This window comes from Aquarana catesbeiana, linkage group LG02 (assembly GCF_042186555.1).
Source record: "Aquarana catesbeiana isolate 2022-GZ linkage group LG02, ASM4218655v1, whole genome shotgun sequence".
NCBI lineage: Eukaryota > Metazoa > Chordata > Amphibia > Anura > Ranidae > Aquarana > Aquarana catesbeiana.
This window is the reverse complement of record NC_133325.1, coordinates 800798204-800934402: the sequence shown is the minus strand read 5'-3', so window position 1 is coordinate 800934402 and position 136199 is coordinate 800798204. Positions and strand designations below refer to the sequence as shown.

General features: G+C 44.3%; 1 protein-coding gene across 2 annotated transcripts; it reads left to right on the top strand.

Moving 5' to 3' along the window:
- The first annotated feature begins 70625 nt into the window (after positions 1–70625).
- LOC141130149 (uncharacterized) lies at positions 70626–123002 on the top strand. 2 transcript variants are annotated; one of them, XM_073618097.1, is made up of 5 exons: positions 70626–70850; positions 106768–107064; positions 108249–108392; positions 120574–120623; positions 122296–123002. In XM_073618097.1, exons 1-5 carry the CDS (start codon positions 70799–70801, stop codon positions 122551–122553), a joined length of 801 nt encoding a protein of 266 aa, XP_073474198.1. In that variant the 5' UTR covers positions 70626–70798; the 3' UTR covers positions 122554–123002. The 2 variants fall into 2 exon arrangements, with proteins under 2 accessions (XP_073474198.1, XP_073474199.1); XM_073618098.1 differs by lacking the exon at positions 70626–70850 and adding an exon at positions 75823–76370 and having other exon boundaries at positions 122296–123000.
- Positions 123003–136199: the final 13197 nt, after the last annotated feature.

The window sequence follows — 136199 nt, the reverse complement described above, 5'->3', positions numbered from 1 at the left end:
TACTTGACTTGCATGTAATGGTTTTTTGAATAAAATATAATTTTATTAATATTCTTGTCCATTTTGCCCGGAAAGTCCGATTTAGAGCCGTTTTGGCTCTCCGTTTTCTCTACATCCGACATTACAATACTTCACATTGTCTGCAGAATTACATTGTATTTCCACTTTTGCCGCCAGATTGGGATAACACCTCCTTCGTATTTGGTACCCATGCATATTGCACAACTGAAAAAAAAGCTAAAAATTGCAGATTACCTTTTTAGAAGCTCTTTTCTGGAACTTCCAGCAAGGAAAAATCCTACTTATTTCTCTTTGTTATGAGAGGGGGGAGCTGGGAAGCTGAGTTTACCTATATTGTTTTGTCTGGGATCGCTGTGCTGCTTTTACGATGTATTCCTCTAGTACAGAGGCCTAGTGTGCCAAAAAATATTTGTAAAAATGGAGAGGGGCACTTCAGGTAGATTAGGGTTAAAAAAAAAAAAATATGTGTGGTTAAAGGATGCTGAATGTTGAAGTCTGAGCCTGCTCACATATACACCACACATGCAGGTCCTTGTACTCACAGAATACTCCTTAACCACTTCCCCGACCGGCTCACGTACATTTACGGCGGCAGGTTGGCTCCCCTGCTCGAATCGAAGTACCTGTACATCGGCTCCTTTAAGAGCCATATCAGGTGCGTGCACGCGCTCCCGTGGGGGGGACCCGATGTGCGTGGCACGAGAGCCAGAATGGGGATGTGTGTATGTAAACACACAAATCCCCGCTCTGACAGGGGAGGAGAGACAGATCTGCTGTTCCTAGTGATCAGGAACAGCGATATGTCTCCTCCTCCACAGTCCCCTCCCTTCTACATTTAGAAACACACAGCAAGGGAACACACATTTAACCCCTTGATCGCCCCCTAGTGTTAACCCCTGACCTACCAGTGACATTTATACAGTAATCGGGGAATTTTTATAGCACTGATCACCGTATAAATGTCACTGGTCCCAAAAAAGTGTCCGATCTGTCTGCCGCTATGTCGCAAATCCCTGTCCTGTCAGGGGAGGAGAAACAGATTGTCTGTTCCTACTAAGTAGGAACACTGATATGTCTCCTCCCCTCCAGTCAGTCCAATTCCCTCACAGTTAGAACACACCCAGGGAACACACATTTAACCCCTTGATCGCCCCCATAGTGTTAACCCTTTCCCTGCCAGTAACATTTATACAGTAATCAGTGGCTATTTTTAGCTCTGATCGCTGTATAAATGTCAATGGTCCCAAAAAAGTGTCAAAAGTGTCCGATCTGTCCGCCTGTCGCATTCCCACTAAAAAAATGCACATCGCCGCCATTACTAGTAAAAAGAAAAAAAATGCCATAAATCCATCCCCCATTTTGTAGACGTAATAACTTTAGGCTATTTTGTAGAAGAATACATATTGGCCTAAACTGATGAATACATTTTTTTTTTTAAATTTGGGATACTTGTTATAGCAAAAAAGTTAAAAATTTTGGGTTTTTTTCAAAATTGTTGCTCTTTTTTTTTTTTGTTTATAGCACAGCAAAAAAAAAAAAACGCAGAGGTGATCAAATACCACCAAAAGAAAGCTCTATTTGTGGGGAAAAAAAGGACGTCAATTTTGTTTGGGTACAACGTCGCACGACCGCGCAGTTATCATCAGTTAAAGCGGTGCAGTGCTGCATCGCAAAACATGGTCCGGTCATTAAGGGGGGCAAAATCCTTCCGGGGCTGAAATGGTTAATTACAATAACACAAATAAAAGTCCTACAGACACACATAAACCTCAGCACAAAGGGTCATTTTTTTTTAACTTTGAAACCCTTTCATTTTTCCACCCTAAAGCCCCCTTGGATGACCTTGGTACCCTGAGTACTTGCAGCAACACTTTTGCACACAGATAATGCGCAGCTGTTGTGTGGAGGGAGCTGAGCTCTGGAGGTGAAGGGGTTACCTGACTGCAGTGCTAGCATTTATGGGGAGGGGGGGGTGCAGAGCTAGAAGCAGTGTGCAGTGAATTTGGATGGAAAAGGTTTTGTGTTTCAAATGCTGCTTTATGCATTGACATACCTCCCCTAGACCCAGTGGGGGGAGATTTACCAAACCCGGAGCACTCAGAATCTGGTGAAGCTGTGCATGGTAGTCAATCAGCTTCTAACGTCAGCTGGTTCAATTATACTTTGACAATAAAACCTGAAAGCTGATTGGTTCCCATGCAGAGCTGCACCAGATTTAGCACTCTCCAGTTTCAGTAAATAACCCCCCCCCCCCAGTCTGTCCAGAGACAGTATGGTCACCTGCTGACTTGGCACCATCCACAGGCAGAATAACTCATCTTCAATAAGAGTCAGAAGTTGAATTAAATGCAATGTATGTACAATACCAAGAATGGTTTTCAGTCTTTTGAAGTGTAAGATAATGACTATCCTAATCCCTGTGAATGAGGTCATACGGAAGGAACCTCAATGCGCTTCCTATTCATTCATCTGTGAAGCTGAAGTTGCACAGAAAGGGAGTGTCCTCAGTCACTTTCGGTCGGGGGGGAGGGGCCCTGTCAGGTAGGCTGTGTGGGGCCCCGTGATTTGTGCTAGCAAAAAAAGGCATCCAGTGCCACCCCAGACAAGTATGCCAAAGGTTGCCGACCTCTCTTATCTAGAACTTATTATTAGTAAAATTTGCATAATGTATTCTTTTAGTGCTTGTAAATACCGTGTAGCAAGGAATACAGGATTCTTGTATTTAGACAATATTTGTTTAGCTTTAAGGACAGATATAGTCCACCATGGTAGGCTGATGAAGGGAAGTGCCAACCCTGAAGCGCGTTCCCATGACGCCGTGACGTATCCTGTAGGGGCGGAGCTTGTATGCTTACCCACATTAGTCCATGTTGGTGCCCGTTTCCCTTGCCTGGACACTGAGTGCGGCTTGCTTCCCCCCGCCTGCGGCCAGGGCAGGACCCTGATTGCTGGAGGGACTCGTCACACAGGAGGACTTACTATTCACCGCTCTGTTCTGGCATCACTTTTGTAACTGATTATTTATCAATAAACATTTTGTAATACTTTCTGCACTTTGGATTTATTTGCTACTCCCCTCTGTTGTGTTTTCTTGACAATTTAGAATGTTTGGGAAAAAGATAAAATATCCAGTGAGCGGCAGTTGTGTGGAGGAAAATGCCTTGTTGATGTCAGAGGAGAATGGGCAGACTGGTTCCAGATGATAGAAAGGCAACAGTAACTCAAATAACCCCTCGTTACACCCAAGGTATGTAGAATACCATCTCTGTACACACAACACATCCAACCTTAAAGCAGATGGGCTACAGCAGCAGAAGACCACACCGGGTGCCACTCCTGTCAGATAAGAACAGGAAACTGAGGCTACAATTGGCACAGGATCACCAAAATTGGACAATAGAAGATTGGAAAAACGTTGCCTGGTCTGATGAGTCTGGATTTCAGCTGCGACATTCAGATGGTGGGGTCAGAATTTGGTGCATGGATCCATCCTGCCTTGTATCACCGGTTCAGGCTGGTGGTGGGGGTGTAATGGTGTGGGGGATGGGATATCACCGGTTCAGGCTGGTGGTGGGGGTGTAATGGTGTGGGGGATGGGATATCACCGGTTCAGGCTGGTGGTGGAGGTGTAATGGTGTGGAGGATGGGATATCACCGGTTCAGGCTGGTGGTGGGAGTGTAATGGTGTGGGGGATGGGGTATCACCGGTTCAGGCTGGTGGTGGGGGTGTAATGGTGTGGGGGATGGGGTATCACCGGTTCAGGCTGGTGGTGGAGGTGTAATGGTGTGGAGGATGGGTTATCACCGGTTCAGGCTGGTGGTGGGGGTGTAATGGTGTGGGGGATGGGGTATCACCGGTTCAGGCTGGTGGTGGGGGTGTAATGGTGTGGGGGATGGGGTATCACCGGTTCAGGCTGGTGGTGGGGGTGTAATGGTGTTGGGGATGGGATATCACCGGTTCAGGCTGGTGGTGGGGGTGTAATGGTGTGGGGGATGGGGTATCACCGGTTCAGGCTGGTGGTGGAGGTGTAATGGTGTGGGGGATGGGGTATCACCGGTTCAGGCTGGTGGTGGGGGGTGTAATGGTGTGGGGGATGGGATATCACCGGTTCAGGCTGGTGGTGGGGGTGTAATGGTGTGGGGGATGGGATATCACCGGTTCAGGCTGGTGGAGGGGGTGTAATGGTGTGGGGGATATCACCGGTTCAGGCTGGTGGTGGGGGTGTAATGGTGTGGGGGATATCACCGGTTCAGGCTGGTAGTGGGGGTGTAATGGTGTGGGGGATGGGATATCACCGGTTCAGGCTGGTGGTGGGGGTGTAATGGTGTGGGGGATGGGATATCACCGGTTCAGGCTGGTGGTGGGGGTGTAATGGTGTGGGGGATGGGATATCACCGGTTCAGGCTGGTGGTGGGGGTGTAATGGTGTGGGGGATATCACCGGTTCAGGCTGGTGGTGGGGGTGTAATGGTGTGGGGGATGGGATATCACCGGTTTAGGCTGGTGGTGGGGGGTGTAATGGTGTGGGGGATGGGATATCACCGGTTCAGGCTGGTGGTGGAGGTGTAATGGTGTGGGGGATGGGATATCACCGGTTCAGGCTGGTGGTGGAGGTGTAATGGTGTGGGGGATGGGATATCACCGGTTCAGGCTGGTGGAGGGGGTGTAATGGTGTGGGGGATGGGATATCACCGGTTTAGGCTGGTGGTGGAGGTGTAATGGTGTGGGGGATGGGATATCACCGGTTCAGGCTGGTGGAGGGGGTGTAATGGTGTGGGGGATATCACCGGTTCAGGCTGGTGGTGGGGGTGTAATGGTGTGGGGGATGGGATATCACCAGTTCAGGCTGGTGGTGGGGGTGTAATGGTGTGGGGGATGGGATATCACCGGTTCAGGCTGGTGGTGGGGGTGTAATGGTGTGGGGGATGGGATATCACTGGTTCAGGCTGGTGGTGGGGGTGTAATGGTGTGGGGGATGGGATATCACCGGTTCAGGCTGGTGGTGGGGGTGTAATGGTGTGGGGGATGGGGTATCACCGGTTCAGGCTGGTGGTGGAGGTGTAATGGTGTGGGGGATGGGGTATCACCGGTTCAGGCTGGTGGTGGGGGGTGTAATGGTGTGGGGGATGGGATATCACCGGTTCAGGCTGGTGGTGGGAGTGTAATGGTGTGGGGGGATGGGGTATCACCGGTTCAGGCTGGTGGTGGGGGTGTAATGGTGTGGGGGATGGGATATCACCGGTTCAGGCTGGTGGAGGGGGTGTAATGGTGTGGGGGATATCACCGGTTCAGGCTGGTGGTGGGGGTGTAATGGTGTGGGGGATATCACCGGTTCAGGCTGGTAGTGGGGGTGTAATGGTGTGGGGGATGGGATATCACCGGTTCAGGCTGGTGGTGGGGGTGTAATGGTGTGGGGGATGGGATATCACCGGTTCAGGCTGGTGGTGGGGGTGTAATGGTGTGGGGGATGGGATATCACCGGTTCAGGCTGGTGGTGGGGGTGTAATGGTGTGGGGGATATCACCGGTTCAGGCTGGTGGTGGGGGTGTAATGGTGTGGGGGATGGGATATCACCGGTTTAGGCTGGTGGTGGGGGGTGTAATGGTGTGGGGGATGGGATATCACCGGTTCAGGCTGGTGGTGGAGGTGTAATGGTGTGGGGGATGGGATATCACCGGTTCAGGCTGGTGGTGGAGGTGTAATGGTGTGGGGGATGGGATATCACCGGTTCAGGCTGGTGGAGGGGGTGTAATGGTGTGGGGGATGGGATATCACCGGTTTAGGCTGGTGGTGGAGGTGTAATGGTGTGGGGGATGGGATATCACCGGTTCAGGCTGGTGGAGGGGGTGTAATGGTGTGGGGGATATCACCGGTTCAGGCTGGTGGTGGGGGTGTAATGGTGTGGGGGATGGGATATCACCAGTTCAGGCTGGTGGTGGGGGTGTAATGGTGTGGGGGATGGGGTATCACCGGTTCAGGCTGGTGGTGGAGGTGTAATGGTGTGGGGGATGGGGTATCACCGGTTCAGGCTGGTGGTGGGGGGTGTAATGGTGTGGGGGATGGGATATCACCGGTTCAGGCTGGTGGTGGGGGTGTAATGGTGTGGGGGATGGGATATCACCGGTTCAGGCTGGTGGAGGGGGTGTAATGGTGTGGGGGATATCACCGGTTCAGGCTGGTGGTGGGGGTGTAATGGTGTGGGGGATATCACCGGTTCAGGCTGGTAGTGGGGGTGTAATGGTGTGGGGGATGGGATATCACCGGTTCAGGCTGGTGGTGGGGGTGTAATGGTGTGGGGGATGGGATATCACCGGTTCAGGCTGGTGGTGGGGGTGTAATGGTGTGGGGGATGGGATATCACCGGTTCAGGCTGGTGGTGGGGGTGTAATGGTGTGGGGGATATCACCGGTTCAGGCTGGTGGTGGGGGTGTAATGGTGTGGGGGATGGGATATCACCGGTTTAGGCTGGTGGTGGGGGGTGTAATGGTGTGGGGGATGGGATATCACCGGTTCAGGCTGGTGGTGGAGGTGTAATGGTGTGGGGGATGGGATATCACCGGTTCAGGCTGGTGGTGGAGGTGTAATGGTGTGGGGGATGGGATATCACCGGTTCAGGCTGGTGGAGGGGGTGTAATGGTGTGGGGGATGGGATATCACCGGTTTAGGCTGGTGGTGGAGGTGTAATGGTGTGGGGGATGGGATATCACCGGTTCAGGCTGGTGGAGGGGGTGTAATGGTGTGGGGGATATCACCGGTTCAGGCTGGTGGTGGGGGTGTAATGGTGTGGGGGATGGGATATCACCGGTTCAGGCTGGTGGTGGGGGTGTAATGGTGTGGGGGATGGGATATCACCGGTTCAGGCTGGTGGTGGGGGTGTAATGGTGTGGGGGATGGGATATCACCGGTTCAGGCTGGTGGTGGGGGTGTAATGGTGTGGGGGATGGGATATCACTGGTTCAGGCTGGTGGTGGGGGTGTAATGGTGTGGGGGATGGGATATCACCGGTTTAGGCTGGTGGTGGAGGTGTAATGGTGTGGGGGATGGGGTATCACCGGTTCAGGCTGGTGGTGGGGGTGTAATGGTGTGGGGGATGGGATATCACCGGTTCAGGCTGGTGGTGGGGGTGTAATGGTGTGGGGGATGGGATATCACCGGTTCAGGCTGGTGGTGGGGGTGTAATGGTGTGGGGGATGGGATATCACTGGTTCAGGCTGGTGGTGGGGGTGTAATGGTGTGGGGGATGGGATATCACCGGTTTAGGCTGGTGGTGGAGGTGTAATGGTGTGGGGGATGGGATATCACCAGTTCAGGCTGGTGGTGGGGGTGTAATGGTGTGGGGGATGGGGTATCACCGGTTCAGGCTGGTGGTGGGGGGTGTAATGGTGTGGGGGATGGGGTATCACCGGTTCAGGCTGGTGGTGGGGGTGTAATGGTGTGGGGGATGGGGTATCACCGGTTCAGGCTGGTGGTGGGGGTGTATCCTTCCAGCAGGATAATGCACCATGTCACAAAGCTCCAATCATCTCACCACTGGACAATGAGGTCCCTGTACTCCAATGGCCTCCACACTCACCACATCTCATCCAATAGAGCACCTTTGGGAAGTGGTGGAACGGGAGATTGGCATCATGGATGTGCAGCCAACAAATCTGCAGCAACTGTGTGATGTTATCATGTCACTATGGAGCAAAATCTCTGAGGAACGTTTCCAACACCTTGTTGTATCTACGCCACCAAGAATGAAGGAAAAAGGGGGTCCAACCGGGGACTAGCAAGGGGGACCTAATAAAGTATCCGGCGAGGGTATATATTGTGGTTTAGAGTCAGTTTACAGGTATTCGGGGGGCATACTGAGTCCTGAACACTATTATATGACGTCCAGTAGGATAACATGCCGGCGTGCGCCCGCGGGGGGGCGCACAGCACGGCGATCGCGAGTGTGGCGTGTCGGTCTAACACACCGCATATCCGATCGTGATAAGAAGCCTCTGTCAGAGGCTTCTTACCACATGATCAGCTGTGACCAATCACAGCTGATCATCGCATGAACCAGGAAGTGCCGGTAAACGTCATTCCTCGGTTGGCGCTGACATGGAGAACCGATCGGCATCTCTCCCTGTCAGAGGGGGGTCTGTGCTGATAATCAGCCCCCTCAGATGTGCCAATCATATGCCAATAAGTGCCCAGCAGTGTCCCCATAATAAAAGACTGCCAGTGCCCACCCCAGTGCCAATCAGTGCATACCACAGTGCCAATCAGTGCCCGTTACAGTGCTAATCAGTGTCCAGCAGTAACACCTGTCAGTAACACATCAGTACCTCATCATCAGTGCTGACCATCAGTGCCGCCTGTCAGTGCCAATCAGTACCACCTAACAATGCCAATCAGTGCCGCCTGTCAGTGCCCATCACAGCCGCCTATTAGTGCTGCCTGTCAGTGCCCATCAGTGCCGCCTATTAGTGCCGCCTGTCAGTGCCCATCAGTGCTGCATATCAGCGCCACCTATTGTTGCCCATCAGTGCTGCATATCAGTGCCAAAATCAAATCAAAATCAAATCAAAAACTTTTTTTTTTCCAAAATTTGGGTATTTTTTAGTTTGTTTAGCAAAAAATAAAAACCCCCCAGAGGTGATCATATACCATCAAAATAAAGTTCTATTTGTGGGAACAAAATGATATAAATGTAGTTTGTGTACAGTGTTACATGATCTCGCAATTGTCATTCAAAGTGTGACAGCGCTGAAAGCTGAAAATTCTCCTGGGCAGGAAGGGGGTAAAAGTGCCCGGTATTGAAGGGGTAAACACTAAACCTTTTTTCTGACACTTGTTGGTTTCAAGTCAAAATCATTATTTTTTGCTACAAAATTTACTTAGAACCCCCAAACATATATATATATTTTTTTTTTTATTTTTTTTTAAATTTTTTTTAGCAGAGACCCTAGAGAATAAAATGGTTGCAATATTTTATGTCACACTGTATTTGCACAGCGGTCTTTCAAATCCAATTTTTTTTTTTGGGGGGGGGGGGGATACACTTTGGCCCATTTTTTTTTTTTTTTTTGTATAATGTAAAAGATGATGTTACGGCCACAAAAATCGTGATCTTTATTCTAAGCAAAAAAAAAAAAAAATTGCGATTCTCATTTTTTCCCAGAATCAAGCAGCTCTACTCTGAGCCAATGAGGAGCGAGAGAGTGAGAAAGCCTCTGTTCTTGTATGTATAGCTATGGCTGGATCAAAGATTGGGCTCAGGTAAGGCTTATAGAGGCTTCAATAGGGTGTTCACTCATCACCACCATTCATGATCCGGCACACATTTCATAGGACATAATAAATATACTTTCTATATAGTCCTTGTAAGAAGGAGATAATATGTGACTGTTCTCTGTGTATATCCAGATCCTGGTTATAGAGTGTGGAGAGTGTTAAACAATTATCTCTGGTCCTCCGGGAGATGGAGGAGGAAGTTTCAGTAGATGCAGAAAAAATAATAAAGGTGAATGAGTCCCAGGTGAGCGGAGCTGACAGGTGAGAGCAGAACACAGCATGGGACAGAAGGACGGTGACAACACGCGTCAGGAGGAGGGGGGCGGACTCTGCGACATTTCCCATAATCCAACCAATCCCCATATACCTGAAGCTACCTGTACACCTTCCTCTACACAGGACACAACTGTCCTTCTACATAGATAGATAGATAGATAGATAGATAGATAGATAGATAGATAGATAGATAGATAGATAGATAGATAGATAGATAGATAGATAGATAGATAGATAGATAGAAGGGAAGATAGATAGATAGATAGATAGATAGATAGATAGATAGATAGATAGATAGATAGATAGATAGATAGATAGATAGATAGATAGATAGATAGATAGATAGATAGATAGATAGATTACATAATAGATGGTAAATAGATAAGAAAAATAGATAGTTTATGAATTAATACAGTAGGTAGAGTAGATAGGTGAACCTCCGCCCCAGTCTCAAGTCTTTTGCAGACTCTAACAGGTTTTCTTCTAAGATTGTCCTGTATTTGTCTCCATCCATCTTCCCATCAACTCTGACCAGCTTCCCTGTCCCTGCTGAAGAAAAGCATCCCCACCACATGATGCTGCCACCACCATGTTTCACGGTGGGGATGGTGTGTTCAGGGTGATGTTACAGTGCTGTTCTGGATCTTGCCTCCCTTGCACCCCAACAATTCCCTCAATTTGGAGTTTAACTGCTTCCGGACCAGCCGCCGTAGTTGTACTGCGGCAGGTTGCCTCCCCTGCGCGAGCTGTCGTAGCTGTACGTCGGTTCTTTAAGATGCTTTAGTAGGCACGCGCACGCCCGCCTGCAGCATGTCCCTGGAGCCAGTGCGCGTGCCTGGCGGGCACGATTGACCGCCGGGCAACCGCGATCGCTCGTGACAGAGCGAGGACCGGGATCTGTGAGTGTAAACACACAAACCCCTGTTCTGTCAGGGGAGAGGAGACAGATTGTGTGTATACACTTATTGCAATGTTTTTTACCAAAAATATGTAGAATACATATCAACCTAAACTGAGGGAAAAAATAGCTTTTTAAAAAAAATAATGTGGATATTTATTATAGCAAAAAGTACAAAATATTGCATTTTTTTTTTCAAAATTGTCGCTCTTTTTTTTGTTTATAGCGCAAAAAATAAAAACCGCAGAGGCGATCAAATACCACTAAAGGAAAGCTCTATTTGTGGGGGAAAAAAAGAAGTCAAGTTTGTTTGGGTACAACATCGCACGACCGCGCAATTGTCAGTTAAAGCGACGCAGTGCCGAATCGCAAAAAAAATGGCCTGGTCAGCAAGGGGGCTGGGGCTCTGCCCAAGGTGCTGGTGGATATAATCCTGTCACTCTTGTGACCACATATTCCCTAGATTTTGGATCTGTAAAAAATATAATTTCAAAACATTTATCTTAAACATAGATCAGGATTTGGCGTCTGTCATTTCTTCAGGATGTAGATTTTCTAGCCGCCGAACCAGCACCCTGGGCAGTGTCTTGTCCCCTAGTTTGTATTACAGGGACCTGGCTGAGTGGTACGGGATCGTACCCCTGAAACCCTAGTACCTGCCGCTTCTGTGATAAACATGCCAGAGACCACACAGCTGTTTTCTCCTGTGCGACTGGCAGAGAGTTTGTCATAAAAGATTTTGTTAACTGCAACAAAGTAATTCACCTAATAGAATGTACATTTTGTAAATCAAAGTATGTTTTCTGTACATCCAGACCTATGAGAATCAGAACCAGTGAGCATTTCCATGGGGCCTCCTATGTTAAGGATAAGGGTCTATCCCATGTCTCCAGACATTTTAAATATGAACGTTCCAGTGACATGGGATCTTTTTAATTTCGTGGTTTGGAAAAAGTTAGAAAACCACCAAGGGGTGGAGATTTCCACGGCACACTGTTGGAAAGAGAAGCCTGGTGGATTTTTAAGTCTTAAAACCAGAACACCACCTGGTTTAAACTCAAGATATGATGTAGATCTGTTTCTCAAATAGTCCCTGTATGGGACTGCATATCCCAGAACAGGGCTGGACTGGGACACAAATTTGGCCCTGGACTTCATCCAGACCGGCCCACTTCAATTTTGCAAACACGCACGAAAACAGTATACAGTGGGGACGGAAAGTATTCAGACCCCCTTACATTTTTCACTCTTTTTTATATTGCAGCCATTTGCTAAAATCATTTAAGTTCATTTTTTTTCCTCATTAATGTACACACAGCACCCCATATTGTACACACAGCACCCCATATTGACACACAGCACCCCATATTGTACACACAGCACCCCATATTGACACACAGCACCCATATTGTACACAGCACCCCATATTGTACACACAGCACCCCATATTGTACATACAGCACCCCATATTGTACACACAGCACCCCATATTGTACACACAGCACCCCATATTATACACACAGCACCCCATATTGTACACAGCACCCCATATTGTACACACAGCACCCCATATTGACACACAGCACCCCTTATTGTACACACAGCACCCCATATTGACACACAGCACCCCATATTGTACACAGCACCCCATATTGTACACACAGCACCCCATATTGTACACAGCACCCCATATTGTACACACAGCACCCCATATTGTACACAGCACCCCATATTGTACACACAGCACTCCATATTGTACACACAGCACCCCATACTGTACACACAGCCCCCCATATTGTACACACAGCACCTCATATTGTACACACAGCACCCCATATTGTACACACAGCACCCCATATTGTACACAGCACCCCATATTGTACACACAGCACCCCATATTGTACACACAGCTCCCCATATTGACAGAAAAACACAGAATTGTTGACATTTTTGCAGATTTATTAAAAAAGAAAAACTGAAATATCACATGGTCCTAAGTATTCAGACCCTTTGCTCAGTATTTAGTAGAAGCCCCTTTTGATCTAATACAGCCATGAGTCTTTTTTGGGAAAGATGCAACAAGTTTTTCACACCTGGATTTGGGGATCCTCTGCCATTCCTCCTTGCAGATCCTCTCCAGTTCTGTCAGGTTGGATGGTAAACGTTGGTGGACGGCCATTTTTAGGTCTCTCCAGAGATGCTCAATTGGGTTTAAGTCAGGGCTCTGGCTGGGCCATTCAAGAATCGTCATGGAGTTGTTGTGAAGCCACTCCTTCGTTATTTTAGCTGTGTGCTTAGGGTCATTGTCTTGTTGGAAGGTAAACCTTCGGCCCAGTCTGAGGTCCTGAGCATTCTGGAGAAGGTTTTCGTCCAGGATATCCCTGTACTTAGCCGCATTCATCTTTCCCTCAATTGCAACAAGTCCTCCTGTCCCTGCAGCTGAAAAACACCCCCACAGCATGATGCTGCCACCACCATGCTTCACTGTTGGGACTGTATTGGACAAGTGATGAGCAGTGCCTGGTTTTCTCCACACATACCGCTTAGAATTAAGGCCAAAAAGTTCTATCTTGGTCTTATCAGACCAGAGAATCTTATTTCTCACCATCTTGGAGTCCTTCAGGTGTTTTTTAGCAAACTCCATGCGGGCTTTCATGTGTCTTGCACTGAGGAGAGGCTTCCGTCAGGCCACTCTACCATAAAGCCCCGACTGGTGGAGGGCTGCAGTGATGGTTGACTTTCTAAAACTTACTCCCATCTCCCAACTGTATCTATGGAGCTCAGCGACAGTGATCTTTGGGTTCTTCTTTACCTCTCTCACCAAGGCTCTTCTCCCCCGATAGCTCAGTTTGGCCGGACGGCCAGCTCTAGGAAGGGTTCTGGTCGTCCCAAACGTCTTCATTTAAGGATTATGGAGGCCACTGTGCTCTTAGGAACCTTAAGTGCAGCAGAATTTTTTTTGTAAACTTGGCCAGATCTGTGCCTTGCCACAATTCTGTCTCTGAGCTCTTCAGGCAGTTCCTTTGACCTCATGATTCTCATTTGCTCTGACATGCACTGTGAGCTGTAAGGTCTGATATAGACAGGTGTGTGGCTTTCCTAATCAAGTCCAATCAGTATAATCAAACACAGCTGGACTCAAATGAAGGCGTAGAACCATCTCAAGGATGATCAGAAGAAATGGACAGCACCTGAGTTATATATATGAGTGTCACAGCAAAGGGTCTGAATACTTAGGACCATGTGATATTTCAGTTTTTCTTTTTTAATAAATCTGCAAAAATGTCAGCAATTCTGTATTTTTCGGTCAATATGGGGTGCTGTGTGTACAATATGGGGTGCTGTGTGTACATTAATGAGGAAAAAAATGAACTTAAATGATTTTATCAAATGGCTGCAATATAACAAAGAGTGAAACATTTAAGGGGGTCTGAATACTTTCCGTCCCCACTGTATATACTGTTGGTGGGGGTGGGAGGACACAGAGTGACAGCATGAGGGGTGGAAGACACAGGGGGACAGTGTGGGTGGAGGACACAGTTGGACACTGTGGGGGTAGGGGACACAGTGATGGGTGGAGGACACAGTTGGACACTGTGGGGGTAGGGGACACAGTAGTGGGTGGAGGACACAGTTGGACACTGTGGGGGTAGGGGACACAGTGGTGGGTGGAGGACATAGTTGGACACTGTGGGGGTAGGGGACACAGTGGTGGGTGGAGGACACAGTTGGACACTGTGGGGGTAGGGGACACAGTGGTGGGTGGAGGACACAGTTGGACACTGTGGGGGTAGGGGACACAGTGGTGGGTGGAGGACACAGTTGGACACTGTGGGGGTAGGGGACACAGTGGTGGGTGGAGGACATAGTTGGACACTGTGGGGGTAGGGGACACAGTGGTGGGTGGAGGACACAGTTGGACACTGTGGGGGTAGGGGACACAGTGGTGGGTGGAGGACACAGTTGGACACTGTGGGGGTAGGGGACACAGTGGTGGGTGGAGGACACAGTTGGACACTGTGGGGGTAGGGGACACAGTGGTGGGTGGAGGACACAGTTGGACACTGTGGAGGTAGGGGACACAGTGGTGGGTGGAGGACACAGTTGGACACTGTGGGGGGTAGGGGACACGGTGGTGGGTAGAGGACACAGTTGGACATTGTGGGGGGTAGGGGACACAGTGGTGGGTGGAGGACACAGGGGGGGCACTGTGGGGGGAGCATGACACAGTGGTGGGTGTAGTCCTAATGGGCAGTACATGCCTGTCCCAGCATGGGATTACATATCCCAGCATGGTGACTACATATTCCAGCATGGTGACTACACATATGGTTTGAACCCAAGATATGATGCAGACCTGCTTCTCATTCAGTTTACTTGGAGAAGCTTTTTGTCTTGTCTTTTACATATTTTGTCATTTTCTATTGTGTAAATAAAGTGTGTAAACATGTATCCATTGCTAGAAAGTATTTTCCATGTTTGTATTGTCAAATGCTAAACCTCACCTCCTGTCTTGGATATCTCGTAATTGCTGTTTCCATGAGATAATGAATTGGAAGGTGTGGTTAGGCAAACAGTCTATATGTTCTGTTTTTTTAACTTGAAAACTGTGCTGTGATCAAGGCTTGTAACCCGAACGTGTGAGCCCCTGTATGTTTTTACAGACTTTTTTATGGAATAGGCCTGATCCTTAAGTGGAGATAGATAGATAGATAGATAGATAGATAGATAGATAGATAGATAGATAGATAGATAGATAGATAGATAGATAGATAGATAGATAGATAGATAGATAGATAGATAGATGATAGATGACACATTGATAAATCAATAGATTATATAATGGATGGTGAATAGATAAATAAGAAAAATGATAGTTTATGAATAAATAGGTATATAAATATTAGATAAAATAAAGATATAGATAGACAGATAGATCAGAATTCACTCTGCAAAAGTGAGACCAGTGTGTGATGAATACCAACTGGTTGCTATGGGTTACAGCACTTTATTGAAGTTGAAGAGTCCAGAGTGACAGATGGGTGTCATCATACACAGGTGACACAGGTGAGGGTGGCTCAGCGTGGCGATATGTGACTGGCCGCCTCCGGTACACACGGCTCCCCCGGGTCCCCTCTCTCTCCACATCCCCGAGATAGATATGTAATTATCACCAGATGGTTCTCTGTCATCCCAGAGAGGAGATTCTACATAGACAGGTGAGAGGATTTCATTCTTCTTATATCTATATTCTATATCTGTAATATATATCTAATATTCCATATCTCATCTTCTATATCTGTATCCTGAATATTCCACATCTCATCTTCTATATCTGTATCCTGAATATTCCGTATCTCATCTTCTATATCTGTATCCTGAATATTCCATATCTCATCTTCTATATCTGTATCCTGAATATTCCATATCTCATCTTCTATATCTGTATCCTGAATATTCCGTATCTCATCTTCTATATCTGTATCCTGAATATTCCACATCTCATCTTCTATATCTGTATCCTGAATATTCCATATCTCATCTTCTATATCTGTATCCGGAATATTCCATATCTCATCTTCTATATCTGTATCCTGAATATTCCACATCTCATCTTCTATATCTGTATCCTGAATATTCCATATCTCATCTTCTATATCTGTATCCTGAATATTCCATATCTCATCTTCTATATCTGTATCCTGAATATTCCGTATCTCATCTTCTATATCTGTATCCTGAATATTCCATATCTCATCTTCTATATCTGTATCCTGAATATTCCATATCTCATCTTCTATATCTGTATCCTGAATATTCCGTATCTCATCTTCTATATCTGTATCCTGAATATTCCGTATCTCATCTTCTATATCTGTATCCTGAATATTCCGTATCTCATCTTCTATATCTGTATCCTGAATATTCCATATCTCATCTTCTATATTCGTATCCTGAATATTCCATATCTCATCTTCTATATCCGTATCCTGAATATTCCATATCTCATCTTCTATATCTGTATCCCGAATATTCCATATCTCATCTTCTATATCCGTATCCTGAATATTCCATATCTCATCTTCTATATCTGTATCCTGAATATTCCATATCTCATCTTCTATATCCGTATCCTGAATATTCTGTATCTCATCTTCTATATCTGTATCCTGAATATTCCATATCTCATCTTCTATATCTGTATCCCGAATATTCCACATCTCATCTTCTATATCTCTATCCATCAAATGTTTCTAAATATTCCATATATATTTCTTCTTCCATATTTGTATACAACAAATGATTCTTTGTCTATAAAAATAATGTTACTTTGTGTATCTCTCTATCTCCATCTGAACAATTTGATCAGCGTTTATAAACAATGTTACTTTGTAGCTCTCTATGTTAGTCTATCTACAGTGCTACTAGATGATGATTTGCCAGGGGTCACTAAATCCGGGGCTGTTCCTGAAGCCCGCACCCCTCTCCCAGCCTTTTTGCGGACGCCCAGCAGGGCTGTCCCTGGAGACTGTGACCGCCCTTTCAGTTCACAGCATGGCCGGGGGGAGCAGAGACTAGAGGTCAGCTGATTGGTGAGAAATGTGAAGTGGGAGGGGCTGGAGGAGACCCTGAGGCTTGATTCACACCTATGCATTTTTAGTGCTTTTTGCATTATGCAGATTTGCACTACAGCCCATTTAACATGGTTTCCTATGAAACACGTTCCGTAGAGCAAATCTGCAAAATGCAAGAAGCACTGAAAATGCAGAGGTGTGAATCAATCCTTACTCCTGATTTCGGCATACAGGGTAGGTGTCACTGCTACGAGACACCACAAAGCCATTAAAAGTTCCAACTTCAGTTCTCAGATCAGCAGATGACCTTCATCAAGAGCAGCTAAGTTGGCTAATCAGAACTCCCCCCAGCACTGCCACTCAGTACACAGTATCTGACAAAAGTAAGTACACCCCTCACATTTTTGTAAATATTTTCTTCTATTTTTTCATGTGACAACACTGAAGAAATGACACTTTGCTACAATGTAAAGTAGTGAGTGTACAGCTTGTATAACAGTGTAAATTTGCTGTCCCCTCAAAATAACTCAACACACAGCCCTTAATGTCTAAACTGCTGGCAACAAAAGTCAGTACACCCCTAATTGGGCCCAAATTGTCAATATTTTGTGTGGCCTCCATTATTTTCCAGCACTGCCTTAACCCTCTTGGGCATGGAGTTCACCAGAGCTTCACAGGTTGTCACTGGAGTCCTCTTCCCCTCCTCCATGATGATATCACACAGCTGGTGGATGTTAGAGACCTTGCGCTCCTCCACCCTCCGTTTGAGGATGTCCCACTGATGATCAATAGGGTTTAGGTCTGGAGACATGCTTGGCCAGTCCATCACCTTTACCCTCAGCTTCTTTAGCAAGGCAGTGGTCATCTTGGAGGTGTGTTTGGGGTGGTTATCATGTTGGAATACTGCCCTGCGGCCCAGTCTCTGAAGGGAGGGGATCATGCTCTGCTTTAGTATGTCACAGTACATGTTGGCATTCATGGTTCCCTCAATGATCTGTAGCTCCCCAGTGCCGGCAGCACTCATGCATTCCCAGACCATGACACTCCCACCACCATGCTTGACTGTAGACAAGACACACTTGTCTTTGTACTCCTCACCTGGTTGCCCCCACACACGTTTGTCACCATCTGAACCAAATAAGTTTATCTTGGTCTCATCAGACCACAGGACATGGTTCCAGTAATCCATCTCCTTAAGCCTCATACACACAATCGGATTTTCCGACGGGAATTGTGTGTTGACAGACTGTTGGCTGAAAATCCTACCGTTTGTACGCTCCATCGCACAATTGTCGGATTTTCCATGGACAAATGTTGGATGGCAGGCTTTAAAATTTTCCGCGGACAAGGGTCTGTTGTCAAATTTTCCGATCGTGTGTACACAAGTCCGTCAGGCAAAAGTCCAAAGTACAAACACGCATGCTCGGAACCAATGCTCACCAAACACAACATTAGCAGAAGGTGCCCAAAGGGTGGCGCTAAATAGCTGAAAAGCCACGTAGTACGTCACTACATTCATGTTTGTTGGCCAACAATTGTGTGCCGTTTGTATGCAAGACAAGTTCCTGGCCAAAGCCCGTCGGACAAAAGTCTGATGTTTTGTCTGCGGAAAATCCGATCGTTTATGCGGCTTTAGTCTGCTTGTCTTTAGCAAACTGTTTGCGGGCTTTCTTGTGCATCATCTTTAGATCTTTAACCTCTGCAGCAATGCTGGCAGCACTCATACATCTATTTCCCAAAGACAACCTCTGGATATGACGCTGAGCACGTGACCTCAACTTCTTTGGTGGACCGAGGTCTGTTCTGAGTGGAACCTCTCCTGTTATACCGCTGTATGGTCTTGGCCACCGTACTGCAGCTCAGTTTCAGGGTCTTGGCAATCTTCTTATAGCCTAGGCCATCTTTATGTAGAGCAACAATTCTTTTTATCAGATCCTCAGAGAGTTCTTTGCCATGAGGTGCCATGTTGTACTTCCAGTGACCAGTATGAGAGAGTGAGAGCGATAACATCAAATTTAACACACCTGCCCCCCATTCACACCTGAGACCTTGTAACACTAACGAGTCACATGACACCAGGGGGGGGAAATGGCTAATTGGGTGCAATTTGGACATTTTCACTTAGGGGTGTACTGACTTTTGTTGCCAGTGGTTTAGACATTAATGGCTGTGTGTTGAGTTATTTTGAGGGGACAGCAAATTTACACTGTTATACAAGCTGTACACTCACTACTTTACATTGTAGCAAAGTGTCATTTCTTCAGTGTTGTCACATGAAAAGATAGAAGAAAATATATACAAAAATGTGAGGGGTGTACTTACTTTTGTGAGATACTGTAATGCATATTCGGCTGCACAGTGCCTTAGTGGTTAGCACTTCTGCCCTGCAGTTCTGGAGTCCTTATTTTGAATGCTGGCCAGAATACTATCGGAATGGAGTTCGCATGTTTCTTCCCACACTCCAAAGACACGCTGGTAGGTTAATTGGGTCCTATCTAAATTGTCCCTAGTATGCGGGGTAGGCCCTTAGATTGTAAGCTCCTTGAGGGCGGGGAATCATGTGAATGTCCAATATGTAAAGCACTGTGTAAACGTTTTGTCACTATATAAATGCCAAATACATGAAAAAAAAAGGAAAACTACGGGACTTTGAAGGTGTCAAGAAAAAAAAAAAAGAGTGATATTTTTTTAAATATAAAAAAATAAGTTTTATTAATAATAATAAAAACATTGTCATAAAAAATCCCTTGCTGAATATGGAATTCATTTCGTATACAAATACAGACACCACCGCTCTACATGTTTCGCTTCGAGTGGGCTTCTTCAGGAGATATTTGAGTGCTGTATGAAATGATGTGAACTATACAAACATATACTGGCTGTATGAAATGATTACTAATAGTTAATAGTGAAAGAAGACAACAACAGAATAGGAATGAGTTACTTGAGAATTTTTTTTAAATCAAAGCTAATTACAAGTTATCAAAATATAGGTATATGAATGTACACTTGTTTTATATTAATTTCAACAGAAAAATAAACTTTACAATCAAAAAATATTTTTGAAGTATAGATGGACCTACCCTGTATGAATAATTGCAAATAAAACGCCAAATCGTTCAGTTTCTGAATACTCCAAGCAGATATCTTCAATGTTAGGAATAGAGTGACCACAGGGGGGGCGATGTAAATATAAACTGAGTAGATCCTATGAAGGAAACATACAGTGGAACCTTGGTTTATGAGTAACGCGGTTAACGAGCGTTTTGAAAGACGAGCAACTTTTTTTTTTTAAATTCTGACTCGGTTTGCGAATGTTGTCTCGCAAAACGAGCAGAATTCAAGCTAATGGGCGGTGCAGTACCGCATTTGGCCAGAGGTGCCGGGGTGCCGCGGACACTCGGAACAGTTCGCAGCCGTTCTGAGCTGTTCAGAAATACTTGGAATGACTCGGAAATACTCGGGAGCACTCAGAAATACTCCTTTCCCGAGTGTTTCCGAGCCTTTCCGAGGCAAGTTCAGCCAAGCTGTCCCTGAGTATTTCTGAGGCTCTCCGGCGCCCCCCCAGCTCTGGCCACATGCGGTATTGCATGTAATAGAAGTCAATGCGGAACGAATTATCTTAGTTTCGATTGACTTCTATGGGGAAACTCGCTTTGATATGTGAGTGCTTTGGATTACAAGCATTCTCCTGGAGCAGATTATGCTCCTAATCCAAGGTTCCACTGTATATGTATATATATATATATATATATATATATATATATGTACAGGGCTTTTTTTCAGCGGGAACACGGGGGAACGCAGTTCCAGCACCACCAGCACTAAATGCATGTAAGGGGTGTGCTGGAGGGTCTATTGATGCTGGCTGCTGGGGGATCTATTGTCATTGGCGGGGATCTGTTTTTGTGTGGGGGATCTATTGTTGCTGGGGGGGTCTTATGTTGCTGGTAGGAATCTACTATTGAGGGAGAGGTCTATTGTTGCTGTATGCTGATGGGTCTTTTGATGATGGCTGCTGGGAGATCTGTTGTTGCTGCTGGGAGGTCTAATGTTTCAGGGTGGATCTTTTGTAGCTGGTGATGGTATTTTGTTGTGGGTGGTCCATTGTTGCTGTGTGTGTGTGTGGGCGGGGGGGGGGAGTCTATTGTTGCTGGGGTGGGGTCCATTGTTGCTGGGGATGTCTATTGTTGTGTAAGGGATCTATTGTTGCTGTGGTGAGGTCTATTGTTGCTGTGGTGAGGTCTATTGTTACTGTGAGATCTATTGTTGCTGGCTCCAGGGGATCTATTTTACTGCTTTTTTTTATTAGATAAGAGCAAATTCCATACAAATTATTTAGCACCACAAAATGATATTTGGGGCAGTACTGGGAGGTGAGTAGGGGGTGGGGCCAAGGGCCGGTGCTCAGAGGAGCGTAGGGTCCGTAGACAAGGGGGAACTCAGAAGGTGGGAGTTCCTGCACCCATTCTCTGAGAAAAAAAGCCCTGTATATGTATATACCGAACATATCCCAATTGCCCATGAAGAGTATATATCTATATAGTATTCAAAATATTCAAAAATGTAACCCAATTAACACTATGGACATATATAAATGCATATACTATATAAATAAAGTATTATAGCTGTCCTATATTTACAGGGCAATTCCAACTGTGAGCTGTAGATGGCGCTGCTATACACTGCTCTGGCAATCAGCCTCTTCCTCTACCTGGCAGGTGAGTCTCTGTCGGCCTGTGCTGTGTGTGTATGGAGGGACTGCTGTCCTGCTGTGGGATAAAAAGTTGAAAATATCAAATATTAACACAGGTCATGGTACTGTTCAAACATGTAAATCATATAATTCAATATTGTCTGTGATACTTTACAATTAGTTATTAGGATAAGCTTTCAGGGATCCGTCCCCAGGTTCAAGCAGTACTCCATGAAGATTGAAATAGACCCCAAAATTATTTTATAGTGCAAAAAAAAAAAAAAGTTTTTCCCTTAGTTCCACTTAACAGTAATTGATGGCCATATAATTATTATAAATCAAGTGCTGCGCAAAAAAAAAAAGTGATCAATAATACATAAATGCAGTGATGTCCCCATGAATGTCCCCATGATTTCAAACATGTCCTTGGTGTCCTAGCAGGCAGCACTGCCGGGCTACGGGTACGTCACGTGAACTTCCTGGTTTTCGGGGCACGAGCGCGCACACCCTCTGCTGACCGGTGCTGCGATTGGCCAGCAGGTTGCAGCCAATGATTTTGGCTGTACACCTGCTGATCGGCTAAGGACAATCACGGTTTTCAAACACAAGGGGGTGGGGGTGGGCATAGGGGTTCCTTTTGCACGGAGCGTGTTCATCAATGCCCTGGACCAGGTGGAGGCTGCGATCATGTGAGAATCAAATATTCTGGCGGTTCCTTGGCTTAGAGGTAAACCTTGAACAGTGTGCGGTAGAAAATGTTAAGTGTCTTTGCCCCATGTGAGGGGCAAAGACCTTGATGTAGGTTGCATGTAGGAGGGACGCTGCTGAGCCTGTGCCCTCTTCTACCAGTCCAGCAGACATGTCGCCTACAGCAGGTGCCACGCTTTATGACTGGCTGCAATTTACTTTGCACTAGTTCCTGGTTGCCCATAGCAACTGATGTACTCCACCTTCTTGTCTAGCTAAGTAGACCTTCCGTAGTGGCCATGCTTCATACCCTGCACATGCTTTACTGACCCTGGTTCTTTTCATAAGCCAGGAACCTTCATGCACCCCTTTTAACTCAAATAAGCTGTCCAGGCGTACCTCAACAAGGTAGTAGTCCATTATCGGCATCCTACAAGACTTGGTAGTTCTCCAGTCTTTGGGGGTCTTCCTAACAGATTGCTGGGCACAGCAGTCCCACTTAGTGCTTCATTGACAGCTACAGCAATCTCAAGACAGGAATCAGAGAGGTCACCTCACTTCCAGTGACAGAATGGAAAAGGGGTGATCCCTGGTGCCGCACATCTGAGGAATCCCGTGGAGGTGGATACAAAGGCAACTTCAGCCTGGACTCTGACCAGGCCACGCCCCCAACATGTTTCGCTCTGCCCCCTGGAGCTTAATCATGGGGTCCGTACACATAGCGCAGACCTCATGCATGCACTTGTTAACTCCTTCTCTCCCGTACCTTGCGGCCAGGAGTACGATGTCTCTGTACCATGGGTTGGGTCCCGGTTGCTTTGGGAAACCAACCACTAGGAAGGAAGGTAGGTCACCGACCTCCTCGCTACAGAAGGACCGACCTGTCACCTACAGCAAGTGCCACGTTTTATGACTGGTTTTGATGCACCTTGCACTAGTTCCTGGTTACCTATAACAACTGCATTACTCCTCCTGCTTGTCTAGCGGAATACACCTTCCGTAGTGACTTAGCCTCAAATCCCACATGTGCTTTACTGACCGTAGTTCTTTTCATACACGGCAAACCTCCATGCACCTCTTTTAGGTGACTTCAGACCAGGCTTAGAACAGTTGTTGCAACTTTACTGAACAATTTGGTGGAAAAGTCCAACGATGTAACTCAATTAAGCAGCCCAGGCGTTCCTCAACAAGGTAGTAGTCCATTAATGGCATTCTCCAAGACGTGGTAGCTCTCCGGTCTCCTGAGGTCTTCTGAGGGACCAGCTGTCCAACTCAGTGCTTCATGACGGCTACAGCATCTCGAGACAGCAATCAGAGAGAGCCCATCCTCCCCCCTAATTTATATGACAGGGCGGATAGGCAGGGTCCAAAAAGCCCGGGAACAGTGGTGCAAAACATTAACCCTTTCCCAGCCTGGGCCCACCAACTTCCGAACTTAACATACTGTAGGCGACCTGCCTACACGCTCATTTTGCTAGAAGTTTGATACCTGGCAACATTCATATAATTTGTTAAAGGACATTCGTATGTTATCACATGGACATTGTTTTCTTTGATTTGATTGCGTTTATGTATTATTGGGCACTTTTTAGCACAGTACTTGATATATACACTATATTGTCAAAAGTATTGGGACGCCTGCCTTTACACACACATGAACTTTAATGACATCCCAGTCTTAGTCCGTAGGGTTCAATATTGAGTTGGCTCCGCCCTTTGCAGATATAACAGCTTCAACTCTTCTGGGAAGGCCGTCCACAAGGTTTAGGAGGGTGTCTATGGGAATGTTTGACCATTCTTCCAGAAGCGCATTTGTGAGGTCAGGCACTGATGTTGGACGAGAAGGCCTGGCTTGCAGTCTCCACTAAAATTCATCCCAAAGGTATTCTATCGGGTTGAGGTCAAGACTCAAGTCTTGGCCACTCAAGGCCAGTCAAGTTCCTCCACCCCAAACTCGCTCATCCATGTCTTTATGGACCGTGCTTTGTGCAGTCATGTTGGAACAGGAAGGGGACATCCCCAAACTGTTCCCACAAAGTTGGGAGAATGAAATTGTCCAAAATGTCTTGTTATACGCCTTAAGAGTTCCCTTCACTGGAACCAAAGGGCCAAGCCCAACCCCTGAAAAAAAAAACCCCACACCATAATCCCCCCTCCACCAAATAATTTCGAAGCACGTGATTGGAGCTTCCGGCTCTAATCACGTGCTTCAAAATTTTTTAAAAACCCTCATTGGAATCCATGCGTCCAGTGCCCTGCATGTAGATTAGGGGCCGGGCTCATGGATTAGGGGGGGGCGGTGCCCCTGATCCCCGTATGGACGGGCCGCCACTGATTTTTATACCCTCATACACCCAGCACACGTGTTTGCATGTGCATGTACAAGGCTGCAGGGGGATGTTAAAGTTTTTTTTGTATTTTTTTTTTTAAATCGGTCTTATTAGGGGACTATTTAGAAAACATTTGTTGCACGAATGTCAAAATGATTCACGCAGGCTGAACGAAATTTCATGTGGTATTGTTTTCTGAAACACCTCAATGAGCATACATACAGCATTTTGGCCACTAGATGGAGCTGATGAGTTAATCTATAAAAAAAAAATTGAAATTTTGTTCAGTTTGCATGAATGTGTCTGACGTTTTTTTTTTTTGCATACTGTCATCAGTCAGTGTCCCTGATCACCACCACACCAGTCATGTGATGATGCTGTACGACACTGGTGACAGTATGTTATAAAAAAAATTGTGTGGAATTTTTTTTTTTTTTATTATTTAATTTCTTAATTTTCCCAAAAAATTATGACAAAAAAATTACAACTTTAAAAAAACTTGCCATGCCTCTTACTAAACACCTTGGACTGTCTACTTTCCAAAAATGGGTCATTTTGGGGGTATTTGTACTTTCCTGACATTTTCGGGCCTCAGGAAATGAGATCGGCCGTCAGTACATCAGGATTGATCAATGTTCACATACACAGTATCTGACAAAAGTAAGTACACCCCTCACATTTCTGTAAATCTTTTCTTCTATCTTTTCATGTGACAACACTGAAGAAATGACACTTTGCTACAATGTAAAGTAGTGAGTGTACAGCTTGTATAACAGTGTAAATTTGATGTCCCCTCAAAATAACTCAACACACAGCCATTAATGTCTAAACCGCTGGCAACAAAAGTCAGTACACCCCTAAGTGAAAATGTCCAAATTGGGCCGAAACTGTCAATATTTTGTGTGGCCACCATTATTTTCCAGCACTGCCTTAACCCTCTTGGGCATGGAGTTCACCAGAGCTTCACAGGTTGTCACTGGAGTCCTCTTCCCCTCCTCCATGAGGACATCACGCAGCTGGTGGAAGTTAGAGACCTTGCGCTCCTCCACCTTCCATTTGAGGATGTCCTACAGATGATCAATAGGGTTTAGGTCTGGAGACATGCTTGGCCAGTCCATCACCTTTACCCTCAGCTTCTTTAGCAAGGCAGTGGTGGTCTTGGAGGTGTGTTTGGGGTCGTTATCATGTTGGAATACTGCCCTGCGGCCCAGTCTCTGAAGGGAGGGGATCATGCTCTGCTTCAGTATGTCACAGTACATGTTGGCATTCATGGTTCCCTCAATGATCTGTAGCTCCCCAGTGCCGGCAGCACACATACAGCCCCAGACCATGACACTCCCACCACCATGCTTGACTGTAGACAAGACACACTTGTCTTTGTCCTCCTCACCTGGTTGCTGCCACACACGCTTGTCACCATCTGAACCAAATAAGTTTATCTTGATCTCATCAGACCACAGGACATGGTTCCAGTAATCCATGTCCTTAGTCTGCTTGTCTTCAGCAAACTGTTTGCGGGCTTTCCTGTGCATCATCTTTAGAAGAGGCTTCCTTCTGGTCTGAGCACTGACAGGCTGACCCCCCACCCCTACAACCTCTGCAGCAATGCTGGCAGCACTCATACGTCTATTTCCCAAAGACAACCTCTGGATATGACGCTGAGCACGTGACCTCAACCTCTTTGGTGGACCATGGCGAGGCCTGTTCTGAGGGGAACCTGTCCTGTTATACCGCGGTATGGTCTTGGCCACCGTGCTGCAGCTCAGTTTCAGGGTCTTGGCAATCTTCTTATAACCTAGGCCATCTTTATGTAGAGCAACAATTCTTTTTTTTCAGATCCTCAGAGAGTTCTTTGCCATGAGGTGCCATGTTGAACTTCCAGTGACCAGTATGAGAGAGTGAGAGCAATAACACCAAATTTAACACACCTGCCCTCCATTCACACCTGAGACCTTATAACACTAACGAGTCACATGACACCGGGGAGGGAAAATGGCTAATTGGGCCCAATTTGGACATTTTCACTTAGGGGTGTACTGACTTTATTGAGTTATTTTGAGGGGACAGCAAATTTACACTGTTATACAAGCTGTACACTCACTACTTTACATTGTAGCAAAGTGTCATTTCTTCAGTGTTGTCACATGAAAAGATAGAAGAAAAGATTTACAAAAATGTGAGGGGTGTACTCACTTTTGTTAGTTACTGTATATCCCATAGTTTGTGGACTCTATAACTTTCACACAAACCAATTATTATACACATATTGCAATTTTTTATTTAATTTTTTTTTACCAAAGAAACATAGCAGGATAATTTTTGGCCTAAATTTTATGAAGAAATTTGATTTTATTGGATATGCTTTATAAAAGAAAGTAGAAAATATTGGGGTTCTTTTTTTTAAAACTTTTGCTCTTATTAGGTTTATATAAGAAAAAAATATAAAAACCCCAATTGTGATCAAATACCTCCAAAAGAAAGCTGTATTTGTGTTAAAAAAAAAGATAGAAATGTCATTTGGATACAGTGTTGCATGACGGAGCAATTACCAGCTAAAGTAGCACAATACTGAATAGCAAAAAAAATGCCCTGGTAATGAAGGGGGTAAAACCTTCCAGAGTTCTAATGGTTAAGATGTTCTCTTGTCTTATGGGCATCCATGGTCTGTCTGAGCAATTTTTTTTTTTTTTTTTCTGCCTGAATTTACAAAATTAGGAAGAGTCCATTCTTCTATCCCATAAACTGGCAGGACTGCACTTTCTTGTGCTGTTCAGTTATTGAATGCTGACTTTTGTTTCTTAATTCCCCCCAGAATGTGACTATGTGATCCCCAAACCCCAGTATCAAGAGGTCCGCGTACCCCGATACGGCAATGCCAGCCTGCCCTGCCAGTTCTCCTTCATCGAGAACACCTACGACCTGGGCACCAGCTGGCACCGGGAGGACATAGTGGAGGAGATTGAGGTGGAGGACATTCAGGCGTACATTCAGCAGACGTACGAGTACAAAGAACCTCAACTGGTCTACAGCTTCCATAAAGACAAGGAGGACTTTTCAGAGCAGAGCCAAGTCTACCAAGACCGCGTCAGGGTTGATGTCAATGAGATCCCCGAAGGTGACGTGACGCTGCACATGCACGATGTGGACTTTCCAGATGAGGGGTTATACACATGTAAGGCCATCAGCCCACATGGCAAAGGAGAGACTAAACTGAAACTCATCGTAGAAGGTAAAATGGCTCCTATTCACTTTATAGCTCTGACATATACCGCAGTGCCGTACACAGAACACTGAAACATTCACATCAGTCTCTGCACCAGAGGAGCTTACACTCTAATGTCCTCCCACTCTCCTAATAGTCAGCATTTCATGACCATTACAGTTACAGATTGAGAGGAGGATCCTGTGAGGTCTAAAAATTTTGGTAAATTGTAAATAATTCAACATTTTGAGGCTAGATTGTCTCCATCACACGGTGTGATGGAGACAATCTAGCCTCTGTGATGACCAGAAAGAGCCCCAACCACCCAGTTTTTTCCAAAACTCTTCTTCTAGAAGGTCTAAATGTTGTATATTCACCCCCATGTGACCTCAAATGTCCACCCCGACCTTTTGACATTTCATTTTTTTTCCTCCATGCAGAGGAAGAAGAGCCCCCGGTGAAGTTTGACACGGTAGACAATGGCACAGTGGTACGTTGTGTGTCCAAAGGCTGGTATATGGTTCCCACTGTGCGCTGGTTGAACCGCCGAGAGGAGGACATATCGGAGAACTCCACCGTGGAGGTCCTGGAGCAAATGAAGGATGGTCGCCATAGAGTCTCCTCAACTCTTAGTGGAGTGAAGAGCCACGAGATCTACCGCTGCCTCATCAGAGACGTCCAAAAAGCGAAGAGACCGAGGACCATATACAGAAGGCTAAGTACGGGAAATAGGGAGAGTCATTAAAGGCATACAGTACATCTACAACCAATGTTAAAATTATTTTTTTTTAAATTGGCTTAGAACTAGACATGCGCAACTCGTTTTTGTTCCGTATCAAAATTCGGCCAAATTTTGGGTTTTTCGGAGATTCGGATGTATCTGAATTCCTGAATAACAAGAGTAACGGATTTTGTTAAAATTCACTTCATTTTCTAACGAATTCCAAATTTTCTGAACGATACGAACTTGAATCGGTCGAAAATGTATTGACCGATCTGAATCGTGTGTGAAGAATAGCTGGTTGTTAAGAAGCGGGACGGGAAGCATGCTGGGTCGATGACTTCACAAGGGGCAAGGTCACAAGGGGGCGAGGTCACCTGGAAACGTCATCGGGTGACCACCGCCCCTTAGTTATTTAATAACTGTCAGACGGTGGGAGCCTTCGTCGGGTGCGGACCACTTTTTTTCTTTCTTCGGGTCGGTGGCAGCATCATCGTAATTGACGCTGGAATTTACTTCAGGGGACTTTTTTTTTTTTTTTTTAATAAAGGAATTGTCAGAGACTGTGTGTGAGTTATTTATTTTTGACACTTTTTTGGTGAATAGGTAGGGGTACAATGTACCCCTACTCATTCACATGGGGGGGAGGGATCTGGGGTTGGCTTACAGATTCTGAATAAACCCCTGTTCTCAGACCCCCACAACCACCGGGCAGGGTTATGGGTAGGAGGCCCTTGTCCTCCTCAACATGGAGACAAGGTGTTTTGGGCGGGGCAGAGCCCCTCCTTCACCCCAAAGCCCCCTCCCCCCCCAATGTTGAGGGCATGAGGCCTGGTATGGTTCAGTAGAAGGGGAGCGCTCGTCCCCCCCTTTCCTAGCCTGCCGGGCTGCATGCTCGGATATAGGTCTGGTACCGATTTTGGGGGGGGGCCCGCGCCATTTTTTTTTTAAATTTTGGAGTGGAGTTCCACTTACAATCCATACCAGACCCGAAGGCCGCGCTGTTTTTTTTTTTGCCGGCATTCTTTTGTTTACATTCAGCTGTCAGTGGGGAAGCCTGCTGACAGCTGATGAGTCATCGGTTGTCAAGAACGCGGCGGCCGGCTTCCTGGCTGCTCCTTAGCAACCAGCTATTCTTCACACAGAATTTGGATCAGTCGATAAATTTTCCACTGATTTGAATTCGAATTCTGAAAATGTGGAATTCATTAGGAAATGAAAAAACGAAATGAAACCAAATGAAACCGAAACTAATTCTGAAATGAATCCACAAAACTAAATTAGTAACATATATACGAAATGAAACACATTTTTCCGTTTTCCATATGTCTAAAAAATCACTAGATGTGATTAAATCTCACACTTTTTAAATAATGTAATCTGGGGCTGTTCATTAAATCTCAATGCTGGCCTTCATTTTAATGTGCCCCAGGCGTGGGTAAAAAAGCAGCTCTGGTTTCAACAATAAACGTACATCTGGAGCTAACCACCGTGGTACATCTCCTTCACCACAAGATACCCTCAGTCTTCTGGGTTAAATGATGTCCAGTGCCAACTCCCAAGACTGAGAAAAAAATCTGTAAGAGCAGGGTGTCATAACCCCGCCCCTGGGGAACAGCACCCTGCACCCCTGAGAACAGCACCCTGCCCCCCTGAGAACAGCACCCTGCACTAGCGGTGTGTTGATGAAGACAGCTGTGCTGAACTTATCAGGTCAGTGCTGCTCTCTGCATCATCCTGTACCGCCCCCCACCAAGAGAAGACAAGGGAGGAACCCAGCAAATCATGTGATTGGACCTTAAGGGGGGGAGGGGCCAGCGGGGGGGGGGGGGGGATAGAGCCTGAGTTGGGCTTTAATGGCTAGATCCTAGGATACATGTGGTCCTTTACTTAAAGTGACCCATGCTCTTCCTGTTCCTAATTTAACAGTCCCTATGAATCTCTCTATCTATTTCCCATCTAAACAAAAGCTGATTAGGGTAAACTAAGGGTTAATAAGTGATCACAAAAATTACTAAAAAATAGAAAAAAAAACAAAACTTTTTTTTACTTGTCCAGTTGTTTTAACAGACAGCATCTACAGGTGAAGAAAGGAGAGTACATAAGAAAGTAACGTTACTTATATTTCTCTATCTCTGTCTGATCAATGTTTATAAACAATGTTACTTTGTATCTCTCTGTCTCCTGTCAGACCAATGTTTATAAACAATGTTACTTTGTATCTCTCTATCTCCCATCTGATCAATGTTATAAACAATGTTACTTTGTATCTCTCTATCTCCCACCTGAATAATGTTTATGAACAATGTTACTTTGTATCTCCTTATCTCCTGTCTCAACAATGTTTATAAACAATGTTGCTTTATATGTCTCTACTTCAGGGATATGCAATTAGCGGACCCCCAGCTGTTGCAAAACTACAACTACAAGTCCTATCATACCTCTACCTCCCGGTGTCATGCTTGTGGCTGTCAGAGTCTTGCTGTGCCTCATGAGACTTGTAGTTCTGCAACAGCTGGAGGTCCGCTAATTGCATATCCCTGCTCTACTGTATCTCCCATCTGATCAACGTTTATAAACAATGTTACTTTGTATCACTCTGTCTCCTGTCTGAACAATTTTTATAAACACTGTGTCCATTTTTTGACAGTAGGTGCTTCTTCAGCTATGGTATTTAATCAGCAACTTCCAGCTGTCATTTTGACAGCAGGTATTTGCCCACAAAATCAAATATGCCCCTTGTGTTCTTCCTGGTATTTTTGGGGCATTTGTAGTACACCCAGTGCCCACATCTGGTCAGGTTTGAATGATAAAATTGCACATCTTGCAGCGATAAAAATGCATATCAATAAAGTGAGCAGACTGCGGATGAGAGTTTCCTGTGCCGTGTTCCCCTCACTATATCTTGTCTTTTTTCCCAGAGAAGGGGGCGCTGAGGGAATATGGGGAATTCTGAAGCCTCAGCTGAACTTCCAATTTGAAGAAAAGATGATTGAGGAACTTGAGAACAACAGCAGCAACCCCAACCCTACCAACCCCACCAACGACATCAATACCAACAACATCAACATCAACAACATCAACACCAACCCTACCAACCCCACCAACGACATCAATACCAACAACATCAACATCAACACCACCAATACCACCAACACCACCAATACCACCAACACCACCAATACTACGAATACCACCAATACCAACACAACCAGTGAATAGCCCCCCATGGCCCGGACAGTAGAGTATTTTGAATACGTAGAAGACCTAGACAAGGAGATCACATCCATGCTATAAATGTTCTCAGTGTGCTCCCTCCCAGAAACAAGATACCTTCAGTCACGTGATGCCACAAATCACCTTCTTCAGCTGCGGACTTTGCAGAGCGAGAAGCTTCATAGTACACTTCACCGGATGGGTGTGAACCATAAGTTATAATTCATTCTCATTATAATTATTTATAGAGCTATCATATATACATATACACTATATTGTCAAAAGTATTGGGACGCCTGCCTTTACACGTGCATGAACTTCAATGTCACCCCAGTCTTAGTCCGTAGGCAGAGGCAGCTCTAGGCTTGGTGAGGCCTTAGGCAAAACCTAGACATGAGGCCCCACTCACGCCCGTAATGGAGAAAACAATTCAAGCGATAAAAATGAACTGTATAAATTGTATATATTAAGAGCCTTAAACACTATGAACTATAATTTCGCCGTTTCTAGAATTTCCTCTAACCATGTATCATTAAACAATCGATATATTACAGGCACACAAATATAGATACACTTTGTGCAGCCGCTACTAGTAATGTGTAGTAGTAGTAGAATAAAAGTCAAAAACCATATTTCTTCATTCACATGATGGTCAGGTTAATATAACCCAGCACAGAGTCCCCCCTTACTTCAGAGTCTGCAAGATTCCCCCTTACAGTGCAAGGGGAAAATTTGATGTAAAGGTGAATGTTGTGGGTCATGATGTAAGGCGGAATGCTGCAGACTTTGGAGTAAGGGGGGAACTCTGATGTAAGGGGGGGCTCTGGAGACCAAAGATCACCTTATATCAGAGTGCACAGCATTCCCATTTACATCAGAGTTCCCCTTTCTCATCAGGGTCCGTAGAGTTCCAACTTGCATTAAAAATGAGAACTCCAATGTGGGGGGGACTGCAGAGTGAATACGCTAAGGTAAGGGGGGGTTACTTATATCAGTGCCCCCTTACCTTACTGTATTCACCCCCCCTTACATCACTGACCCCCATCAGACTACCCTTGCAGTGCTATCACTGACCTCCTCTCAGGTGCACCGTGCAGGGCTCAGCCAGACGGTCCAATCTGGGCTCCATCTTGGTGGCTCTAGTTTCATCCTATATTATCCTCTCCACGGTCCACACACATCTGACTCCTCCTGTGACCCCCATCCTCGCAGTGCTCCAGCTCTTGACTCCTCTGTAGGCCCCCCCCCAGAGACTGCAGACACAATAAAGAAGATGGTCAGGGACTATGCAGCCATAATACAAGAGATGGTCAGAGACTGTGCAGACATGATACAGAAAAAAGGTCTGAGACTGTGCAGACATACAGGAGATGGTCAGAGACTGCAGACATGATGCAAGAGGTGGTCAGAGACTGTGCAGACATGATACAAGAGATGGTCAGAGACTGTGCAGACATGACACAAGAGATGGTCAGAGACTGTGCAGACATGACACAAGAGATGGTCAGAGACTGTGCAGACATGATACAAGAGATGGTCAGAGAATGTGCAGACATGATACAAGAGATGGTCAGAGACTGTGCAGACATGATACAAGAGATGGTCAGAGACTGTGCAGACATGATACAAGAGATGGTCAGAGACTGTGCAGACATGACACAAGAGATGGTCAGAAACTGTGCAGACATGACACAAGAGATGGTCAGAAACTGTGCAGACATGATACAGGAGATGATCAGAAACGATGCAGACATGATACAGGAGATGGTCAGAAACGATGCAGACATGATACAGGAGATGGTCAGAAACGATGCAGACATGGTACAGGAGATGGTCAGAGACTGTGCAGACATGATACAAGAGATGGTCAGAGACTGTGCAGACATGACACAAGAGATGGTCAGAAACTGTGCAGACATGACACAAGAGATGGTCAGAAACTGTGCAGACATGATACAGGAGATGGTCAGAAACGATGCAGACATGATACAGGAGATGGTCAGAAACGATGCAGACATGATACAGGAGATGGTCAGAAACGATGCAGACATGATACAGGAGATGGTCAGAAACGATGCAGACATGGTACAGGAGATGGTCAGAGACTGCAAACAAGATACAGGAAATGGCCAGAGACTGCAGAGGTAAAAACAGGAGACGTCCGAGATTGCAGAGATAAAAACAGGAGATGGTCAGAGATTGGTAATGACAAGCAAACTCTCACATTGCTGCAGCAGCCACCAAACACTAGGGCCACTGACAGCATCTCTTTGATTGGGGGGGGGATATGTGCTAGGGGCTTTGGGAGGGGAAAAGACTTGTGCTGAGGGGTGAGGGGGAATAGATTTAATTTCCATCCCCCTTGTAGCACCAAGTCATCTACAATCCTAAAGTGCCCACTTATCCTCTCCTCCAAACCTCTCCAAGTGTACTGTATGTTTACCCCCCCCCCCCCCTCCTCTGCAAGTCTCACTTTTAGCATATTAATAAAGCCCTCAGATCAGCGCTGTCCTGCCATAATCCCCCCTCCACCAAATTATTTGGACCAGTGGATTAATTTGAGTGGAGACTGCAAGCCAGGCCTTCTCGTCCAACATCAGTGCCTGACCTCAAAATGCACTTCTGGAAGAATGGTCAAACATTCTCATAGACACACTCCTAAACCTTGTGGACGGCCTTCCCAGAAGAGTTGAAGCTGTTATAGCGGCAAAGGGGAGGAGCCAACTCAATATTGAACCCTACGGACTAAGACTGGGATGCCATTAAAATTCATGTGTGTGTAAAGGCAGGTGTCCCAATACTTTTGACAATATAGTGTATAGTACATATATATATATATATATTGCTGTCAATTTCCCAGAATGCTGTAAGCATTATAAACAAGGTTGATGCAGGTAATACAATTATAATGATGGGATGGTGGGGAGTGGCTGGGGTATGGATTAGAACTGCCGTCAGGTTTTTTTTCTGTTATCCAGGGCTCCGCTAGAGAGATTTATCCTCACTTCCTGTTCCAGTTACAACACTTTTACCAGACAGGAAGTGAGGAAAACAGAGACACAGACATATATAAAACATCTGACAGGGGTTCTAAGTCTTCCACCACTCATTTTTATTTCTGTCTGTGTTGGTGTTGGAGAGTTTCCCTCACTTCCTGTCTAGTAAAAAAAAAATTGTAAACAGGACAGGAAGTGAGGGGGAATCAATCTTAGCCTCAGAGCAAAATGTTTTGGACATACACAATTTTTTTTTTAGTTCTGGGTAGTGTAGGGAAGGGCTAAAACCCCTGCCAGGTTATATTTTTGCTATTTGGAACTTTCCCTTCACTTCCTGTGCTGGAGATGCAACAGAAAATGAGATGACCCAATGGGGGTCACAGTTTTGGACCCCACCAAATTGGATTGGGGGTCACTTTTCATAGCAAGAAACTTTCTTTATTCTTGTATCATAATTACTGCCAGATTGTCAGTTTCTTCGTATCTTCTTTTATGTAAAACTGCTACATGTCCTGAATGTTTGTAACACTCGGATTCTTTTTGTTCTCAATAAAAATTATGGTTAAAAAAAAAAAAAGAAAATGAGATGAAATCTCTAGAAGTGAATGAAATTTCCTCTTTAAAGTTGTTGGACTTTGATGACAACCCAACATTTTTGGATTTCCCCTTCATTTACGTTTTGGTGACAATGTCCCCCAGGACACATAGAAGGTGGATCTCCCCAGTGGGGACAGAGATACCAATAAAAACTGGACAAAGAGTCTAATCCTTTCCTACTTCATCCAAAACTAAAAAAAAAAAAAAAATCCTTTACATACACTTTAGGCATTGGCCGAGGTCAGCAAATAGAAAACAGGGAATCGTTATGGCCAATGGGGAAGGAAGAAGGAAGGTAAAGTCGATTTTTGCACAGAGTTTCACAGCTGCTATCTGGAGATTCCTAAAGAGCTTACAGCAGCCTCTATGCACAGGGACTGCACACCTCCCAACATTTTGAGATGGGAATGAGGGACGCCTACTAACAAACATATATAGGCATAGGACACTCCCCTGCCACACCCCCTTAGAGTAGAATTAACCAAAAAAAATTAATTGAATCCACAAGGGATTTTTTTTTTACCACTATATATATTTATATTGGCTTTTAAAATGTACAAATGCAGCAATTTAGAAAAACAAGACCTAAGGCCTGAGTGGGACTTTATACGAGGCAATACTAACATCTACCTCCATCCCCAATGCGTTTGAGCAAAAAAAGGAGAAATGAATGGTGGGACTTTATATGAAGCACATAACTAAGTCAGACGAGCCAATCCATGTAAAACATAGTAATTTATTACAAAGGGTGTACATACACATATAAGGTAATAGAAGTAATACAATAATTTAATATAATATTGAATCTCATTGGATAAATAGCATTCCTAGATAATCCATGATAAAACAAATGTCTCAACATAATGTGCATAGTAATAGTATGGTATTAGATCTCAGTATAAAAAACCTGAACAATACATAGTATAAAGCACTTGTCTCGACATCTTGGTACATGATAGTAGACTTATGGTATGTAAACTACAATTGTAATGGTAGCATATAAGTATAGTAACAATAAAGAATTGGTTCGTTCTTATAGACTTCAATATGGCAGATATTGGGCCTTGAAACTGTGACGTAGCATTATAAAAAAGCTCTATGCGTTTCGTGGTTACATTACCACTCGTCAGGAGCAGATGCATGGTTTTAGGGGTATCTATAATAAAAAATGCCAAAGGAAAATATGTAAGAAATAGTAATACAAAGTAAAGCAAAAAAGAGAAAGAGGGGGAACATAAATGTCCCAAACACTCTCACCTATCTATAACATATGGGTACGACTGGTGATGATATTAATGGTAGAGGGCACTGCAATTTAGAAATCACATGAAAGGTTTAGCACTGGGGAAACACGTTTTGAAAGATAAAAAGTCCATTTTATATATAAGTATATAGAGCAGACCAAAATGGGGGACAAATGAGGAGGAAAGAGGGACAGAGGGACATTGCTCCAAATCAGGGACAGACCCTCGAAATCAGGGACAGACCCTCGAAATCAGGGACAGTTGGGAGCTATGGGACTGTTAGATTAGGTAGCAAGAGGAATGGCATGGGTCACATTGTTCAGTTCCAGATAGCATAGGGAAGGGCTACAACCTCTGTCAGGTTATATTTTTGCTTTTGTGTCCCAATCGGGAGCTTTCCCTTCACTTCCTGTGCTGGAGAGGCGACTGAAAATGAGTAAATCTCTCTAAAGTGAATGAAATTTCCCCTTTACAGTTGTTGGACTTTGATGACAACTCAACATTTTTGTTTTCCCTCTTAATTTCCATTTCGGGAACAATGCCCTGTGCTGTAGATGCAACAAAAAATGAGATGACCCAATGGGGGTCGCAGTTTTGGACCCCACCAAATTGGATTGGGGGTCACTTTTCATAGCGGGAAGTTTTCTTTATTCTTGTATCATAATTCCTGCCAGATTGTCAGTTTCCTCATGTCTTGTATGTAATACTGCTACATGTCCTGAATGTTTGTAACACTCGGATTCTTTTTGTTCTCAATAAAAATTATGGTAAAAAAAAAAAAGAAAATGAGATGAAATCTCTAGAAGTGAATGAAATTTCCCTTATAGAGTTGTGTAAATGGTAATGGTGTTTGCGCTGTGGGGGGAGGGGTGTAGATCAAAAGTTATTAGTGAAATAATGAAAAAATACTACTAATAAATAACACATAAAACTAGAAAAGGTACAATTTCTGGGGAAATTGTGAAAAGTGTTCTTGCCTCTACATCTGGAGTGAGCGGAGTAACTGGGGGGAGTGCCTGGAGTAACTGTTGTGTGGTTGGAGTAACTGTGGAAAGGTTGAACTGGGCAGATGGGCAGAGTAACTGTGTGGAGTGTTTGTAGTGAGTAAAGATAGTAAACATTACACTAACCAATTGATTGATCAAATTTAAAAAGTGCACAAGTGCTAATGATGTAGAAGGTAGAAATATTGGTAAATGACTTTGTCGGACACAGACTTAAGGGTTACCAGGATTTATTCCGCCCCAGCCAAAGCATAGCACCTGACGGACTCGCGTCCCAAAATCAAGTGTGTCAAAAACAGTTTACACAGTGTACATATAATTTCAATATATTGCATCACAAGCGAACTGGCGGTATATTTCCGTTATACATTAACATTAACATTAACATTTTGAACAGTCAACTTTTTGAACTTTTTGGATACAAGGCAATTCATTAAAGCATATACTTTAAACCCTTACAAATTTTCAGTTTCTCTGCAGTTTTGCTCCTTGCTGTTTCTTTGTCTTACTAATCAGCAAGCAGGCTATAGCACAGGAAGGAGAGGGTGAGTGTGATGAGGACAGTGTGATAGGGCGAGCTGACGTGCTGCATCTACCGTCTGTAGGACGGGTGATCGTTTTAGCCAGCCGGCTTCTTATGCTTATTTGAATCTGCTACACTGTAAGTGTTATTTTAATTCTTTTAATAAACCTCAAAACCAGGATTACGCTATGTTGTTTCCCTCTCTTTTCCCGGGGTACCCCTAAATGAGAACAACCCCCCAGCTAGGAGTCTTTTATTAATCTCCATGATAAGAGTGATTTCCTGTGACTTGGTGGACTAGTGGTATCATCACCCTTTGGCTGTATGAAGTGGCATGTCGTTTCCTAGAAGCCCATCCAATGAAAGGCCCTGACCGGGTTAAGGTCGCAAGCCCCCTTGTGCTTGCCGTTTGGTAAGCGCGCATTTTATTTTCAGCTACCACCGTGGTGCGGTGGAGGAATTTTTTCTATTTTACATTTCCTGCTTTAAAAAAATGGGGTCTGAGCCTATGTATTTTCACAACATTTATTTGGACTTTATTCACTGTGTTAGGACTGTCCAGTGAACACTTATTGATTTAGGTTTCAAGAACTGTGTTAGTTATTTAATTTGGGTTCTAACCAATTAGTCCTATTCAACACTGGTACTAGTATTTACTCCTATTTACAGCGCTGCTATATTTGTTATATTGTTGTATTAGTGTGTGTATCTCACATACAGTGGCTGCTTTTGTTATTATGTAGTTTTTTTTAATTTTTTTTCACTAAGTTATTTTCATCACTATTTTGGTTATCCCCTATTTGGTCATTCACAATATTTCACGAACAGGTACCCTTTTTGGGTGCACTACAGCGCGGTATTCCTCTTACTATATGATGAGGACAGATGTCTGTGATGGATGGGGGGGAGTAAGTGAGTTCAGTGTCTAACAAGTACACCGAACATGAAATATAGAGAATGATGTTTAGCTAATTGTAAATGGTCCCACATAACTATGGCCATGTAAACTGACCCTCATTGCCACTTTATCTGTTTGATGACCACTGTCTCACAACCACTGTTTCCTGGCAACACTCATGCCCTGTTTATGCAGGCTCTAAGCGTGTTCACAACCACTGCTCAAAACACAATACACAGGATAATGGTAGCTGTAATAACTGTGCAGTACTCCTGACTGGAGACACTGCTGCACCCTGGAGATGTAAATGTGATTCAACAGTGTGTTTTTTTCTGTGGTGGCTGCCCAGACCAGTTGAGTATATCCTCTTGAGTGAAGAAGGTCAGATATTGGCTTCTTTTCTCTGCACAGAAAATCTTCATTGAAATCTCCACAGAGTATTATAGGTTGGCAATCCATTATTTCCAAAGATTCCAAGAGGCCCAGCAGGTTAGTAAGGAATTGGCCAATACTGTAATCCGGTGGCCTGTAAACGACAGCGATCAAAGTTTGTACAGGGGACTCCAGTTTGACAACCAAGAACTCCAAGTCAGTCACATTGTGATGATACTGCTTTTCATAGGCCTTGAAATGGTTTCTGACATACAAGGCGACACCTCCGCCACTTTTACTTGCAATGTCAGGAAGGTTTGTGTACGAGAGGTGTCTGTTGCGTTTGAACAGGTTGTAGCCCTCCAGCTGGAGACTTTCAGCAACAGAAGAGCCTGAGAGATGAGTTTCAGTGAAACATAAAACATCTCCAAGTGTCAACTCATGGTGAGATTTGATATCTTCAATGTGAGCTGGTAATCCTTCCGTGTTGTGATGGATAATTGTTAATGTTTGCTGTTTGTCTGTTGTCTGTAGAAACTTTAAGAGGGGCATAACACTTTCCAGTGATGCATTCTTCATTGAATCCAGGGAAGCTGTGATTTCAGGATCAGCAAAGATCTTCTTCTCATCAAAGTCGGTTATGTACAGTCCTTGTAGTGTAGTCGTTCTACTCAGAGCAACATAGGCCATTCCCGGTTGGAAGACCCGTTTCAATGAGACCACTGCCGACTGTATCGACATCCCCTGACACTTATGAATCGTACATCCAAAAGCCAACTTCAGGGGGAACTGCCTGCGAACAACTCCTTTCTGTCTCAGGTTTTCCTCTACCCTTTCTATGTACACCAAGTTGTCAGCATCACAAGACGACTTGTTACGGTATCTCTGTCCTGCATTTGGATTGTCCAGCACAAGCCCAAGCTTGTTTACCGTAGTAGCACCATTCTCAGTCTGGATGATTATTCTTGCAATCTTGCCAAATGTCCCGTTAACAAGCCCGTCTTCTACATCAATGTTTCTTGTGATCATGATACGGGCACCTTCAGCTGCTTGCAGTGTGTCAATCAGATTGTCTTTGTGTCCTTTGAAAGGTTGGTGTTGCCTCAGCATCACTCCTGTCTTAGGGTCTTTTCTGTAATCGTCGGCATCTATGTTGGTGACGTTTGAATGGAGAACAGACACAGTTGCAGCATTATGTTTGTGAACCTCTTTGTTGGTGGCAAATATGTGTAGCACGTCATTAGGGCAGTGGGTGGGATCTGTAAAAGCCTGAGCAAGCAGAGCTTTGTCATCATTGCTTAAGGTGCCAGTCTTCTGCTTGACTCTGATTCTATTCAAAAGCTCAGCAAATGAAATGTCATCCTTCTGTCGCATGATCTCTGTCAGCGTGATCATCTGAAAGTTGTCTTTCCAGACGTCATTGGTATTTTCCTCAAACACGCAGAGTGGCTTACTTTTTCCCAGCGGGGGGACCTGGTAAAAGTCTCCTACTGCTAGTACTGACATACCACCAAAAGGTTTCTTACTGCCTTTGATTTGCTGTAATCTCCAGTTGATGTAGGCAAACAGGGGCTTTGAAATCATTGACACCTCGTCAATAACAATGATCTCCGCATTTGACAGCTGTGCCCTCACTTCATCTATTAGATTTCCAAGTCCTTGGTAGGGTGGCTTCAAGCTTCTTGGCAACTTCAGCAGAGAATGCAATGTGTTGCCTGAAATGTTGAAAGCTGCTGTTCCTGTAAATGCAGTTAGTAAAACGCTGGGCATGGATATGTCTGCTTCCTCACGTAGTCTGGTAAGTTTACAGAGTATCTTTGTCGCCTCAGCATAGATGCACTTTATCAGGTGTGATTTGCCTGTCCCTGCACCACCAGTGACAAAGTAATAGAATGGGTCAGGATTTAGGCCACGCACACGGTTAGTGCACCAGTCACAAACTGAGTAGAATGTCTGAGCTTGTGTCCGGTTAAGGTTTCTGTACATTTTCCGAAGGAAATCAGGGCACATTTGTGGGGCTTTCACAGTAAGCGCAATTCCACCTGTTTGTTTGTGACGTGTATACTCCGGAACATCATCTTGTTCATTCTCATGAAGTGGCTCCCCTTCTTTGCGTTCCTCTACACATTCCAACCTATCCAACTCAGCTTCTGGGGCAAAGGTGTTCCAAGCATCTTCAACAGGTCCGTTTTTTACAAAGTCATCCAAGACTTGTTCCACAATTTTGTTGTGTTGTTCGAACTTCTTTTGGTTGCTGGTAACAATTGCAGACACTGCTTGGATTGCTTCTTCTCCTGGTAAGCTCACACAGGCGCCTTTGTAAAAATCCTGGTGTGTTGGGAACCTTACAGTTTTCAGTGATGACTCTGAACGGTGGGGGAGGTACAGTTTAAGCAGTCTGCCGTAGTAGTTCTCAGGGTCCTTCTTCTCTGAGAAGCGTGCGTACCTGATGATTGCAGGCTTCCCTCTCGTGCGTTTTTGAATCATTCCCATTTCATTCAATAGGCTGACACGCTTGCTGTCTTCCTTTTGCTTGCCATCTTCCTTCTGCTTGCCATAGACAACCCTGTAATGGGATGCAAAGTCTGCCAGACACATGGACTCAAACTCTGGTGTTTCAGGTCTGGCTCTGTATTTGTCGACAAAACTCGTCATTCACACATTAAGAGAATCGGCTGGTTTGTTCTGCAATGCACTGAGCGGGAGACTCATTTTCAGTGCGTTGTCACCAGTTGGCAGAAAAACAATCTCACGTGAGCAAGACTTCATTTTCAGGCTGCACGTACGGGCCACAGACTCCTGGGCGCTGACCTCTCTGTGTTTTGAATAAGCCTGAAGAACCTCTTTCATTTCTTCTCGTTCTGTCGCTGTTTCTGGGCTCATTTCTTTGACTATTGTTTTGAGATAGTCACTCAGCTCCTGTTCTGGCTTGGATATGTAGGACAACATGTACATGATGCAACCATACTCATCAAGAATGTACTGGATGTCCATGTTGGCGTTCCAGGCCGTCAGCAAATGTGGATTATAGTTGTTCACCCAGCAGTCCTTGACATCACGCTTCATTAGAATGACGCTTGAGGAGGTCAATGCCTGAATGTAGGAGTTGTACTGATTCAAAGTCATATCACACTGTGCCAGTAGCTGTGACATGTCTTCAAGCTGCACTTTTGGGTTATTAAGCAAATCCCAGACTGGTTTCAGTTTGTTTTTGGCTGCTTGTGGTTTCATTGCACAATCTCCTTGTTCTTCTGGCATCGGGTAAGTTATCCTCGTTTTTCTAATAGGTGGCTTTGGAAATCCAAATCTGCATACTCTGTTACCTTTCTTGCATGATTTTGAATGAGATCTGCTGTGCATTTGAAGTTCTGTTACAAATCTGTGAAGTAAGGCCTGTTTGGCTTCATCAGGCAGCTGGCATGAGATGTTATGATCTATAAAGGCACACACCTTGTCATCACTGTCTTGTCCAAATATAGGAGCTCCTGCTACCCAACAGAGACAATGTATATGAGGGCTCCCTCTCGCCTGAAATTCAACCCGGTAAAAGTAATCGATAACTTCACCAATTGGCTGTGCAGGACCCAACAGCAGCTCTCGCATCAGAGCATCAACCCGTTTGTCAAACATGCGCATGGTGGTCACTGGGTTGCCTCGAAGAATGTCACACTTTTCAGCCCAGTCTAGCCCCGCAAAATCCACCTTTTGACCTTGTTGTGCCTTTATTGCCGTTATTACCTCTGGCCATCTGAATTCTGCAGCAGAGAAGGTAAGAAAAAATGTTGGCTTACCCAATTGTCTGACCATGGCTAGCAAATTCTTCAGATTTTTATCCCAGTAAGCTGGACTCCCTCTCAGTGGTTGCATGAACCTTGTGGCATCTCGGTTTCGCACCAACCTCTCAACCTCACACTTGTCCTGTAGCAGCTTGTTGGATATTTTCCATCCATCCCTGGTATTGGGTTTTCCTTTCCTTAACTGGATGGACATGCTGCTTTTGGCCATGTGTGTTTCTGTGACAAACTGCGCAAAGAAGAGGTAGCTTGTGTCTCTTGCAAAACGAGTATCAACACAAAAAAGCCTTGCATTGAAATACATGCTCGGGGACAGTTTGACTTGGCTTGCCTGGTCCAATGTATTCTGTCCAGTAGGGAACTGAACAGGGAAAGCCATTGCCTCAAGCCTAGGAACTTTAAAGAAGCTGACAGGTGTGTTTCCTTGTGCAGGTGCAATGCTGAATATTCCATCACCGTGTGTCAGTGCTTCCTCTCCAAGGTCAGATGGCTGCAAACAACTGTCTAGGCCAATTCCAGGTCTTAGTGTATCCTTCTCATCCTCTGCATTGGGAGGTTGTTGGTCATGGCCTTCCTGTTGCTCAGAAGCAGCCGGTAAACATGCAGACTGTACCTCTGATGGATCACAATTTTCGATGCGTTCAAGTATCTCCATCATTTCAGTTTCGTCACAACTGTCGAGTTCCATCCCATCATCATTATCATCATCATCAGCGATTGTCTCATCCACTCTAATTGAAATGTCACTGTAGTCGGGGTGTGTGTCAATGAGTTTTGACAGACCTGCTACTACATTTCCCATGTTGACATAATGAAACAGCTGGTGACCTTTGTAAGTCAGACGTCTTTTCAGCTTGACTCTGTGTAACTGGGATTTGCTGTGCGATCTTGGTAGAGTATTGACCGTGGTTTCCACCTCGGATGGCACACACACTACAGCGCCATGTATAGCTGCCTGTCGACCTTTGGGAAGTGTGATGATCTTGGCAAATGGCAGTATTTTGGCCAAAAGTTGTCTTTCCAGCACATTCAAATCGCAGAGCTCTGGGGGAATGGGCACCAGCTCCATGTTGTTAGCTACAGCGATGGATGATTTGTGTCCTGCTTTTAAATGCAAATCACAGTTGTGACAAACCCATTCTTTGGTCCTTTCATCTGGTACGGTGCATTGTTCAGGTCCTTGACAGTGATTGTTGCACACATGGACATATTTCCCTGTCAAACAGGCAGCAACAATGTGTAGATTCTTCTTGTAATTGCTGTGAATGCAATGTTTCACTTGGTTAGGGAAAAGGGTGCGATGACACATCGTGCACACAAATGTTGGCCCAGCTTTAATGCATTCATGGAAAGTGGATATAGCTGTCTGCATTAGGCTGTTGTCCACTGGTTGACTGCATTCCCGCATGACACGAGTCCATCGTCTGTATTTCATTCTTATTTTGAAGGCACATTGCATCTTATGGGTTATGCGAAAATCTGCTTGAGTTTGATGCTTCATTTTCATGTAACTCATGCAATGTTGCAAGTGACGTTTTCTGAAAGCAGGATCATTATGATATTTTCTGGTGATGTATTGCTTCTGCTTCAACTTGAAATCGACATTTGTGGCATATTTTCTGGTGATGTATTGCTTCTTCTTCAAGTTGTAATCTGCATTTGTCGCATATTTTCTGGTGGTGTACTGCTTCTGTTTCAAGTTGAAATCTGCATTTGTCGCATATTTTCTGGTGATGTATTGCTTCTGCTTCAAGTTGAAATTGGCATCTGTTGCATATTTGCGAATGATATATTGCTTCTGCTTCAACTTAAAATCAGCATCTGCTCTGTATCGGCTGGTGATGTATGTCCTTTTCTTATTGGTGACAGACATCTTTGTAGCCTTGAAATCACGCCTTCTTTCATTTCTGTGTCTTGTCTTCAGTTTTTGTCGTCTCTGTGCATTTAATTTGGACAATGCCTTACTGTCCTTCCATATGCCCTGTGAGGATTTCGCATCAACTGACCGTGGAGAATGCTTGCTGGCTGGGAATCCAGTGTGTGTTACATCTTTGGTCATCTGTGTCACTTTGTTCTCCACATGCTTTGCATTATGTGGTTTGTCAGATTGCACCAGTGGGGACAGCAAACCATCTGACAGACGTCTTGCACGATGAAATGAGACTGGCATGAAGTCATACTGCAGTCCATCAATAGGGCCTCTGGTGTCTGTAAGGAGCAATTCATACAACTTATAAATCCTTGCCCCCATATCACTCAAATGTGTAAAAGTGATCATAACAGCTTTTCCTTTTCCAGTGGCAGGAAGTCCATCCTTATTTCGACTATGAGAATCAAACAGTCCATATCTCCCAGACTTGTCTCTGAACAATGCAATGCAATATGGCACTACTATAAAAAGTGCATGTGTAACATCTGCATTGAGGCACTGAAGTCTTGTGGAGAGGTCAACAAACCAACCTTGGTTGTCACCGTCTACTGTGTCTCTCATACATCCCGATAACACTGGAGATTTAACAACGTTATACTCATATTTGTCAGTGTTGACTCTGAGGGGCACTTCTTCCATTGTCAAGTGTTGATGCTGATAGACATTTCTTTGTTTTAGCTGTTTTATTGTTGAGCCATACAAGCTGTTGCCCTTCTTCAGTATTTGATCAAGATCACCCTTTCTCACATCATCGAGCTCACTGTGGTATGCCAAAAATGTCAGAGCCATGCATGTACACCGTTTGTTCCTTAACCTTCCATAGCCATGATGACCCTGATGAAATGATGCCTGCACAGAAATCTCACTTGGTACACATGGTTCTTGCATGCCATGGTTTTCAGAAGTGCCCATCACACTGTCACTGTGCTCTTGAACTTGACACTGAGTTGAACATGAAAATGACACCACAGGTTCACTATGTACCTCCTGGGCACATTCACTGTCACAAACCTCCATATCCACTATGCTGCTGTGGGGCTCCGGATCCAGTTTAGTCCAGCGTATCTTTGCAGCTTTAGATCTCTTTCCTTTAGATGGCATGATGATATTTGTGGAAGGAGCTATAATTCTCCTCAGAGCTTTGTTCGAAGAGCTATAATTCCCCTCAGAGTTGTGTTGGAGGAGGAGCTATAATTCGCCTCAGAGCTGTGTGGGAGGAGCTATAACTCCCCTCTGAGCTGTGTGGGAGGAGCAATAATGCTATAATTCCCCTCAGAGCTGTGTGGGAGGAGATACAATTCCCCTTAGTGTTGTGTGGGAGGAGCTATAATTCCCCTTAGAGCTGTGTGGGAGAAGCTATATTTCCCCTCAGAGCTGTGTGGGAGAAGCTACATTTCCCATCAGAGTTGTGTGGGAGAAGCTATAATTCCCCTCAGAGCTGTTTAAAAGGAGCTATAATTCCCCTCACAGCGGTGTGGAAGAAACTATAATTCCTCTCAGAGTTGTGTGGGAGGAGCTCTAATTCTCCTCAGCTGTGTGGGAGGAGCTATAATGCTAAGCTGTAATTCCCCTCAGAGCTGTGTGGGAGGAGCTATAATTCCCCTCACAGCGGTGTGGGAGAAACTATAATTCCCCTCAGAGTTGTGTGGGAGGAGCTATAATGCTAAGCTATAATGCTATAATTCCCCTTTGAGCTGTGTGGGAGGAGCTATAATTCCCCTCAAAGCTGTATTGGAGGAGCTATAACTTCCCTCCAAGCTGTGTGGGAGGAGCTATAAAGCTATAATTGTCCTTAGAGCTGTGTGAGAGGAGCTATAATTCCCCTCAGAGCTTTGTGATTTTTTTTTTTCAAAAATGATTTTGTTTTTTTGTTTTTTCAAAAATGATTTTGTTTTTTTGTTTTTTCAAAAATGATTTTTTTAAATGATTTTTTTTTTCAAAAATGAATTTTTTTTTTTCAAAAATGAATTTTGTTTTTTTCAAAAATGATTTTTTTTTTAATTTTTTTTTTTTCAAAAGTAATTTTTTTTTCAAAAATATATTTTTTTTTCAAAAATATTTTTTTTTTTCAAAAATATTTTTTTTTTCAAAAATTAATTTTTATTTTTTTCAAAAATATTTTTTTTTTTACATGGGGCGGTCATAATGTTTTGGCTGATCATGGGGTGGTCATAATGTTTTGGCTGATCATGGGGTTGTCAGCTTTTGTCACCTCCCACTCTAGTTTTGAACATTTCGCCATTCATTCCTATGGGACCAATTTTGCCGCAAAAACGACGATATTTCGTGGACCATTCGGCGAAACGTTCCACAAAGTAATAGCACACCAATCGGGAAAAATCTGCACGTTTCGGTATATTACTTGTCTCTGTAGTGTGGAAAATGTGGGAGGAGTCTACAAGCATTATCAAGTCTAGCAGATGAAGTCACATGCATTTGGGGTGTCTCAGCATCTTGTGTTTACAACCACTGTTTCCTAGCAACGCTCATGCCCTGTTTATGCTTCCCAAATACTACTTCATCAAAACTGCCCCATCAGAATTACCCCATCAAAACTGCCCCATCATATTCCTCTATTATAAATCAGTACATGGTGTGTCTGTCCCCTCCCCCGGGCTCTGTAATCAGCTGAGATGCTCCAGCCACCTTCCCCCCCTGTGTATAACAGAAGCTTTGGTAACCATGGCAACAAAACAAACACTAACAGTACACTCTGATTAATGGCTAAAATTTCCTGAAATGACCTCTAAACAAATGGCCGTATTTTAAAAACTATACATCCTACAGCGAAGATCTTTATATTGTGAGAATCACAAGACCCAGACCTAGATTTTGATGTATAGTATGTCTCTGAAATATTAAAAATGGAGGCACAGTCGCAGTTTAGAAATTGCCCTTCAAATTTGGAGGGGGCTAGAGTGTAGTTTCAATGAATGTCAATGGACGGCGTGAGTTGCAAACAAATGGTCATATTGTGAAAACTATCAGGACTATGGCTTAGCCGTGGACATGTTTAGTGGCAGCAGGGATAGCTGAACGTTTTGATATAAGATTTGTGTAGGTGGGCTTGAAAATGAGGGAGTGGCGGCAGTTTAGAAATCATGTTCTGATTTTCCAGCTTTTGTCATCTCCCACTCTAGTTTCCCCATTCATTCCTATGGGACCAATTTCGCCGCAAAAACGACGATATTTCGTGAACCATTCGGCGAAACGTTCCACAAAGTAATAGCACACCATTCGGGAACAATCCGCACGTTTCGGTATATTACTTGTCTATGTAGTGTAAAAACTGTGGGAGGAGTTAGGGTGGTAAATTTGGCTATAATAATAAGAATAATATATATGTGAGATAACAGTAAGTGGTCTTGCTATGCAAGAACACTTAATAAATGTACATCCAGTAGAAAATAGTGATTGGTGCAGTAAAAATATGTAAACCAGACCAAAGTGAATAAATATAAACATAAAAACGGTGAAAGTCCACGGGCTGGTGAAAAAATATAATATATAATTGTAGATACAATAAAATCCAGAGCAAACAATGTATAAATGAGAAAGGACACTTCCACCACTAAAGGAACGCGGGTGACAGATGCAATCTTCAGTGATATCACCTCCGTGTCTGCAAGCAGCTCACCTCACAGCTGTAAGGTGTACAGCATGATCGCAGATCACAGGTGAAGATGATGGATTGGAAGGACCAGTATAGCGATGTCCCATATGTTGTTTGAAGACTCTAATAAACGGATATAAAGGATCATGCGAAGAAAAATAAAAGAGTATATATAGCGTGATACCGCAATAGCTATATTGGGACAGGGACGGATCAAGCAGTGCACATTCACTTAAGGAAAAAGAGCATAGGCGTCAATCCAACGAACGCCGAGTTCGTATGTCTCCAGTGTGGCAACCTCGGTGCGCTCCTGCTCCCAGCGCTTATCAAATGGACTCAGTAGATGTTGTTATGGGGTATGAAGAAATATGCATATAGCGTAATCCAGTATAACAACAAACCAATTTATTAAAAGTTTAAAAAGATAAACTCACATTAAAAAGCTGTAGCAAGTAAAATCATCCACGAGCGCCGAGCTCGTCTCCTGCCGTCAGGCTGTGTGTATACCCAGTACTCCAATCCCAACGCGTATCGTCACATCACGTGACTTCATCAGGGGATCATCATTGGGTGGATCTAGACAATGTAGAGTGATAGTGACATCTCACACTGTGAGTTCAGGGCACCATACTCAGGGGGAGTGGCTATGACACCCTACACTTACAATCTTCACTAAGTCTTCCAGGATCAGTGAGTTCAGGGCACCATGCTCAGGGGGAGGAGCTATGACACCCTACACTTACAATCTTCACTCAGTCTTCCAGGATCAGTGAGTTCAGGGCATCATGCTCAGGGGGAGGGGCTATGACACCCTACACTTACAATCTTCACTCAGTCTTCCAGGTTCAGTGAGTTCAGGGCACCATACTCAGGGGGAGGAGCTATGACAGCCTACACTTACAATCTTCACTAAGTCTTCCAGGTTCACTGGGTTCAGGGCACCATGCTCAAGTTGAGGGGATATGACACCCTACACTTACAAGCTTCACTAAGTCTTCCAGGATCAGTGAGTTCAGGGCACCATGCTCAGGGGGAGGGGCTATGACACCCTACACTTACAATCTATACTCAGTCATCCAGGATCAGTGAGTTCAGGGCACCATGCTCAGGGGGAGGGGCTTTGACACCCTACACTTACAATCTTTACACTCAGGTTTATTGATGCCAGGTATATTCCACCCAGATGACTGAGTACATCTTGTGGAGAAGATAGGTACTACAGGGGGCAGCTCTGGATTGAAGGTGCATATTCCAACCAAAGCTATTATTTTTGTCGCTGCCTGGGGAGCAATTGAAAAAAAAATTTAGCACAGAGTTGAGTTTAATGAACAATCCTGGATTATGTTGTGTGCAAAGTCCAAGATTTAATAGCTGGTGGTTTGGGACTGCCCACAGACATAAAAAGCTTTCCCTCATTCTGCCTTAACGACATCTGTAATGTATATTTGTGCCGCGTTCACACGAAGAAGTAACAATCAACAAAAAGATGTTCTGTATCCGTCTATTACTTGGTTAATGCAATCACAGAGCTGTGATCTGCACAAGAATAAATGCAATAAAGTCACTGCAACCCAAAGCTCCTCAGGAGATGTACGCCTGACACCGACCATGGTAATCTGATGCTTCCTAATTACAATCACTGGTCGCCTGTGCAACAACCTAAATAAAGTGATGTGTTATGACCGTGTGGTTTCCACTCTGTGGTTGCCTTCCGCCGTGTCTATATAATTTCCATCTCTTTAACCGCTTCAGCCCCGGAAATTTTTACCCCCTTCCTGACCAGAGCACTTTTTGCGATTCGGCACTGCGTCGCTTTAGCTGACAATTGCGCGGTCGTGCGACGCTGCACCCAAACAAAATTGACGTCCTTTTTTTCCCTCAAATAGAGCTTTCTTTTGGTGGTATTTGATCACCTCTGCGTTTTTTTTTTGTTTTGCGCTATAAACAAAAAAAGAGCGACAATTTTGAAAAAAAAACACAATTTTTTTTTACTTCTTGCTATAATAAATATCCCCCAAAAATCTATAAAAAAAAACATTTTTTCCCTCAGTTTAGGCCGATATGTATTCTTCTACATATTTTTGGTAAAAAAAAAAAAAATCGCAATGAGTGTATATTGATTGGTTTGCGCAAAACTTATAGCGTCTACAAAATAGGGGATAGTTTTATGACATTTTTATTATTAATTTTTTTATTAGTAATGGCGGCGATCTGTGATTTTTATCGGGACTGCGACATCATGGCGGACACGTCCGACACTTTTGTCACTATTTTGGGACCATTGTCATTTATACAGCGATCAGTGCTATAAAAAATGCACTGATTACTGTGTAAATGACTCTGGCAGAGAAGGGGTTAAACACTAGGGGGTGATCAAGGGGTTAAGTGTGTCCTAGGGAGTGATTCTAACTGTGGGGGGGGGCTTCAACTCACATGACAGCGATCACTGCTCCCGATGACAGGGAGCGGTGATCTCTGTCATGACACAAGGCAAAAAGGGGGAAATGCCTTGTTTACATATTTATTTTATTGTATTTAATTATTTATTGTTTTTAAGGTTGAACTGGATGGACTTGTGTCTTTTTTCAACCTGACTAACTATGTAACTATGCACTTCCCCGTTCTGCGACACGATCGCCGGTCCCGCGGGCACGGTCACGCTGTACGCAGCGCGCCTGCCTGCTAGCCCCGGCTCTTAAGGGGGACGTACAGGTACGCCCATTTGCCCACCGCTGCCATTGTGCCGACGTATATCGGCGTGCGGCGGTTGGCAAGTGGTTAAATAAAGACAAAAGTTATATTAAACCATTCGCGCCTAAGGGTAAAACAAATCTTAATGCCTAAGCACAATTTCGCAACTTTGACATGTGTTAGTAAAACCTTTTTTTTTTTTAATCTCTGCAAGGACAGAGAAAAATACAACTGTAATAAAAGATACAATGTATCTTTCTCCTCCATTCCCAGAGACAGAAAACAGGGGGGGGCTTCACAGTGATTGATCAGTGTGATAGCCAATCAGAGGCTATCCCTGAGATCAGGTGACCCAGAAATTGGACTTTCCAGGTCTTGATCGTTAGAACGGGGTCAGGGGCTTTCGGTGAGGCCCCGGTCACTGGCACAAAAGGGAGATACGCAAATATGCAGCCCCACAGGAAACAAAGCCCAGTCCAATGGGGCGGCACATTTGTGTTATGTTGGCGCCAACAGCTAAAGTTTAACCTGCTTATATTTTGCCTTCCCTGGTTCCTCCCTCCCTATTCACTGTTATAATCAATCATAGCGTGTATAAAAAAAAAAAAAAAAAACCCTGATCGCCTCCCCAAAGTAGTACAGTTTTACTTTGGTATGGTTGCTGTATGTAAAAAAAAAAATTAAAAAGAAAAAATATATCTAAAAAATGGAACAAAAATTATGAAAGAATTATCGTTTTTTTTTTTTTTTTACAGACATTTACCAGTCAGTGTCCCTGATCACGGCCATATCACTTATATGATAACGCTGTACTGGACTGGTGACAGTACGTAAAAAATAAAAATAAAAAAATTGTGAAAAAAAATATTTTTTTAAATGTCTTAATTTTCAAAAAAAATGTGACAAAAAAATGCAACTTCAAAAAAACTCGCCTTACCTTTTACTAAATACCTTGGACTGTCTTCTTTCCAAAAAGGGGTCCTTAGGGGGCAATTTGTACTGTCCAGGCATTTTCGGGCCTCAAGAAATGAGATGAGATTTTCAGATATATTGTATATCCCATAGTTTTTTTTTTTTATTTCAAAGTATTTTATTATTTTGTAAGAAATTACAAAGTACAATTCAAGACATTGTACGTCGTGCAACGACGTTTTTCTTAAGTAAAAGACAGAGAAATAACTTAATTGATCCAAATGTGATTAAATGTAAATAAATGTAATTAAATGTAATAGACAGCAGCCTGACATTGGGCCTCGTGTATTCAGATGAGCCTAGGTAGAGAAACAAACTGTACTTTGGCTATGAGTTTATACCAATACAAATGTATATCTAGGGCGCCCTCTCCCATCGCAGCACCCCAAATGGGATCTCTTTGTGCCGCGAGGGGAGAATGCCCCCCAGGATTAGCAGGTGTGTACAGTCCACGTCATTTCTATTGAGGTGTGGAACCTCTAGTGAGGTCGGATTGTAAGTATAGGGGCACATATATGATGCACAGGTTGCTCGGTCAAGAAGGTTTAAGGTCGTCATTGATTTTCTGGGTATTGACTGCAGCATTGGTCCAGTTTGTCCAGGGTAACCATTGTTTCTTGGCTTTGGATGGACGACCATTACTGGAAGCCATCATTGTTTCATAACTGAAGTGGAGTGAGACCAGGTCTTTTGTTTGTGATATGGAAGGGGGAATGTCTGATTTCCAATTCCTTGTTATGTTGAGTCTGGAAGCTAATAAGATGTGGGTCGTTGTGTGTCTGAGTGGGCCTGGTATAGCCTCTATGTTTAGGTTTAGAAGTGCCATTTCGGGCGAAGGTGGGATTGTAGTTTTGTTGATGTTGGTGAGCAGATTAAACGTGTCTACCCAGTATTTTCGGATGGAGGGGCATGACCAAAAGATGTGGAACATGTCTCCTTTAGATGATTTGCAACGCCAGCAAGTGTTGGGGGTGTTGGTGTTGAATTTGGCTAGTTTATCTGGGGTTAAGTACCAACGGAGTGAGATTTTCTGTGTAAGCTCCCAAAGTGCTGAACATTGGGTTGCATTGTATATGGTCTTGAGAGCTAGTTGCAATTGTGTGTCAGTGAATGTTTTTGTGAGATCTTTTTCCCATTGATAGTGGGGGGTCATCTTGGTGAAGGATCTTTTACCCTGTAGGAGGTTATAGAAGTAGGATATGCCTTTGGGCCTTGGTTTGGGGTTTATGAGAAAGTCCCATGCCTTCTGGGGGATGTTGTAGAGAGGAAGAGGTATTTTATTGAAACAGTGTTGGATGCGGAGGTACGTGAAGCTTTCAGAGGCGGGGAGAGCAAATTCCCTCTGTAGTTGGGAAAAGGGTTTAATTTGATTACCTCGTAAAAGTTGTTGTAGTGCATGAATTCCACTATGGGACCATTTGGAAATTCCTAGGTCAGGTGTTAAGTGGTGAAGCGTCTCTAGGGGTATGTTGTGGAGCGTGTTAGGGGGATTGTATTCTGAGGGGGATATCAATTGTTTCCAGGCGTAGACTGAAGCTTTCATGGTCGGGGAGATGGAGGGGGATATATAAGATCCCAGAGGAATGCTCATCAGCCATATTTTTAGGTTTGGGCGTAGCAACGATGAATTTTCTATCTGTGCCCAAAGAGATTGAGTGGTAGATTGAAACCACTGAGGGAGTTGTGCAAGTATTGCTGCGAGGTAGTAATCTCTAAAATCTATGGAGCCTGTGCCTCCCGCTAGTCTGTGTTTAATTAATTTTGTGTGCGCACATCTGGGTTTTTTCCCATTCCAAAGACACTTGTTGAAGATTGATTGGAGGGTTTTGAAAAAGGAGGCTGGGACTGGGATTGGGAGTGTGCGAAAGAAGTATAATATTTGGGGAAGACATGTCATTTTGAAGGCTGCCAATCTCCCCGACCAGGAGAGCTCGTGTTTAACTATATGTTGTGTATCAGATTTGATTTTATGTAGGAGTGGGAGAAAGTTAGAGGAATAGATATGTCTAGTGGTTTTTGGGAGTTGTATTCCCAGGTATGTGATTTCCTTGTCTGCCCAGTCAAAGGAATACTGTGTCTGGAGTAAATTCTTGGTGGTGGAATCGATATTAATAGCTAGAATTGAAGATTTGGTTGTGTTTAGTTTGTAATATGATATCTTACTGAACCAATTTAGAGTTTCTTGTGCTGCTGCCAGGGAAGATGGAGGGTTGGTGAGTATTAGAATGACGTCGTCCGCGAAAAGGCTAATTTTGTGGCAGACGTTACCAATTTGGATTCCGGATATTGTAGTATTGGTTCTGATATGTTGTGCTAATGGTTCCATTAGAAGGTTAAAGATAAGAGGGGACAGGGGACACCCTTGACGCGTGCCATTGGTAATGGGGAATGGTTTGGAGATCATACCCTGTGTAAAGACCTGGGCTGTAGGGGTAGTGTACATAGCCAAGATGGCTTTAAGGATGTGGTCCCTGAACCCGAATCTCTGTAGGACCATTTTAAGGTAGGTTCAATGAACCCTGTCGAACGCCTTCTCTGCGTCCAATGAGAGGAGCAGAGAAGGCGTTCCGGTGGATTCCGCATGATGTAACAAGTTGAGCATTCTTCTAGTGGCATCTGGTGCCTGTCGTCCCTTAGTGAATCCCGTCTGGTCTCTGTGTATGAGGGTAGGTATAATGTCTAATAGGCGTGAGGCGATGGTCTTAGCATAGATTTTCAGATCAAGGTTGAGTAGGGAGATTGGTCTAAAGTTTTTGGGGGAGTTTGGTTCTTTCCCTGGCTTTGGTATCGTAACTATTAGTGCATTTAAATAATCATTCGGAAGTTTAGAGGAGGAGGCAGCGTTGTTGTATAGTTCAGTAAGTTGTGGGACGATTTGGGGGGAGTATTGTTTGTAGTATTCAGCTGTTAGGCCGTCTGGACCTGGAGCTTTGCCATTAGGTAGGGAGTTTATTGAGGAGAGAATTTCCTGTTCTGTAAAGGGCTTATTGAGTTTCTCTAGCTGATTCTCATTCAGGGTAGGTAGCTGGATGGATTGGAGGAAGAGGTTAATCTCTTCTGGAGAGGGCTGTGGAGTGTTAGTGTCGTGTTTCAAGTTGTAAAGGTCGCTATAGTAATCGCTGAATGCGTTGGCTTGAGGGTTGGTCTGGGGAATGTTAGTATGGGGGTGAATGAACTGGGCGATTTTAGTTTTAAGTCTTATACCCCTAAGTTTCGTTGCCAGAGATTTTCCTGCTTTATTGGAGGTGGCATAAGAGGTGGCTTTAATTCTACGTTGGAGGTATTCAAATGATTGAAGGAGTAAGGTTTTCAGTTCTTGTCTTAGGTTGAATAGTTGGTGGGTTATTGGGTTTTGGGGTTTAGTCTTATGTTGTTGTTCTAGGGAGGCAATTTGAGTGGTTAACTCATCTATACGCTGCGTCCTCCTCTTTTTGTGAAGGGAGCTTAGTTTGATTAACAAACCTCTAATATAGGCCTTATGAGCGTTCCACACCACCCCATGGTCAGACGCTGTGCCTTTGTTTATAGAGAAAAATTCTGAGAGATGGTGGGAGATTTCTGTTGTGTACTTTTCATTTTGTAGTATGTAGTTGTTTGCGCGCCACAGGAATGTGTTGCTTTGTGGAGTGGATTCTGAGATAGAGATCGATATTGGGGCGTGGTCTGACCATGTTGTGGTGTGGATTTCAGACTTGCAAATTTTCTGGAGTAGCCATTTATCTGTAGCAAAAAGATCAATTCGTGAATATGAATTGTGCATGGGAGAATAAAAGGTAAAGTCCTTTTCAGAACCGTGGTGGCAGCGCCACACATCGAATAAGTCCTGTGTAGACAGAAATTTCTTCAATGGCGGCGATCGCCTCTTCGCAGGAGCTGTTGTGTCCATGGTAACGTCCGGAACACTGTTGAAGTCCCCGCATAGAATTACATGGCCTTTTTTTATCTGTTTGATTAACCTCTGTACTTTATGCATGAACTTCATCTGTTGGGTGTTTGGTGCATAGATGTTGGTTAGAGTGTAGAATATTTTGTTGATGGTACACACTAAAATTAAGTAGCGACCGTCGGGGTCGATTAGTAGATTGGATAGGTGGAAGTCCACCGAGTCCTTGATTGCTATCATGACTCCTTTGGATTTGGTAGAATGGCAAGCATGAAAAATGTGTGGGAACTGGCGGTTGTTGCATAATGATAAGTCTGAGTTTATCAGATGTGTCTCTTGGATACAGAGAATGTCGCTCTGGAGAGCTCTGGCGGTTTTCCATAAAGAGTGGCGTTTAGCCGGGTGGTTCAATCCTTTGGCATTGAGTGAGAGGACGTTTAGTGGCATTGTGGTGTGGGATGGAAGTAGATCTGAGTGAGAGTCACTTACAGTTAGTTGTCCTGGTCAAGGATATGGAGGATCCTGCGATCTGTGGCTGATGACGGAAGGAGTTCGGTCCCCTGGCAGGGAGATGGTTGGCTAGAGGAGCTGCGGATAGAGCAAAATGTTAATCACACTTTATATTAGTAGCTCAATGGTCAAGCTGCTGATAAAGCAACAGTGCTTAGTTGAAAGGAGCAACGTAGAGGAGGTGTAAACACCGCTTCAGCCTCTATTTGGGGGTTAAACAGTTTGTAACGAAGGGAGCTGAACAAACAGTGGAAGGTTGCGTGGTCTCCAGGGGAGGAGTGAAGTAGTAGTTAGGCCTACTATGGCAATATCTGTGGGGTCACTTCAGCTGGGGTGGTGATCCCTGCGGTTGCGGGCATTAGAGGGGCCACTGCGGGTTGGTGGGGTCTTGGGAGATTCTGTGATTATTCCCCAGTTGTGGAGGAGGTGCAGACCTTTGTTTAGGTCATGTATGGTGTGAGACTGACCATTCCTAGTGACCAGAATAGTCGCAGGGTGGCGCCATTTGTAAGGAATTTTGTTGTTTTGCAGCCCCTTTGTGATCGGGTTCAGGTTTCTTCTTAGCTGGAGCGTGTATTTAGAGAGATCCGGAAAAAACTGGATTCCCGTGTACGGAGCTGGTAGTGGAGATTTGTTTTTGACCCCTAGCAGGAGTTTCTCCTTAATGTGAAAGAAGTGGACTCTCATTAAAACATCTCTGGGAACAGAAGCAGCGAGGTGGGATGGCTTGGCTATCCTGTGTATTCTGTCTATGATTATGTCCCTGGGAGATGCTTCTGGAACAATGATGTGCATTAGTTCCTTCGCGTATCTTGGTAGATCAGCAGGCATTATGGATTCGGGGACTCCACGCAGTTTGACATTGTTCCTGCGTGATCTGTCCTCTAAATCGGCCAGCTTGGCGCGGATCCATGCTTGTTCCTCCCTCACATCTTCACACACATCTATGACTTCATTAACTGTGGCTGTGCAGTCACTCATATTTTTTTCAATGCATGTCACTCTCTCATCTATAGTGTGTATGTCTGAAGAGATTTTAGCAAATAATGAGGAGAGATCTGTCATGAGGGAGGTCTGCAGGGACAGTAGCATGTCCTTTAAGGTGGTGTCCATCACAGGCTGCCCCGATGTGGGGAATGATGCCACAGATGAATGCAGGGCCTGGTTGCTGAGAAGGGGATTGAAAGCCTGGGCCTCAATTTGTGAAGAGGGCGGGCGCTGCGGCGGCGCATCGAGCCTCATCTTAGCTTTCGCTGGGCTATTTAGGAGGTGGTCGCCTTCCAGGGGGTGAGTGGGTAAAGCTGGGGGGTCAGATGAAGCGGATTCTACCGGGAATTCATCCGGTAGATCCGTGTAGGATTCGTTCGGCGCGGCCTGGCCGGCGCCATCTTGGCTTTCACTGACCTGCTCCGCCGGCTTGTAGGAGAACTCTGTGAGTTTCTTGGGCTTGTATTCCGGGTTTCTCTTTCTGGATACGCTGGCCATGATCCCAAGTGTCTCAGGAGCAAGGATGGCGCTGGATTTTGTTAGCTGTGCGGCCTGAGTAGCTATAGTATCTCCCCTGTGAGACGAGCTGAGGATTCAGGCGTCCATCTTCAGCTCCGGTCGGCCACGCCCCCCCGTATATCCCATAGTTTGTAGACGATATATCTTTCCTACAGATTACATAATATACACTGATTCAGATTATTTTCACAAATGTAACAGAATACAGTTTGGCCTAAATTTAGGAAGAATTATTATTTATTTCCAAAATATTGTAACAGAAATGAAGAAAAACGCTTTTTTTTTCTTCACAATTTTCAGGCTTTTTTAGTTCATTTAGCAAACAAAATAAAAACCCCAGTGGTGATTAGTTTAGTTACAGTGTTGCAATGACTGCTCAATTGCCTTTCAAATAGCGACAGCGCTGAAAGCTGAAAATTGGCCTAGGCAGGAAGGGGGGGGGGGGGGATTTCCAGTATTGAAGGGGTTAATGAATAATAAAAAAATAAATAATAAATGAAACAGACCAAAAAAGGGAATAAATAAGAGACGTTCATTGTTAGGGAATACATACACTTGACTCCTTCAGGAAGGTCCAGGGTCCAGCAAGGGCAGGGAGTGGTCACACAATCATGTGCTTTGAGCACCCTTGTCTCTATGGACTCTCCAGCTGTTGCAGATATTCGGTTGACGGGGGAGGGGGGGGAACAACTTACAGAAGAAATTCGCATTGTCCTCTATAAATTCAGCTCCAGTCTGTGCTGGTCAGGCTGCATCAGTATTATCATAAATGATGAGCAAATTAGATCGAAAACCCAGGAGAATTGCAGACATTGAGCTCCTGCCTTTCTGCCAGCCAATTCATCTGGTCTGCAGAGAATCCTACAAATTTTCGGACAGTATTGTAATTCGCCACAAATCAGATTTTCATCTCCGTATCAAAGCTGAAATATTTGATTTGATTAACCTCATTCATCATCACCATCATGAGGAGCATTATAGCTGAGCTGGGTACGTGGTTTACCTCCACCTTGTTCCTCCTCCATTGTGTGAAGGAGAGGTGTGAAGGACCTGGTGAGGACTTTCATTATCAGCTATATTTCAGTTGCTGTGGTTGGGGTCTAATGCCCGGCACTGTGCAATTACTGTGCATTTCTGACTCGCTAGCATTTTCCAGCAGTTACGTACATACCTTAATACACGACGTACGGTATGTCAGGAAGCGGCAAATCACACATCAACCACAGTGCGATTCTAACAATGTGACTGCTTGTTTACGAAGAACAAACTATTTTCATTTCCCCAGAAGCTTATATGTGACTAATGTCAGGAACTTATGTATTATCTTGTGGTCTATTCATGATTCAATTCATGGTGGTCCACCTATGGTCAGTGTTTTCTTGTGGTCCATTTATTAATTGTATTTTCTTGTATAACCAGGGACTGTATCATGATATGGAACATCCATTGACTGTATTATCTTTTGATCCATACATGGTCTATACTATCTTATAGTCCATCCATGGACTGTATTATCTTGTGATCCATACATGGTCTATACTATCTTATAGTCCATCCATTCCATCCATGGACTGTATTATCTTGTGATCCATACATGGTCTATACTATCTTATAGTCCATTCATGGACTGTATTATCTTGTGATCCATACATGGTCTATACTATCTTATAGTCCATCCATGGACTGTATTATCTTGTGATCCATGCATGGTCTATCCTATCTTATAGTCCATTCATGGACTGTATTATCTTGTGATCCATACATGGTCTATACTATCTTATAGTCCATCCATGGACTGTATTATCTTGTGATCCATACATGGTCTATACTATCTTATAGTCCATCCATGGACTGTATTATCTTGTGATCCATACAAGGTCTATACTATCTTATAGTCCATCCATGGACTGTATTATCTTGTGATCCATGCTAGGTCTATCCTATCTTATAGTCCATTCATGGACTGTATTATCTTGTGATCCATACATGGTCTATACTATCTTATAGTCCATCCATGGACTGTATTATCTTGTGATCCATACATGGTCTATACTATCTTATAGTCCATCCATGGACTGTTATATCTTGTGATCCATGCATGGTCTATACTATCTTATAGTCCATCCATGGACTGTATTATCTTGTGATCCATACATGGTCTATACTATCTTATAGTCCATCCATGGACTGTATTATCTTGTGATCCATACATGGTCTATACTATCTTATAGTCCATCCATTGACTGTATTATCTTGTGATCCATACATGGTCTATACTATCTTATAGTCCATCCATTGACTGTATTATCTTGTGATCCATACTAGGTCTATACCAGGCCCGGACTGGCCATAGGGCACATCGGGCGTTTGCCCGGTCGGCCGAGGGCCGCCGGGCCGCATGTCTGGCTGTGACATGCAGGGTTAGCCACGGATTCCGACATGCAGGGCCGGCCGCTGATGTTCCAGCATATACTGGTGGTGGTGGGAGGAGTGAAGGCATTCAATCCTGGCCAGCGGTCTTGTGCATGCTCGCTTTGCACCCTCCTGCACTCCAAACCCCCCCCCTCCCCTCACCCCGATCTCCAGTGCCCTTCTGAGAGAAGCCGGAGCCCAGCTAATGCTGTTGACACTGTGCAGTGTGGGAGTTGAGGTGATCTATGGAAAGTTTGCAGGCCCGGACTGCGGACTGGGACAAAAAATAGGCCCTGGCATTTTAGACTTAGCAGCTCGGGGGGGGGGGGGGGGGGGGGCGTGTGCGAGGGCCGTTGATGGTGGGATGTGGGGTTCCAGGATGTGTGGAGATCTGATTACTTTAACTCCAGTTTTGATGGTGGAGTACTGAAAATAGTATGAAGCAGCACAAGATGAGGGTTGCTCTAATCCACTGGCAACCTTTTGGGCATAGTGTGCGAAAAAATGCTTTCAAAGAAATTGAGAGTGCCAGATACATACAATAAAAAAATATACAATATCTCACAAAAGTGAGTACACCCCTCACATTTTTGTAAAATATTATCTTCTATCTTTTCATGTGACAACACTGAAGAAATTACACTTTGCTACAATGTAAAGTAGTGAGTGTACAGCTTGTATAACAGTGTAAATTTGCTGTCCCCTCAAAATAACTCAACACACAGCCATTAATGTCTAAACCGCTAGCAACAAAAGTGAGTACATCCCCTAAGTGAAAATGTCCAAATTGGGCGCAATTAGCCATTTTCATTTTGCGCATCGGAATGTGTACAGACGATCGGAATTTCTGATCGTAACTTTTTCCGTTAAAAATTGAGAACCTGCTCTCAATCTTTTGCTGGCTGGAATTCGGCCAGCAAAAGTCAGATGAAGCATACACACAGTTGCATTTTCCGACCAAAAGCTCTCATCGGTCTTTTGCTGGCCGAATTTCCGAACGTTTGTACGTGGGCATCACTCTCTCATACTGGTCACTGGAAGTTCAACATGGCACCTCATGGCAAAGAACTCTCTGAGGATCTGAAAAAAAAAATTGTTGCTCTACATAAAGATGGCCTAGGCTATAAGAAGATTGCCAAGACCCTGAAACTGAGCTGCAGCACGGTGGCCAAGACCATACAGCGGTATAACAGGACAGGTTCCACTCAGAACAGGCCTCACCATGGTCCACCAAAGAAGTTGTGTGCACGTGCTCAGCGTCATATCCAGAGGTTGACTTTGGGAAATAGACGTATGAGTGCTGCCAGCATTGCTGCAGAGGTTGTAGGGGTGGGGGGTCAGCCTGTCAGTGCTCAGACCATACGCCGCACACTGCATCAAATTGGTCTGCATAGCTGTTGTCCCAGAAAGAAGCCTCTTCTAAAGACGATGCACAAGAAAGCCCGCAAACAGTTTGCTGAAGACAAGTAGACTAAGGACATGGATTACTGGAACCATGTCCTGTGGTCTGATGAGACCAAGATAAACTTATTTGGTTCAGATGGTGACAAGCGTGTGTGGGGGCAACCAGGTGAGGAGTACAAAGACAAGTGTGTCTTGTCTACAGTCAAGCAAGGTGGTGGGAGTGTCATGGTCTGGGGCTGCATGAGTGCTGCCGGAACTGGGGAGCTACAGATCATTGAGGGAACCATGAATGCAACTTGTACTGTGACATACTGAAGCAGAGCATGATCCCCTCCCTTCAGAGACTGGACCGCAGGGCAGTATTACAACATGATAACGTCCCCAAACACACCTCCAAGACGACCACTGCCTTGCTAAAGAAGCTGAGGGTAAAGGTGATGGACTGGCCAAGCGTGTCTCCAGACCTAAACCCTATTGATCATCTGTGGGACATACTCAAACGGAAGGTGGAGGAGCGCAAGGTCTCCAACATCCACCAGCTCTGTGATGTCATCATGGAGGAGGGGAAGAGGACTCCAGTGGCAACCTGTGAAGCTCTGGTGAACTCCATGCCCAAGAGGGTTAAGAGAGTGCTGGAAAATAATGGTGGGTACACAAAATATTGACATTTTCACTTAGGGGTGTACTCACTTTTGTTGCCAGTGGTTTAGACATTAATGGCTGTGTGTTGAGTTATTTTGAGGGGACAGCAAATTTACACTGTTATACAAGCTGTACACTCACTACTTTACATTGTAGCAAAGTGTCATTTCTTCAGTGTTGTCACATGAAAAGATAGAAGAAAATATTTACAAAGATGTGAGGGGTGTACTCACTTTTGTGAGATAGTGTAAACTGTCAACTTCACACGGAAAGGAATCTTTATAGTTAAGTAAATGCTGTATACCACTTGTAACAACTAAACTTTGCACCATCACACCTCAGATCAGCCCCAATTCCTGCAAGTAACTGGCTTTGTGAATACTGAAAAGCCATTTTTATGTATTTTATTATAATGTTATTTTTATGCATCACTGTGTCATATATTATTCCATTAGGGGGTTTCAGTATCTAAAAGTCCCATTATTCTATTTCTTTTTGTTCTATTTAATCCGGGATGTGGTGGTGTATTTCGGCTGATATACGCTATTCTAACCTTTTTCGGTCATGAGCCTTCGACAGAACCTGGGCTAAATGGCCGGTTTCTGTCGGACCGTCTGCCATACACACAGGCCCAATGTCGCCCGGTATCCACCCCGTGTGCTCTAGGCTTTACTCTGAGAGCCAGTTATTAAGCAAAAACTCTTTTATAACTGACTCTGTGAGTAATGCTTTACAACTGGCTTTGTTAGTACTGCAATGCCAGTTAAACCATTACTCACAGAGCCAGTTATAAAAGAGTATTTCTTTATAACTGGCTTTTCGGGTATTACTTTTAGTAGTGCTCGTTAGCCTGTTAAATATTTCATCCACAGTCACCTTTTCTGGGTAGAATGGTCTCCCCTTCATCTTGAGCCAGGCACATGGCTGCTGAGAGAGAGGAGTGCCCAGAGACACACTAATTAGGTACTAATCAGACTGCAGTTACTGAGGGAAAAAAAAGATAATAAATTACCATTAGGAGCACTCTCTGTAGGATCTGGGCCTGCTGTCCCTCCATCCCTCTCTCCCTCTCCCTCCATCCCTCATTCAACTCAGACACTAACCACACCACCTTAGAGCCACGCCCACTATTTAGCTGAAGCCACACCTATTTTCACCAAGTGTGAGGGTTCAAAAAGGGAGGGGCGGGGCCTGGCGCCCCCCCCCATCCTAAAACTTCACCAGCCGCCACTGCTCTCTGGCCTGGAGCATCAGATCCAACCTATTCACTGGTGGCAAAGGAGGTTGGCATACACCAACCTTAATGCTTGCCTTATAGGTCGGCCACAGCACCTCGCCGGCTTTCACGTGCAGGAGGCGGGTCTGAGGTGCATAAGGCATCTTCTTTGGCTTCTCTGTCCCTCCTCGTCTCTTGGCGTCCTGGTTGCCAGGTGCCTGTCGGCTGCGGGGCGCATTCGCAAACAGGGACTTTCTGTTCAGCGGCGGCCTATGTTAAGGTGACCAGATTTTTTAAATTAAATCCAAGGACATTTTTTTTTTTTATTGGCAAATGGTAAACTATTTTATAAGCATTTTTTCCTCAAATGATATATGCAGTGTATGTGGTATGTGTTCATGGAATGATTGTATAATATATACGTTATTTCTCAAATTTTGTCCATAAATAAAGATTTAAAAAAAAGATACTTAGAAGTTTTTGAGATAGGACTACCAAATGTTATGAAGATAAGATAGAGAATAAACAGTTGAGGAGTGCGCTACATAAAGAATACAGGGCTCAGGAGTGCTCTACATAAAGAATGCAGGGCTCAGGAGTGCGCTACATAAAGAATGCAGGGCTCAGGAGTGCGCTACATAAAGAATGCAGGGCTCAGGAGTGCGCTACATAAAGAATGCAGGGCTCGGGGGTGCGCTACATAAAGAATGTAGGGCTCAGGAGTGTGCTACATAAAGAATGCAGGACTCAGGAGTGCGCTACATAAAGAATGCAGGGTTCAGGAGTGCGTAACATAAAGAATGCAGGGTTCAGGAGTGTGTTACATAAAGAATGCAGGGCTCAGGAGTGCGTTGCATAAAGAATGCAGGGCTCAGCTGTGCCCATCTATGCACCCTTACCAGTGCCCATTAATGCAGCCTGACCAGTGCCCAGCAATGCAGCCTCACTAGTTCCCATCTATTCAGCCTCACCAGTTCCCCTGCTATGCAGCCTCACCAGTGCCCATCTATGCAGCCTCACCAGTTCCCAGCAATGCAGCCTCACCTGTGCCTAGCAATTCATCCTCACCTGTGCCCAGCAATGCAGCCTCACCTGTGCCCATGAATGCAGCCTCACCTGTGCCCAGGAATGCAGCCTCACCAGTGCAGGGGATCAGAGAGGAGAACCGGCCAGGTGATCAAACTGGCCGGCGTTGCCTGCTATGACGGCTTTAATTTGAAACACTGGCATCCAGCTCTCATACCAGTCCCGCCTCCTGGATCGGCTCCTACCTATGATAGACAGCGCATGTCCATGCATTGGACAAGTGTGCTGTCTTTCAAAGGAGCCAAACCAGGAGGTGGGACTTGTGTGACGGTGGGCACCCAGTGATTCAAATATAAGCTGTCACAGTGGGCGATGCCGGCCTGACACCCCCCAGTGTGGCACTTGGGCCGGACCCCCCCCCCCCCGCTTCAGCACCCGCCCAGGTTTGGCCTTGCACAGGGCAGCCATCAAAAATTTTGGGGCCCCTTACACAGCTTTGGGCCTGTTTAGAAAAGTTCCCTTTCATACACAAGGGTCCCCTTTGTCTACGGCTACTAGGGTGGGACAATGCCTGTTCTGCTGGTGTTGCCCTGCTGTATTTCCCTGGATGGCGCTGCTTACCATGCATGCATGGCTCATGGGTTTTGCACAGTTGCAGTCCAGGATCCACATCATGGCAATGCCGATGTATTGGCATGATGTGGACACTGGCACTGACCGTCGGACACTGGCACAGACATGATGGACAGACATACTTTTAGTTTTTTGCAGGTAAGGCATCCTATTGAAATGATTGGGATTCCCTGCACATGATGCGTGAAAAATATGCCCACGTTTGGTCACACCTGTATGTGTGAACTGAGACTGTAAGTAAATGCAAAAAAAAACAATCTTCCATAAACAGAAATGATTCTCTAAATGAATAAGTGTTTATATAATAGCGCAAGCATGCAGATAGCTGTGAACACTGTGCTCTGCGGTTTATTGAGGGTTATTATAATAATAGGATGCCTTACCTGCAGTATGTCCATCATGTCGGTGTCCACATCATGGCAATACATCGGCATATTATTCCTCCTAATGGAATAATATATGACACAGTGATGTATAAAAATAACCTTTTAAAAAATACATAAAAATGGCTTTTCAGTATTCACAAAGCCAGTTACTTGCAGGAATTGGGGCTGATCTGAGGTGTGATGGTGCAAAGTTTAGTTGTTACAAGTGGTATACAGCATTTACTTAACTATAAAGATTCCTTTCCGTGTGAAGTTGACAGTTTAAACTATCTCACAAAAGTGAGTACACCCCTCACTCACATCTTTGTAAATATTCTCTTCTATCTTTTCATGTGACAACACTGAAGAAATGACACTTGTCTACAATGTAAAGTAGTGAGTGTACAGCTTGTATAACAGTGTAAATTTGCCGCCCCCTCAAAATAACTCAACACACAGCCATTAATGTCTAAACCGCTGGCAACAAAAGTCAGTACACCCCTAAGTGAAAATCTCCAAATTGGGTCTAAAGTGTCAATATTTTGTGTGACCACCATTATTTTCCAGCACTGCCTTAACCCTCTTGGGCATGGAGTTCACCAGAGCTTCACAGGTTGCCACTGGAGTCCTCTTCCCCTCCTCCATGAGGACATCATGGAGCTGGTGGATGTTGGAGACCTTGCTCTCCTCCACCTTCCATTTGAGGATGTCCCACAGATGCTCAATAGGGTTTAGGTCTGGAGACATGCTTGGCCAGTCCATCACCTTTACCCTCAGCTTCTTTAGCAAGGCAGTGGTGGTCTTGGAGGTGTGTTTGGGGTCGTTATCATGTTGGAATACTGCCCTGCGGTCCAGTCTCTGAAGGGAGGGGATCATGCTCTGCTTCAGTATATCACAGTACATGTTGGCATTCATGGTTCCCTCAATGATCTGTAGCCCCCAGTGCCGGCAGCACTCATGCAGCCCCAGACCATGACACTCCCACCACCATGCTTGACTGTAGACAAGACACACTTGTCTTTGTACTCCTCACCTGGTTGCCCCCACACACGCTTGATACCATCTGAACCAAATAAGTTTATCTTGGTCTCATCAGACCACAGGACATGGTTCCAGTAATCCATGTCCTTAGTCTGCTTGTCTTCAGCAAACTGTTTGCGGGCTTTCTTGTGCATCATCTTTAGAAGAGGCTTCCTTCTGGGACGACAGCCATGCAGACCTATTTGATGCAGTGTGCGGCGTATGGTCTGAGCACTGACAGGCTGACCCCCCACCCCTTCAACCTCTGCAGCAATGCTGGCAGCATTCATACGTCTATTTCCCAAAGACAACCTCTGGATATGACGCTGTGCACATGACCTCAACTTCTTTGGTGGATCATGGCGAGGCCTGAGTGGAACCTGTCCTGTTAAACCGCTGTATGGTCTTGGCCACCGTTCTGCAGCTCAGTTTCAGGGTCTTGGCAATCTTCTTATAGCCTAAGCCATCTTTATGTAGAGCAACAATTCCTTTTTTTCCGATCCTCAGTTCTTTGCCATGAGGTGCCATGTTGAACTTCCAGTGACCAGTATGAGAGAGTGAGAGCGATAACACCAAATTTAACACACCTGCTCCCCATTCACACCTGAGACCTTGTAACACTAACGAGTCACATGACACCGGGGAGGGAAATTGGCTAATTGGGCCCAATTTGGACATTTTCACTTAGGGGTGTACTCACTTTTGTTACCAATGGTTTAGACATTAATGGCTGTGTGTTGAGTTATTTTGAGGGGACAGCAAATTTACACTGTTATACAAGCTGTACACTCACTACTTTACATTGTAGACAAGTGTCATTTCTTCAGTGTTGTCACATGAAAAGATTAGAGAATAGAATATTTACCAAAATGTGAGGGGTGTACTCACTTTTGTGAGATACTGTATTTTATGTATCTGGCACTCTCAATTTCTTTGAAAGCACGACCCCCGCAAACGCCCCCCCCCCCCCCCGGATGCTAAGTCTAAAATGCCCGGGCCTATTTTTGTCACAGACGGGCCTGGTCTATATTATCTTATAGTCCATGCATGGACTCTATTATCTTATAGAAGATCCATTGTCTGTATTATATTATGGAAGAACTTTTGACTTTGTGCAACATTTGTGAAACATTATTATAAAAAATGTATCTAATGGCAGCACCGTCAGATGTACAGTGATGGAAAAAAGTATTTGATCCCCTGCTGATTTTGTATGCTTGCCCATGACAAAGTAATGATCAGTCTATAATTTTATAGGCTGGTTTATTATAACAGTGGGACACAGAATAACCACCAAAATATCCAGAAAAACACTTTTCCAAAGTTATAAATTGATTTGCATTTTAATGAGTAAAATAAGTATTTGATTCCCGATCAATCAGCAAGATTTCTGGCTCCCAGGTGTCTTCTATACAGGAGAACTTCCTTTAGGAGTGTGCTCCTAATCTTAGCTTGTTACCTGTATAAAAGACACCTGTCCACAGAAGCAATCAATTAGATTCCAATCTCTCCACCATGGCCAAGACCAAAGAGCTGTCCAAGGATGTCGAGGACAAGATTGTAGACCTACACAAGGCTGAAATGGGCTACAAGACCATCGCCAAGCAGCTTGGTGAGAGGGTGACAACAGTTGGTGAGATCATTCACAAATGGAAAAAAACACAAAATAACTGTCAGTCTCCCTCGGTCTGGGGCTCCATGGAGGATCTCACCTTGTGGAGTTTCAATGATCATGAGAACGGTGAGGAATCAGCCCAGAACTACATGGGAGAACTTTGTCAATGATCTCAAGGCAGCTGGGACCATAGTCACCAAGAAAACAATCGGTAACACACTACGCCATAAAGGACTGAAATCCTGCAGCGCCCGCAAGGTCCCCCTGCTCAAGAAAGCACATGTACAGGCATTTCTGAAGTTTGCTAATGAACATCTGAATGATTCAGTGGAGAACTGGGTGAAAGTGTTGTGGTCAGAGGAGACCAAAATTGATCTCTTTGGCATCAACTCAACTCACCGTGTTTGGAGGAGGAATGCTGACTATGATCCCAAGAACACCATCCCCACCGTCAAACATGGAGGTGGAAACATTATGCTTTGGGGGTGTTTTTCCGCTAAGGGGACAGGACAACTTCCCCGCATCAAAGGGATGATGGACGGGGCCATGTACCGTCAAATCTTGGGTGAGAAACTTCTTCCCTCAGCCAGGGCATTCAAAATGGGTCGTGGATGGGTCTTCCAGCATGACAATGACCCAAAACACACGGCCAAGGCAACAAAGGAGTAGCTCAAGAAGAAGCACATTAAGGTCCTGGAGTGGCCTAGCCAGTCTCCAGACCTTAATCCCATAGAAAATATGTGGAGGGAGCTGAAGGTTTGAGTTACCAAACGTCAGCCTCAAAACCTTAATGACTTGGAGAGGATCTGCAAAGAGGACAAAATCCCTCCTGAGATGTGTGCAAACCTGGTGGCCAACTACAAGAAACGTCTGACCTCTGTGATTGCCAACAAGGGTTTTGCCATCAAGTACTAAGTCATGTTTTGCAAAGCGGTCAAATCTTTATTTCACTCATTAAAATGCAAATCCATTTCTAACTTTTTTTGAAATGAGTTTTTCTGGATATTTTTGTTGTTATTCTGTCTCTCATTGTTAAAATAAACCGACCATTAAAATTATAGTCTGATCCTTTCTTTGTCCATGGACAAACGTACAAAATCAGCAGGGGGTCAAATACTTTTTTCTCTCACTGTAGAATTTAATGACTAAAACACGACCGGTTTTGCCGTCGGAATAAACTCCGAAGGTTTCTCCAATGGAATTCCATTCAAGCTGTCTTGCCTACACACGGTCAACCCAAAGTCCGTCCGTCCAGAACGCGGTGACGTACAGCACATATGACGGGACTAGAAAAGGAAGTTCAATAGGCAGTAGCCAATAGCTTCCGTCTCGTACTTGCTTCAGAGCATGCGTCCTCTTTGGTCCGTCGGAACAGCATACAGACGAGCGGTTTTCCCGATAGGGATTGGTTCCGTCGGATATATTTAGAACATGTTCTATTTCTAGGTCTATCGGATTTTTCGAAAAAAAAAAAAGTCCGATGAGGTCTACACACGATGGGAATAGACAATGAAAAGCTTCCGTCTGACTTTTTCTGTCGGACATTCCGCTCGTGTGTACGCGGCTTAAGATGTCCAACACACAAAGCCCAAAAGCACTAATGGGATCTGGAGAAGAGGATTACCAACACAGATTCTCATAAATGTCAAATGATAATGATATTAGGAATAAATAGTCAGGACATGTTTTTTTTTGGGTGAGACATTAGGTGCAAGAGGGCACTTTCACACCATAAGTTATTGGATGTGTTGTAGGTAAGGTATGCACTGGCGCTTTAAAGGTTTGTGAAAAATCTTTTACAGAAACCGAAAGAGAAACCCGGCGTTCAGTCACCTAAAGAGCTAAAACATTACCAGAAACCACATAATTGCTTCCAGTCTGCTACTCTGTCAGCACCTAGAATGAGCTCCTAGTAGTCACTGAACCTCATGGCCATCTGAGGCCATCAGATTTTGCACATGGACCTTCTTCTCCGAGGTGGGCCTGGAGGACAGGTCTCCTCTCCTACTGACCAATGTACTGACCACCCACATTCCTGAATGGATGGTTTTCCCAACACTGTGGATTATATATAAGAAGACAACATCCTGCACAGGTAATATAGAAAATATTTATTTTTAATAATTATATTTATTCTTGGTGGAACACAAATAGAGTGAGCAAAAAAAAAAAATGACATACGCTGAAGGGCAAATAGAAATTTAAGTTCTTAATTTAAGGATACTGCTTTATTAATATTTGCTATCTCCAATAATATAAACACATTTTGAATTGTAGAAAGCTAAGTTTTGTAGCTCGGCTATCATCAGAAGAGTTGGACAGCGATGTGTACAACGCATCATGGAGGCTCCGCTCACGTCTTAGCTACTTCCATCAGTAGGGCTGAAGGCACAGCAGAGCAGACATGGGCTCACAATGCAAATATAATTATCTGTAGGGATGATAGAATTTCTAAAAAATTCCATCAGATGGTGTTTGGCTGAACTTTTTAAAAAAATTAGTGACCCTCCGAAAAACCGGAATTTCGGAAACTGGAAATTGACATCAATGGAAATCTAAACCAAATCCAAAAAAAGCCTATAAATTAAAATTGTAGGTTGAACTGAATGGACTTGTGTCTTTTTTTAGGGTTGCGCCGATACCGAGTATTATCACGAGTATCTTCAGCCCCTTAGCGCCAACCGCACGCACATATGTAGCCTCGGCTTGAAGAGGTTATACTGGATGATATGCAACTGCAGGCATCACCCTGGAACCGTTTTTTTAGAGCAGGCGGGTCGGCTCTAAAAGGAGTGGAAGAGAACGTCCGAAGGAGTGGGAGAGAACGTCCTCCCCCTCCTGCCGCCTTCTGCCGCTCTTCCCGGGCCTCCTGTACCTCCGGGAAACCCAATCCATGATCCGGCACTAGACTGAGACTGGAATGAAGCCGGAAACGACTAATAACGTAGTTAAAATTGGTAAAAAATAGATAAAAATTGTAACACCGAGAAGACTTACTAATTTGAGTATTTTCCGTGGCTGGTCCTCCTCCCTTCCACCTTTTCGCTTTCTAGCTTTTCCATTTTTTCCTCTTACCCTCCGTACCTTTTATGCCTCTACCTCTACCCAGTGTATAGATTGCATTCAGATTTTTGCCACCCAAATACATTATTTTACATGTTTCTACATTGAACCTCATTTGCCATGTAGTCGTCCACCCCATTAATTTGTTCAGGTCTTTTTGCAAGGTTTCCACGTCCTGCGGAGAAGTTATTGCCCTGCTTAGCTTAGTATCGTCTGCAAATACAGAGATTGAACTGTTTATCCCATCCTCCAGATCGTTTATAAACAAATTAAATAGGATTGGTCCCAGCACAGAACCCTGAGGAACCCCACTACCCACCCCTGACCATTCTGAGTACTCCCCATTTATCACCACCCTCTGAACTCGCCCTTGTAGCCAGTTTTCAATCCATGTACTCACCCTATGGTCCATGACAACGGACCTTATTCTGTACAGTAAACGTTTATGGGGAACTGTGTCAAATGCTTTTTCAAAATCCAGATACACCACGTCTACGGGCCTTCCTTTAACTTTAGCTTACAATCAAAGAGGGAGGGGTCAAGAGATACAAGAGGTAATAACTGTGGTTGGAAGGGCTGATGGAGAAAATAAATGTACAGTTGTTAAGTGGGGGACCAGATAGGCTTCTCAGACAAGATGAGTTTTCAGGGAATGTCTGAAACTGGACAGAGTAGGAGATAGTCGGACAGATTGGGGTAGAGAGTTCCAGAGGATGGGAGAGCCTCTGGAGAAATCCTGGAGGTGGGTATGGGATTAGGTGACAAGGGAGCTAGGGAGCAGGAGGTCTTGGGAGGAATGAAGAGTACGAGTAGGTTGATATCTTGAGTTTAGGTAAGTGATGTAGCTGGGGGGCCAAGCTGTGGATGGCCTTGTAAGTTATTGTTAGTGTCTTGAATTAACCACTTACGGACCGCCCGACGTCGTTATACGTCGCTACTTTGACGTTATCTACCGTTGTTATGGCAGCAGCTAGCTGCCATGGCCCCGGTATTTTTAAGAATGGTTGGCAGTCCTCTTTCAGATAAAAGTGGTCTCAGGGGCGGTTACCGGAGACGATCGCGTCGTTTCTCCTCACTGCCTGGATACCGAATGAGGGAAAGATGGCCTCCGCTCGGCTCCATAGCATTGGAGGGCAGAAGCGACGTCAAACCTTATTTCCGCCCAAAGCTCTTGAAGGGTATTTTTGTAAAAAAAAAAAGACATTTCATTATTTTTTTTAGTTTTTTAAATTGCATTTTAGTGTAAATATGAGATCTGAAGTCTTTTTGACCCCCCAGATCTCATATTTAAGAGGTCCTGTCATGTTTTTTTTCTATTACAAGGGATGTTTAGATTCCTTGTAATAGGAATAAAAGTGACACATTTTTTTTTTTTAAAAGGACAGTGTGAAAAAAAAAGTAAAATAAATAAGAAAAAAAAAATAATTTAAAGCGCCCCGTCCTGCCAAGCTCGCGCACAGAAGCAAACGCATACGTAAGTCGTGCCCGCGTATGAAAACGGCGCTCAAACCACACATGTGAGGTATCGCCGCGATCGTTAGAGCGAGAGCAATAATTGTAGACCTAGACCTCCTCTATAACTCTACACATGTAACCTTTAGAAATTTTTAAACGTCGCCTATGGAGATTTTTAAGGGTAAAAGTTTGTCGCTATTCCATGAGCGGGCACAATTTTGAAGAGTGACATGTTGGGTATCAATTTACTCGGCGTAACATTATCTTTCACAATGTAAAAAAAAAAATTGGGCTAACTTTACTGTTGTCTTATTTTTTAAGTCAAAAAAGTGTATTTTTTCCCCCAAAAAAAGTGCGCTTGTAAGTGTGACGTAAAGTATTGCAACGACCGCCATTTTATTCTCTAGGGTGCTAGAAAAAAAAAATATATATAGTGTTTGGGGGGTTCTTCTAAGTAATTTTCTAGCAAAAAAATTGTTTTTTTTTTCAAAATTGTTGCTCTTTTTTTGTTTGTAGCACAAACAATAAAAACCGCAGAGGTGATCAAATACCACCAAAAGAAAGCTCTATTTGTGGGGAAAAAAGGACTTCAATTTTGTTTGTGTACAGCGTTGCACGACCGCGCAATTGTCAGTTAAAGCGACGCAGTGCTGTATTGCAAAAAAATGCTCTGGTCTTTAAGCAGACAAACCTTCCGGGGCTGAAGTGGTTAAACAAACAGTTATCCACCTTACAAACCGCTCGGCGCCTGCCACTCCTCTCCGCCAATCCCTCCACTGGCTTCCTCTGAGCGAACAAATTTAACCACTTAAGGACCGGACCTATTTTTCAAACTCAGTGTTTACAAGTTAAAATCATTGTTTTGTACTTTTTGCTATAATAAATATCCCCAATTTAAAAAAAAAATAAAAACTTTAACTTTTGGGCAAACCAATCAATATACGTTTATTGCGATTTTTATTCTTCTACATATTTTTGGTAATAAAAATCGCAATAAACGTATATTGATTGGTTTGCGCAAAAGTTATAGCGTCTACAAAATAGGGAATAGATTTATGGCATTTTTATTATCATTTTGTTTACTAGTAATGGCGATGATCTGTGATTTTTATTGTGACTGCGACATTGCGGCTGACACATCGGACACTGTGTTTGATTACACTGATTGGACTTGATTAGGAAAGCCACACACCTGTCTATATAAGACCTTACAGCTCACAGTGCATGTCAGAGCAAATGAGAATCATGAGGTCAAAGGAACTGCCTGAAGAGCTCAGAGACAGAATTGTGACAAGGCACAGATCTGGCCAAGGTTACAAAAAAATTTCTGCTGCACTTAAGGTTCCTAAGAGCACAGTGGCCTCCATAATCCTTAAATGGAAGACGTTTGGGACGACCAGAACCCTTCCTAGAGCTGGCCGTCCGGCCAAACTGAGCTATCGGGGGAGAAGAGCCTTGGTGAGAGAGGTAAAGAAGAACCCAAAGATCACTGTGGCTGAGCTCCAGAGATGCAGTCGGGAGATGGGAGAAAGTTGTAGAAAGTCAACCATCACTACAGCCCTCCACCAGTCGGGGCTTTATGGCAGAGTGGCCCGACGGAAGACTCTCCTAGTGCAAGACACATGAAAGCCCGCATGGAGTTTGCTAAAAAACACCTGAAGGACTCCAAGATCGTGAGAAATAAGATTCTCTGGCCTGATGAGACCAAGATAGAACTTTTTGGCCTTAATTCTAAGCGGTATGTGTGGAGAAAACCAGGCACTGCTCATCACCTGCCCAATACAGTCCCAACAGTGAAGCATGGTGGTGGCAGCATCATGCTGTGGGGGTGTTTTTCAGTTACAGGGACAGGACAACTGGTTGCAATCGAGGGAAAGATGAATGCGGACAAGTACAAGGATATCCTGGACGAAAACCTTCTCCAGAGTACTCAGGACCTCAGACTGGGCCGAAGGTTTACCTACCAACAAGACAATGACCCTAAGCACACAGCTAAAATAACGAAGGAGTGGCTTCACAACAACTCCGTGACTGTTCCTGAATGGCCCAGCCAGAGCCCTGACTTAAACCCAATTGAGCATCTTTGGAGAGACCTAAAAATGGCCGTCCCCCAACGTTTACCATCCAACCTGACAGAACTGGAGAGGATCTGCAAGGAGGAATGGCAGAGGATCCTCAAATCCAGGTGTGAAAAACTTGTTACATCTTTCCCCAAAAGACTCATGGCTGTATTAGATCAAAAGGGGCTTCTACTAAATACTGAGCAAAGGGTCTGAATACTTAGGACCATGTGATATTTCAGTTTTTCTTTTTTAATAAATCTGCAAAAATGTCAACAATTCTGTGTTTTTCTGTCAATATGGGGTGCTGTGTACAATATGGGGTGCTGTGTGTACAATATGGGGTGCTGTGTGTACAATATGGGGTGCTGTGTGTACAATATGGGGGGCTGTGTGTACAATATGGGGTGCTGTGTGTACAATATGGGGTGCTGTGTGTATAATATGGGGTGCTGTGTGTACAATATGGGGTGCTGTGTGTACAATATGGGGGGCTGTGTGTACAATATGGGGTGCTGTGTGTACATTAATGAGGAAAAAAATGAACTTAAATGATTTTAGCAAATGGCTGCAATATAACAAAGAGTGGAAAATTGAAGGGGGTCTGAATACTTTCCGTCCCCACTGTAACTATGACCTACAGGATTGAAGGGCAAAGCAAATATTACAAAACGTTTGACAGACATTGTAAATATGGATGGAATAATGTTCATTCGACAACATAAGAAAAGAGGAGGGGGAGAAAGGAAAAAAAATAGATTTGTGGGTGGAAGGCAAAGCCTCAAGTACCCAACCAAGGAAGTAAACCATACGCAGAGAGTAGGTGGGAATGTAGGAGGTAAGGTCTTCCCGTGAGCCTAGACACTGAATGTCTACACAGAGAACGTAGACATGTATTCAATTTCCTGAACTGCGATTCAACAACTGTTGCAGTAAGAGGTGGGTAGAGGCATAAAAGGTACGGCGGATAAGAGGAAAAAGCTAGAAAGAGAAAAGGAGGAATGGAGGATGACCAGCCACGGAAAATACTCAAATTAGTAAGTCTACTTGGCTTTACAATTCTTACCTAATTTTTAGAAGAGTTGAAGCTGTTATAGCTGCAAAGGGTGGACCAACTCAATATTGAACCCTACGGACTAAGACTGGGATGTCATTAAAGTTCATGTGCGTGTAAAGGCAGGCGTCCCAATTTTTTGGTAATTTAGTAGAGTGTTTCTCAACTCCAGTCCTCAAGGGGCCCCAACGGGTCATGTTTTCAGGATTTCCCTCAGATGAAACGTCAGTAGTAATTACTAAGACAGTGAAACTGATCAAATCACCTGTGCAAAATAATGGGAAGCCTCAAAACATGCCCTTTCGGGGGGGCCTAGAGCGGTGCTGGGACAAGGTCACCCAGGGCGAACATCCCAAACTGTGCCCCCCCAAGTAGTATGAGAATTATGTGTCCGAAACCCCCCCCCCCCCCCCCACACAAAGAAAAAAACAAAAAAGAAACTAGGCACTAAAATGCATCAAAATGAGTTACCAAAATGAAAAAAGAAAAGAAAAGAAAATCAAAAGAAAATTCAAATAAAGTAAAAATGCATCAAAATAAGCTACCATATAAAAAAAGTACAATTAATAACATGAAATAAATTTTAAAAATATTACAATAGAGTAATAATGCATCAAAATTAGCTACCAAAATGAATTTTAAAAAAATGAAGAAAATAAATGAAAAGAAAAGTTACAATACAGTAAAAATGCATCAAAATTAGCTACCATAATGAAAACAAAATAATAATATTAATAAAATAAAACAAAAGTAAATGAAAATGCATCAAAATTAGTTACCAAAATGAGAAAAATAAAATAAATCAAAAGAAAATTAAAGTAAAGTAAAATGCATCAAAATAACTTACCAACATGAAAAAAAAAGTACAATCAATAAAATGAAATAAATTAAAAGAATATTACAATAAAGTAAAACATGCATCACAATTAGCTACCAAAATGAATTTAAAAAAATGAAGAAAATAAATGAAAAGGAAAATTACAATACAGTAAAAATGCATCAAAATTAGATACCATAATGAAAACAAAATAATAATATTAATAAAATAAAACAAAAGTAAATTAAAATGAAAATGCATCAAAATTAGTTACCAAAATGAGAACAATAAAATAAATCAAAAGAAAATTAAAATAAAGTAAAAATGCATCAAAATAAGCTACCAAAAAAAAAAAAAAAAAGTACAATTAATAAAATGAAATAAATTAAAAGAATATTACAATAAAGTAATAATGCATCAAAATTAGCAACCAAAATGAATAAAAAAAAAATGAAGAAAATAAATGAAAAGAAAAATTACAATACAGTAAAAATGCATCAAAATTAGCTTACCATAATGAAAACAAAATAATAATATTAATAAAATAAAACAAAAGTAAATTAAAATGAAAATGCATCAAAATTAGTTACCAAAATGAAAAAAAATCCAATAAAATAAAATAAATTAAAATAATATTACAATAAAGTAAAAATGCATCAAAATTAACTACCAAAGTGAAAAAAAAGTATAATTAATAAAATGAACTAAATTAAAATAAAGTAAAAATGCATCCAAATTTGCTACCAAATTAAAACCCCATCTGTAATTTAAATTAAGAGTGAGATATTGATCAATACAAAAAAAAAAAGCAACCATCCCATGATATCATCTAAACTGTGTGTTACAGAAGAAGGGACTTTGGCACAAAATAATATGAACATATACACAGCTTTATTGTACTGTTGGGAGTTTCCACCTTTGTTGCAATTATATTATTCGCTGGATACATTTACTGTAGATGAATGTGCAAACCGTTACATAATAACTTTATTATCCTGGTCCTGAATAAAAGCAGAATCAACCTCAAAGCATGTTGGCATGAGTCCATTGACATTGATTTGTATCTATGGTCTCTTAGATTGTAAGCTCTATGGAGCAGGACCCTCTGATTCCTGCCGTATTAAAGTGTGTTTGTACTGTCTACCCTCAAGTTGTAAAGCGCTGCATAAAGTGTTGCCGCTATATAAATGCTGTATAATAATAATAATAATAATAATATGCAATATCATTATTTGTAACAAACACTATTTACATAGTTACATATGAATTAATATGATAAAAAAAACTATACAAGTTCAGTGCTCCCTGATGAAGACAACTAAACGTGTTTTTTTTTTATTTCTTCTGAAAAAGAAACAACATTAGGTACAAAAATGGATCAATGTTTGCTATCAAAATGATAAAAAAAAGAATGGAAATTGATAAAATAAATGAAAAGAAAATTACAATAAAGTAAAAATGCATCAAAATTAGCTACCATAATGAAAAAAAATATATATATATAGATATATATATAGATATAGATATATATATCTATATATATAGATATATACTGTATCTATATCTATATATATATATATATAGATATATTTATATATAGAGATATATCTATATCTCTATATATATAGATATATATCTATATCTATATATCTATATATAGAAATAAAGTAATGAATCAAAATTAGTTACCAAAAATGAAAAAAATTAAATAAATTAAAAGAAAATTAAAATAAAGTAAAAATGCATCTAAATAAGCTACCGAAATGAAAAAAAAGTACAATTGATAAAATAAATGAAAAGAACATTACAATAAAGTAAAAATAGATCCACATTTGCTACCAAATTAAAACCCCATCTGTCCAGAAAAAAAAACAAAAAACTAGAATGTTAGGGTGGGCTACAAAGCTAAAACGGTATAAAGTATAGAATTGAGACATTTCAAAAAACACTGTGGGACTTGTGGAAATTAGGGTAAGAAAGGTTTGGTGGTTAAAGGACTTTTTATGGTTAATATATAACTGGGAATGAAGGGATATAAAGAGTCTCTTTTTGGGTTCCAGCTTTTTCATTTCATAAAAAAATATTTCTTTCCAACCTTGGAACTTAGAATGGAAGAAATGGCAAGAGATCTATTAATAATATATGATAATATGTGTCGGTTGCGTTGGTGTTAAATGAAGCTTTTAGACTTCTTTTTGTATTGTCATCGTCTCTATTCCTGGAGTCTTTGGTGTGTGAATTTGAATGTAGATGAAATAAAGTATTTTTGTAATATTTCATATTCCAGGTTACCTCTTTTCTAATCTCTTTTACTTTTTTTTCATTGTGTCAGGTTTATTTTTTATTTTTTTCTGTGTCCCCGTTGGAGAGATTTCTCCTCACTAACTCTCCTGGTGTTTATTTTCATTGGGATAGAAAGTGATGGGAGATTCACATTTTTTTTTTTAATGTTGTTACCAGAACAGGAATACCGTATATACTCGAGTATAAGTCGTTCCGAGTATAAGTCGAGGCCCTAATTTACCACAAAAAAATGGGAAAAACTTAGTGACCCGAGTTTAAGACGAGGGTGAGAAAAGCACAGGTAGTGTAAGTGTAAAAGAGGGTCAACAATGCCCATTTGCAGCCTCACTGTGCCCATTTGCAGCCTCACTGTGCCCATTTGCAGCCATAGGTCCCCCGAACTTCAAACTCGGTAGTTAAGGGTTCCTAGATGCCCCCCTAGCTGCAGCCAAAATTTGGGGTCTCTGAACCCAAAGGGTCCCGAAATGACATTGCTGCAGATGGACACAGTTGACCGAATTTGGGGCCCCATATCTCGGGACCACTTAGTGCTAGGAACCCCAAATTTGATGTGCAAATCCAGTGGCAAATCCAGTAGCACCATAAAATATCCAAAGCTGGGGTTTCTAGCACCAAGTGTCCCCGAGATACAGGGCCCCAAAAATCGGTTCAGAAAATGTCAAGCACTTTTCTGCAGCAGAGAATGACATTTTCCAAACCAGCTTTGGGGCCCTGTATCTCGGGGACACTTAGTGCTAGGAACACCAGCTTTGAATATGTTATGGTACCAGTTCCACTGGGTTTGCACACCAAATTTGGAGTTCCTAGCACCAAGTGGCCCTGAGATACGGGGCCCCAAAGTCGGTTCAGAAAATGTCAAGCATTTTTCTGCAGCAGAGAATGACATTTTCCGAACCGATTTTGGGGCCCGGTATCTCTGGGCCACTTGGTGCTAGGAACCCCAGCTTTGGATATGTTGTGGTACCAGTTCCACTTGGTTTGTAGACCAAATTTGGGGTTCCTAGCACAGACCCTGAGATATGGGGCCCCAAAATCGGTTCGGAAAATGAAATTTTTTGCTGCAGAAAAGTGCTTGACTCGAGTATAAGTGGAGGGGGGCACTTTCAGCACAAAAAAATGTGCTGAAAAACTCGACTTATACTCCAGTATATACGGTAAGCGGAACTCTTCAATTGCTACTTTGTTGCTTTAATCGGTTGTGAACTTTGGTCACACAAATACCTGTCATGTTAAACCTAGGACTGTGCCTTGTAGAAATTTGATGGAAAATTTCCACACATTTGTTTTTTTTTTTTAAATGGACAATTTACAATCATTTTTGAACACAGACAAAAAAAATTTGAAGGAAAAAAATGGAATATTTTTCTTGAATGAACGAGATTCTAACCATGAATGTGATTTTCACTCGGGAAAAATCCTACATGTTGTAATGTGCATGTTCTAGGCACAAATGAGATCGGTTTAACCCCGTCAACACCGGGCACTTTTACCCCCCTCCTGCCCAGGCCAATTTTCAGCTTTCAGCGCTGTCACACTTTGAATGACAATTGCGCGGTTATGCTACACTGTACCCAAATGACATTTTTATCATTTTTTTTTCACACAAATAGAGCTTTCTTTTCGTGGTATTTGATCACCTCTGGGGTTTTTATTTTTTGCTAAATAAACAAAAACAGACCCAAAATTTTGAAAAAGAAACACCTTTTTCTTCTTGTTATAAAATGTTGCCAACAAATGATCTTTCTTAATAAATTTAGGACATAATGTATTCTGCTACATTTCTTTGGTGAAAATAACCCAAATCAGTGTCTATTATTTAGTTTGTAGCAAAGTTATAGAGTCCACAAACTATGGGATATATACAGTGGAACCTTGGATTACGAGGATAATCCGTTCCGGGACAATGCTTGTCATCCAAAGCACTCGCATATCAAAGCGAGTTTTCCCATAGAAGTCAATGGAAATTAAGATAATTGGTTCCGCATTGGCTTCTATTGCATGCAATACCGCATGTGGCCAGAGGTGGGGGGGTGGCGGAGAGCCTCGGAAATACTCGGGGACAGCTCGGCTGAACTCAGAAAGCCTCGTAAACACTCAGGAACTGAGTATTTCCGAGTGTCTCCGAGTATTTCCGAGTGGTTCCGAGTAATTCCGAATGGCTCCGAACCGTCCCAAGTGTCACCGGCGCCCCCGCATCTCTGACCAAATGTGGTACTGCACACCCCATTAGCTTGAATTCTGTCGTTTTGCGGGACAACACTCGCAAACCAAGTCAGAATTTAAACAAAAAGCTGCTCGTCTTTCAAAACGCTCGTTAACCGCGTTACTCGTTAACCAAGGTTTCACTGTATATCTGAAAATCGACCAGTCCTGATGTACTGACGGCCCATCTCATTTCTTGAGACCCGAAAAAGCCGGGACAGTACAAATACCCCCCCCCAAATGACCCCTTTTTTGGAAAGTAGACAGTCCAAGGAATTTAATAAGAGGCATGGCGGGTTTTTTGAAGTTGCAATCTTTTGTCATATTTTTGGGGAAAATTAAGAAATGATAAAAAAAAATCTAAATTTTTGTTAATTTTTTTACATACTGTCCCCAGTGTAGTACAGCGTTATCATATTACTGGTGTGGTGGTGATCGGGGACACTGACTGGTGACAGTATGAAAAAAAATAAAATAAAATTTGAATACGCCAATGGTGCATTCTGGGAGGATGTCATAGGATGTCCACTCATCCCACCCGCCCGGCCATCAATCTGCTATAGGTCAGGCGGGAAGGTGTTCAAATGTTTGGGATTTCATTTAAGTAACAGGTCTCGATGAATTTTCGATTGGCTTTGGAACTAAATTAGTTGACTCAATGATGGCAAGATGGAATGCCCCGGACGAACAATATTTCAGAATTTTCATATGAACGTCTGAAAGCAAGTCCACTTGTGTATGGACAGCTTCAGAGAGGACCCAATAGGTCTAAGCTGTGACATCCAGCCTTTAATTCTTCATTTATGAATACGGTTACAGTTGAATTGATTGGGATTGACTGAACAAAGTGAATAAGTGAAGTTGAAAAAAATCGCGCTTAGGACAAGTATATAGGCCAAGTGTTTACAGGTTGCTGCCTCCCTTAAACAGAGACACTCCCTAGGAATGTCCTGCAGATATAGGAAATATTAGGGGATAAATAGGGAAAAAACGGCGCTACCCGAGAGACCTGTTTGGCTCAGCCTATACAGGGAACGTTGTATAAATGTAATTTTATATATATCACAAGATTTCAACCCAATATGGGTGAAAGGGTGCTGTAATTAAATGGAAAAACAAAAAATGTTGCAGAGTCACACTCCATTAGCTAAAGTACATATGTGTGGGTCAGTATATAATCGCATACAGAGATAATCAGAAAAGACTCTGTATGTGCTACAATATCATATGCTTTTCATAGGACAGTGTAGTTTTACCCATCATAACACACATTCAGCACTTAGTACAAAATAAAGACATCTAGTTTGTAGCGACAAAAATGCATGAAACATGCGTGGATCCACTTATGTTGGTTCCTATGGGGAAAAGGATTCTATATACAATATCGCAACAGTATCTCTATGTCTCAGTGCACATATAGTTCATATGTTGTAGCAATTGCACAAATGTGTAATAGTCTCATGTATTTCATGCGGCAATCAGACTTGATATTATCCCCAAAGTGACTTGGTGTGTACAGGGTAGGATGGTGACTTCTGTGATCCCCCTCAGATTGCTCACTCACCAGATGTCGGAACCCCTACAGGGGTATCAGGCCTGTAATGCTGCACGGAAGACTGCTACTGCTGCGATGCTTCAGATGGCTCCAATGATCATGTTGCAATTAGCCCTCATATCAGGGAAAGAAAAAGGCTTCCATAGTATAATATAGTCCCAAAAAGTATTTATTTAAAAAGTAGTATAAAAGACAAAAAATATAAAACAAAAATAAAAATAAATATAAAAAAATAAATATAAAAAAAAAAAAGTTGCAAACATGCGACGGACCAGCGCCTACACATCACTTCCTGGCAGCACAGTGGGAGGAATACATCTCCAGCTGATCGCTACTTCCCCCACTTGTACCTGCTTGGGTTTCAGTGACTGAACAACCAAACACCAACGAAACCCACTTTTGAATGATATCCCTCCCCATATTTATTTTTTTATATTTATTTTTATTTTTGTTTTATATTTTTTGTCTTTTATACTACTTTTTAAATAAATACTTTTTGGGACTATATTATACTATGGAAGCCTTTTTCTTTCCCTGATATGAGGGCTAATTGCAACATGATCATTGGAGCCATCTGAAGCATCGCAGCAGTAGCAGTCTTCCGTGCAGCATTACAGGCCTGATACCCCTGTAGGGGTTCCGACATCTGGTGAGTGAGCAATCTGAGGGGGATCACAGAAGTCACCATCCTACCCTGTACACACCAAGTCACTTTGGGGATAATATCAAGTCTGATTGCCGCATGAAATACATGAGACTATTACACATTTGTGCAATTGCTACAACATATGAACTATATGTGCACTGAGACATAGAGATACTGTTGCGATATTGTATATAGAATCCTTTTCCCCATAGGAACCAACATAAGTGGATCCACGCATGTTTCATGCATTTTTGTCGCTACAAACTAGATGTCTTTATTTTGTACTAAGTGCTGAATGTGTGTTATGATGGGTAAAACTACACTGTCCTATGAAAAGCATATGATATTGTAGCACATACAGAGTCTTTTCTGATTATCTCTGTATGCGATTATATACTGACCCACACATATGTACTTTAGCCAATTGAGTGTGACTCTGCAACATTTTCCGTTTTCCATTTAATTACAGCACCCTTTCACCCATATTGGTTTGAAATCTTGTGATATATATAAAATTACATTTATACAACGTTCCCTGTATAGGCTGAGCCAAACAGGTCTCTCGGGTAGCGCCGTTTTTTCCCTATTTATCCCCTAATATTTCCTATATCTGCAGGACATTCCTAGGGAGTGTCTCTGTTTAAGGGAGGCAGCAACCTGTAAACACTAGGCCTATATACTTGGTTCACCCATAGGAACCAACATAAGTGGATCCACGCATGTTTCATGCATTTTTGTCGCTATAAACAAGATGTCTTTATTTTGTACTAAGTGCTGAATGTGTGTTGTGATGGGTAAAAATACACTGTCCTATGAAAAGCATATGATATTTTAGCACATAGAGAGTCTTTTCTGATTATCTCTGTATGCGATTATATACTGACCCACACATATGTACTTTAGCTAATGGAGTGTGACTCTGCAACATTTTTTGTTTTTCCATTTAATTACAGCACCCTTTCACCCATATTGGGTTGAAATCTTGTGATATATATAAAATTACGTTTATACAACGTTCCCTGTATAGGCTGAGCCAAACAGGTCTTTCGGGTAGCGCCGTTTTTCCCTATTTATCCCCTAATATTTCATGAACAAAGTGAATGTTCACCTTGCTGAAGCTCCAGTATGTTAATTTAACTATCCAATCATAGGTTAGAAAAATATACACTTTTTATTTTCCATTCACATGATTGGTTATTTAATGTGAATGCAGCGTTGCTTTATTTAGGTGAACATTCACAGTGCTAGGTGAGCAGCTTCTAATCCTTTAGTAAATCAACTCATACAAGATTGTACCTGGCCCACAGCAACTCTGATGTGATGGGGGCTTCTGATGTGATGGGAGGGCTTCTGATGTGATGGGGGGCTTCTGATGTGATGGGGGGCTTCTGATGTGATGGGAGGGCTTCTGATGTGATGGGAGGGCTTCTGATGTGATGGGAGGGCTTCTGATGTGATGGGGGCTTCTGATGTGATGGGGGTGCTTCTGATGTGATGGGAGGGATTCTGATGTGATGGGAGGGCTTCTGATGTGATGGAGGGCTTCTGATGTGATGGGGGTGCTTCTGATGTGATGGGGGTGCTTCTGATGTGATGGGAGGGCTTCTGATGTGATGGAGGGCTTCTGATGTGATGGGGGTGCTTCTGATGTGATGGGGGTGCTTCTGATGTGATGGGGGCTTCTGATGTGATGGAGGGCTTCTGATGTGATGGGAGGGCTTCTGATGTGATGGGGGTGCTTCTGATGTGATGGGGGGCCTCTGATGTGATGGTGGTGCTTCTGATGTGATGGGAGGGCTTCTGATGTGATGGGAGGGCTTCTGATGTGATGGGGGTGCTTCTGATGTGATGGGAGGGCTTCTGATGTGATGGGAGGGCTTCTGATGTGATGGAGGGCTTCTGATGTGATGGGGGTGCTTCTGATGTGATGGGGTGCTTCTGATGTGATGGGAGGGCTTCTGATGTGATGGGGGTGCTTCTGATGTGATGGGGGGCCTCTGATGTGATGGTGGTGCTTCTGATGTGATGGGAGGGCTTCTGATGTGATGGGGGCTTCTGATGTGATGGGGGGCTTCTGATGTGATGGGGGGCCTCTGATGTGATGGGGGTGCTTCTGATGTGATGGGAGGGCTTCTGATGTGATGGGAGGGCTTCTGATGTGATGGGGGTGCTTCTGATGTGATGGGGGGCTTCTGATGTGATGGAGGGCTTCTGATGTGATGGGGGTGCTTCTGATGTGATGGGGGGCTTCTGATGTGATGGAGGGCTTCTGATGTGATGGGAGGGCTTCTGATGTGATGGGGGGCTTCTGATGTGATGGAGGGCTTCTGATGTGATGGGAGGGCTTCTGATGTGATGGGGGTGCTTCTGATGTGATGGGGGTGCTTCTGATGTGATGGGGAGCTTCTGATGTGATGGAGGGCTTCTGATGTGATGGGAGGGCTTCTAATGTGATGGGAGGGCTTCTGGTGTGATGGGAGGCTTCTGATGTGATGGGGGTGCTTCTGATGTGATGGGGGGCTTCTGATGTGATGGGGGTGCTTCTGATGTGATGGGGGGCTTCTGATGTAATGGAGGGCTTCTGATGTGATGGAGCACTTCTGATGTGATGGAGCACTTCTGATGTGATGGGGGTGCTTCTGATGTGATGGAGGGCTTCTGATGTGATGGAGCACTTCTGATGTGATGGGGGTGCTTCTGGTATGAAGGGGGGTTTCTGATGTAATGGTGGGCTTCTGATGTGATGGGGGGCTTCTGATGTGATGGAGGGCTTCTGATGTGATGGGGGTGCTTCTGATGTAATGGGGGGCTTCTGATGTGATGGAGGACTTCTGATGTGGTGGAGGACTTCTGATGTGATGGAGGACTTCTGATGTGGTGGAGGGCTTCTGATGTGATGGGGGGCTTTTGATGTGATGGGGGGCTTCTGATGTGATGGAGGACTTCTGATGTGGTGGAGGGCTTCTGATGTGATGGGGGGCTTCTGATGTGATGGGGGGCTTCTGATGTGATGGGGGCTTCTGATATGATGGAGGGCTTCTGATGTATAAGGGAAATGTCTTATGACTTATGAGAAAGGAGGGGCTACTGATGTGTATGGAAAGCTTGAATGTGAAAGAGGAGACTGTAAAAAGGGGACTCTGATGTGATGGAGGGCTTCTGATGTGAAAGGAGGGGACTGATTAGAAAGAAGGGGCTTCTGATGTGAAAGGGAGGCTCTAATGTGATGGAGGTGCTTCTGATGTGAAAAATGATCATTTTTTTATTTTGTTCAGAGTTGTCCTTTAAGAGACAAGACTGTATAGTGTAAAGAAGCAGAGGAGGAAACCGCAGGGCTCTGGGGTAATCAATACTTCAAAGAGTATAGGTTAGTCATCACAGAACTTGTATTTCCACAAAAGAAAACAAATCAGCAGCTTATAGAAAATAAAAGTCAGCCGTAAAACACGTCAGTCTCGTATGAGGTCACTTCCATCTTATCTTTGCTGCAGAGGTCCCTCTGGGATAGAATTGATGGACAATAGCCGGGCTAATTCTGTATTTACACAAAAAATAGAAGCCAGTTGTATTCATAGATCTGTCAATTTTCTATGTGGAATACTATTTTTTTAAATAATACATCCCAAAAAAGTTACTGCTCAAGGCTGTCTTGGGGTTCTTCCCTAGGCCGCAGTTGTACGCTCAAAACATGTTCCATTCCTCAGGTTGCTTTGCAGTAAAACAAGGAAGCAGAGACCCCTTTCTTTACTATATTAATGGGCTATTACTAAACAAGATTGCTGCATATATAAGTTACTTAAAATTGTGGGAGAACAATACAAGACACTCAGAGTACTACAAATATGCATACAACACACATCTGCACACGCTATCTATCCTTCCTAGCAATTAAGTATTGACAATGATCTGTATGGGTGGGGATAATAACAAAGTTACTTAGTCTGCATTATAGTTTGTGATTTCTGTAACAAACACAGCTCCAGGTGCTATTCAAGCGATTGCAGCAAACCAGGTATGGTGTAGATTTAGTGTCATCCCCAGATGAAGGTCCTTCTTTGGTCTTGTAAAGTCCCCTCTGGCACAGACCCTCTTTCTACCCAAGACTTTTTTCTTATGGAGCCTCTCCTTCTACCCAGGTCTTCTTCTTCTTATTGAGCCTCTCCTTCTACCCAGGTTTTCTTCTTCTTATGGAATATATCCTTCTATCCAGGTCTTCTTAAGGGGCCTCGCCTTCTACCCAGGTCTTCTTTTGGAGCCTCTCCTTCTACCCAGGTCTTCTTCTCCTTGTGGAGTCTCTCCTTCTAACCAGGTCTTCTTATTTTTATGGAGACTCTCCTTCTACCCGGGTCTTCTTTTGGCACCTCTCCTTCTACCCAAATCTTCTTCTTCTTATGGAGCCTCTCCTTCTACCCAGGTCTTCCTCTTCTTATGGAGCCTCTCCTTCTACCCAGGTCTTCTTCTTTTTATGGCACCTCTCCTTCTACCCAGGTCTTCTTCTTCTTATGGAGTTTTTCCTTTTACCCAGGTCTTCTTCTTAAGAAGCATCTCCTTCCACCCAGGCTTCTTCTCCTTTTGGATTCTCTCCTTCTATCCAGGTCTTCTTCTTCTTATGGCACCTCTCCTTCTACCCAGGTCTTCTTCTTCTTATGGCGCCTCTCCTTTTACCCAGGTCTTCTTCTTCTTATGAAGCCTCTCCTTCCACTCAGATCTTCTTCTTATCGAGTCTCTCCTTCTACCTAGGTCTTCTTCTTCTTATGGATCCTCTCCTTCTTCCCTGGTCTTCTTCTCCTTATAGAGCCACTCGTTTTACCCAGGTTCTCTTCTTCTTATGGAGCTTCTCCTTTTACCCAGGTCTTCTTCTCTTTATGGAGTCTCTCCTTCTACCCAGGTCTTCTTCTAATGGAGCCTCTCCTTCTACCCAGGTCTTGTACTCATGGAGTTTCTCCTTCTATCCCAGTCTTCTTGTTCTTATGGAGCCTCTCATTCCACCCAGGTCTTCTTCCAGACTCTCTCTTGTGTTCAGCACATGGCTGTCTTATCTCATTTCCCTGCAGACCCACATTTCCTGTCAATATCACTTCCTGTTTAACTAGCCTTTGTAAACCTTTCCCATAGTAATATATCAAGCACTTACAGACCACAGAATGCCAGAGGGGCACTCTTCTTATGATATTGCTTGTTCACACCGTGATCCCCAAATGTCCCTGCAGATATCTGGCTGTCAGTGGGAGACTGTTCCAGGAAGGAGAGGAGTAACCTTGTAATAGTTTTACTCTTTCTTTCTTCATTGGGTACCTCACCCTAACACTATTGCCACTCTCTCGGTCAGATTTGTTCAGCGCTACTATATAAGTGTCCCCAATGTTAGAGTGTTACCATACATTTTTACAGAATGCAAAAAGAAAGAAATTGTGAAAAAAAAATAATTTTTTTTTAATTTCTTAATTTTCCAAACAGTTGTGTTAAAAAAAAACGTAAAAGTTTAAAAAAACTCCCCATGCCTCAATACCAGGAAGGGGGCTAGTTTCCCGAAATGTGTAAGCTGACATTGTCATCCTTCCTCTAGTTGGAGTTGGAAAGCGGTCCTCCAGTTTTTGTGCTTTGTGGATCTATACTGTGTGTGCCTTTGGCTCGCTTGGCTTGTGAGAATATTATGTATTTCACAGATTTCAGGTAGACAATAATGGGATCAGAATGAATACCAGGATATCAGGATCAGTAACACAGGAGCAAGACTGAAGATCATTCAGAAAGGATCTTGTGCAAAGTTCAGGTTAAAAAAAGTTCACCGTTAAGGGTGGACGTCATATGACGTTCTCCCAAAATGCGCCTCGCGCACGCCCCACAGCCCCGTGCTGCGACGTGATTGGTCACCCTCTATGTCCAATCACATGACAATTGTACACAATGGACAATAGGACCACCACGTGACATCAACGTTGAGGTGAGGACACAGGCAATAGAACCACAGCCGGTTAGTGAGGAGGCTTACCGGAGTGAGAGGACTCAAATGGTCATATGCTCAGTGAGTCAACAAGGCTTATGGTGCAACCACCAAAATATGGGACCTCCACGTCTGGGTTCCAGATCAAGTTGTAAGGCAATCCAATTGGTCAAGAGATGTCACCAAGAAGCCCAAAAGGTAAGAATCTGCAACAAAGTCATGCTATGTTGAGCACTTGAGAGGATTTGGTCTGACAAGTTGGCTGCTTCTGAAGACCGCTTCTTGGTGACACCTCTTGGCCAATTGGATTGCCTTACAATTTGATCTGGAACCTAGACATGGCGGTCCCATATTTTGGTGGTTGCACCATAAGCCTTGTTGACTCACTGAGCATATGACCACTTGACTCCTCTCACTCCGGTAAGCCTCCTCACTAACCGGCTGCGGTTCTATTGTCTGTGTCCTCACCTCAAAATGGATGTCACGTGGAATCCCACTTCTAGTTACACAATTTGTTTTCACCGTTTATTTAAAGACTGCTATGTGTATGTTTTAAAACAACTTTTGTATGATGGCACATGGACTTTAGTTTGGGTGTGAATTTCACACCTCATTTTCATTAGTTTTTGTGGTCATCGCACAGTGTACTGGTGTACCAGTGTATTAGTTTTTATACTTATGTATTTCAATGTTTTGAGTGCTGCACATAATTTCACTTTTTACTTATTTCTTCATTTACACTTGCCTAAGGCCCCTTTCACACTGGGGCGGTTTGCAGGCGTTATTGCGCTAAAAATACCGCCTGCAAACCGCCCCTAAACAGCCTCCGCTGTTTGTTCAGTGTGAAAGCCCCGAGGGCTTTCACACTGAAGCGGTGCGCTGGCAGGAGAAGAAAAAATCTCCTGCAAGCCGCATCTTTGGAGCGGTGAAGGAGCGGTGTATTCACCGCTCCTAAACTGCTCCTGCCCATTGAAATCAATGGGACAGCGCGGCTATACCGCGGCTATACCGCGGCTATAGCCGCGCTGTACGAGTGGTTTTAACCCTTTTTCGGCCGCCAGCGGGGGGTTAAAACCGCACCGCTAGCGGCCGAATACTGCGGTAAAACAGCGCTAAAAATAGCGCTGTTTTACCGCCGACGCCCCCTACCACCCCAGTGTGAAAGGGGCCTAAGTGTTGTGCTGGCTGCTACTAGAGATATGTCAGTGCAATATACACCAATTTTTTTCTATTTATAATTGTACACAATGGATGGCTTTTATACATGCCATTCATTGTGTACTATTGTGTTAATCTCTGTGATTGGTTTGAAGTCCCGCTAGTGGCCGAAAAAGGGTTAAAACCGCCCGCAAAGCGCCGCCGCAGCAGCGCTTTGCCGGCGAGTTTGCGGCGCTGCCCCATTGTTTTCAATGGGAACGGGCGCTTTTGGAACGGTGAATACACCGCTCCTATAGCGCTGCAAAGATGTGGCTTGCAGGACTTTTTTTCCCGACCTGCAAGCGCACCCCTCCAGTGTGAAAGCCCTTCTGGAGACACAGGAGAGGCTCTTTACAGGCGCTATTTTTAGCGCTGTAGCGCCTGTAAAGCGCCTCAGTGTGAAAGTAGCCTTTAGAAAGAAATTATATTTATAGAGAATTCATTTGAACACATAAAAAAGTGGAGGCTGCTAGCCAGGCCTTCCCATCCAACATCAGTGCCTGACCTCACAAATGCTCTTCTGGAAGAATGGTCAAACATTCCCATAGACACACTCCTAAACCTTGTGGACGGCCTTCCCAGAAGAGTTGAAGCTGTTATAGCTGGAAAGGGTGGACCAACTCAATATTGAACCCTACAGACTAAGACTGGGATGTCATTAAAGTTCATGTGTGTGTGAAGGCAGGCGTCCCAATACTTTTGGCAACATAGTGTAGCTCTGTGGCTCTAGCGTTGGAATTTTTTTAATATGTTTTATATTAACCAGATGATGACCTTTAAAATGTTTTCGTAAAAGTGATGTGTTACAAAACCGAAAAGCTGGCCGAACTGATTTCTATTTATTTATGGAGAAAAAGGCAAAAAGAGGTAAATCCTTTAAAACGTGAACACCAGTCATGGTTCTGTAGTACGGTGAATTCCTCCCCTCGTCTCCGTAAAGTGATTTCATCATCTCGGTAGACATAGGGTGACATATGGACATGGTGACTCAGTCCCAGCCCCCTCTGCATTGTGTATGCGTATTGTAGTAAGACGTACATACCCGAGTCATATAGAGATAGGCTGACACACGCACTGTCTGACATTTCTATACAACTACCACATCATAATAAACCCACCTACATTCCAATCCAGGAAGACAGGACCTATAAACAAACCCAAGAGACAAGCATACAGTGCATCTGGAAAGTACTCACAGCGCTTCACTTTTTCCACATTTTGTTACGTTACAGCCTTATTCCAAAATAGATTAAAAAAATAATGTTCCTCAAAATTCTACAAACAATACCCCATAATGACCATGTGAAAGAAGTTTTTTTGAAATCTTTCCAAATTTATTAAAAAAAAAATCCCATGTACATAAATATCACAGACTCCTCCCCATGTACATAAGTATCACAGGCTCCTCCCATGTACATAAGTATCACAGACTCCTGCCATGTACATAAGTATCACAGACTCCTCCCATGTAGATAAGTATCACAGACTCCTCCCATGTACATAAGTATCACAGACTCCTCCCATGTACATAAGTATCACAGGCTCCTCCCATGTACATAAGTATCACAGACTCCTCCCATGTACATACGTATCACAGGCTCCTCCCATGTACATAACTATCACAGACACCTCCCATGTACATAAGTATCACAGGCTCCTCCCATGTACATAAGTATCACAGGCTCCTCCCATGTACATAAGTATCACAGACTCCTCCCATGTACATAAGTATCACAGACACCTCCCATGTACATAAGTATCACAGACTCCTCCCATGTACATAAGTATCACAGACTCCTCCCATGTACATACGTATCACAGGCTCCTCCCATGTACATAAGTATCACAGACACCTCCCATGTACATAAGTATCACAGACTCCTCCCATGTACATAAGTATCACAGACTCCTCCCATGTACATACGTATCACAGGCTCCTCCCATGTACATAAGTATCACAGACTCCTCCCATGTACATAAGTATCACAGACTCCTCCCATGTACATACGTATCACAGGCTCCTCCCATGTACATAAGTATCACAGGCACCTCCCATGTACATAAGTATCACAGGCTCCTCCCATGTACATAAGTATCACAGGCTCCTCCCATGTACATAAGTATCACAGGCTCCTCCCATGTACATAAGTATCACAGGCTCCTCCCATGTACATAAGTATCACAGGTTCCTCCCATGTACATAAGTATCACAGGCTCCTCCCATGTACAGAAGTATCACAGACTCCTCCCCATGTACATAAGTATCACATGCTCCTCCCATGTACATAAGTATCACAGACTCCTCCCATGTACATAAGTATCACAGGCTCATCCCATGTACATAAGTATCACAGGCTCCTCCCATGTACATAAGTATCACAGACTCCTCCCATGTACATAAGTATCACAGCCTTTGCTCAATACTTTGGTGAAGCTCCTTTGGCACCAATTACAGCCTCAAGTATTTTTGAGTATGATGCTACAAGCTTGTCACACCTATTTTTGGGCAGTTTCTCTCATTCTTCTTTGCAGGAACCTCTCAAGTTCCATCAGGTTGGATGGGGAGTGTCGGTGCACAGCCATTTTCAGATCTCTCCAGAGATGTTCAATCGAGTTCAAGTCTGGGCTCTGGCTGGGCCACTCAAGGACATTCACAGAGGTGTCCCGTAGCCAATCCTTTGTTATCTTGGCTGTGTGCTCAGGGTCGTTGTCCTGTTGGAAGATGAACCTTCGCCCCAGTCTGAGGTCCAGAGCGCTCTGGAGCAGGTTTTCATCAAGGATGTCTCTGTACATTGCTGCATTCATCTTTCCCTCCATCCTGACTAATCTCCCAGTTCCTGCCGCTGAAAAACATCCCCACAGCATGATGCTGCCACCACCATGCTTCACAGTAGGGATGGTATTTGGCCAGGTGATGAGCGGTGCCTGGTTTCCTCCAGACATGACGCTTGCCATTTAGGCCAAAGAGTTCAATCTTTGTTTCATCAGACCAGAGAGTTTTGTTTCTCATGGTCTGAGAGTCCTTCAGGTGCCTTTTGACAAACTCCAGGTGGGCTGTCATGTCATGAGTGGCTTCCGTCTGGCCACTCTACCATTCTCCAGGGAGAATAAGTTTAATGTTTGTAGTCGTTCCTCGTAACTGAGGTCCACCAGTCCCATTATTAGCTTTGTTGCCATTCTCTGGACTCTCTCCAGTTCCAGCACATCCTTCCTGAGGACTGATGACCAGAACTGGACAGCTCAAGACACGGCCCAACCAGAGTCTTGTAAACAGTCCACTGGCTTTGCTTGCTGAAGCTTGGCATTGCATGTCGTTGCTGAGCCTGTCATCTACTAGGACCCTCAAATATTTCTCCATCCTTGTTTTCCCAAAGGTTCTTCCTTTAGTGAGTAACTTGAGTTCATATTTTTAGCCCCTGAGTGCATTACTTTACATTTGGTCCCAACATATTTATCATAAATTGACTAAGAAATGTGTCTACAATCATGAAGAGAGTACCTTTGGGAGGAGGTGCCTGTTTCTCTGTACCCTCATTATAAGATATTAGGGCATAATCAGGTCTTCTTCTTCCCATTACAAATACTGTAAAGTAAGTAAACTCAGAGCTAAATCTTTTATCATTATTTTGGATAGTGTAGGAGATGAAACCCTTGTTCGTTTTTTTTTCGATTCAGTGTCTCCAGCGTTACTGGAGACACTGAATCCAGACTGAGAGCACTGAGGAAAGAGGGGGAATCGACTGACACTGAGAGAAGGTGAGTGCCAGTGTCACCATCTCATCCCCACCATCCCTCTGCTTCTCATTCCATCCCCCCACAACCACCCCTCTGCCCCTGATCCCACTCTCTGACAACCATCCCTCTGCCCCTGATCCCACCCCCACACCACCATCCCTCTGCCCCTGATTCCCACTAAACCCCACCACCATCCCTCTGTCCCTGATCCCACCCCCCCACAACCATTCCTCTGCCCCTGATCCCACCCCCCCACAACCATCCCTCTGCCCCTGATCCCACCCCTACACCACCATCCCTCTGCCCCTGATCCCACCCCCCCCACAACCATCCCTCTGCCCTTGATCCCACCCCCCCACAACCATCCCTCTGCCTCTGATCCCACCCCCACACCACCATTACTCTGCCCCTGATTCACACTAAACCCCACCATCATCCCTCAGCCCCTGATCCCACCCCCCCACAACCATTCCTCTGCCCCTGATCCCACCCCCCCACAACCACCCCTCTGCCCCTGATCCCACCCCCACACCACCATCCCTCTGCCCCTGATCCCACCCCCCCCACAACCATCCCTCTGCCCCTGATCCCACCCCTACACCACCATCCCTCTGCCCCTGATCCCACCCCCCCCACAACCATCCCTCTGCCCTTGATCCCACCCCCACAACCATCCCTCTGCCTCTGATCCCACCCCCACACCACCATTACTCTGCCCCTGATTCACACTAAACCCCACCATCATCCCTCTGCCCCTGATCCCACACCCCCACCACCATCCCTCTACTCCTGATCCCATCCCCCCACCACCATCCCTCTGCCCCTGATCCCAGCCCCCCACCACCATCCCTCTACTCCTGATCCCATCCCCCACCACCATCCCTCTGCCCCTGATCCCACCCCCTACAACCATCCCTCTGCCCCTGATTTCCACTAAACCCCACCACCATCCCTCTGCCCCTGATCCTACACCCCCACCACCATCCCTCTGCCCCTGATCCTGCACCCCCACCACCATCCCTCTGCCCCTGATCTCACCCCCCAACACCACCAATACTACCACTGATCCCACCCCCCCACAACCACCCCCCTGCCCCTGATCCCACCCTCCACCACCATCCCTCTGCCCCTGATCCCACCCCCCACCACCATCCCTCTGCCCCTGATCCCACCCCCACACCACCATCCCCCTTCCCCTGATCCCACCCCCCCACCACCATCCCTCTGCCCCTGATCCCACCCCCACCATCCCTCTGCCCCTGATCCTATCATTTCTCCCCACCACTACTGCCACTGATCCCAATGGGATGTAAGGGGACACTCTGGAGGAATTAAGGGGGCACTCTGGAGGTACTGTTTTAGTACCTCCAGAGTGCCCCCTTAATGCTCCAAATTGTGTATGTCACTGCCTGTTTCAGGGTTTCAGCTGCATGCTCCCACCCACCTACCCCCTGTGAACTCTGTTTATATCGAATTAAACCCAATTTAATTTGTATTGTTTTAAATATTCCCTTGTTTTGGAATGACACCGACTCTTTCAGCAGTTTGCTATCTTCGCCCTGGGCACCAAATGACCTTGTCCCGGCACTGCTTGCCTCTATCCAAGGTGTGTAATTCACGATGAGGAGGGCAATGAAGAGCAGGATAGGAGAATCTGTCATATTCCTATTTTAGCTTTAGAACCATTGCAAAAATGTAAAAAAATATGCAGGAGAATATCTTCTCAACACGACGTTGTCCTCTGCAGTGTCACAGCTCAGTCATGGAGGAAGTTCTGCGGCTTTCACAGGATGTCCTATAAATACTTCCACAGCCCACAGCTCTGCCAAACTAAGAACACCAAAATATAAATGCCATGGACTGATATAAAGGACAGATTTATAGTGTCACCAAATCATTAAAATCTGAAAAATACAAAACATCCATGTTGTTTCTGACTCAAAACCTACACTATATTACCAAAAGTATTGGGACACCTGCCTTTACACACACATGAACTTTAATGGCATCCAAGTCTTAGTCCGTAGGGTTCAATATTGAGTTGGCCCACCCTTTGCAGCTATAACAGCTTCAACTCTTCTGGGAAGGCCGTCCACAAGGTTTAGGAGGGTGTCTATGGGAATGTTTGACCATTCTTCCAGAAGAGCATTTGTGAGGTCAGGCACTGATGTTGGACGAGAAGTCCTGGCTCACAGTCTCCGCTCTAATTCATCACAAAGGTGTTCTATCAGTTTGAGGCCAGTCAAGTTCCTCCACTCCAAACTCGCTCATCCATGTCTTTATGGACCTTGCTTTGTGCACTTGAAAAAATGACAAAAGAAAAATGTCCCTTTAAGAGCTATGGGTGGAAGTGACGTTTTGACGTCGCTTCCGCCCTGCTATGTTATGGAGACGGGTGGGGGCCATCTTCCCCCCACTCATATCCATACCCAGCTAGGAAGAGGACCCGATCGCCTCCGTCGCTACTGACGGCTGCTGCCATAACCGAGATATCCATCTCTTCAGTGGGCGGTCCAGTTTACGATAAGAGTGGTCTCTACGGCGGATACGCCGCTCTCCCGCGCCCTCCGGCGCTTACCGGAGCCGTTGGTAGCGGTGGAGGCGATCGGGTCCTCTTCCTAGCTGGGTATGGATGAGGGGTTGATGGCCCCCACCTGTCTCCATACTATAGCAAGGCGGAAGCGATGTCAAAACGTCACTTCCGCCCATAGCTCTTAAAGGGACATTTTTCTTTTGTCATTTTTTTCAAATGACAAGTTTTTTTTAATTTTTTTTATTGCATTTAAGTCCAAATATGAGATCTCAGGACTTTTTGACTGCAGATCTCATATTTAAGAGGTCCTGCCATGCTTTTTTCTGTTAGGATGTTTACATTCCTTGTAATAGGAATAAAAGTGACCCAAAATGAAAAAAAAAAAAAAAACAGTTTTAAAATCAATACAATAAAGTAAAATAAATAAGAAAAATGTTTTTTTTTAAAGCGCCCCATCCTGACGAGCTCACGCGCAGAAGCGAACGCATACACGAGTAGCGCTGGCATATGAAAATGGTGTTCAAACCGCACATGTGAGGTATCGCCGCGATCGTTAGAGCGAGAGTGATAATTCTAGCCCTAGACCTCCTCTGTAACTCAAAACATGCAACTTGTAGAATTTTTTAAACGCTGTGTATGGAAATTTTTAAGGGTAAAAGTTCGACGCCATTCCACGAGCGGGCGCAATTTTAAAAAGTGACATGTTGGGTATCAATTTACTCGGCGTAACATTATCTTTCACAATATAAAAAAAATTGGGCTAACTTTATTGATGTCTTATTTTTTAATTGAAAAAAGTGAATTTTTTCCAAAAAAAAAAGTGCGCTACGCGCATACGGTGTGACAGAAAGTATTGCAATGACCACCAGTTTATTCTCTAGGGTGTTAAAAAAAAATGTATAATGTTTGAGGGTTCTAAGTAAGTAGAGTTTATACATTTATAAAGCTTCAGAGGCTTCCTGGGTCAAACTGAACATTTAAAAAGACCCCGTCACCAACTTACTAAATTTCAGGTAACCGCACAGGAAAAAAATTACTTATTTAAAATGCAGTGTTTTTTCCTTTCTCTAAATGATATATTTTTTATTCATTTGTAATGTGCTCTTTGTAGAAAATTTGAAGATCATGAAGATTCAAATCCTTAGCACATAGAAATTTAGAAATTAGTAAAGTTGGCTAATTTTTTAAAGTAAAACCTAACCCTAACCCCAAGGACCGGAGCCTGTTTTTCAGACTCGGTGTTTACAAGTTAAAAACAATTTTTTTTTGCTAGAAAATTACTTAGAACCACCAAAGATTATACATTTTTTTTCTAACACCCTAGCGAATAAAATGGCGATCATTGCAATACTTTCTGTCACACCGTATTCGCGCCGCGGTCTTACAAGCGCACTTTTTTTGACAAAAAACACACTTTTTTGAATTAAAAAATAAGACAACAGTAAAGTTAGCCCAAGATAATGTTACGCCGAGTAAATTAATACCCAACATGTCACGCTTCAAAACTGCGCCCGCTCGTGGAATGGCGACAAACTTTTACCCTTAAAAAATCTCCATAGGCGACATTTAAAAAAAATTCTACAGGTTGCATGTTTTGAGTTACAGAGGAGGTCTAGGGCTAGAATTATTGCTCTCGCTCTACCGATCGTGGCGAGACCGCATGTGTGTAGTTTGAACACCGTTTTCATATGCGGGCGCTACTCACGTATGCGTTTGCTTCTGCACGCGAGTTTGTCGGGACGGGGCGCGTTTAAAAAAAATTTTTTCTCTGATTTATTTTACCTTTTATTTTTTTATTTTTACACTGTTCTTTAAAAAAACTGTTCTTTTAAAAAAATTTAAACATCCCTTGTAATAGCAAAAAAGCATGACAGGACCTCTTAAATATGAGATCTGAGGTCAAAAAGACCTCACATCTCACATTTACACTAAAATACAATAAAAAAAAAAATATTTAATGTCATTTGAAAAAAATGTAAAAAAAAAAAATGTCTCTTTAAGAGCTATGAGTGGAAGTGACGTTTTGACATCGCTTCCACCCTGCAATGGTATGAAGATGGGTGGGGGCCATCTTTCCCCTCACTCATCTCCATATTAAGCCAGTGAGAGAACCCGATCGCCTTCGCAGCTACTGGTATGCGGCGGAGGGCACCGGAGTGCATCGGGAGGGGGGCCCTCTCCCACCGCCGATAAAAATGATCTTGCGGCGAATCCGCCGCAGAGACCACTTTTGTTTGAAAGCGGACCACCCGCTGAAGAAGAGGATACCGGGGTTATGGCAGCTACCTGCACTCAGATCCAAGCCGGGGGCCCAAGAGAGCACGACCAGGCCCCAATCAGTTCCTCTTATAGCCTCTCCCAGCAGTCTGTTCTTCCCCATCAGCCATCTGGTAGTTGTAGTTCCTGATGATTCAACAAGAGGGCAAATCCCGTCCATTTGGACTACATGTCCCAAGATGCTTTGCACTGTCTTGTCTCTGTATCAAAGAGGTAACAGTTCAGCGTCAAACACTTAGAGGTGCCTCTCTTCTCTTTTCTACCCTGTAAAAAAAATGCTTTGATATATTGATATACAAGTGCTTTGGATTACAAGCATGTTTCTGGAACAAATTATGCTCGCAAACCAAGGTTTTACTGTATATATTTGTATATGTATATATATATATATATATATATATATATATATATATAAAGCGCAAATGCAATAGTGAATACATATATAAAAATATATACATATAAATTATAGCCCTGAAAAGGCAACAAGGTGCATGTGAATCACACAAGGAATGTATCAAAAAATGCTAAACAAAAAATATCTAAAAAAAGAAAGAAACTAGCAATTCATATGAGTGTAGGAAACAAAGTCCATAAACATCCAAGCGTGACAAACTGAAACAAAGTATTCATCCAGTGCTCCTGTATTAGAGAAGTGATAACTCAGCTCCTCTTACCAGATTCTGTGGATCTCAGGTTATAGAGATCAAACACACTGGAGCATAAGCCTTGCCGGAAAGGATCAGATCCTCCTCGGATTCCTCTCAGGGGAAAATAGAGTTTCTGGTGCAGCGGGATATTCGATTAGATTGAAAACTCAGAGAGATAAATCATCCTTTCCTAGATACTTCTATGTAATCATAATTGAAGAGAAAGATCTGTCCTTGGGCAGCCATGGATGACTGGTTGATGACTGATTAGACCCACCACCCACATAGTCCCTGTAGGGTGATTTTGTGATGTATTTAGCCAGATGAGAACCTTATTTTTTAAACTGTTTTAAAAACAGGAAAATTACATATTAATTCAAAAAGTTGGCCAGCTCTATCAATTTCTATATTTTTGATGAAAAAAGAAAAGAAAATATAGGTAAATTGTTTTCTGTAGTACATCCCCTGTGAATCCTATTTAACCAAGATGATAACCTTCAATATGTTTTAGTAAAAACAAGAAAGTGATGTGATATGCATTAAACCAAAAAGTTGACCAACTCATACCGATTTCTATATATTTATGGAGATCATAACAAAAAAAAAAGTTTACACAAAACGAGAACACCTTTCGTGGTTCTGTAATAGGATGTATTCCTCCCCTCGTCTCGGTAGGGTGGTTTCACCATCTTGGTGGAGAAAGGTGACACATGGACATGGTGACTCAGTCCCAGCCCCCTCTGCATTGTGTCGTATTGTAGAGGTGACACATACAGTATATATCAGAGTCATATAAAGATAGGGTGACGCATTGACCCTGTTATACCCCCCCACAGTCTGACATTTCTGTGCGGAATGACTGTAAACCCACCTTTATTCCAATCCCGACTGGACCCACAGACAAAGATAAGAGGCAAATGCACTACTTAAAATAGTGATCGACTTGCTTTCCATTTTTAGTAATTTTGACTTCCTACAAACTCTGTGTATTTATAAAAAAAAAAAAGCCAATTATGAGATTTTAGTGTTTGGGTTTAACTCTACATTACCAAAAACAAAGCAAAAAGGGAAGATGTGACAATAAAAAGACATCGAGAAGATCGCCCATCGGCAGACGGTCAATAACTTTTGGAGAAAGCAAGAAAAAAAAAAGAGAGAAAAGATGTCCAAGGTGGATCAGGAATAGTTGGAAATGGTGTACCAGGAAGTCAGAGCAAAGCTTTGTATGATGCGTTGCTTGGCTAAAATTGGTAAACTATCAATAATTGTCTCCTACACCTCAAAAAATGCTTGTGTTTGAGTACTCTAAAGCCTCGTACACACGATCGGATTTTCCGACGGGAAATGTGTGATGTCAGACTGTTGGCGGAAAATCCGACCACCGTGTGTACGCTCCATCGGACAATTGTTGTCGGATTTTCTGTGGACAAATGTTGGATAGCGGGTTTTAAAATTTTCAGAGGACAAATGTCTGTTGTTGGATTTTCCGAGCGTGTGTACACAAGTCCGTCGGACAAAAGTCCAAAGTGCAAACACGCATGCTCGGAAACAAGGACGAGCCGGAAGCGGCCGGTCTTGTAAACCAGCGCTCGTAATGGAGAATTAACATTTGTGGCGTGGCAAATTATGAAATCTGGAATTGCAGCGCACAATTCTCTTCTTCTATAATGGGATAATAATGAAGCTGCTTTGCTGGTGATACTGATGGAGTTATTGCAAAGGAATTTTCAAAGGCTTTTTTTTCTAGTGATATCAAGAATAATATTATTATGCACTTTTTTTTTTTTTTTTTTATTTGGTCAAGTTACCATAACACCATTACACTCCCCACAACACTATCCACTCATTGTCCCTACCAGCCAATCGGTGACTGGGAAGAGTGTTGGTGAAGCCAATGGTGTGCCTCTTGGCAAAGGCCAGCCAAGTCTTCCTCAATGGTTTTGATGAATTTCGAGATACAAGTTCAAGGTTTATGTGTATAAGTACAAATTGACAATTTATTGGCCTGGTCACAACATGAGTCAGTCAGAAAAGATGTCCAAGGTGGATCAGGGATCATTGACATCCCCAAGAATTTACCAGGAAGTCAAAGCAAAGCTTCGTATGATCTTTTGCTTGGTTAAAGATGGCAAAGCATTAATAAATGACTCTACACCTCAAAAAACACCTGTCTTTGTGTCCTCTTTCACAGAGTAGTCTTGATCCAATCCATTGCGAAGACGGGTCTACTTTAAATAACATCCATTCTACCCTGGTTTCCCCACTTCACTATCCATTCACTGTTCCTACCAGCCAATCAGTGACTGGGAAGAACATTGGTGAAGCCAGGGATGTGCCCCTGGGAAAATGCCAGCAAAGTCTTCCCCGCTTTTTTTTATGGATTTCCAGCTAGAAGCTTGTTTATGCACAAGCCCATAGGACTGATTTTAATAGCCATGTCATACCATAAATCAGTTTAAAAAAAGATGTCCAAGGTGGACCGGGGGTCATTGGGATCCCCAGGATTTACCAGGAAGTCAAAGCAAAGCTTTGTATGACCTTTTGCTTGATTAAAGTTGGTAAAGTATCAATAAATGACTCCTACACCTCAAAAAATACTTGTGTTTGTGTCCTCTTCCATGGAGTAGCCTCAGTCCAATCCATTGGGAAGACGAACAGGTCTACTTTAACATCGCTTCTACCCTGAGCTCCCCACTTCACTATCTATTCACTGTCCCTACCAGCCAATCAATAACTGGAAAGAGCTACAGTGAAGCCAATGATGTGCCCATGGGCAAAGGCCAGCTAAGTCTTCCTCTCTGGCTATGATGGATTTCCACCTAGAAGCTTGGTGTTTATGCGTATAAGCACAAAGAACCAACTTTAATGGCCTGTTCATACCATAAATCAGTTATTTCTAGTAAACCCACACTGGTTATGTTCCTGTTCTCAGTGAAAATGTTAAGCAGAGTTGTGGCGGTATTTATAGAACATCCTGTGGAAGCCACAAAAAATGCCCTTTATGACTGGGCTGTAAATGACGATGTCCAGCAGAAGAGGGGCTTTTGAGTTTCTACTTTTTTATGTTTTCTGAGGTTTCTCAGGTTTTTCTCAAGCTGCGTAACTACCGGTAATTAAAGTGGAGCTGCAGATATGCCGAATTGTCCTACCTCACTCTTCACTTTCTTTCTCATTGGGAATTGCGCTCCTCAGACATGGACTAAGCTATCTTCTGATGGTTTCGGAGAGGATCAAATGGTATATAATGTTCTTCAAAAAGACAAATGTCCATCCAATACCTAGCTGCCTGTGTCTGAGCCGGGCATGGGTCTCTTCAATGAAGGACTTATTAACTGTGATACTCAGTATTTACAATGATTTTTAAAGGGACACTAAAGGTTCGCTGTTTTTTCTTTTCAAATAACAAATGTCATACTTACCTCCTCTGTGCAGTTGGTTTTGCATGGAGTGGCCCCAATCCTCCTCTTCTCGGGTCCCTAAGCGACGCTCCTGGCTCCTTCTCTTCTCGAGTGCCCCGTCGGAGAAGAGCTCTCTCTCAGGGCACTCGTGCGGGTGCGCTCCCGTGTCCTGCTGCTGCATCTATTGACACAGACAGCGGGATTCGGCTCCGCCCCTGGTCGCTGCTGTCAATCAAATCCAATAACGCGAGAGCCAGGGGGCGGAGCCGAATCCTGCTGCCTGTGTCAATCAATTAAATTAGGACCCGGGACACTGGTTTGAGCGGGGGGTGCTCGTCTCCGACGCAGGAACGATTGAGCTCAGGTAAGTAAAAGGGGGGCTCTGGGGCGCAGACTCACTACAAGAGGTTTTTCACCTCAATGCATTGAACAGCAGGCATTCCTTAATCAATTGTATATTATTAGATTTACATTACCACCCTAAAATCTATGAACTATTATATGTGGTTACATTATTTTGTTTTGGCATGCAAGGCTCACTGCCCACGGACTGCTGTGTCCGCCTCGTGTTCCGGGGTGGCATTCCTATCTCCATCTGACTTCCCGACACGTGGGGGGGAGACGCACTACATTTATGCGATTCTCCCTCCTGTGGTCTCCACGACAAGGCTCTTGTTCAAGAGCAGCCGTGGGGAGCTTCTCCCGTGCCGGCGGCGTCCCGTGATCACCGCCGGACTGTCAGTGACGTCACGTGCGTGCGGGTTCCCTCACGCACGCGCGTGGCGTCGTGACGTCACGCAGTTGCGTCGGAGGTGACGGCGACTGCCGGGGCTTCCGCCTTCCGGAACGCCGAGGGGGCCACACAGACGCCGCCAGTTGGCGGCGTAGACGTGTGGGGGTTGGTGTGTCGGGGAGGAGTTTACCACCTGGAAGTCGTAGGTTAGCCCCCTGAGATTGTATAAATTGGCAGTTCCTGGTTGATCCTTAGTTGTACCTCCGGAAAGCTGCCACTCCACTGAGAAGTATCTAGCACTAGGTAAGTGCTATGCTTGGTATATTTACTACAGTTGATATTGATTTTATTATTACTAATAGTACTATCACCAACCCACTACTTTTTGGCTTCAGGTATGCTTACTTAGCATACTTGTTTCACTTCTGTCACCACTATTTACACACAAGCTCACATTTTTACACTCACCCCATACACTCATGGTATTTAACTTAATAATTGAGACATGGCTTTTTCCGTTCACTGGTACCCATACACATTTTTCGTTTTTATCACAGTTTGGTTTGTTTCAGTTATTTTTTTACAACATTTGGTTTTTCACTTACGCTCCACAGTGCATTCCCACACGTTCATCCCACATCTATTGCTGTCACCACGGCACTATTAGCACATTCACTTCTTCCACTCATGATCAAATTGGACTCAATACTCCTAATTTATTTTTACCACCCATCATACCCCTCTTATCTATTTGCATCTCATAATTACTATATTATCAATAAATTACATACTTTAAAGTAATAGGTCCTACCAACAAGATATATACATACATACAAACAACTACCTCAGTGAGGGCTAATCAGCTATTGCCCTACGGCATTAGATACTTTTAGATACTTTTAGAATACAATTACTAAGGTTTATAACAAAGTCCTTTCATATACAATGGCAGGTGCCTCGCCCCCCGTCCTCTCCCCCGTCCAAGTGTGTGGCCCCTTGTAAGTCCGATGGACTGCAGATGTGCCTGTGGGGCACGGAGGGATACGTGTGGTCTCTGGGATCTCTGGGCCTTCATGCGTTTAAAACAATCTGGTTCGTGTGGTGCATCTCCACCATATCATCCACTCAATGGTAAATATACCTCCATAGATACAATGTAATACAGTTATTTATTAACGCTAAATGCTGTGTATATATCTTACATATTGACTGAAGTTTCAAGTTCAAACTCTAATTGTGATATATCTCCCTAGAATCTAAATCCCCCTGAAGAAGACCAATGGGTCGAAATGCATCGGGGTATTCATGTGGATATTAATTTGATGATACGCCATTCATCTGGGGGCCCTTTTTTAGCCATGGTTGATGTTTTATGCCGATGTCTGTTACACGTGAACCAGAGTCTGTATTTTATATTAAATTTGTTGTATATTCGAATTCCATATGAACTTGACTTATTTTATTGTTACAATAATAATAATGTATTGCTGCCTAAAAAACCCCCCGGGGAATTTTTGTCTTTTTTGTATTATACTTTTGGGTTGTGCAGCCTTGGGGTGCTCTCGCTTATGTGTTTTCTCCATTGTTTTCACCTCAATGCATTGAACAGCAGGCAGCACTGGGCCCCCTCTCAGTCGGGCGGGGATGCTGTATACTGCGTGGTAGGCCGCGACCTCACTCTTCTTGCGCGGAGAGATCCCTCTCACACGAGGCCCGGGAAGAAGAGACCCTGGGGCGGATCTCCGGTTTCTTTTATAGCTCTTCCCAGCAATCTCCCTGATGGTAGCAAAGGTCCCTGGGATATGTAGTCCGGGTGTATAGTCACGCAGGGGAGCAGCCATCTGGGGGAACTACCAATCCCACAATCCCTTTGGTTGGGCTCACAAATAGTGATGTCAGTTTAATAACTCTGGGCACTAGGGGGACAATGTGATATACAGATAGAGCCGGGAATAGCTGTTCGTTGCAATCGTAGTCCATATTGCTACATTTTTATTGAAAATTAAACATCAAAGAAACAGACATTGCGTCAGCCAGCAAGGCCAATGTCAGTACATCACGAGGAAGTAACAAGTTCAAAGTAAGCCAATGTAGTTAGGGTTACAGGTAGGTGATAGAGGACAAAACCAACTTTGGGAACAAATAATGTGGATGTAAATGTAGAGGGACCCTACATTGCACAGGGAATTTATATACAGAACATTAATAAAGACGTGATGGGTGGGGGTATAGAATCAAAATCAGGAGTTAACAGCCGATCATCCAATGGAGATCAAAACTGCCACCCCAGGGGGATCAAACTGTGAAAAGGAAGACCACCATGCTTCCCAATACTTTTGGCAAAATAGTACACATATAGTAAGTGGGCGGTGAATGTGCTTTATTCTTCCAGGTGTCGGCACTATGCTGGTGATCCAGGATCCTCCATTTCTCAACCTGTCTGTCGGTGACACGGCCCGGATGTTCTGTGATGTGAAGAATGTCAAAGTGGGGGGGACTGTGAACCATTCCTGGAATTTAAATGGATCCTGGGAATATCTGGAGAACTCATCCCGAATGGCGGTCACCCCCAACTCCCTCACCATCTCCTCTGTCACCCCTGATAACTCCGGACTTTACATCTGCACAGTGCGGGACAACAACCTGCGTCCATACCGTGGGAACGGGACATATCTGTCAGTCGTCACAGGTAAGAAACTATTTCAGTCATTGTCTAATAATAACCAACCAGTCACATTGCTACCCAATCCACAATCAGACACAGTCCACACCCCCAGGGAGCTCTCTTAAGAGATTTTGTACTTTTCAGTTTTAGTAAATCAATCCTACTCACACTATTATTATTATACATTTATATATAGCTCTGACATATACCGCAGTGCTGTACAGAGAGCACTGAGCCAGTCCCATCAGTCTCTGTACCAGAGGAGCTTACACTCTAATGTCTCCTCTTTTGGTGACGTAGACCAGTATCTGGACAAGGTCCCTTAACACCCCAAGGCAAAAAGGACAAAGTGCGCCCCCCCCCCCCCCAGGTGTGAACTACTTCAGCATAATAGGTTTCAGTTCCTGCTGAAGCGCCCAAGGCGGCTGCCTCTTCTGCCCGGTCTTGATATAGACACAGACTGTTGGGCCAATGTGAATGACAGTCAGTAAGTTTTGGGTTTGATGGAAGAAGCTGAACCAAGCTAGAAGAAACCCCCCACCCTCCTCCACGCGCGTGCGAGAAGGACAGCCTTCTTACCTGCCCGGGATGACACTCCGATCTCCCCTGTCCGAGCCCGGGAGTGCCGGCCGGAGGAGAAGACCGACCAACCCACCACCTCCCACTGTGACCATGGATGGCTCTTCACAGTGGCAGGTGGTGGGTTGGTCGGTCTTCTCCTCCGGCCGTGCTCTCCTCTCTCCTCCTCCTCCTAGGAGTCCAATAGGATTGCCAGGCGTTTTGGTCAATCGGGAAACAAGTCTCATGACCTGCTTCCTGATTGGCGGAGAGGCGATTCAGTGTAAAAATAGTGAATATTCATTCGCTATTGTCACACAAATGCTTGGGCTGGGAGTGCAGTGCTCTGCGCCCTGAGACCACCCTTTTTTGAAGTCAAATAGAGCCTCTGGCTCTAATCACGTGCTTAAAAAAAAGAAAAAAACACCCTCCCTCATTGGCATCCATGCATCCGACCCCCTGTATGTGGATTAGGGGGCCGGGCGCATGGCTGGGGGGGCGCCCATGAGCCCCTAGTGGACGATGCACCACTGTTCTCAATACTAATTACTTATCTAAGCTGCTGCAGTCACACATCCTATCAGTATACAGTATATTTTATTGTAATTAATAAATGAAAATGTTTATTTTCTTCTATTTTTTTCCCCTAGCATTAACCACCACGGTCACAACTAACATTACTCAGCATAGAAATGAATCTCCCAGCAATGATTATCTCTACCTGTACTCTCTGATACCCCTCATCCTCCTCTGCTTGGTGGTGATCCTGTACTGGAGATGTGCCGCTAGAAGAGGTGAGGAAGACAAATTCTTCATGTCAGATGATTTATAATTAAAATGAATTGGATATCCTGGAACCCACAATGATAATGACTCTTTCTGCTTCTAATAATTAAAGCAATAATTACTTCCTAAACTAGTTTACAATTCTTTGCTCATAGGAGTTGTCATTGTCATTGCATTCATGTTTATATTTTCCCCATTGTCTATGTGACAGATTTATAAATATGTCCTTCTCTCCTTTTCTTTTCTCTCCTTCCAATTTTATAGGTAATGGTATGTAATATATATATATATATATATATATATATATATATATATATACTCACACCGTTGTGCTCATAAGTTTACATACCCTGGCAGAATTTATGATTTCTTGGCCATTTTTCAGAGAATATGAATGAGAACACAAAAACTTTTCTTTCACTCATTAATAGTGTTTCGCTGAGGCCATTTATTATCAATCAACTGTGTTTACTCTTTTTAAATCATAATGACAACAGAAACTACCCAAATGACCCTGATCAAAAGTTTACATACCCCGGTGATTTTGACCTGATAACATGCACACAAGTTGACACAAAGGGGTTTGAAAGACTATTAATGGTAACCATCCTCACCTGTGATCTGTTGGCTTGTAATTATTGTGTGTGTATAAAAGGTCAATGAGTTTCTGGACTCCTGATCAGTGGCATAGCGTGGGTTGTCAGCACCCGGGGCAGGGCAAGAAATTTGCGCCCCCTAACCTAGCGGACCTTTAGCACTCCCTGAGTCCCTACAGTAGTACTGACCAACCTGATTCCTACACCGACCAACCTGACCACTATACTAACCCACACCTCCCAACATTTTGAGATGGGAATGAGGGACACCTACTTGCAAACATATGTAGGCAGAGGACACGCCCCCCTGACACACCCCCTTAAAGGAGAATTAACCAAAAAAAAAAGTTAATTAAATGCACAAGGACTTTTTTTTTACCACTCCTATTCCTTTATATTGGCTTTTAAATTTACAAATGCAGCCATTTAGAAATTGGATGAAAGGTTTAGCACTGAGAAACAATTGTGAAAGATAAAAAGTGCATTTTAGATACTATATAGATCAGACCAAAGTGAGGGACAAATGAGGGGCAAAGAGGGACAGAGGGACATTGCTCCAAATCAGGGACAGTTGGGAGCTATGCTAACTTACCTGATTCCTATACTGACCACTACACTGACCTACCTGATTCCTACACTGATCTACCTGACCACTACACTGACCAACCCAATTCCTACACCGACCACTACACTGACCAACCCAATTCCTACACCGACCACTACACTGACCAACCCAATTCCTACACCGATCACTACCTTGACCTAACCAATACCTACACTGACCAGTACACTGACCAACCCGATTCCTACACCGACCACTACACTGACCAACCTGATTCCTACACCGACCACTACACTGACCAACCCAATTCCTACACCGATCACTAACTTGACCTAACCAATATCTACACTGACCAATACACTGACCAACCCGATTCCTACACCAACCACTACACTGACCTACCTAATTCCTAAACCGACCACTACACTAACCTACCCGATTCCTACACCGACCACTACACTGACCAACCCGATTCCTACACCGACCACTACACTGACCTACCTGATTCCTACACCGACCACTACACTGACCAACCCAATTCCTACACCGACCACTACATTGACCAACCCAATTCCTACACCGATCACTAACTTGACCTAACCAATACCTACACTGACCAACCCGATTCCTACACCGACCACTACACTGACCAACCCAATTCCTACACCGACCACTACACTGACCAACCCAATTCCTACACCGATCACTACCTTGACCTAACCAATACCTACACTGACCAGTACACTGACCAACCCGATTCCTACACCGACCACTACACTGACCAACCTGATTCCTACACCGACCACTACACTGACCAACCCAATTCCTACACCGACCACTACACTGACCAACCCAATTCCTACACCGATCACTAACTTGACCTAACCAATATCTACACTGACCAATACACTGACCAACCCGATTCCTACACCAACCACTACACTGACCTACCTAATTCCTAAACCGACCACTACCTTGACCTAACCAATACCTACACTGACCAGTACACTGACCAACCCGATTCCTACACCGACCACTACACTGACCAACCTGATTCCTACACCGACCACTACACTGACCAACCCAATTCTTACACCGACCACTACACTGACCAACCCAATTCCTACACCGATCACTAACTTGACCTAACCAATATCTACACTGACCAATACACTGACCAACCCGATTCCTACACCAACCACTACACTGACCTACCTAATTCCTAAACCGACCACTACCTTGACCTAACCAATATCTACACTGACCAGTACACTGACCAACCCGATTCCTACACCGACCACTACACTGACCAACCTGATTCCTACACCGACCACTACACTGACCAACCCAATTCCTACACCGACCACTACACTGACCAACCCAATTCCTACACCGATCACTAACTTGACCTAACCAATATCTACACTGACCAATACACTGACCAACCCGATTCCTACACCAACCACTACACTGACCTACCTAATTCCTAAACCGACCACTACACTAACCTACCCGATTCCTACACCGACCACTACACTGACCAACCCGATTCCTACACCGACCACTACACTGACCAACCCAATTCCTACACCGACCACTACACTGACCAACCCAATTCCTACACCGATCACTAACTTGACCTAACCAATACCTACACTGACCAACCCGATTCCTACACCGTGCACTACACTGACCTACCTAATTCCTACACTGACCAATACACTGACTAACCCGATTCCTACACGACCACTACGCTGACCTACCTAATTCCTAAACCGACCACTACACTAACCTACCCGATTCCTACACCGACCACTACACTGACCAACCCGATTCCTACACCGACCACTACACTGACCAACCCGATTTCTACACCGACCACTACACTAACCAACCCGATTCCTACACTGACCACTATATTGACCTACCCAATTCCTACACCGACCACTACACTGACCAACCCGATTCCTACACCAACCACTACACTGACCAACCCGATTCCTACACCGACCACTACACTAACCAACCCGATTCCTACACTGATCACTACACTGACCAACCCAATTCCTACACCGACCACTACACTGACCTAACCGATACCTACACTGACCAATACACTGACCTACCTGATTCCTATACCGACCACTACACTAACCTACCTGATTCCTATACTGACCACTACACTGACCTACCTGATTCTTACACGACCACTACACTGACCTACCTGATTCTTACACGACCACTACACTGACCTACCTGATTCCTACACCGACCAATACACTGACCTACCTGATTCCTACACTGACCTACCTGATTCCTACACCGACCACTACACTGACCTACCTGATTCCTACACCGACCAATACACTGACCTACCTGATTCTTACACTGACCTACCTGATTCCTACACCGACCACTACACTGACCTACCTGATTCCTACACCGACTAATACACTGACCTACCTGATTCCTACACTGACCTACCTGATTCCTACACCGACCACTACACTGACCAACCCAATTCCTACACCGACCACTACACTGACCAACCCAATTCCTACACCGATCACTAACTTGACCTAACCAATACCTACACTGACCAATACACTGACCAACCCGATTCCTACACCGTGCACTACACTGACCTACCTAATTCCTACACTGACCAATACACTGACTAACCCGATTCCTACACGACCACTACGCTGACCTACCTAATTCCTAAACCGACCACTACACTAACCTACCCGATTCCTACACCGACCACTACACTGACCAACCCGATTCCTACACCGACCACTACACTGACCAACCCGATTCCTACACCGACCACTACACTAACCAACCCGATTCCTACACTGACCACTACACTGACCAACCCAATTCCTACACCGACCAGTACACTGACCTAACCGATACCTACACTGACCAGTACACTGACCTAACCGATACCTACACTGACCAATACACTGACCTACCTGATTCCTATACCGACCACTACACTAACCTACCTGATTCCTATACTGACCACTACACTGACCTACCTGATTCTTACACGACCACTACACTGACCTACCTGATTCTTACACGACCACTACACTGACCTACCTGATTCCTACACCAACCAATACACTGACCTACCTGATTCCTACACTGACCTACCTGATTCCTACACCGGCCACTACACTGACCTACCTGATTCCTACACCGACCAATACACTGACCTACCTGATTCCTACACTGACCTACCTGATTCCTACACCGACCACTACACTGACCTACCTGATTCCTACACCGACTAATACACTGACCTACCTGATTCCTACACTGACCTACCTGATTCCTACACCGACCACTACACTGACCTACCTGATTCCTACACCGACCACTACACTGACCTACCCAATTCCTACACCGACCACTACACTGACCTATCTGATTCCTACACCGACCACTACACTGACCTACCTGTTTCCTACACCAACCACTACACTGACCTACCTGATTCCTACACTGACCTACCTGATTCCCATACTGACCACTATACTGACCTACCCGATTCCTACACTGACCTACCTGATTTCTACACTGTCCACTACACTGACCACTACACTACCTGATTCCTACACTGTCCACTACACACATTATTATTGCTCACTGTCTGGTTGCTAGACGATACTGCACATAATTACCGCTCACCAATTGGTTGCTGAAGGTTACTGCACATCATTACCACTCATGGGTTGCTAAAGGTTACTGCACATTATTAATCCTCCCTAATTGGTTGCTAGACATTGCAGCACATCATTACGGCTCACTGATTAGATGCTAGAGGTTACAGCACATCATTACAACCCACTGATTTGTTGCTTAATGTTACAGCACATCATCTCACTGCCTGTACACCACAGACTGCGGAAGTGACAGGAACCACCAATAGACAAAAAATAAGAACTATAACTAATTATTAGCAATGAGGGTTGAGGGGTGCGCTGTGTATGGAGTGCAAGGTTGAGGGGTGCGCTTTGTACGGAATGCAGGGTTCAGAGCTGCGCTGTGTATAGAGTGCAGGGTTGAGAGGTGCGTTGTGTACGGAATGCAGGGTTGAGGGGGTGCTCTGTGTACGGCGTGCAGGGTTGAGGGGAGTGCGCTGTGTGTGGCATGCAGGGTTGAGGTGGGTGCACTGTGGGTGGCATGCAGGGTTGAGGGGAGTGCACTGTGTGTGGCTTGCAGGGTTGAGTGGGTGCGCTGTGTGTGGCTTGCAGGGTTAAGGGGTGTGCACTGTGTGTGACTTGCAGGATTGAGAGGAATGCGCTGTGTGTGGCTTGCAGGATTGAGGGTAGGGTTGCCACCTCATCCCTTTAAAACCGAACACATATGAATTACACAGGTTCTGTGGCTGATTAAGGTGGTAATGAAAATCACTTGGTGCCTTATCTGCATTAAATTAGCCTCAGAACCTGTGTAATTCATATGTGTTCAAGTTTAAAGGGATGAGGTGGCAACCCTAGTTGAGAGGGGTGCTCTGTGTGTGGCTTGCAGGGTTGAGGGGGTGTGCTGTGTGTGACTTGCAGGGTTGAGGGGGGTGCGCTGTGTCTGGTTTGCAAGGTTGAGGGGGTGCGCTGTGTGTGACTTGCAGGGTTGAGGGGGTGTGCTGTGTGTGGCTTGCAGGGTTGAGGGGGTGCAATGTGTGTGGCTTGCGGGGTTGAGGGCGGTGCGCTGTATGTGGTTTGCGTTTCTGGATTCATGGGAAAAGCAAAAGGATTGTCAAAGGATCTGCGGGAAAAGGTAGTTGAACTGTATAAAACAGGAAAGGGATATAAAAAGATATCCAAGGAATTGAGAATACCAATCAGCAGTGTTCAAACTCTAATCAAGAAGTGGAAAATGAGGGGTTCTGTTTAAACCAAACCACGGTCAGGTAGACCAACTAAAATTTCAGCCACAATTGCCAGGAAAATTGTTCGGGATGCAAAGAAAAACCCACAAATAACTTCAGGTGAAATACAGGACTCTCTGAAAACATGCGGTGCGGCTTTTTCAAGATGCACAATAAGGAGGCACTTGAAGAAATATGGGCTCTCCAAATGTAGTGTTTATGGTTGTGGCCAAAAAGCGCAATTTTGGTCTTATAGCTCCAAATGACTTTGTGCCAGAAAGTTTGAGGCTTGTCTCTGTGCTGTTTGGCGTATTGTAAGCGGGATACTTTGTGGCATTTGCGTAGTAATTGCTTTCTTTTGGCATGGTCGAGTTGTCAGAAGAAAGCCATTACTACGCAAATGCCACAAAGTATCCCGCTTACAATACGCCAAACAGCACAGAGACAAGCCTCAAACTTTGTGGCACAAAGTCATTTGGAGTGATGAGACCAAAATTAAGCTTTTTGGCCACAACCACAAACACTACATTTGGAGAGGAGTCAACAAGGCCTATAATGAAAGGTACACCATTCCAACTGTGAAACACGGAGGTGGATCGCTGATGTTTTGGGGATGTGTGAGCTACAAAGGCAAAAGGAATTTGGTCAAAATTGTTGGCAAGATGAATGCAGTATGTTATCAAAAAATACTGGAGGAACATTTGCATTCATCAGCCAGGAAGCTGCGCATGGGACGTACTTGGACATTCCAACATGACAATGATCCAAAACACAAGGCCAAGTCCACATGTCATTGGCTACAGCAGAATAAAGTGAAGGTTCTGGAGTGGCCATCTCAGTCTCCTGACCTCAATATCATTGAGCCACTCTGGGGAGATCTCAAACGTGCCGTTCATGCAAGACAGACCAAGAATTTACAGGAACTGGAGGCTTTTTGCCAAGAGAAATGGGCAGCTTTACCATCTGAGAAGATAAAGAGCCTCATCCACAAATACCACAAAAGACTTCAAGCTGTCATTGATGTTAAAGGGGGCAATATACAGTATTAAGAACTGGGGTATGTAAACTTTTGATCAGGGTCATTTGGGTATTTTCTGTTGCCATTATGATTTAAAAAGGAGTAAACACAGTTGATTGATAATAAATGGTTTCAACCAAACACTAACCATGAGTGAAAGAAAAGTTTTTGACTTATCATTCATATTCTCTGAAAAATGGCGAAGAAATCATAAATTCTGCCAGGGTATGTAAACTTATGAGCACAACTGTATATATGTATGTAGCGGTACCCCCGTAGGAGCTGCTAAGTATTGTGGTCCCTCTGTCCCCCTGCCCAGCCAGGCACACACTCTTTCACTCCTCAGAGACAATAAAGCAGTCCTTGCATTTTGTTTTTGCTTGTTTTATTGAGGGATACTAAACTTGGATAGGGATGGGGACTTATGAGATGCCCAGCTGGTCAAAACATTGCAAATTGGGACTTTATATACATCCTGTATATACATCCCTCCTTTTCTCCTCCTGCACATTACTTCCTCTCTTCTGAGTATCACTCCATACTCCTCCTGCACATCGCTTCCTATCTTTCCTTCTCCAGACTAACTCGCACTGTAGGCCTGACAGTGGCTCAGCCAGGCCCAAAGCTAAGGCCCTGTACAGTCAGGGACCGAGGGCCCCTATGGTGTAGCAAAATAGTAAAGTCCCAGTGCTAGCTGTCCCTGTGACTACTGCTCCCAGCACCACCTCTTCAGGCACTGCCAGCCCTCCTGGCTGCAGCTGCCCCTTTCCACTGCCCATGCCACCACAATCCTCTTCACTGGCTCTGCACCCATCCCAGATTGCTCAATCTCAGTCCTCTTAGGTGTGCCTCCCCAGTCCTCCCGATTGTATAACACTCACCAGCCCTCCTGGCTGCAACTGTGGAACTCCTGGAGACTTGCCCGGCGGTATTCTTCCACTGTCCTCTCTTGCTCCTCCTGTGCCTCCTGTCCAGGACACCTTCACGTTTACTTGGATGGCCCCGTCTGCACCGGAGCCCAGGCCCAAGGTCAACCCCCTCCCCCCAGACTGGGGAGCTCCCTCAAAGGTCCCAACAGCCTAACACTCCATCTCCACTCTTCCACCCGATCAACTCCTCCCCAGCTGAGCTGACCCTGGGTATTTAAGGAGGCCTGCCCCCTGCCAATCCACGTTGGGGGTTGGTCAGGGCTCCGTAGAACACCCCAGGTGGCTCCACATTCCCTCCAGCCTCTCTCTTTCTAGAAAGTGCTAGAAGATTCTAGAAATAAGTAGGAGGTCCTAGTGATGCCACCGGTGAGTCACCCAGCACTGCTCTGAGCCGCTCCCAACCCAGATCACAAAACACACAAAGGCTTAGCTACCAGCCAAGCCTGGAAATTCACATGTACTAGCAAAAAACCTGCATTATTTCCCTAGCACACTAGAGGGTGCTACATAGGTAGGTCCCTATATATTTGGACACAGGCACAATTTTCATACTTTTGGCTCTGTATGCCACCAGAATAAATTAAGACGAAACAATCCAAAATGAATTTGAAGTGCAGACTTTCACCTTTATATCAAGGGGATGAACCTAAATATCTAGTACACATTTTAGGAACTGGAACCATTTTTATACACAGTCCCTCCACTTTCAGGGGCTCAAATGTAATTGGACAAATGAATATAATCATAAATAAAATGTTTATTTTTAATATTTTGTTGAGAATCCTTTACTGGCAATGACTGCCTGAAGTCTGGAACCCATGGACATTACCAAAGACTGGCTGTCCTCCTTTCTGATTCTTTGCCAGGCTCTAACTGCAGCTGTCTTCAGTTGTTCTTTGCTTGTGGGTCTTTCTGCCTTTAGTTTTGCCAAGCAAGTGAAATGCTCAGCTGGGTTGGGATCCTTCAAAATATTGTGGGTTACATAGTTTCATAGTAGGTAAGGTTGAATAAAGACAAAAGTCCATCCAATTCAACCTGTGTAGGTGTACGCGTGTCAGTGTCTAATTCTTTCCCATATCCCTGTATGCTGTGTTCTTAAAGATGCACATCCAAGAGTCTTTTAAAAATTATCCATACTCCCCACAGCCACCACCAATTGAAGAAGAGACTTCCACAGCCTTATTGCCCTGACAGTGAAAAACCCCCTGTGCAGTTTAAGTTTAAACTGCTTCTCCTCCAATCTCATAGTGTGGCCCTTTGTCTTCGTACACTCCATGAGACTGAATCGTTTTTTTCCTATGCTGGGATCACCATTGAGGTATTTGTAAATCGCTACCATGTCTCCTCTCAAGCGTCTCTTCTCCAGCGAGAATTAAGGTCCTCCACTCTCCTTTTTAGTTTTGTTGCCCTTCTTTGGACTCTCTCCAGCTCCAGCACATTCCTTCTGAGCACTGGTGACCAGAACTGGACGGAGAACTTCAGATGTGGTCTAACCAGAGTTTTATAAAGTTCTATCTCTGAAGTGTATCCTTTTTTTATGCATGCTAATATTTTGCCGGCTTTGGTAGCTGCAGCTTGACATTGCATGTGATTGCTCAGTCTATCTTCCACTAGGACCCCCAGATCTTCCTCCATCCTTGATTCCCCCAGCAGTTCTCCCTCTAGTGAGTAGTTTTCATTTATGTTTTTTGCCCCAAGTGCATTAAACCTGATTTGCCATGTAGTTGCCCACTCCATTATTTTGTTCAGGTCTTTCTATAAAATGTCTGTATCCTGATGTGACGTTATTGCTCTGCTTAATTTTGCGTCGTCCGCAAAAACTGAGATTGAGCTGTTTATCCCATCTTCTAGAGGGTTTCTTTTGCAGTGTGTTTTGGATCATTGTCCATCTGTACTGTGAAGCGCCGTCCAATCAACTTTGCTGCATTTGGCTGAATCTGGGCTGACAGTATATCTCTAAACACTGCAGAATTCACCCGTCTGCTTCTGTCCTCTGGCACATCATCAATAAACACCAATGACCCAGTGCCACTGGAAGCCATGCATGCCCATGTCATCACACTGCAAGCTCCACCATGTGACCACAGATGATGTTGTGTGCTTTGGATCACGAGCTGTTCCAAGCCTTCTCCACACTTTTTTCTTCCCGTCATTCTGGTACAGATTAATCTGAGCTTCATCCGTCCAAAGAATACTTTTCCAGAACATGGTCTGGCTTTTTTTTAGATGTTTTTTGGCAAAGTCTAATCTGCAGGGGCAGGCCGCCCCCCCCCCCCCCCCCATCCATCACATCCTTCTCTATCCATGCATCCAGCCCCTTTCAGGACACTGGCGCATGGATTCCAATGCGAGGGTCTGTTATTTTGAAGCACCAATTAGAGCCAGAGGCTCTAATAGGCCTCAATATAGGGTGGGCTTGGGTCGGAGGAGAGTGTGCTCCAATCCCATCCAGGTGTGTTACAACAGCTGTTGTAACACTGATCCTCCACCCGACCAATCGGGAAGTGGGTTTTAACACTGGTCACCTGATTGGCTGAACCTCCCAGGAGATCCTATTGGTTGCCTAGGAGGAGGAGGGGAGGAGCTGGAAGCCGCCATGGAAGAGAGGACTCTGAGCTCGCAGCACCATCCCCGCGCCACCCGCCACAATGGGGTAAGTGCCAGACCGACTGATAAACAGCGGGGGGGGGGGGGAGCCGCTCGGGGAGGGGACAGGTGGTTGTTTGCACCAGCCGCAACTGCTAATCTGGCTTTTCTATTCTTCAGGCTTATGAATGGTTTGCACCTTGTGGTGAACCCTCTGTATTTGCTCTCCTGAAGTCTTCTCTTGATTGTAGACTTTAGCAATGATACGCCCACCTCCTGGAGAGTGTCCTTCACTTGTCTGAATGTTTTGAATGGGTTTTTCTTTACCATAGAGAGGATCCTGCCATCATCCACCACTGTTGTCTTCCGTGGACGTCCAGGCCTTTTTATGTTGCTGAGCTCACCAGGGCGTTCTTCTTTCCTCAGAATGTACCAAACTGTTGATTTGGCCACTCCTAATGTTGCTGCTATCCCTCTGATGGATTTTTTTCGTTTTTGAAGCCTTACAATGGCCTGTTTCACTTGCATGGACAGCTCCTTTGAATGCATGATGTCGGTTCACAGCAATAGATTCCAAATGCAAATACCACACTAAAGCCTCGTACATACGCTTAGATTTTCGGACGTCCGTTTTTTGTAGCATGCTAGTCTCATGTGAAGAGGTTACTCACAAAAACGACAGAATACAACGTCAGAAGTGATGTAATGTGGTGAATAGTTTTGTATGTGTTCTTTCGAAAACTGTACTAATGAAATGAAAATCAGATGTTGGGTTCACACCCGCCAAAAATTTTATAATCTGCATATCCAGCTTTTGTTTGACGAAAAAAGTGAAATCAGCTGTCAAAAGCACCGAACCAACGATCCGAAAATCGGCAGACAGCTCGTCGTACGAATTTTCCATCCGATTTTTGTATCGTGTGTACGGGCCTTTGGGATCAACTCCAGACCTTTTACCTGCTTAATTGATGAAGAAATAACGAAGGAGTAGCCCACACCTGGCCGTGAAACAGCTTTTGATTAAATTGGTCCCTTGAAACAGGGGGGGTTGGCTATTCTTAAGAGCTGTAATTCCCAAACCCTTCCTCTGATTTGGATGTATATACCCTCAAATTAAACCTGAGAGTGTGCACTTTCAACCCATATCCATTATATAGCTATAGCTTGAACATATTAATTTTGGTAAATACCTGAAAAAAAAATTGTGCCCGTGTCCAAATATATATGGATATATATATATATATACACATATATATATGTGTGTGTGTGTATATGTATATATTTTTTTAGTAATTAAAAAAATAATAATTATAATATAAATATATAAATAAATAAAAATAATTATAATATAAATATATATATATATAAAATAATAATTATAATATAAATATATATATTTTTTTAATATATATATATATATATAATTATAATATATAAATAAATTATATATATATATTTTACACCCCAAGGTGTCTTTTCCGTGTAGCATTTTTGCATTATTAAGTTTTTTTTTTTTTTATACAACTGAGCACTTTTTATATGTTCTTTATAAAAATAAAAAAAAAGTGATTCCTTGTTGATGACATTCTCAACATTTCACCTTATATTTATTCCCCCAGGATCCCAGATACCATCAGCTGAGAAGAGAGATGGAGAGACATGTACGCAGGTTAGTGGCAGAGCTCTTACCCACTAATCCATCACAGACAGTCCCTTAGTGCACCAAACCAAGTCAGCAGAATAAAAAAATAAAGCTTCACTAAAGTTTATCCATTTCTTACCATCTCTGAAAGTGGTTTTCCTAATTTTTAACAGATTCTGCATTCATAATAAACTAATAGCACAAGTTCTTTAATAAATGGACCCATTTAATTTATACGTTTCTTAAAGTGGAGTTCAGCCGAAAAAATAAATAAATGAAAAGTTAGCAGCTACAAATACTGCAGCTGCTGACTATTAATATAGGGACACTTACCTGCCCAGGGCGCCTGCGATGTCCTCACCCGAAGCTGATCTGTCCTTCGGCTCCCGGGTGGAGGCGCTGGCATCTTCGGTAAGGGAATCAGGCTTCACAGCCTGGTTCCCTACTGCAAATGCGCGAGTCGCAATGCACGATCCCACTGGTCCCTGCTGTCTTCTGGGACCTGTGTGTCTCCCAGAAGACAGCGGGGGACAGGATGGAGGAGGGGCCGGACATGGCGTAGATCGCTGCGGATACTGCTGCTATCTATGCCCGGAAGTGGGAGCAAATACCTGTATTAGACATGTATCTGCTCCCCCCTCCCCCCTCCCCCCTGAAAGGTGCCAAATGAGACACAGAAGGGGGGAGCAATCCGAAAAGCGGAAGTTCCATTTTTGGGTGGAACTCCGCTTTAAAGAGGAAATTCAGTTTAATACTGTACCTGCTGACTTTAAAAATCAGATACTTACCGGTGCCTGGGATCTAGTGCTGTCTTTCCGCTGCCGATTCTTCTCCACCACCATCTTGAATTCAGGAGCCGGCTGTGGCTTCCTGAGGAACATGTACCAATGCAAAAAAAAAAAAAAAACATTTTAAAAGCTATTTTGGCCAAGAGCAGGGTTTTTTTTAAATGTTTAAGATGAAAAATGCCCGATTCCTTTAAATAACATGCCAGGGGGTGTCCTCATCCTGCCTGTGAATGGGCATCTCTGTGATGTACAGAAAGTGCTGCAGCAGCGCTGACATTTTCAATGAAAAAAAAAGTGTTTAAAATTGCTGGCAATGACATTTCATTGACGGCTTCTTAAAAAAATATATTTGTATTTTGGGTGACCTCTCTGGAGTACCTTTGAGTCTGGTATGTATATAAAAAAAAAAAGTGAGGTTTCCCTAAAAATTTTCATAGCAGACCCTTAATTCAAGCATGCAGCCCGGTTGGCCAGGAAATGGGGGGATGAATGTGCAGCCCCCCCCCTTCCGAACCCTACAAAGTCACATGCCCTTAATATGGGGAGGTTTTGTGTCAGGAGGTTTCTTCTTCCCCAGCAAAGCACCTTGTCCCCATGTTGATGAAGACATGGGTCTCTTTCCCACAAAAGGGGAAGAGGGCCTTGTCTTTTTTAAGATGGGGACAAGGTGCTTTGCCAGGATGGCTCCTTGGCAAGATAAACCCCCCCCCCACCCCAAGTTGGGGGCATGTGGCCTGGTATGGTTCAGGAGAGGAGGCCACACACTTTCTGCTTTAGACACTGCAGGGTTTGCATTGTAGGCAAAGAAGATGAAACCCAAACTTTTCTTATGTTTGAATAGAAAATGTTACATTTGAGATGAATGGCCATCTACACAAGTCCTTAATATTAGTTTGCTTTGGTCTTCCTAGGAGAACGACGCTGGTGATCTCCATTATGCCACCATTTTGCATCATCCATCTGCTGGACAGAGGAGTGAGGAGAGAAATGGGAAGAAAAGGACTGATGTGGTAGAGTATGCTCCAGTGAGGATAGACATTCCTCACCAGCCCTTCACAGGTGACTCAACAGACAAGGACTTGGGCAACGGGTGTTATGCATCGCTGAGGAGGTCCACTCTGGATTCCAGACCCTTGGAGCAAAGTGGCACTTACCACGACTGGGAATAATCTGCCGACTTACCTCAGACAGACCAGTGACCAGAGTCCAGGCAAACTGTGAACTAAACCAAATTCAGCTTCTGTTCAACTGCCAACTGTCTTCAATTTTAAGGAACTCACCCAGTTTAGGATTGTCCCGGGATATTGTTTTACAACTGGAAACATACAAATTTCAAATAATTACCAACTTTACCATTTTACCTTCTTTGACTGCCTAGATTCACTTATTCTCATCACGATGACCGAGGACCGTATGTGTTCACTAATGGAAGATCAATATTTACCATGACGTATTTATATTTTCAATTTAGTATATTGTGTCTTAACAATAATCTGTAAATAGAGTGCTGTAAAAGAGATGCATTAGATCTAAATATTTTAGCGTTTTTGTTTTTGGTTCCATAGCTGAGCTATGGATCTAGTGTCTATTCTATTTGAATGATATACAACTTTAAATGAAAATGTAAAGCGGTTTTGTATTTATTTTCTTTTTTTACAGGTTATACTGTAAGCATTAACTGCAATGTGAATAATAATACTATAACTCGTCTAGAGTGCACTCTAGTAGGGATGAGCCGAACACCCCCCGGTTCGGTTCGCACCAGAACCTGCGAACGGACCGAAAGTTCGCACGAACGTTAGAACCCCATTGACGTTTATGGGACTCGAACGTTCGAAATCAAAAGTGCTCATTTTAAAGGCTAATTTGCATGGTATTGTCCTAAAAAGGGTTTGGGGACCCGGGTCCTGCCCCAGGGGACATGTATCAATGCAAAAAAAACTTTTAAAAACGGACGTTTTTTCGGGAGCAGTGATTTTAATGATGCTTAAAGTAAAAAAAAAAGTGAAATATTCCTTTAAATATCGTACCTGGGGGGTGTCTATAGTATGCCTGTAAAGTGACGCGTGTTTCCCATGTTTAGAACAGTCCCTGCACCAAATGTCATTTTTAAAGGAAAAAATCTCATTTAAAACTGCTTGCGGGTTTAATGTAATGTCGGGTCCTGGCAATATGGATGAAAATCAGTGAGACAAACGGCATGGGTACCCCCCAGTCCATTACCAGGCCCTTTGGGTCTTGTATGGATATTAAGAGGAACCCCGCACCCAAATTAAAATAAGGAAAGGTGTGGGGCCACCAGGCCCTAAATACTCTGAACAGCAGTATACAGGCGGTGCAAACAAGACAGGGACTGTAGGTTTGTTGTTAAGTAGAATCTGTTTGTCATTTTGAACGGGTACATTTTTAACGTGTTTAGCTCCAGCCAAAATATCTTTTTTAAGCTTTTTGGAAAACATAGGGAAGGTTTATCACCCCTGTGACATTTGTTTTGCTGTCTTTCCTACTCTTTAGAAGATTTCACCTCACTTTTTGTCCCAATGACAAATGTTTTTTGAGAATTTGGGGTTTTTTTGTGAAACAAGGATTGGTGATAAAGCATCAGTGGAAAGGAGAAATGTTTTTCCCATATTAACTCTTACAGGAGAGAATTTCCCTTCCTAGGGGTAGATTTCATCTCACTTCCGTTTGCAAGTAGGAGTCATTTGTAAGTTAGATGTTTGAAAGTAGGGGCCTGCCCTATATACTCAGCAGAAATTTGGGCCTTAGGTGTTGTTGTGGCCACAACAACGTAAGCCCTCACAGGGCCCTGCTGTGAAATATTAAATCAAGAATTGTAATTACATGCCCCTGTTGAACAGGGGCAGAAAAACTGGGCCTTTGGTGGTGGTGGTGCTGGTGCCACAACGCTGTAAGTCCTCACTCGCTCTTGGTGGGTGCAGAAATGGGCCCTGCTGTGAAATATTAGATCAAGAATTGTAATTACATGCCCCTGTTGAACAGGGGCAGAAAAATTGGGCCTGTGGTGGTGGTGGTGCTGGTGCCACAACACTGCAACCCCTCACAGACACTTTAGTTGGAACGCAGGAACGAGCCCTGCTGCAAAGTATTGCATCAAAAATAGTAATTACACGCCCCTGTTAAACAGGGGCAGAAAATTGGGCCTTAGGCACTGGTGCCACAACACTGCAACCCCTCACAGACACTCTAGTTGGAACGCAGGAACGAGCCCTGCTGCAAAGTATTGCATCAAAAATTGTAATTACACGCCCCTGTCAAACAGGGGCAGAAAAATTGTGCCTTAGGCACTGGTGGTGGCGCCCAGAACCAAAAATGTTCTTACAAGCTATCAGCGTGATGATTGAGGAGGAAGAGGATAATTACTCAGGGATAGTCACTCAGCATAGGCAGTCTTTGAAGGGATCTGAGATTTCAAAAAAAATTATTCGGTTACATCAGCATCAGGTGCTTGGTAGCTGGTGGTGATCCAAGACTCATTCATTTTTATGAAGGTCAGTCGATCGACCGAGTCGGTGGACAGACGCACCCTGTGATCGGTTACCACGCCTCCAGCAGCACTGAATGTGCGTTCCGAAAGAACGCTGGATGCAGGACAGGCCAGTAGCTCAATTGCATACTGTGCAAGCTCTGGCCAGTGATCCATCCTCAAGACCCAGTAACCCAGAGGATTTTCGGTGGGAAAGGTGTCCAAGTCTGATCTTGCCCCTAGGTATTCCTGTACCATGTAAAACAGACGCTGGCGATGGTTGCTGGAACCAATCATACCTTGGGGCTGCGGACCAAAAAATTGTCTGAACGCATCGGTCAGACGGCCACCTTCTCCACCGCTCCTTCTTTGACTGACCGAAGCCTCAGCAACACGTTGTCCAGAAACAGGAGTTTGTAACCTCCCAGTCTCTGGGAACGCGTTGCACAGACCTTTCTGCAAGGCCTCCCGAAGATGTTTCATCCTCTGCTCCCTCTGCGATGGCAAGATAAGGTCCGCAACCTTACCCTTGTAACGTGGATCAAGGAGGGTTGCCAGCCAGTATTGGTCCTTCTCCTTGATACCACGAATACGAGGATCCTTACGCAGGCTTTGCAGGATCAGGGAGGCCATGCAGCGTAGGTTTGCTGAGGCATTCGGTCCGGAATCCTCTGGGTCACTAAGGACGACATGGTCCGCAGCCACCTCCTCCCAGCCACGTACAAGTCCATGTGTTTCTTGGGACTGATCCCTTAAAGACTGCTGCTGATGCTGAGTGCTAGGCTCCACCTCCATACTGACACAATCTTCCTCCTCCTCCTCCTCCTCGTCCTCTTCCTGTGTGATCGGCGGGCACACGGGAACACTGTCTGGATAAAGGGGGCCTTGAGAGCTAAGGAAGTCCTCCTCTTCCTGCCTCTGTTCTGCCTCAAGTGCCCTGTCCATTATTCCACGCAGCGTGTGCTCCAACAGGTGGACAAGGGGGACAGTGTCACTGATGCATGCACTGTCACTGCTCACCATCCTCGTGACCTCCTCAAATGGTGACAGGACAGTGCATGCATCCCTGATCATGGCCCACTGGCGTGGGGAAAAAAAACCAAGCTCCCCTGACCCTGTCCTGGTGCCATAGTCGCACAGGTACTCATTGATGGCCCTCTGCTGCGTGTGCAGCCGCTGCAGCATGGCCAACGTTGAGTTCCACCTGGTGGGCATGTCACAGATTAGGCGGTTCTTGGGCAGGTTAAACTCCTTTTGGAGGTCCGTCAGCCGAGCACTGGCATTATATGACCGGCGGAAATGCACACAGACTTTCCTGGCCTGCCTCAGGACATCCTGTAAGCCCGGGTACCTGCCCAAGAACCGCTGCACCACCAAGTTAAGGATGTGAGCCAAACAGGGCACATGGGTCATTTGTCCCTGTCGGAGGGCAGAGAGGAGGTTGGTGCCATTGTCGCAAACCACCATTCCTGCCTTAAGTTGGCGTGGCGTCAACCACCTCTGAACCTGCCCCTGCAGAGCTGACAGAACCTCTGCCCCAGTGTGGCTCCTGTCCCCCAAGCACACCAGCTCAAGCACCGCATGGCATCTTTTGGCCTGCGTACTTGTGTAGCCCCTTGAATGGCTACGGAGCACCGCTGGTTCCAAGGACAAAGCACAGGAAGAGGCCATGGAGGAAGAAGAGGAGGGGGTGGAGGAGAGAGGTGTGTCACAATCATTAGCATTTTGGAGGCGTGGTGGCGGAACAACCTCCAACACTACTGCACCTTGTCCTGCATCCTTCCCAGCTGCCAGCAGAGTCACCCAATGCGCCGTAAAACTTAGGTAACGTCCCTGTCCATGCCTGCTGGACCATGAGTCAGCGGTAATATGCACCTTACTGCTGACCGCCCTGTCCAGCGAGGCATGGACATTGCCTTCCACATGCCGGTAGAGAGCCGGAATCGCCTTCCGTGAGAAAAAGTGGCGTTTGGGTACCTGCCACTGAGGAACCGCACATTCCACAAACTCACGGAAGGGGGCAGAGTCTACCAACTGAAAAGGCAGCAGTTGAAGTGCTAGCAATTTTGCCAAGCTAGCATTCAACCGCTGGGCATGTGGATGGCTGGGAGCAAACTTCTTTCGGCGGTGCAGCAGCTGGGGCAGGGAAATTTGCCTGGTACAATCTGACGTCGGTGTACCAAAAGCAGATTGACCACAAGTACTTGGCTGTGACACACCTAATTCTACACCTTCATTCCTCTCAGTGCAGGTCTCAGAGAGGACTAAAGGTATAGTGGGGTTGGAAATCTCAGCTGATGAGGAGCACGGAGAGGTCCTCTTTGTTCTTTGGTGTGGGTCTTTTAGATACGCTTGCCAACGAACTGCATGGCAGGTCAACATATGTCTGGTCAAGCATGTGGTACCCAAGCGGGAGATGTTTTGGCCACGCGAGATACGCTTGAGACATATGTTGCAAATAGCAGTGGTGCGATCTGATGCACTCGTCTCAAAAAAGGCCCACACCAAAGAACTTTTTGAATAACGCGCAGAGACTGCAGCGCCCTGCACATGTGGAGCTTTGGGGTGTGATGCAGTCAATGTGCTGCCCTTATGATGTGCCACCTCCTCCTCCTCTCTCCTATCAGGCACCCACGTTGAGTCAGTGACCTCATCATCCCCTCCCTCCTCATCACTGGAGCAAACCTGGCAGTATGCTGCAGCAGCGGGAGCATGACTGCCAGATTGCTGTCCTTCTTGGGCACCCCCTCTGTCCGTGCTCATGTTACTGCCTTCATCGAGCTCAGTATCATCATCAGAGCCTTCCAAACGCTGGGCATCCTCCTGGAGCATGTACCCAACACTGTGGTCAAACAGTTCGAGGGACTCCTCAGGAGGACATGGTGGGGCTAGGGAAGGAGTCACTGATGACATTGAGCCGAGGGAAGAGGCCGCTGCTTTGCCAGACAAAGTACCCTGGGCATGGGTGAGAGAGGATGAGGAGGATGAGGACGGCTTGGTCATCCACTCGACCAAGTCTTCCGCATGTTGCGGCTCAACACGGCCAGCTGCTGAAAAAAAGCCCAAGCGTGTCCCACGGCCACGTGCTGATGAGGATGCACCGTCTCCACGACCAGCACTAGACACAGAGCCTGCTTGCCCTCTCTTATTGACTTGTGACTGCCTGCCTCTCCTTCTTGGCCTTCCAGACATACTAATGGCCTGTAGCTGCACTAAGCTGGGATATATATATATATATATATATATATATATATATATATATATATATATGTACTGATACTGCAGCTAGCAAAATCAACTGCCTGCCTGTAGTATGAGAACACCACCAACCTTCTACAGGTAGCTTTAGCTGAACACTGTGAGGTGGACGCACCCCACTAACTTGTAGGTTTAGCTGAACACTGTGAGCAGGATGCACCCCACTAACTTGTAGGTTTAGCTGAACACTGTGAGGTGGACGCACCCCACTAACTTGTAGGTTTAGCTGAACACTGTGAGCAGGATGCACCCCACTAACTTGTAGGTTTAGCTGAACACTGTGAGGTGAACGCACCACACTAACTTGTAGGTTTAGCTGAACACTGTGAGCAGGACGCACTGCACTAACTTGTAGGTTTAGCTGAACACTGTGAGCAGGACGCACCCCACTAACTTGTAGGTTTAGCTGAACACTGTGAGCAGGACGCACCCCACTAACTTGTAGGTTTAGCTGAACACTGTGAGCAGGACGCACCGCACTAACTTGTAGGTTTAGCTGAACACTGTGAGCAGGACGCACCCCACTAACTTGTAGGTTTAGCTGAACACTGTGAGCAGGACGCACTGCACTAACTGTAAATAGTCTAGCTGCCTGACTGTGGTACTAATAGGATCAAAAGAACACCAGTAATTTTCTTCAGGTAGCTGTATATACTGTAACAAGACCAGCCTGCCTGTCAGTAAGAAGATAACAGGAACGGATCTAGCTGAACACTGTGAGCAGGACGCACTGCACTAACTTGTAGGTTTAGCTGAACACTGTGAGCAGGACGCACCACACTAACTTGTAGGTTTAGCTGAACACTGTGAGCAGGATGCACCACACTAACTTGTAGGTTTAGCTGAACACTGTGAGCAGGACGCACTGCACTAACTGTAAATAGTCTAGCTGCCTGACTGTGGTACTAATAGGATCAAAAGAACACCAGTAATTTTCTTCAGGTAGCTGTATATACTGTAACAAGACAAGCCTGCCTGTCAGTAAGAAGATAACAGGAACGGATCTAGCTGAACACTGTGAGCAGGATGCACTGCACTAACTGTAAATAGTCTAGCTGCCTGACTGTGGTACTAATAGGATCAAAGGAACACCAGTAATTTTCTTCAGGTAGCTGTAAATACTGTAACAAGACAAGCCTGCCTGTCAGTAAGAAGATAACAGGAACGGATCTAGCTGAACACTGTGAGCAGGACGCACCCCACTAGCTTGTAGGTTTAGCTGAACACTGTGAGCAGGACGCACTGCACTAACTTTAAATAGTCTAGCTGCCTGACTGTGGTACTAATAGGATCAAAGGAACACCAGTAATTTTCTTCAGGTAGCTGTAAATACTGTAACAAGACAAGCCTGCCTGTCAGTAGGAAGATAACAAGAACGGATCTAGCTAAACTGAATACAGTGTATATATATATATATGCAACACCTGGGATGCATATATATACACAATACACTGTAAGTGCAGCTAACTGACTGACTGTTCTGCCTAATCTATCTAACTCAAATCAAATGCCACTGTCTGTCTCTCTCTCTCCCTCTCAATGAACGCCGGAACACACACTACACAGGGCCGCCGTGCAGGCGGCCTGATATAGTGTGGGCGTGTACTAAATCCCCTGAGCCATAATTGGCCAAAGCCTCCTTGGCTTTGGCCAATTACGGCTCTCTCTACTGACGGCGCTGTGATTGGCCAAGCATGCGGGTCATAGTGCATGCTTGGCCAATCATCAGCCAGCAATGCACTGCAATGCCGCAGTGAATTATGGGCCGTGACGCGCCACACGAATTTGGCGCGAACGGCCCATAACGTTCGCAATTCGACGAACGATCGAACAGCCGATGTTCGAGTCGAACATGGGTTCGACTCGAACACGAAGCTCATCTCTACACTCTAGGAGAATGGCTAGGATATAGTGCAATGTCCCCGGAGAGCTACCTCTTACCATAAGCAATTGATTAAGGTCTCTATGCGGCAGCTGTAAAGAGACTCTTTACTCCTAGCTCTTCAGCCGGCTACAGTTGGTGCCCAGTTGTACTGTTGGTGCACGTGAGAATAGTCCCAGTCAACCCTGCAGACAGCAATAAGGCTACTATGTGGCTGTATGGATAGTTTCTAAGGGTCTCAGTCTGTCTTTCTCTCTAGCAGCAGATAGTAAATCCCAACAGGAGACCCTCACCAGCCCCAGTTATATTGCAGCTCACAATCCGGACCACTCTTTGCTCTGCACCTAGCTGACTCTGGCTGTTGGCACATCTGGACTTAGCACTTCAGGTCCTGTTGAGGCTACTGTTATGCAGCAGTGGTGGTGGTCACTGGACAGCGATGTGCACTCTCTGGGCTCTCTAATAGCAAGAGGAAGGTGACAACCTGAGAAAATGCAGCTCTTTACCCTCCTCCTGACAATCTCCCTCTGGCAAATGCAGTTCAAAAGCTCTTGATTACAGTAGAGTCTCTCTCCTCTGGACTACAGTGCCCACAGCACAATACTTGCCTGGCTCAGGGCAGCTGCAACCAGTGTTTCTCTCACTCTCTATTGTTAACCAGGCATCTGGCTACATACTCCCCCCACAAAAAAAAGAAGGAGGGGCAGAGTCCATCAACATATAATGTCCACAACTTTATATTAACCTAAATAAATGACTAAAAGCAAACTTATGTCAACATTTACACAAACCCAAATCATTTTCATTGATATACAAATTTAGCAAGGGAACCTCCCACCATTTGTCAGAAGGAGTGAGGTTCTCCAAGCCACTGATATTGGGAGGCCCACCTAGATGTGCCAGAGGGTGAGTCACCTTCCACTAAATCTGTAGTGGGAAGGATTAAAACTCCATGAGTCCTTTGCGTGGTGAAAATAACTTCCTCAGAAGTTTCACCTAAGGTATCAGATTTCAGTGATTTAGGGGGCCAAATAGTTTGCTTTGCCCTTTGTTCTTTCATCTAAAATGACTCTTTTCTGGTTTCATGGATGGCTGAGAAGTCTGTTCTCTTCTTGAGGGCCTTCTTGACTTTTCAGGGGTTGGCTCTGGGGTACAATTTCTTGAACCTCAGACCTGAGGGTTCCAGTTATTGTACTGGGAGGAGGAGTGGTAGTCCCTGACAGTGTAGATGGCCACAACCAGTCCATGTAGACATTTTCCTCCTCATTGCTTTCCTCTTCACCCGGTGCCAAGGACTGAGACCTGGTCACTGGGTGTGATCACTGAGAGACAGTTTGGGTAGGCCATTATTCTGGTTGTTGAGGCACACAAACTGCTTCTGCTAGTGGCAAGAGGTGGTTATGGTCTTTAATGGACCCGTTCTTAATTGTGGGTGAATCTAGTATACCATCAATCTAGGCAACTGCGTACAGATGATATAGGGCTGAGATTTCCACCGGTCTGCTAGCTTATGCTTCCCAGGGATTCCTCAGCAGCACTCTATCACTAGATTGTAGGTCCTACACCCTTACTTTCAGATCAGAGTTTCTTTTATTTTGCTGTCCTCGAGGCAGCCTGGGCTTTCTTGTATGCTGTTTTGAGATTCTTCCTTAAGCGGTCGACATATTCTCTATGGAAGGTCATCAAAGTTTGCCCTGAGGATGTGCCGACTGCTAGGTCGACTGGCACCGGGCCTACCCCCGGAATATGAGCATATAGGGGGAGTACGCCGTGTCATTGTTCTGTCCTGTAAAGGCATGTATGACTACTGATATATGCCAGCTCCAATGCTGTTTCTTCTCTTTCAAGAGATTCCTGATCATATCTAACAGAGTGTGATTGAATCGCTCTGCCTGTGGGTCTCCTTGCAGGTGGTAAGGAGTTGCTCTGGACTTCTGAATGCCCAATAAGTCTAAAACAGTCTCTTAATGAGTCTATTGTGAAAGTCCCTCCCTTGGTCAGAGTAAATGCATTGAGGCAGGCCGTAGTGGAAGAAGAACTTCTCTACCAGAACTTTAGCTACAGTAGATGTTTGCTGGTTTTTAGTTGGGAAGGGAGGGAGGTGAGCCGAGTGAGGAAAGTTGTCCTGGAGATTCACTTTGGTCCTCCTTCTTCCTGGCCACACAGGTTGACCTACTCAGTCTGCACTTCACGGCTACTGTTTCTCTTTTTATGTTTCCGAGAATTACCTGCTCATAGTTGCTGTTCCGGTACTGTGTCTTGGGTTTTGGGGAGAGGGATTTCCCTGCGCTGGGCGAGACTGCTGTAATAGCAGTCATCGTCATCTGGTAAGCAGACTACTTTACTCACCTTGGGTGTGAAGTCACACAGAGGATATTCTTTAAAATCTTCTTTTCCTGCATTTTCACGGATGGATGTAATTTCGCTGCTGATTTAAGGACTGGAAATCTAATGGGACTTTTTTTTCCTTTATATATATCACTTGTAAAGCATTTTTTCAAATACCCTGTTTCCTTGAAAATAAGACCTAGCGCGATTGTCGGTGATGGCTGCAATATAAGCCCTACCCCCCAAATAAGCCCTAGTTAAAGTCCTTGTAGGTCTTATTTTCAGGGTAGGGCTTATTTTCGGGGAAACAGCGTAGGGCTTATTGGGGGGGGGGGCTTATATTGCAGCCATTACTGACAATCACGCTAGGTCTTATTTATTTTCAGGGAAAACAGGGTATGTTTTGCTTGTTCAATACTGTTCACAATATCGTTCATATGATTATTTTTCACATGATAATTTACCATTGATCTATGCTGGTATCTTAATGAGGCTCTGCCTTAGTTTTCTCAGGTCTCATCCTGTTTTCTATATAAGTTTTTTTTTATTTCACGTTATTTTTAGCGCTGCATCCTTTGTGTTTTTACTTTAGTTGGGAAAGCCTGGGCATACTGGATATTTTCTTGTCCACTTGAATCGGGTTCCAGACATGGAAAATGAATGCACATCAGAAGAAAAGTATGACCAAAAAATAGCTGTTTTCTATACATCAGTCACAAACCCTCTAGCCCCTCACCACCTGTACATGGGAAACCTGGGTGACATATAAACCGACCACAATCCTCCAAGCTGGTGCCTTACACACTATATTTACAGAAACTACTGCAAATAATAACTATTTAGCTTACCAGCAATTTACTACGGCCTAATATGTGAACATAAACTACCTCCAGTGTTCTGATAGACATACTGAACATCTACGAGGACCAAAGAATAATTGGGGCAAAACTGACTTTTCTGGGTCACATGGATATTCATACACTAAATCTTTCAAGAATCGTTTTTTTCTAACTACTTGCCGACCAGCTGCCATCGTTATACGGCGGCGGGGTGTCTCCCCTGCACAAATCGCTGTAGCTGTACGGCAGGAGCGTGGCACGTGATGTAGGAGCTGATGCACGTGCCCGGCTGCCGCGATGTCCGCTGGGCACCAGCGATCGCTCCCGAGAGAGACAGAAAGGAGGTCTGTCAATGTAAACAGACAGATCTCCGATCTGTCAGGAGAGCAGAGAGTAATTGTCTGGTCCTAGTGATTAGGAACAGCGATCGGTCTCCTCCCCCAGTCAGTCCCATCCCCCCCACAGTTAGAACACACAGTGAGGGAACCAGAGGCGTTGCTAAGTCTACAAAAGATCTGGGGCTAGAGCCCATAGCAACGTAGTAAAGAAAGTCATACGCTTGGGCAGGCATACACATGTATATAATATACGTGTGTGTGTATATCCCCAGAGAGCCTCCCCCTTAAATCAGGGTCCTCAGAGAGCTTCCCCCATGCATCAGGGTCCCCAGAGAGCCTCCCCTCCCCTTGGGGACCCCTGCAGAGACTCTGGGCTATGGGCATGAGATTCGGGGCTATAGCCCCAAAAGCCACCCCCTAGCGACGCCACTGGAGGGAACACATTTAACCCCTTGATCACTCCCTAGTGTTAACCTCTTCCCTGCCAAAGACATTTATACAGAAATCAGTGGCTATTTATAATGGTCCCAAAAAAAAAAGTGTCAAAGGTGTCCGATCTGCCTGCCGCAATGTCGCAGTCCCGCTAAAAAACGCAAATCGCTGTCAAAAAAAAAAAATAATAATAAAAATGCCATAAATCTATTACTTATTTTGTAGATGCTATAAATTTTGTGCAAACCAATTAATATACGCTTATTGTGATATTTTTTACCAAAAATATGTAGTAGAATATATATTGGCCTAAACTGATGACTTTTTTTCCCCGGATATTTATTATAGCAAAAAGTAAAGAATATTGGGTTTTTTTTGCTAAATTGTCGCTCTTTTTGTTTATAGCGCAAAAAATAAAAACCGCAGAGGTGATCAAATACCACCAAAAGGGGGGCGCATGCGCGGCGCGATGCGGGTAGGACGTGAGTAACCACAGCTCCGTCTGACCCGGCTAGAGCGGGCTGAGTAACCAGAGCCAGACATACAATACGCCGCCGAAAATACTCCATACCCCTCGGGGAACCCTCCGTGCATGCCGGTAAGAAGAATCGGGCATTCTTGCCGCTCACAACATCATTTAACCCACTATCTTCTGAACGCTGCAGGCAAGCAGGCCGGGAAGATGTCCCAAGATGGCGCCGGAGTCAGCACACACGCGGCTGCAATGAAACAACTCTCCAATCCATCCATCCACTCTCTCAACAATGGGAACTGTGAGTACTCATCCCCATTATCTAAAGCTGATTTGGATGCCAGCCTTACCACAATCTTTGATAAGCTGGTTAACAAGATAGAGAGTGAGGTACATAAAGCTACTACGGCCCTATCTCAAGAAATAGCCAATATAGGAAATCGCACAGACATCTTAGAAACTAAACACGATGAACTTTCACTTGCTCATAACGATTTAAGAAAGGACTATGAATCTTTAGCAGATAGCTTCGCCTTTATGCAAGCACAGGTGGAAGATTTGGATAACAGAAACAGACGCCATAACATCAGACTGCGTGGTGTCCCTGAAACAGTTACCGATCTGATGCAAACGGTCTCCAAGATTTTCCACAATCTTCTTCCTGACAAACCAATGTCAGCATTCACATGCGACCGTATACACAGAGCCTTGCGCCCCAAACCCACACCTGACAAACCTCCCAGAGACATCATCATGTGCATGAAGGATTTTCTTACCAAAGAAGAAATCATGCGTGCTTCCAGAACCACCCCAAACATTGCTTTTGAGGGCAACAGGCTACAAATCTACCCTGACATCTCCCCTGCCACTCTGGATAGAAGACGCAGAATGAAGGAAGTCACAAACATCTTACAAACAGCTCGCATAAGATATAGATGGGGATTTCCATTCAAGCTTACAATCCCACATAATGGCACTACATACACCGTGTATAATGTAATTGAAGGCAAAGAACTGCTAGTGAAACTGGGACTACTTGATCCAGAACCACCTAACAGATTTCCAACTACTCCAAGACCCTCCCCAATATGGTCGACTCCATCTTCCAGACGCAACACTGCTGAACAGAGAAGATGGCGGCAACCTTTCCAGAACCAAACCACCTGACCACTTTGATTAAATGTTTTTTCTATTCACACAAGGCCCCACTTGTTTAGCTGTCCTCTCAGGACTAAATTTTTAGTTCGTTTTTCTAATCCCTGTTTGGATGAATCTTTCTGAGCACAGCCCTAATCATCAGTTTGTTAACATCTGAACTTCCCCCTCATCTGGTACCTGGACTTTATCAAGATCCTTATAAAACAAATGGAGGAACAAACTTGCCACAATTTTATCTCAAACCCTTTCCTTTCCCTATTCCTTCCCTTCCCTCCATACCTCTCCTCCATCCCTCCCTTCCCTTCATTTTCCCTATCCCCCCCCCCCCTTTTTTTTTTTTTTTTTTTTTTTTATTATTATTATAGCTAAAAGGTATATATGTGGCTAAAGTGAGTTTTTAGCTGGGCTTTGGATGGTAATTTTGGGCTGGGCATACTTGGGGTCTGTTAAAAATGAGATACAATCTCCTTATTTGTTAACCCCCAAGGAAACAGGGAATTTACCTCTACTGTTACATTTACCCCTCTGGTTGGTATTTAACTGTTTTTGTTTCAGTGTTTTCAAATAGCCCGCTAAGTCCGTCGTCGCTGGATTGTCTCCCCACCTGCTCATGCGGTTAAT

Excerpts from the sequence above, each read along its gene's own strand:
- LOC141130149 (XM_073618097.1), top strand. The coding sequence starts at position 70,799 with ATGGTTTTCCCAACACTGTGGATTATATATAAGAAGACAACATCCTGC. Across the intron at positions 108,393-120,573 it reads GAGATGTGCCGCTAGAAGAG|GATCCCAGATACCATCAGCT; the intron begins GTGAGGAAGACA and ends TTATTCCCCCAG. Across the intron at positions 120,624-122,295 it reads ATGGAGAGACATGTACGCAG|GAGAACGACGCTGGTGATCT; the intron begins GTTAGTGGCAGA and ends TGGTCTTCCTAG.